The sequence below is a fragment of the Ambystoma mexicanum genome, chromosome 1q (genome assembly GCF_040938575.1).
Source record: "Ambystoma mexicanum isolate Mex_15411 chromosome 1q, UKY_AmexF1_1, whole genome shotgun sequence".
Lineage (NCBI taxonomy): Eukaryota > Metazoa > Chordata > Amphibia > Caudata > Ambystomatidae > Ambystoma > Ambystoma mexicanum.
In genome coordinates this window covers 1,430,205,376-1,430,349,554 of record NC_090922.1, presented here as the reverse complement: position 1 = coordinate 1,430,349,554, position 144,179 = coordinate 1,430,205,376, and positions in this window count along the sequence as shown.

The window sequence follows — 144,179 nt, the reverse complement described above, 5'->3', positions numbered from 1 at the left end:
CACATCAGGCCCTCTGAAGTAATAGATTTTGAATGCCAAATAAACCTTGCCAGAGAAGGCCATGTTACTGATATTTTGAGCTGCATCCTCATTCTAGATAAGCCAGAGTATGTGCTAAGCTCGAGTGTGCCACATTGTCCCGTGCTCAAAGCATGGGGAAGGGAAGCTAACGGCTTGACTATCCTGACATATCATTTCTTAAACACTTTTCTTTTGTATAACATTGTTTTCCACACCATTTGTATTTAGAAGTAAGGACTGGCAATAGGTTTATTAGCATAGGCCCTTTTATTTTGACAAGACACCACTAGGACTGTGTTATTATTATTTGATGGTCGTAGCTTGCTCCTATCTTTAGAACTAGGATTAGATAGGCATTTATCAAACCCTTTTTAAAGTTCAATAAACACCCTTGAACTGTGATCACGGGTGTCTGTCGTCTTACTGTTGATATCATGGTTTCCTTACAAAGACAAATGAAGGGAAGATGGCGGGCGGGAGAGGCACTCACCTGCTCAAGGGGTCTTGAACACTGCTGGTGATGTAGACACGCTCAACACGCATCCGAAGCTGCATAGGAGCTGCTGGGGATCACCGCATTAAATCCTGCGTGCTTCCTGGAAGCAAACCCCCAATCATGGGCCTGGTGTGCAGGAACACGACAGGGGAAAGAGCGGGAGCGAAAGGAGGTGACGGGGACCAGAAAGGGAAAATAAAATGAAATTAAAGGCAATCAAAGGGAAGATGGCGTGCAGGAGAGGCATTCACCTGCTCAAGGAGCCTCAATCACTGCTGGTGATGTAGACCGGCTCAACATGGCTCCAAAGCTGTAATTATGTTTCTGTATTCTGACGAATCTTGACAATGCATCCCTTCTCTCCAGAGGGGATCCGCCGCCTCTGAGGGTAGGGAGGTGAGCCTGCTCTGCAAGATCCTCCCTAGTAGTCTGGGCAAGTGTGACGTCACTCGGAGTGACTCCACTCTCGGAAACAAGGACCTCCAGTCCTAAGAGGATCTCCCTGAATGGACTAAATTGTCTGCCTTCATGGGACTGTAAAGAGATGTGTGTTCTCAGCAACCGACGCTCGACCAGAAGAAAGCAAGGAGCCTGAGTTCCTAGCTCAACACATCGAGTGGCGGTACTAGAGAGACGAGCGCAAACAGGGAGGCGGACACTCCAACCATGAGGACGTCAAAGAGGGTGGTAAACTGTGTGGTGAGAGACTGCCAAAGCCGTTCTCTATACGAGACGCTGAGAAACAGGAATGAGGACAAGACCCAGGAAGATATGAATATTGCATACCAAGACTGGAGAAGTCACCATGAGCATGAAAGAGTCGAACGAGCATGCAATCCAATGCAAAGCGAGTGAAAGAAATACGAACACTCTCTATGAAGGCTTGGGAAGCCAATGAGTGAAAGCAATACCTGCGCATCATATCCAAGATGGGGAAGCCAACAAGTATATGAAAGTAATTAGGGGGAGAACCAATAATCCTACCCGAGAACCACAGGACTTTGAGGATTCCCAAGGCCACAGGGTGGGATAAGGAAAAGTACATGCAAAGTGATACTGGAGGGATTTAACCAGTAGTAAAAATCAAATGATATAAAGGAAGAAAGAATTTGTCTTTTCCCAGAGAGGGGGAAGCGAGAACTGTCTAAAATATATTTCATAATTTTAACCTACGAACTACACATGAGGACTAGACACTGTTTAGAGACGATATAACAGAATGTGGAGAATGATAATAGGTCCCCTAAGGCCGGGCCAGACAGAATCCCATTCCGAGGATGTTGTACAAGCCTCCTTTTCTATTTAGTTAGGTTTTAAGTGGTAGGGCCAGTTAGTATCTAGGAATTTGGACTCAGGACTCTTTATTTTGGGACTACAACAAGCATCCTTAGTTTTTGTTTTATAAGGCAGGGAATTTCCCGCATAGCAACATGGCCAGTTTAGCATTTTTCCTTTTCTTTAAATAAACCTATCTATACCATGACCCATTGCTGTACGAGTCCTTTTTCTGGCTCACCACAGTATTTTTTCATGTTTGTATAAATATAGTTCTTTATTTTATAGCTGTAACATTTAAGTAGAGTTATAAAAGGGTAATACCCTGGCGTGAGGCAGTAAGATAAAGTGGCAGCCTGTGGGAAGAGATATTATGGACCCCCCTTATGGATGGTAGCAGGTAAGTAGAAGGGGTCCATCCTGACAGGTCACTTAATGGTCCCTCCTCAACCCTGTTCAGTGAGAGTGTGATCTGTGAGAGACCTGATGGTATGACGGACCTGACGGATAGAAAACAATGAAGCATTTTCAGTACATTTCCAATTTCAATTCTCTTAAAAAATTTTACAGTATCAATAATTAGTGAATTTATTCGAGTCGTTCAAAACTTCATTCCACATTTGGGCTCGACTTAAAAAATCTCTATGCTTAAAATGCTTAGAAAAATACATTTTTCTTAGTTCAACCAGTTTGTCACACTCCACGATTAGATGATAAGTAGACTCATCTTTCTCAGGCAGGTTACAAAATCTACATGTAGACCTTAGTAATTGGTGAAGCCCGCGGGGGACAAGGGCGCGGGTGTTGGCGTCCCGCGGAGGGTGTTTTGGCCCAGGAGGGCCTCCATTGCTGCAGGCCACGCCCCCTCCACTACTTTCCCGACGCCTCTCGGCCCGCCAGGGTGAAGCCCGCGGGGGACAAGGGCGCGGGTGTTGGCGTCCCGCGGAGGGTGTTTTGGCCCAGGAGGGCCTCCATTGCTGCAGGCCACGCCCCCTCCACTACTTTCCCGACGCCTCTCGGCCCGCCAGGGTGAAGCCCGCGGGGGACAAGGGCGCGGGTGTTGGCGTCCCGCGGAGGGTGTTTTGGCCCAGGAGGGCCTCCACTGCTGCAGGCCACGCCCCCTCCACTACTTTCCCGACGCCTCTCGGCCCGCCAGGGACAAGCCCGCGGGGGACAAGGGCGCGGGTGTTGGCGTCCCGCGGAGGGTGTTTTGGCCCAGGAGGGCCTCCATTGCTGCAGGCCACGCCCCCTCCACTACTTTCCCGACGCCTCTCGGCCCGCCAGGGTGAAGCCCGCGGGGGACAAGGGCGCGGGTGTTGGCGTCCCGCGGAGGGTGTTTGCGGACCCGTGGTGGTGCACCTGGACTGTGAGGTGAGACTGAGGCATTTACTGTGGGGAGGGCCAACAAAGCCAATAAAGCCTATAGCGTGTATTGTGGAGGGCCAGACCTCTACTACCCCCCCCCTGCAGGCGCTCAAGGTCATATCATGGCGGGTCTTCCCCAGGAAATCGCCAATGGAGCCACGGAAGGTGGAGACATTTCCTCTCCTTTTTCCCCACTTCACCTCTCTAAATCCTCTCTTCTATCGAGTCTACAGGGACCCTTGGCCCCGCTGGTGAATCGGAAGCCAATTAGGGGCAGAAGGCTGAGGGGAGGTATGTTGCGTAAAGCACTGGGGGCTACGCAGGCAAAGGGAACTGGCATTGGGAGCCTCTGTGGGAAAGGAGTTCCTGTCCAACTACCCTCGGTCACTGCTTGCACCAAAGAGGGAGCCTCGTTAGAATCCTTGCTCAAGCCACCCTGCCCCCCCAGCTTGCAGGTGGGGCCCCTACCTAGTCTCTCTGGGACCTCCTGTGATCATGTTTCAATCCCTCTTCTCACAACTGGACATTTAAGCCCATTTCTGGATGACCTTGGGACCCCTGTCAACCTGTTAACCCCTGGAGGGGGTCTTGACTGTGTGGCTACAGCCGGACTTCTGGATACTTTGGCCAACGGATGTGAGAGGATCTCAATAGGGTTTTCAAAACTGATCAAAGGGAATGTGTCGTTGGCCTCATTGGCCTCATCTAGGGTCCCACCTCTGTTGCCTTCTCTGGCGCCGGCCCCTTTTCATCCATTTTCCGGCCGAAACCATGAGGTTATAGTTCCTCATACTCATGTTGAAGCTGAAGCCCATCCCGCCGCCTCCCCTGTGCCCATGTTTGTGGCTCCTGAGGCCTTGGGTCCAGTCGACTTGAGCAGGGGAGAGAAGTCCTGCCATCCGTCCAGATCTGGTACTAAGCCAACCTCAGATGCTCCCCCAGGGGTTGGCTTCTTGCCCCGTCTTAGCGCTCCCCTGGCCTCTAAATCCATCCCAAATGGTGAACATTTTCTACCAGCCCAAACTTCCTCTGATTCTGCAACCCTCCCTAGCTGTCCCTGGAACCTCCTGTTATCAGAGATGGCCGAGATCAAAAATCTTTTGTTAGTGTTGATCAAGGGGACACGGGGGACCTGGGGGGAGGAGGGTACGGGTAGGGAAGGTGAGAGCGCAGTAGGGTCCGGCCCTAGGGGTCCTAATCTTGCCTTTGATAAAGGGTCACATCCCCTGATCCCCTGTCCGTCCCTGGCTACTTCCGTGGCTAGGTCTCCTCAGTCCCTGAGGAGCCGACCAAAGCTAGGTTTTCCCCCACTGTCACCCCGAAGGAGTGAAACCACTGTTCTAGACTCAAGGACTAAGCCCCCATTGATGCAGCACCCTGTGGGGAGGAGGGCAAGTGCCTCAATCCCCGGTCCGGGCAGGCCGAGGTTGGGGCGCCACACTAATGAAGGCTGTAGTAGCTCCATGGTCCTCCTTCATGGTGTTCTAAAACCCACTTTTGGCACAAGAGAACCAAGGGACGCCCTGCGGAATAAATGTCTACATTGGTTGCGGGCTGAGGGGGAGTGTGAGTTTGTGTCCATGGGCTCTTTGTTGGAGTGCACCAGACTGTACAATCCTTCAGCCAAAACGGACATCGTCAAACTGGTTTTTGGGAGCGCCCATCTGGCAAGGGCCGTATTGGAAAAATGTAATGGCCATTGGCTGATAGGGAAAAGTGGTATCACTGTCAGCGCACCCCCTATACCTGCCCTTGTGTGCCCTGCAAGAGCCTCCTCTGGGTTTAGTCCTCTTTCAGGGGCAAATCTAACCGCCTTGGGCCCGAGGCGCTGCGGGAGATACCTGAGGGTAGGTGGTTGAGGGTTCCTGTTTATTGGCCTAGAGATCTGTGTGGGGGCACTCATGGAGGGTTTGGTTCTCTACATGGGTGTGTTGTCGTTCTTCTTTTTTTTTTTTTTTTCTTCATGCGTTCATGTATTAGAACTGTTTTTTAGGATGCACTTTGATGGCCTTCCAGGCCGAATAAAGTTGTTTGACTGACTGAATTTGTTTTTAGAGTATTGAGCAATTTTGGTTTTGGTTGGTAGTAAATTTAATCTAAAACGTAAAAATATATCGGCATATGCTCTGTCAGGAAAGGCTTGAATGTATTTGGGTATTTCATTCAAAGCTTTAATTAAGAAGGCTCCTGTGTTAAATGCTGAGTAGTGTAGTCATTTTTCACTTGTGGTAATCCAGTCTTGCCTATAAAGCTTAAGTTTGGCTTTGTGCGGAAGTACCAAGAATTCGTCCAAGGAAATGCCCGCATCTTGCAGCATGTTTTCACAGCCATCTTTCCATTTCGAGAGTACAGACAGTTTTTAACTTTCCATCATTTCCTTAATAATTGGGAAGAGGTTTCTTGAGGAATCCGGAGCGATAAGAGCTTTTCTATACAGTGATAGCATAGACCATGAGGCTACTATCCTTATGGAAGTCAGACCCAGTTCATAACCAATTAGGGGTATTGGGCAGCTTAGAGGAACAGGTAGAATAGTTTTCCAGTAGAGTCCTTCAAGGCAATCCGAGTTAACCTGCTTGTTCATAATTTTAAACTGACTGGCATATGTAATTATAGGGATAACTTTCTGTAGGTAAAACATTTGAGCAGGCATCAGGGGAAACACCCCGTACCTTCTTTGTAATACCTTAGCCTGTGTTGCTAAAAATGTCATTCTTATGACAAGCTCCTCTTTGTGTGGTTTATCAGCAGCATCAGTGTTAATATTCACTCCAAGATATTTGTATTGTTCTATTTTAACAAGCAGGTTTTTAGATAAAAACAATTAAATTTGATAGCGGCTTTCTTTGCTGAATGGTGAAATATTAAAATATAATTTTCTTGGTATTAATTTCAAGCTTATTCTCATCAGCATAGGTAGATAAAGCTGCTAGTGTTACACTTACCTGTGTCTCTGCAGGAGCGATGGACGAGCCTCCCTTGACCCCGAGTCTTCACTTCGCCCGTTTCACCCGGAGGAATACCTGTCAAATACAAGGTGTACACTCAGACCTGAATTCACCCGATTCCCCTGGGCCCTACCCTTCTCTTTACTATGTGCTGTGATGTCCCCCAATGGGCTTGCCTTCATTTTTAGTAGGGTGTGCACTACATCCTGTATTTGCAGGAGCGCGATTCACTCATGTGATTGGTGCCAATGTCTGTAGGCTGAGTTCAGATGCCAAACGCTGTTTTATGCCTTCACAGCGAGGCCAAGAGTTCAAGGCGCCAGTTTCTTCACTGGCTAGAAAGTCCTTCCCACAAGTGAACGTTGCACAGAGAATGTTGAGTGTCCAAAATTGTCCGTATTGTCTTTCTTTGCCGGTATTTTTGTGGTTGAGTAGCGCTGCATGTAGAAGCTAGCTGCTGGTAGGTTTGCGCAGCGCCTTCAATTCGAGCGCGCCTGGTAATGTCTCTCCCTTTCCCTTGCAGGAGAAATTATGTGGTATTAGTGCCTCAAGTCCGGTTCAGCGCTACTGGAGACTTGGTGGTTAGGTTAATTTGCACGGAAGCTTTTGGTAAGTATGCATCGCGTAGAGAGAGAAAGCGCAGTGAAATAAATGTCTGCGTTATTGGAGCGACCGCAATGAATAATGTCTCTTCTTTCTTACAGGGGTTTGTGCGCTCGTGCAACTAACCCGGATTCCAGCGTCGCGGGAAGATTCAGTGAGTATGCGCAGCGTTACTGATGTGGCGTGTTAACGCTGTTCTTCTTTGTTCTTACAGGTGCCGGTGTAGAAGTCCCCTCTTGACTGGAGAGAGCCGCGGCGTGGAGTAAGAACCAGGTAAGCTAAAGCTGAATGATCCAGAGCGGGTAAGCAGAAGTAGGATGATCCGGAGCTGGTAAGCAGAAGAAGGATGATCCGGAGCAGGTAAGCAGAAACAGGATGATTCGGAGCAGGTAAGCAGAAGCAGGATGATCCGGAGCAGGTAAGTGTAACGCTCACCTGATTCCCGCAGAGGCGCCGGTCTTGACTTGGCGAATACCGTATCTTCAAAGGTGATGTGTAACACACGGTTGGCTCTTTGGGCTGGACCTCTGTGCACTGTATGTTTGACTCGAAGAGTAAGATGTCTGCAGATAGAAAATATGGGATTAATGAACTGGGGTTATTGGGTGTCTCTCTCTTCTTCCCTTTCTCTTCTCCTGTAGAACCCCAAAGGTTAACGCTCTCACCTTAGGTAAGTGAACGCCGAGCTCTCCATCTGCCTCGGGGCAGGGTGCCGTAACCAGTTTCTTCACTGGATAAGGGTGCAGGCCTCTTGACCTCAGAGGACTGCTGTCAGTCGTTTACTGCACGAACGGTAAGTTCCGAGTATTTCAAATGTCTTTAAAAGTCTTTTGTAATGATGTCTCTTGTTTTGCAGGGTTCCGGCGATGGCGGATGACGGGCTGAAGTGAGTTGAGGATGGAACCCGTGTGAGGAATAGAAGCGCCTGGAAGCACGTAAGTAAGCGCTTGTTGCCTGCTTCACGATGCGCACTAACTGTCCTTTTATCTTGCAGGTACAAGTTCGGAGCTGCTGAAGGGTGCCGGAATACCCACTGGGTTCGGCGTGGGAAGGAGTAATGGCACGTGAGTAATAAAGTTACCCAATGTCTTTAAACGCACCTTCTTTTGTCTTTCAGATGCGGGATGCAGCGCCGAAGGCCTCCGGAGCGTGCGAAGAGTTGGTAAGCTTTTGTCTTTCAGATGCCGGAATGCAGTGCGAAGACCTCCGGAGCACGCGAAGAGTAGGTAAGCCTTTGTCTTTCAGATGCCGGAATGCAGCGCGAGGCGTTGGTGACAGCCGATGGACCAGGTAAGAGAAGCGCTGTCACTGAAGACCGTAGTGCTAACCTGTTCTTTCTTGTCTTTATAGGTGTTGCTGAAGACTGGATTCAGGATGGTAAGCCTTTTTCCCTTAGGCCCAGGATCAGATGCAGAAGACACGATGAGCGTTCTGCTGCAGAGGATGCAGAATAACGCAAAGCAAGATTCATCCATCGGGTGTGGTTTAAATAGCCTCCTGTAGTGCTTAGGTGTCTCCTTCCACAGCCTCGCCTAGGTAAGAAAAGAGTTCCTGCTTTCCAGAAGAGTTCCAGTGTTCTGAACCTAGGGAGTGGCTCCTGCCCCACCCAACAGGAAAAGTAGTCCCAAACAGAAGAGGATTAGAGGCTCAACTGGCAGGTAAGTAAGCAGCATGGTCTGCTGCAGGTAAGTCCACCCAAGCATTATGAGCCCGGCGCTTCCAGCGCTGGGACTGGGCATATTTATGAGCCTGGTGCCACTGGCGGCAGGACAGGGTCCAAAAGGTCCCAATTGGGACTGGTTGGCACTCGGAACCTGGGTTATGGGTCTGCTTCCAAGGGAGTTGGGTAAGTCCTGACCTTTTGGAAGCAGAGATCATGACAGCACCCCCCCTCAAGGCCCCTCCCAAACCGGGCTTCTCCGGGGGTTTGGGCTTGTCAGGAAATGTTCGATGAAATCTTTTGATTAGACGAGGAGCGTGGACATATTCTGCAGGTTCCCAGGATCTTTCTTGGGGGCCGTAGCCTTTCCAGTCAATTAGGTAAAATAGTTTAGATTTGGAGATCTTGGAGTCCAGGATGCTTTTGACTTCAAACTCGAGTTCTCCATCAACTAGGATAGGTTTTGGAGATTTAGTTAGTCGGGTTTGAGGTTGCACGGGTTTTAATAGAGAGACGTGGAAGACCGGATGTATCTTCATGTGAGGGGGCAAGTCCAACTTGACTGCAACTGGGTTTACTATGGTAGTGATGGAATAGGGACCAAGGTATCTTGGGTTGAATGTGCGTGGTCCTTTTAGAGGTAGATATTTGGTGGATAACCAGACTTGATCTCCTACTTGATATTGGGGGGCTTCCTTCCGATGTTGATCTGCTCCTTTCTTGCATTGTTCCTTAGCCCTTTGAAGGTGAGAAACGGCTTCCTTAAAGGCTTGGGTGATTGTAGAATGCAGGTAGTCTACTGCTGGTGTTCCAAGATCTTGGAGTGGATCCAACTCCGAGTTTCGAGGGTGACTGCCGTATAGGAGAAAAAACGGGGTTTTCCCAGTTCCCGATTGGACAGAGTTATTGTAGGCATATTCGGCTATCCAAAGGATATCTTTCCAAGTTTTTTCAGTTTGTTGCAGCATGCAGCGTAAATACTGCTCCAGAGTTTGATTGGTCCTCTCGGTTTGTCCGTCGGTTTGAGGGTGGTGACTGGTCGATAGTCTCACATCAATTTGAGCCGACCGACAGCAACTTCCCCAAAAATGAGAAATAAATTGACTACCTCGATCCGAAATTAGAACTGAAGGAAAACCGTGCAGTCGGACGATGTTTTCGAGAAATTCTCGGGCCAGAGTTGTTGCTGTTGGCAAGCCTTTGAGTGGAATGAAATGCGCCATCTTGGAGAATAAGTCCACGATTACTAGGATCGTATTGTATCCGGAGCATGGAGGTAGATCGGTGATGAAGTCCATAGAAAGCGTATGCCAAGGGCGAGGTGGGATGTCAATAGGGCGTAAGAGGCCGGCTGGTTTTTCCTTTTGACTCTTGTTTTGGGCGCATACTCCACAGGACATTATAAAGTCTCTGATATCTTTTTTCCAAGACGGCCACCAGAAGCAGCGCTTGATCTTTTCTGAGGTTTTGGCCATACCGGGATGTCCTTCCATTAAGGAATCGTGATAACAAGAGATTACCTTTTTCTGTAAATCTGTGCTGGGCAGGTATAATCGTTCTTGGAAATACAATAAGTTGTCCTTCACTGCAAAGTCCTTTCCCTGCAGATGCCAATTCTGTATGTCTGCTGGAGTTACAAGTTGCCTGGCTTTATCCTTAACTTCCTCTATGGATTGTGTGGTGATTACACCCAGAATTCTTTGTTCGGGAATGATAGGTACAGGTTTAGGGTTGATCAAGTGTTCTTCCACTCCCATCCGAGAAAGGGCATCAGCTTTACCGTTTTTTGTACCAGGTCGATAGGTAATTATGAAGTCAAACTCGGCAAAGAATAGTGCCCAACGGAGTTGTCTAGAGGATTGGGCTTTTGCGGTTTTCAAATATTGCAGGTTTCGGTGATCCGTAATCACAGTAACGGTGTGTCGGGCCCCCAGATGATAATGCCGCCAAGCCTTAAAGGCAGACTTGATAGCCAGAAGTTCCTTATCAGTAATAGTGTAATTGATTTCAGGAGGCGAGAATTTGCGGGACCAAAATGCCACAGGATGCAACTGATTGGTTACTGGGTCCTTTTGTGATAGAACTGCCCCCATGGCAAGGCTCGAAGCATCAGTTTCAACGATGTAGGGGAGTTCGGGGCGAGGATGTTTTAAAATTGGTGCAGAGATAAATTTAGTCTTCAAATTCTGGAAAGCTTGCTCCGCCTCGGTAGACCATTCAAAACGTTTGTTTTTCTTTAACAAGGCGGTGATGGGCTGGACTATTCGAGAGAATTCGGGGATAAACCTGCGGTAAAAGTTAGCGAAGCCTAACATGCTTTGAACACCTTTTACGGAGGATGGTGATGGCCATTTGAGAATTGCATCGACCTTCTTTGAATCCATACGCACTCCGCTAGGTGATAATATGAATCCCAAGAACTCAACTTCAGTCACGTTGAAAACACATTTTTCCAACTTGGCGAAAAGTTTGTGTTGACGCAATCTCTCGAGGACCATTTTCACGTGTTTCCGATGTTCAGATTCCGATGAAGAATAAACGAGGATGTCGTCAATGTAAACAACAACACACACATCTATGAGCTCTCTGAGGACATCGTTCATAAAATATTGAAAGGAGGCCGGGGCATTGCAAAGTCCGAAGGGCATGACCTGATATTCAAATAGCCCATACTTGGTGCGGAAGGCCGTCTTCCATTCATCGCCCTCTTTTACTCGTACCAAGTGGTAGGCTCCTCTAAGTTCCAGCTTTGTATATATGCATGCTTTTCTGACTTGGTCCAGGAGTTCAGGGATCAAAGGTAACGGATATCTATTCTTAACGGTGATCTGGTTCAGGGCGCGATAATCTATACAAGTTCTAAGGTCCCCTTCTTTTTTTGGAACGAAGAACAAAGCTGAAGAAGCAGGGGACTTGGAAGGACGAATAAACCCATTCGCTAGGTATTGATCCAGGTATTGTCGGAGGTGAAGGTTCTCAGGCTCGGTGAGGGCATAAATTCTACTACAAGGAGGAGTAGATCCAGGTATCAGGTCTATCTGGCAGTCATAAGACCTATGAGGAGGTAGAGAGTTAGCCTGATCCTTCCGGAAAACATCTTGGAATTCTAGGTATTCGGGAGGTAACTGGGGAGTCTCCGAAGAAATTGCTGCCAGTGTAACACCAGGTGGAGGGTGACAAGTAGAGACACATTCTGGAAACTGAACCGTTCTTGCTCGCCAATCGATCTGAGGATTGTGTTTCTCTAACCAAGGTATTCCTAGAATAATCTGGAACTGAGGGGCCTTGATCACATTGAACACGATCTTCTCATGGTGTCCATCTTGACTTACTAGCGTCACTTCTTGAGTGGAATGCGTTACTGGTCCGGAGGCTATCTCCGTACCATCCACCGTAGTAATGACGTCCTTTACAGCCTTGGGACAAAGAGTTAGATTCATCCTCAAAACCATTTCATGATCCACATAATTGCCGATGGCACCGCTGTCGACGTAAGCTTCAATCGCATGTAATCGATCCGGATGATCAGGGCTAATGAGGACCATAGGTATCACGAAATGCGAGGTCACGGAACTGGTTTTAACGCTCGGCAAGAGGACCTCTATTCTTGTCGGGCGAGGTCGTTTCCCTGCTCAGAGTTTGTGACCTTGGTAACTGCAGCTCCTACTGCCTTCTTGGCTGGTTTCACCGGACAGTCTCGAAGAAAGTGCCCTGAGTTTCCGCAATAGAGGCATAATTGCAACTGTTTTCTCCTTTCCCGCTCCCTTTGTGTTAGTAGTCCTTTCAGGCCCCCTATTTGCATGGGTTCCCCGGAGTCTACTCCTTTGGAAGGAGTTGGTGGTTTGGAAAATACTCGAGCATCAAACTTGGAACGATCGGCCTTCCTGTTCTGCAGTCTGTAATCTATTTGAACGACTAAGTCTATATAGTCCGAACAGTCTTGCGGGGGATTCACTACTTGGGCTAACACATCTTTGAGCTCTCCACGTAGACCTCTATAAAACAGCGTAATCCTTTTGTCCTCAGGCCATTGAGTTTCCACTATCAGTCTGTTGAAAGACGCAATATAAGCCAAAAGGTCTTGATTACCCTGTCGCAACGAAAGAAGCTCATTGTTCAAGGCCTGCCCCTGTGAATGTCTTGCGAACAGTTTTTCCATACTGAGCTGAAAAGCTTGAAAATTATGGAGAACCGGATCATCTTGATTAACTAGAGGGATCGACCAGTCTGCCGCATTGCCACTAAGGTACGAAAGCACGAAAGCTACTTTAGCTTGATCAGTTGGAAAGGCTGCTGGCCGGCATAAGAAATGCAACCGGCACTGATTAATAAATACTGCAAACCTCTTTGGATCACCAGAAAATCGTTCGGGCGGAGCCAGAGGTACATTCCCAGGTAGGTTGATTTGCACTGGATTCATAGAGGATGTTGAAGGAAGATTTGCCCCTGATGCGGGTAATGGGGTCTGTCCGGCTTGTGACTGTAGCAATTGTCTAGCGAGATCGTCTGTTCGCTCCTTGGAAATAATCAGTTCCCTTCTTAGAGCGTTTGTTTCCTGACGGGCTGCATGCACTTCTGCTCTTAGTTCCCCAAGTAACTGGGCTAACTGGTCGGTATCCGAGGTTTCCATAGCGCCTGGGCGGGAGTTTTGCGGTAGGCTTTGCGTTCTGTAACGCTCACCTGATTCCCGCAGAGGCGCCGGTCTTGACTGGGCGAATACCGTATCTTCAAAGGTGATGTGTAACACACGGTTGGCTCTTTGGGCTGGACCTCTGTGCACTGTATGTCTGACTCGAAGAGTAAGATGTCTGCAGATAGAAAATATGGGATTAATGAACTGGGGTTATTGGGTGTCTCTTTCTTCTTCCCTTTCTCTTCTCCTGTAGAACCCCAAAGGTTAACGCTCTCACCTTAGGTAAGTGAACGCCGAGCTCTCCATCTGCCTCGGGGCAGGGTGCCGTAACCAGTTTCTTCACTGGATAAGGGTGCAGGCCTCTTGACCTCAGAGGACTGCTGTCCGTCGTTTACTGCACGAACGGTAAGTTCCGAGTATTTCAAATGTCTTTAAAAGTCTTTTGTAATGATGTCTCTTGTTTTGCAGGGTTCCGGCGATGGCGGATGACGGGCTGAAGTGAGTTGAGGATGGAACCCGTGTGAGGAATAGAAGCGCCTGGAAGCACGTAAGTAAGCGCTTGTTGCCTGCTTCACGATGCCCACTAACTGTCCTTTTATCTTGCAGGTACAAGTTCGGAGCTGCTGAAGGGTGCCGGAATACCCACTGGGTTCGGCGTGGGAAGGATTAATGGCACGTGAGTAATAAAGTTACCCAATGTCTTTAAACGCACCTTCTTTTGTCTTTCAGATGCGGGATGCAGCGCCGAAGGCCTCTGGAGCGTGCGAAGAGCTGGTAAGCTTTTGTCTTTCAGATGCCGGAATGCAGTGCGAAGACCTCCGGAGCACGCGAAGAGTAGGTAAGCCTTTGTCTTTCAGATGCCGGAATGCAGCGCGAGGCGTTGGTGACAGCCGATGGACCAGGTAAGAGAAGCGCTGTCACTGAAGACCGTAGTGCTAACCTGTTCTTTCTTGTCTTTATAGGTGTTGCTGAAGACTGGATTCAGGATGGTAAGCCTTTTTCCCTTAGGCCCAGGATCAGATGCAGAAGACACGATGAGCGTTCTGCTGCAGAGGATGCAGAATAACGCAAAGCAAGATTCATCCATCGGGTGTGGTTTAAATAGCCTCCTGTAGTGCTTAGGTGTCTCCTTCCACAGCCTCGCCTAGGTAAGAAAAGAGTTCCTGCTTTCCAGAAGAGTTCCAGTGTTCTGAACCTAGGGAGTGGCTCCTGCCCCACCCAACAGGAAAAGTAGTCCCAAACAGAAGAGGATTAGAGGCTCAACTGGCAGGTAAGTAAGCAGCATGGTCTGCTGCAGGTAAGTCTACCCAAGCATTATGAGCCCGGCGCTTCCAGCGCTGGGACTGGGCATATTTATGAGCCTGGTGCCACTGGCGCCAGGACAGGGTCCAAAAGGTCCCAATTGGGACTGGTTGGCACTCGGAACCTGGGTTATGGGTCTGCTTCGAAGGGAGTTGGGTAAGTCCTGACCTTTTGGAAGCAGAGATCATGACAGTAAGCAGAAACAGGATGATCCGGAGCAGGTAAGCAGATGCTGGTTGATCCAGAGCACGGCAAGTGTGTTGCTGATACAGCTCACAGTAAGCAACACAAAGCACTGGAAGAATCCTGGGTGTGGCTTATATAGCCAGCCACACCCAAACACTAGAGAGCTCATGAGCTATCATGCACTTCCTGTTTGGCAACAGGAAGTGGTAACCAGGAAGTTGCTACAAACACTAGGAAGGAATGAAAGGAGGGATTTGTTATGGGTTCTTTGTGTGCCTATGGCAGGCCTGCCAAGCCTCCACCCAGCTTGCCCCAACTACCTGCCTGATACCCATGACTGTTAGCTTCATCTGGAGGCCTATAGGAGTTTTATAAAATTGCACGAGATCGTCTGCATATAATAAATATGGAATATGCAGCATCCCAAGGCGTGGAGAGAAGGTTTGCAGATTAGTTGACATTTTAAAAAAATCACTGATATAAAAATTAAAAAGAATTGAGGCAAAGGGGCATCCTTGTTTCAGTCCCGAGTTGGTTTTAATCGAATTGGATAAAAGCCCGTCAGTTGAAAGTTTAATTTTAATACTCGTATTAGAATAAAACTGTAAAATCAAATAATAAATATAATCAGGGCAATTGGACTTCAACAATTTCTCCCATAAAAGTGATTGTGATATAGAGTCAAAGGGTTGTTTAAAATCAATTAATGCAAGATAAATTGGCTGCTTGAATTGTATAGCTTGGGCTTTAATGGCAGAGATAATGAATAGATTTAGTGCTGTGCCAATCCCTGCCACAAAACCTGATTGATGTATATCCGTTAACTCCTTTTCTTTAAGCCATTTAGTGAAATCACGTATCACTAGCCTTCCGAATATTTTGCCAGGGGCATCTAAGAGGGCAATGGGGCGATAATTTGTTGGATTAAGTCTGTCACCCATTTTAAAAATCAGTATTATAATCGCCTCTTGCCAGGATGGGGGAATTTTCTTTCATTTTATAACATTTTGAAAAACAAAGTTAAGGAGGTCGGCCCATGCCTCTGGATTAGCTTTAAGTATCGCGTTGGTCAACATATCAGGGCCAGGAGCTCTCGAGTTGCTCAATTTTCTAATTATTATTATTATATCCAGAGTATCAAATTCGAAGCATGACAAATCGGGAGCGTCACTGCTTTTACTTAACACGTTCTCCAAGGACTTCATGAGAAGTCTTTGATAATGGTTAGTCCACGTTATTTGATCTATATTATTTAATTGTATTGATCTATGGGCATTTAGAGTTGCTTTATTTATTACCTTCCATATTTCCCCTGTTGATTTTGTTAAAAGAGCTTTGAACATTAGTTCAGCTTCAATTTGTTTTTGTAGAGCAATTAATTGTTTAATTCTGTTTCTATATTTATTTTTTATTTTTTTCTGGAGAATTTCATTTGAGCCAGCAGGCAATAATCTTATTGCTCGACGTAGATCTCTTCTCAGATTTTATGCATCTGGATTCCAGTGGTGCTTATGGGCAAAGATAGGTTTTATATACTGTGGGCTAGTTAGAATTATTATTTTAATAAGATCATTATAAAATATGTTTTCGCCGCACTTTCATTGGCATGGAGTTGCTGTTGTAGCAGGGATATGCCATAGGGCATCCACTTAAGACGGTTGTTCGCATTATTTGTGTCCAAAGTGACCTTGTAGTATTGCAGATTTTCTTGAAGATAGGCTCTCCATCGCACCTCCACAAGATGATGGTCACTGGCTATAGTAGGAATAATTTGAAAGCCTGTTATCAAATTGATTGCTTTATTTGATAAGAACACGTAATATAATGTCGAGTAAGACTTGCCTCTAAACCAAGTCGGCCTCGGGGGGACGTCATTGGCAAAAGTACCATTTATCATGGAGAATTGCCTAATCTTCATTAGTGATAACCATTTTGCTGCTCTTGAATTGTTATTGGCTTCAGAAGCCTGACATAATTTCATATTAAAATCGCCAATAATTATTGTACTCACAATGTTCGGTTCAAGAAGAGCCTGATCCAGAACTTGTTCAATTTTGTCCATAAAGTGGGGGGCTGTTGGAGAGGCCGGATTCCAACAGATGTTTATAATTATTGTGGCAGGGAAAAAAGGATAGTTAATATTAGAAGGGCATATAATTACTGGTTGAATCCCAGTGTCTGGACTCTTCCAGGGAATGATAGATAACTGGGAGTCAAATCTTGCTGCTATTAGGAGGCCAGCAGCTGGTCTACCCTTGGTGGCTTTGGAAACAGGGATTGACACTACTTGGTGCTCGGGCTAGACAGGAGTCGTTGTCATCCAAGTTTCCTGAAGGATGACTAGATCATATTTATTAAGTAGTGTTGGTCTAGAAGCTAGTAAATGCGAGAACCCACGAGTGTTCCATGAAACTATGGTGCATTGGTGTTGATCGAGGTTATGTGGCTAAGATTCTTTTTGTTCTAGGTCTCTAGCATGTGATACCCAGGTCCATTTGGACTCTCTAACCTGAGGAGAATTTCGAGAAATTGTGTTGCAATTACAACAGGAGGGCTTCTCTCTAGTGACACCCATTTGTTGGTTTGCAGGATAGGTCGACTGGCAAGGCTCTTGTATATGAGTTTTCACAGGAATGGCTTCTAACAGAAGACCTTTCTGGAGAAGCAGTTGCCTTTGTTGCCAGACATAATTTTTGATGATTAATGAGGAAATCTTAATTTCCACGATGTCTTGGTGGGCTTGAATGGGGTAAGATACCCTGTTAATGTCTGACGAGTTAACGTGTTTTAACTGTGGAATAACATGAAATATGGTTAACAGTGTCTCTCTGTTCGGGAATGAATCAGAGTAGACTCTTTTAATCATAGTGAGTCTCAAAGTTTCATTCTTTAGATTCTCTGGTAACCAAACAACACCAGCGTTCAACGCTTTTTCTTGCGGTAGAGATGAGTCATCTTCACTGTTAGCTATAATTTCAATGGAATTTTTATTGACAGTGTCTATATCAGGAGTTGGAATAATGTGTCCAATTACAGGCACAAGTAATTCAGCTTTCAATGGGGAGCCTTTAGGAAATGGTGATCTTCTGACAAGTTTTTTTTGATTCTGCTCCAAGGTCATGAATGGATTTGAATCCTGATCTAAATTCACACAAAATATCGGTTTCCGTGAGGAAGGGTGGGACCTTTCTTGGTGGACACTTTGATGTATGTTTTCTAATATCAAAATATTGTTATTCGAGTATACCGATAGGTTCATAAGCTCATCCACAGAAGGGGACTTGTTCATGGCTTCAGAGTCAATCGGCGTTACAGTATTCTTTACAGAAGGAACATTTGGAACAATTTCCTTACCTTGAAGTGACGACACACCTACAATGGGAGGGCCAGGTTCAATGCAGAGAACATCAGGATTCACTGACTTGTCCTCTGCCAGGGCAGGTGTCATGATCTCTGCTTCCAAAAGATCAGGACTTGCCCGACTCCCTTGGAAGCAGACCCATAACCCCGGTTCCGAGTGCCAGCCAGTCCCAATTGGGACCTTTTGGACCCTGTCCTGGCGCCAGTGCCACCAGGCTCATAAAGATGCCCAGTCCCAGCGCTGGAAGCGAAGGGCTCATAATGCTTGGGTGGACTTACCTGCAGCAGACCATGCTGCTTACTTACCTGCCAGTTGAACCCCTGATCCTCTTCTGTTTGGGACTACTTTTCCTGTTGGGTGGGGCAGGAGCCACTCCCTAGGTTCAGAACACTGGAACTCTTCTGGAAAGCAGGAACTCTTTTCTTAGGCGTGGCTGTGGAAGGAGACACCTAAGCACTACAGGAGGCTATTTAAACCACACCCGATGGATGAATCTTGCTTTGCGTTATTCTGCATTCTCTGCAGCAGAACGCTCATCGTGTCTTCTGCTTCTGATCCTGGGCCTAAGGGAACAAAGGCTTACCATCCTGGAATCCAGTCTTCAGCAGCACCTGTAAAGACAAAGAAAGAACAGGTTAGCACTACGGTCTTCAGTGGCAGCGCATCTCTTACCTGGTCCATCGGCTGTCACCAACGCCTCGCGCTGCATTCCGGCATCTGAAAGACAAAGGCTTACCTACTCTTTGCATGCTCCGGAGGTCTTCGCACTGCATTCCGGCATCTGAAAGACAAAAGCTTACCAGCTCTTCGCACGCTCCGGAGGCCTTCGGCGCTGCATCCCGCATCTGAAAGACAAAAGAAGGTGCGTTTAAAGACATTGGGCAACTTTATTACTCACGTGCCATTACTCCTTCCCACGCCGAATCCAGTGGGTATTCCAGCACCCTTCAGCTTCTCTAAAGCTCCGAACTTGTACCTGCAAGATAAAAGGGACAGTTAGTGCGCATCGTGAAGCAGGCTACAAGCGCTTACTTACGTGCTTCCAGGCGCTTCTATTCCTCACGCGGGTTCGATCCTCAACTCTCATCAGCCCGCCATCCGCCATCGCCGGAACCCTGCAAAACAAGAGATATCATTACAAAAGACTTTTAAGACATTTGAAGTGCCCAGAACTTACCGTTCGTGCAGTTAACGACGGACAGCAGTCCTCTGAGGTCAAGAGGCCTGCACCCTTATCCAGTGAAGAAACTGGTTACGGCACCCTGCCCCGAGGCAGATGGAGAGCTCGGCGTTCACTTACCTAAGGTGAGGGTGTTAACCTTTGGGGTTCTACAGGAGAAGAGAAAGGGAAGAGGAGAGAGGCACCCAATAACCCCAGTTCATTAATCCCATATTTTCTATCTGCAGACATCTTACTCTTCGAGTCAGACATACAGTGCACAGAGGTCCAGCCCAAAGAGCCAACCGTGTGTTACACATCACCTTTGAAGATACGGCATTCACCCAGTCAAGACCGGCGCCTCTGCGGGAATCAGGTGAGCGTTACAGAACGCAAAGCCTATCGCAAAACTCCCACCCAGGCGCTATGGAAACCTCGGATACCGACCAGCTAGCCCAGTTACTTGGGGAACTAAGAGCAGAAGTGCATGCAGCCCGTCAGGAAACGAATGCTCTAAGAAGGGAACTGATTATTTCCAAGGAGCGAACAGACAATCTCGCTAGACAATTGCTACAGTCACAAGCCGGACAAACTCCGTTACCCGCATCAGGGGCAAATCTTCCTTCAACATCCTCTACGAACCCAGTGCAGATCAACCTACCTGGGAATGTACCTCTGGCTCCGCCCGAACGATTTTCTGGTGACCCAAAGAGGTTTGCAGTATTTATTAATCAGTGCCGGTTGCACTTCTTATGCCGGCCAGCAGCCTTTCCAACTGATCAAGCTAAGGTAGCTTTCGTGCTTTCGTACCTTAGTGGCAATGCGGCAGACTGGTCGATCCCTCTAGTTAATCAAGATGATCCGGTTCTCCATGATATTCGAGCTTTTCAGCTCAGTATGGAAAAACTGTTTGTAAGACATTCACAGGGGCAGGCCTTGGACAATGAGCTCCTTTCATTGCGACAGGGTAATCAAGACCTTTTGGCTTATATTGCGTCTTTCAACAGACTGATAGTGGAAACTCGATGGCCTGAGGACAAAAGGATTACGCTGTTTTATAGAGGTCTACGTGGAGAGCTCAAAGATGTGTTAGTGTCATGCATGCTGGTCGCTACGCTCGTAGGACAGCGAGACCGTTCTACTCCAAATGGAGACTATTCGATACGTTACCGGGAAAACGACGTTTACGCTTTTCACGTCGCTAACTTCACGTGACTTTTGCTTCGTCACGTGAACTACGGTATCACGTATTTAAGCAGCGTAGAAACTTCACTCGCTGCTTCTGATCGTCTCTATTGGCGTTGTGTAGCTGAACCTCTGATCTACTTCCTGGCATAACCCTACAGCTACTTTTGGGCCTTCGATAGCGTGCGTTCCGCCACACGCTGATTCCTGGATCTATCCCTTCGCGTGATAATGCACACGCATTCTCTGTCTTCGATTGCGGCTGGCCAAGGCTGCGTGAATCCTGCCCGCGTGTAATTCCACACGCGCTCTTTGTCTTCACACGCGGCTGGCCAAGGCTGCGTGAATCCTGCCCGCGTGTAAAATCCACACGCGCTCTTCGTCTTCAAGTGCGGCTGGCCAAGGCTGCGCAAATCCTGCCCGCGTGTAAATCCACACGCGCACGATTGTCTTCACACGCGGCTGGCCCAGGCGGCGCGAATCCTGCCCGCGTGTAAAATCCACACGCGCTCTTCGTCTTCAAGTGCGGCTGGCCAAGGCTGCGCGAATCCTGCCCGCGTGTAAATCCACACGCGCACGTTGTCTTCACACGCAGCTGGCCAAGGCTGCGTGAATCCTGCCCGCGTGTAGAATCCACACGCGCTCTTCATCTTCAAGTGCGGCTGGCCAAGGCTGCGCGAATCCTGCCCGCGTGTAAATCCACACGCGCACGTTGTCTTCACACGCGGCTGGCCCAGGCTGCGCGAATCCTGCCCGCGTGTAAATCCACACGCGCACGTTGTCTTCATACGCTATTTTCTTCTAACTCCTGCATCTGTGGAATTAACAGAAGGATTGATCCCTAAAGTGGGAAGGAAGCCTTTCAAGGATCATTGGAAGTGACTTTGAACTGAACTTTGGACGCTATCCTGTGGTGAATTCAACCCGTATCTAGCGTGAGCCTCGTTCCGTTCGGGATAAGTCTCCCTTACTAATTTACCCTTCCCTGTCGTTTTGTTCTTCGTTTCAAATCCATCAAGAGACTTCTGGATTGTTCTACCCAGAGATACAGGTCAGTGTGATCATTCCTGTCATTATCTAATTCATCCTACTCAGGTTGGAGCAGTTATTCATGATACTTTAATTTGTCCTAGGCTGGATTACTATACCTTACCCACGCCCTTTCCAGTGATCCATCGCTCTGCCTGTTTTATCAGCCAGAGGGTTGTATCATTTGGAAGGTCTTTGTTGACTTCACGACTATCAAGTCGGGTGAACAGGGATCCGGAAGACCCTACCTCCTGTATCCTTTTGAGTATTGTATCCTTTTCAGTTGATACTTTGGTACAATTCTGACAGAATCAGAAGCCATGGAGGGTACGGATCCTTTAACTGTTTTGACACAGTTGATCAACGATTTGAGAAACGAAATGGTTACTGCACAGGACATGTTACGGCACCGTATGGACGTTATGCAAGACGCCCTACATGGTAGTCCTCAGGGAGCACAGGCGCCGATGGCTACTGCATCTGGGTCTGGGACTACGGCACCCCCACAGGAAACTATTAATGTGGTTATGCCCACTCAGTTTCCCTTGGCCCCTCCGGAAAGGTTCACGGGTGATCCCAAAACCTACAGAACCTTTGTAAATCAGTGCCGGCTCCATTTCCTTTGCCGTCCTGCATCTTTTCCTGATCTAACCACAAAAGCAGCCTTCGTGCTTTCCCATTTAGGGGGCACAGCCGCTGCTTGGGCTAACCCTTTGTTGGAAACTAATAGCCCTTTGTTGTACGATTGTGACGATCTCTTGACTGCTATGAGTAAAGTCTTTGACATGCGTTACTCTACTCAAGCCACAGATCTAGAGTTGCTTAACCTACAACAGGGCAGCCAACCCCTTATGTCTTACGTTGCCCGGTTCAATCAACTGACGGCGGAAACCCAATGGCCTGACAGCAAGAAAACGGCTGTTTTTTACAAGGGTCTTTCTGAAGAACTGAAAGACACCTTATCTACTGTTCCTGTGGTTCGTACGGGTTTCCCAGAGCTGCTCGATTTGGTTCTACAAATCGACGCCCGAAGGAATGCCCGAAAGGGAGAGAAAAAGCCCTTCATGCCAGTCTCGGGGCGGTCAGAGACACCAGCAGTCGTCTCTAACGACCCTGAACCCATGCAAATAGGCGCCGTGAGAGGCCGATTGTCCAATGCAGAACGGGAGAACCGAAGAAAAAACCACTTATGTATGTACTGTGGTTCTTCCGAGCATTTATTGGCAACATGTCCTAAAAAACCCGTCAAGCGTGCGGGAAACGCCAAAACTCGACATTAGCAGGAGTCCCTATGTCGAGTATTTCATCGGACTCCAGTTCCATTCCTAAACATGCACCTGTAATAGTTCAGGTGACGTTACATTGTGATGAGCGAGAAGTGGTTTCCAAGGCCATGGTTGATTCTGGAGCCACCAGCAATTATATAGACATCACCTATGCCAAGAACCATTCCTTACCCCTTGTAAACAAAAAAAGACCTGAAACGGTGAACACCGTGGACGGATCTGTTTTAGTTTCTGGTATGGTAACCCAGGAGACGGTACCGGTTCAGATGACGTTATCTAATAACCATTCAGAAGAAATCATCTTCGATGTTATTGCTGCTCTGCAGTACGAGATCATACTTGGTCTTGCATGGTTAACCCTTCACAATCCTGCTGTTGACTGGGTTTCGGGATCGCTCCAATATCCTTCGACTCATTGCAATGAACATTGCTTTACCAGTCAGGAGGTGTCAAATAAACAACACATATTGGCCTCTATGGTGGAGGAATCTGCTATCAGTGTTGTACATCGATGCGACAATATAATACCATGCGAATACACTGATTATGCTGATGTCTTTGATAAAGGCCAGGCAGAACGATTACCTCCTCATCGACAGTACGACTGTCCTATCGAATTGATTCCTGGTGCCAAAATTCCTACAGGCCGTGTTTATTCTTTAACACCTAAAGAAGATGTCGTGTTAAAAGAATACATTGACAAAGCGCTAGCAATGGGCTTTATACGGCCCTCACAATCTCCTGCTGCATCTCCTCTATTCTTTGTGCCTAAGAAAGAGGGAGACCTCAGACCATGCATTGATTACAGGGCACTTAATGATATCACCATCAAAAACCAATACCCCTTACCTCTAATAAACGTTCTGTTGGATCAGTTAGGCACTTCCAGTTACTTCACCAAATTGGACTTGCGAGGTGCATACAATCTGGTTCGCATTCGTGAAGGCGACGAATGGAAGACCGCTTTTAAGACACGGTATGGTCTTTACGAATATCTGGTAATGCCTTTTGGTCTGTGCAATGCTCCCGCCACATTTCAATTCTTCATGAATGACATATTCAGAGACATAATGGACCGATTTGTGGTTGTCTATCTGGACGACATTTTGATCTACTCATCATCTTTATCGGAACACGTCAGACATGTTTCTACAGTCCTACAAAGACTTAGGGAGAACCATCTTTATGTGAAAGCCGAAAAATGTGTCTTTCATTCACAGGAAGTGGAATTCCTGGGTTACGACATTACCAATCTAGGAGCTCGAATGAGTCGTTCCAAGGTAAAGGCCGTCTTGAACTGGCCAATTCCACATAACGTCAAGTCACTACAGTCTTTCTTGGGTTTTGCGAATTTCTATCGCAGATTTATCCATTCCTTTTCCAAAACAGTAACTCCTTTGACGGCTTTAACTAGTTCCAAAGTACCTTTCTGTTGGAACCAACATGCCCAAGCAGCATTCGAAAAGCTGAAGGAAGCATTTACCACTGCACCCGTGCTTCAACATCCGGATCCTGATCGCCAGTTTGTCGTTGAAGCGGATGCATCCAGTGTCGCTATTGGCGCAGTGCTCTCACAAGTTTGCACGGAAACCAAGGAGGAACACCCAGTGGCTTTCTTCTCTCGTAAACTCACCCCATATGAACGGAACTACACCGTTACTGAGCGGGAACTACTGGCTATCAAAGATGCCTTCCGAGAACGGCGTCATCATCTTCTTGGGGCCAAACAACAGGTGTTGGTGTACTCTGACCATAGAAACCTCCAAGCATTCAAATCCATGAAATGCCTTACGGCCCGTCAGGCCAGATGGCATGTCTTTTTTGCCCAATACGATTTCCAGGTCACCTATCGTCCTGCCCGAGAACATGTTAAGTCGGACGCTTTGTCCCGTATGAGTAAAGAGGCGCAGGAAGAAAAACAAGTACAGACCCAGCTGTTGGCAGATCATGTGGTTTGTAGTTGTTCAGTTCAACCATCCTTAAAAACCGAAATACAAGAGTGGGTAAAAAACAATCCACAAGTAGTCCAGGATATGAATCTGGACGTGCATAACGGTTTACCATTCACACAAGGAGTGCTCTATCTTCCAACTCCTTCAATGCGGAATGAAGCCCTCAAATGGAATCATGATTCCTTGATTGCAGCCCATCCTGGACAGAAGAAAACACTGGACCTGCTCAAGAGGTGGTGCTGGTGGCCATCCATGGCAAAAGACGTTATAAACTACGTATCTTCTTGTTCTATATGTATCCAATGTAAAAATACACCTGGTAAACCAGTGGGCTTACTCCAATCCCTGCCTGTCCCTACCAAACCATGGGACATGATATCAATGGACTTTGTGGTAGAACTCCCCCCAAATCAGGGATATGATACCCTATGGGTCGTAGTGGATTATTTCACCAAATTGGCCCTATTTATTCCTTGTATTGGTTTACCAACTGCTACTGTTCTGGCTGAACTGTTCATCCAACATATATTTCGTTTCTTTGGTCTACCGTCAGTAATCATTACTGACAGGGGCTCGCAGTTTGCGTCACGCTTTTGGAGGGCTTTAACATCTGCCTTACTAATTGATGATAGAATGTCCAGCGCTTATCATCCACAAACCGACGGACAGACTGAAAGGGTCAATTGTACTATGGAACAATATCTGCGGTGTCTATGTTTGCAATACCAATCGGATTGGCTCACGGTACTGCCGGCGGCTGAATTTGCCTATAACAACTCTTATCATAGTGCCATAGGCACTTCACCGTTCTATGCTCTCTATGGACAACACCCCCGATCAATACCTCTGGATTCCGGTCTATCCCTGGACACGCCTGCCGCAGGCCGTACTCTTCGTGATCTGAAGAGATTACAAAGAAAGGTGAAGCAGCAATTGGAGCAGGCTAAACGACGTGACAAGTTCTATGCCGATGCTCATAGGGTATCCGCACCTGTCTATAAGGCTGGGATGAAAGTCTGGCTATCCACTAAGAACTTAAGGATTCCAGGCAAAAAGAAATTGTTGCCTAGATACATCGGTCCGTATGAAGTGCTCCATGTTCTCAATCCTGCTGCTGTACGTCTGGCTTTGCCACAACGATGGCGGGTGCATCCTGTATTCCATGTCTCGCTCATCAAGCCGTTCTCTGACACTACTAGACTGCCTGTACGGCCTGTTGCTATTTCTGTGCTGGGGTCTGATGAATACGAGGTACAGGACATACTGGATATGAAACTCCGTTCTGGTAGACCATATTATCTGGTAGACTGGAAGGGCTATGGTCCCGAAGATAGGTCCTGGGAACCTCTTTCCAACATACATGCTCCTGCTTTGTTGAAGCGCTTTCACGCAAGAAGGGGAGAGGTTGTCCCTTTGGGGGATGGCACTGTCATGCATGCTGGTCGCTACGCTCGTAGGACAGCGAGACCGTTCTACTCCAAATGGAGACTATTCGATACGTTACCGGGAAAACGACGTTTACGCTTTTCACGTCGCTAACTTCACGTGACTTTTGCTTCGTCACGTGAACTACGGTATCACGTATTTAAGCAGCGTAGAAACTTCACTCGCTGCTTCTGATCGTCTCTATTGGCGTTGTGTAGCTGAACCTCTGATCTACTTCCTGGCATAACCCTACAGCTACTTTTGGGCCTTCGATAGCGTGCGTTCCGCCACACGCTGATTCCTGGATCTATCCCTTCGCGTGATAATGCACACGCGTTCTCTGTCTTCGATTGCGGCTGGCCAAGGCTGCGTGAATCCTGCCCGCGTGTAATTCCACACGCGCTCTTTGTCTTCACACGCGGCTGGCCAAGGCTGCGTGAATCCTGCCCGCGTGTAAAATCCACACGCGCTCTTCGTCTTCAAGTGCGGCTGGCCAAGGCTGCGCAAATCCTGCCCGCGTGTAAATCCACACGCGCACGATTGTCTTCACACGCGGCTGGCCCAGGCTGCGCGAATCCTGCCCGCGTGTAAAATCCACACGCGCTCTTCGTCTTCAAGTGCGGCTGGCCAAGGCTGCGCGAATCCTGCCCGCGTGTAAATCCACACGCGCACGTTGTCTTCACACGCGGCTGGCCAAGGCTGCGTGAATCCTGCCCGCGTGTAGAATCCACACGCGCTCTTCATCTTCAAGTGCGGCTGGCCAAGGCTGCGCGAATCCTGCCCGCGTGTAAATCCACACGCGCACGTTGTCTTCACACGCGGCTGGCCCAGGCTGCGCGAATCCTGCCCGCGTGTAAATCCACACGCGCACGTTGTCTTCATACGCTATTTTCTTCTAACTCCTGCATCTGTGGAATTAACAGAAGGATTGATCCCTAAAGTGGGAAGGAAGCCTTTCAAGGATCATTGGAAGTGACTTTGAACTGAACTTTGGACGCTATCCTGTGGTGAATTCAACCCGTATCTAGCGTGAGCCTCGTTCCGTTCGGGATAAGTCTCCCTTACTAATTTACCCTTCCCTGTCGTTTTGTTCTTCGTTTCAAATCCATCAAGAGACTTCTGGATTGTTCTACCCAGAGATACAGGTCAGTGTGATCATTCCTGTCATTATCTAATTCATCCTACTCAGGTTGGAGCAGTTATTCATGATACTTTAATTTGTCCTAGGCTGGATTACTATACTTTACCCACGCCCTTTCCAGTGATCCATCGCTCTGCCTGTTTTATCAGCCAGAGGGTTGTATCATTTGGAAGGTCTTTGTTGACTTCACGACTATCAAGTCGGGTGAACAGGGATCCGGAAGACCCTACCTCCTGTATCCTTTTGAGTATTGTATCCTTTTCAGTTGATACTTTGGTACAATTCTGACAGTTAGCCCAAGTAGTGAATCCCCCGCAAGACTGTTCGGACTATATTGACTTAGTCGTTCAAATTGACCACAGACTGCAGAACAGGAAGGCCGATCGTTCCAAGTTTGATGCTCGAGTATTTTCCAAACCACCAACTCCTACCAAAGGAGTAGACTCCGGGGAACCCATGCAAATTGGGGGCCTGAAAGGACCACAAACACAAAAGGAGCGGGAAAGGAGAAAACAGCTGCAATTATGCCTCTATTGCGGAAACTCAGGGCACTTTCTTCGAGACTGTCCGGTGAAACCAGCCAAGAAGGCAGTAGGAGCTGCAGTTACCAGGGTCACAAACTCTGAGCAGGGAAACGACCTCGCTCGACAAGAATAGAGGTCCTCTTGCCGAGCGTTAAAACCAGTTCCGTGACCTCGCATTTCGTGATACCTATGGTCCTCATTAGCCCTGAACATCCGGATCGATTACATGCGATTGAAGCTTACGTCGACAGCGGTGCCATCGGCAATTATGTGGATCATGAAATGGTTTTGAGGATGAATCTGACTCTTTGTCCAAAGGCTGTAAAGGACGTCATTACTACGGTGGATGGTACGGAGATAGCCTCCGGACCAGTAACGCATACCACCCAAGAAGTGACGCTAGTAAGTCAAGATGGACACCATGAGAAGATCGTGTTCGATGTGATCAAGGCCCCCCAGTTCCAGATTATTCTAGGAATTCCTTGGTTAGAGAAGCACAATCCTCAGATCGATTGGCGAGCAAGAACGGTTCAGTTTCCAGAATGTGTCTCTACTTGTCACCCTCGTCCTGGTGTTGCACTGGCAGCAATTTCCTCGGAGGCTCCCCAGTTACCTCCTGAATACCTAGAATTCCAAGATGTTTTCCGTAAGGATCAGGCTAACTCTCTACCTCCTCATAGGTCTTATGACTGCCAGATAGATCTGATACCTGGGTCTACTCCTCCTTGTAGTAGAATTTATGCCCTCACCGAGCCTGAGAATCTTCACCTCCGACAATACCTGGATCAATACCTAGCGAATGGGTTTATTCGTCCTTCCAAGTCCCCTGCTTCCTCAGCTTTGTTCTTCGTTCCAAAAAAAGAAGGGGACCTTAGAACTTGTATAGATTATCGCGCCCTGAACCAGATCACCGTTAAGAATAGATATCCGTTACCTTTGATCCCTGAACTCCTGGACCAAGTCAGAAAAGCATGCATATATACAAAGCTGGATCTTAGAGGAGCCTACCACTTGGTACGAGTAAAAGAGGGCGATGAATGGAAGACAGCCTTCCGCACCAAGTATGGGCTATTTGAATATCAGGTCATGCCCTTCGGACTTTGCAATGCCCCGGCCGCCTTTCAATATTTTATGAACGATGTCCTCAGAGAGCTCATAGATGTGTGTGTTGTTGTTTACATTGACGACATCCTTGTTTATTCTTCATCGGAAACTGAACATCGGAAACACGTGAAAATGGTCCTCGAGAGATTACGTCAACACAAACTTTTCGCTAAGTTGGAAAAATGTGTTTTCAACGTGACTGAAGTTGAATTCTTGGGATTCATATTATCACCTAGCGGAGTGCGTATGGATTCAAAGAAGGTCGATGCAATTCTCAAATGGCCATCGCCATCCTCCGTAAAAGGTGTTCAAAGCATGTTAGGCTTCGCTAACTTTTACCGCAGGTTTATCCCCGAATTCTCTCGAATAGTCCAGCCCATCACCGCCTTGTTAAAAACGTTTTGAATGGTCTACCGAGGCGGAACAAGCTTTCCAGAATTTGAAGACTAGATTTATCTCTGCACCGATCTTAAAACATCCTCGCCCAGAACTCCCCTACATCGTTGAAACTAATGCTTCGAGCCTTGCCATGGGGGCAGTTCTATCACAAAAGGACCCAGTAACCAATCAGTTGCATCCCGTGGCATTTTGGTCCCGCAAATTCTCGCCTCCTGAAATCAATTACACTATTACTGATAAGGAACTTCTAGCTATCAAGTCCGCCTTTAAGGCTTGGCGGCATTATCTTCTGGGGGCCCGACACACCGTTACTGTGATTACAGATCACCGAAACCTGCAATATTTGAAAACCGCAAAAGCTCAATCCTCTAGGCAACTCCGTTGGGCACTATTCTTTGCCGAGTTTGACTTCATAATTACCTATCGACCTGGTACAAAAAACGGTAAAGCTGATGCCCTTTCTCGGATGGGAGTGGAAGAACATTTGATCAATCCTAAACCTGTACCTATCATTCCCGAACAAAGAATTCTAGGTGTAATCGCCACACAATCCATAGAGGAAGTTAAGGATAAAGCCAGGCTACTGGTAACTCCAGCAGACATACAGAATTGGCATCTGCAGGGAAAGGACTTTACGGTGAAGGACAACCTATTATATTTCCAAGAACGGTTATACCTGCCCAGCACAGATTTACAGAAAAAGGTAATCTCTTGTTATCACGATTCTTTAATGGAAGGACATCCCGGTATGACCAAGACCTCGGAAAAGATCAAGCGCTACTTCTGGTGGCCGTCTTGGAAAAAAGATATCAGAGACTTTATAATGTCCTGTGGAGTATGCGCCCAAAACAAGAGTCAAAAGGAAAAACCAGCCGGCCTCTTACGCCCTATTGACATCCCGCCTCGCCCTTGGCATACGCTTTCTATGGACTTCATCACCGATCTACCTCCATGCTCCGGATACAATACGATCCTAGTAATCGTGGACCTATTCTCCAAGATGGCGCATTTCATTCCACTCAAAGGCTTACCAACAGCAGCAACTCTGGCCGGAGAATTTCTCGAAAACATCGTCCGACTGCACGGTTTTCCTTCAGTTCTAATTTTGGATCGAGGTAGTCAATTTATTTCTCATTTTTGGCGAAGTTGCTGTCGGTCGGCTCAAATTGATGTGAGACTTTCGACCAGCCACCACCCTCAAACCGACGGACAAACCGAGAGGACCAATCAAACTCTGGAACAGTATTTGCGCTGCATGCTACAACAAACTGAAAAAACTTGGAAAGATATCCTTTGGATAGCCGAATATGCCTACAATAACTCTGTCCACTCGGGAACTGGGAAGACCCCGTTTTTTCTTTTATACGGTAGTCACCCTCGAACCTCGGAGTTGGATCCACTCCAAGATCTTGGAACACCAGCAGTAGACCACCTGCATTCTACAATCACCCAAGCCTTTAAGGAAGCCGTTTCTCACCTTCAAAGGGCTAAAGAACAATACAAGAAAGGAGCAGACCAACATCGGAAGGAAGCCCCCCAATATCAAGTAGGAGATCAAGTCTGGTTATCCACCAAATATCTACCTCTAAAAGGACCACGCACATTCAACCCAAGATACCTTGGTCCCTATTCTATCACTACCATAGTAAATCCAGTAGCGGTCAAGTTGGACTTGCCCCCTCACATGAAGATACATCCGGTCTTCCACGTCTCTCTATTAAAACCTGTGCAACCTCAAACCCGACTAACTACATCTCCAAAACCTATTCTAGTTGATGGAGAACTCGAGTTTGAAGTCAAAAGCATCCTGGATTCCAAGATCTCCAAATCTAAACTATTTTACCTGATTGAAACGCCAAAACTCGACATTAGCAGGAGTCCCTATGTCGAGTATTTCATCGGACTCCAGTTCCATTCCTAAACATGCACCTGTAATAGTTCAGGTGACGTTACATTGTGATGAGCGAGAAGTGGTTTCCAAGGCCATGGTTGATTCTGGAGCCACCAGCAATTATATAGACATCACCTATGCCAAGAACCATTCCTTACCCCTTGTAAACAAAAAAAGACCTGAAACGGTGAACACCGTGGACGGATCTGTTTTAGTTTCTGGTATGGTAACCCAGGAGACGGTACCGGTTCAGATGACGTTATCTAATAACCATTCAGAAGAAATCATCTTCGATGTTATTGCTGCTCCGCAGTACGAGATCATACTTGGTCTTGCATGGTTAACCCTTCACAATCCTGCTGTTGACTGGGTTTCGGGATCGCTCCAATATCCTTCGACTCATTGCAATGAACATTGCTTTACCAGTCAGGAGGTGTCAAATAAACAACACATATTGGCCTCTATGGTGGAGGAATCTGCTATCAGTGTTGTACATCGATGCGACAATATAATACCATGCGAATACACTGATTATGCTGATGTCTTTGATAAAGGCCAGGCAGAACGATTACCTCCTCATCGACAGTACGACTGTCCTATCGAATTGATTCCTGGTGCCAAAATTCCTACAGGCCGTGTTTATTCTTTAACACCTAAAGAAGATGTCGTGTTAAAAGAATACATTGACAAAGCGCTAGCAATGGGCTTTATACGGCCCTCACAATCTCCTGCTGCATCTCCTCTATTCTTTGTGCCTAAGAAAGAGGGAGACCTCAGACCATGCATTGATTACAGGGCACTTAATGATATCACCATCAAAAACCAATACCCCTTACCTCAAATAAACGTTCTGTTGGATCAGTTAGGCACTTCCAGTTACTTCACCAAATTGGACTTGCGAGGTGCATACAATCTGGTTCGCATTCGTGAAGGCGACGAATGGAAGACCGCTTTTAAGACACGGTATGGTCTTTACGAATATCTGGTAATGCCTTTTGGTCTGTGCAATGCTCCCGCCACATTTCAATTCTTCATGAATGACATATTCAGAGACATAATGGACCGATTTGTGGTTGTCTATCTGGACGACATTTTGATCTACTCATCATCTTTATCGGAACACGTCAGACATGTTTCTACAGTCCTACAAAGACTTAGGGAGAACCATCTTTATGTGAAAGCCGAAAAATGTGTCTTTCATTCACAGGAAGTGGAATTCCTGGGTTACGACATTACCAATCTAGGAGCTCGAATGAGTCGTTCCAAGGTAAAGGCCGTCTTGAACTGGCCAATTCCACATAACGTCAAGTCACTACAGTCTTTCTTGGGTTTTGCGAATTTCTATCGCAGATTTATCCATTCCTTTTCCAAAACAGTAACTCCTTTGACGGCTTTAACTAGTTCCAAAGTACCTTTCTGTTGGAACCAACATGCCCAAGCAGCATTCGAAAAGCTGAAGGAAGCATTTACCACTGCACCCGTGCTTCAACATCCGGATCCTGATCGCCAGTTTGTCGTTGAAGCGGATGCATCCAGTGTCGCTATTGGCGCAGTGCTCTCACAAGTTTGCACGGAAACCAAGGAGGAACACCCAGTGGCTTTCTTCTCTCGTAAACTCACCCCATATGAACGGAACTACACCGTTACTGAGCGGGAACTACTGGCTATCAAAGATGCCTTCCGAGAATGGCGTCATCATCTTCTTGGGGCCAAACAACAGGTGTTGGTGTACTCTGACCATAGAAACCTCCAAGCATTCAAATCCATGAAATGCCTTACGGCCCGTCAGGCCAGATGGCATGTCTTTTTTGCCCAATACGATTTCCAGGTCACCTATCGTCCTGCCCGAGAACATGTTAAGTCGGACGCTTTGTCCCGTATGAGTAAAGAGGCGCAGGAAGAAAAACAAGTACAGACCCAGCTGTTGGCAGATCATGTGGTTTGTAGTTGTTCAGTTCAACCATCCTTAAAAACCGAAATACAAGAGTGGGTAAAAAACAATCCACAAGTAGTCCAGGATATGAATCTGGACGTGCATAACGGTTTACCATTCACACAAGGAGTGCTCTATCTTCCAACTCCTTCAATGCGGAATGAAGCCCTCAAATGGAATCATGATTCCTTGATTGCAGCCCATCCTGGACAGAAGAAAACACTGGACCTGCTCAAGAGGTGGTGCTGGTGGCCATCCATGGCAAAAGACGTTATAAACTACGTATCTTCTTGTTCTATATGTATCCAATGTAAAAATACACCTGGTAAACCAGTGGGCTTACTCCAATCCCTGCCTGTCCCTACCAAACCATGGGACATGATATCAATGGACTTTGTGGTAGAACTCCCCCCAAATCAGGGATATGATACCCTATGGGTCGTAGTGGATTATTTCACCAAATTGGCCCTATTTATTCCTTGTATTGGTTTACCAACTGCTACTGTTCTGGCTGAACTGTTCATCCAACATATATTTCGTTTCTTTGGTCTACCGTCAGTAATCATTACTGACAGGGGCTCGCAGTTTGCGTCACGCTTTTGGAGGGCTTTAACATCTGCCTTACTAATTGATGATAGAATGTCCAGCGCTTATCATCCACAAACCGACGGACAGACTGAAAGGGTCAATTGTACTATGGAACAATATCTGCGGTGTCTATGTTTGCAATACCAATCGGATTGGCTCACGGTACTGCCGGCGGCTGAATTTGCCTATAACAACTCTTATCATAGTGCCATAGGCACTTCACCGTTCTATGCTCTCTATGGACAACACCCCCGATCAATACCTCTGGATTCCGGTCTATCCCTGGACACGCCTGCCGCAGGCCGTACTCTTCGTGATCTGAAGAGATTACAAAGAAAGGTGAAGCAGCAATTGGAGCAGGCTAAACGACGTGACAAGTTCTATGCCGATGCTCATAGGGTATCCGCACCTGTCTATAAGGCTGGGATGAAAGTCTGGCTATCCACTAAGAACTTAAGGATTCCAGGCAAAAAGAAATTGTTGCCTAGATACATCGGTCCGTATGAAGTGCTCCATGTTCTCAATCCTGCTGCTGTACGTCTGGCTTTGCCACAACGATGGCGGGTGCATCCTGTATTCCATGTCTCGCTCATCAAGCAGTTCTCTGACACTACTAGACTGCCTGTACGGCCTGTTGCTATTTCTGTGCGGGGGTCTGATGAATACGAGGTACAGGACATACTGGATATGAAACTCCGTTCTGGTAGACCATATTATCTGGTAGACTGGAAGGGCTATGGTCCCGAAGATAGGTCCTGGGAACCTCTTTCCAACATACATGCTCCTGCTTTGTTGAAGCGCTTTCACGCAAGAAGGGGAGAGGTTGTCCCTTTGGGGGATGGCACTGTCATGCATGCTGGTCGCTACGCTCGTAGGACAGCGAGACCGTTCTACTCCAAATGGAGACTATTCGATACGTTACCGGGAAAACGACGTTTACGCTTTTCACGTCGCTAACTTCACGTGACTTTTGCTTCGTCACGTGAACTACGGTATCACGTATTTAAGCAGCGTAGAAACTTCACTCGCTGCTTCTGATCGTCTCTATTGGCGTTGTGTAGCTGAACCTCTGATCTACTTCCTGGCATAACCCTACAGCTACTTTTGGGCCTTCGATAGCGTGCGTTCCGCCACACGCTGATTCCTGGATCTATCCCTTCGCGTGATAATGCACACGCGTTCTCTGTCTTCGATTGCGGCTGGCCAAGGCTGCGTGAATCCTGCCCGCGTGTAATTCCACACGCGCTCTTTGTCTTCACACGCGGCTGGCCAAGGCTGCGTGAATCCTGCCCGCGTGTAAAATCCACACGCGCTCTTCGTCTTCAAGTGCGGCTGGCCAAGGCTGCGCGAATCCTGCCCGCGTGTAAATCCACACGCGCACGTTGTCTTCACACGCGGCTGGCCAAGGCTGCGTGAATCCTGCCCGCGTGTAGAATCCACACGCGCTCTTCATCTTCAAGTGCGGCTGGCCAAGGCTGCGCGAATCCTGCCCGCGTGTAAATCCACACGCGCACGTTGTCTTCACACGCGGCTGGCCCAGGCTGCGCGAATCCTGCCCGCGTGTAAATCCACACGCGCACGTTGTCTTCATACGCTATTTTCTTCTAACTCCTGCATCTGTGGAATTAACAGAAGGATTGATCCCTAAAGTGGGAAGGAAGCCTTTCAAGGATCATTGGAAGTGACTTTGAACTGAACTTTGGACGCTATCCTGTGGTGAATTCAACCCGTATCTAGCGTGAGCCTCGTTCCGTTCGGGATAAGTCTCCCTTACTAATTTACCCTTCCCTGTCGTTTTGTTCTTCGTTTCAAATCCATCAAGAGACTTCTGGATTGTTCTACCCAGAGATACAGGTCAGTGTGATCATTCCTGTCATTATCTAATTCATCCTACTCAGGTTGGAGCAGTTATTCATGATACTTTAATTTGTCCTAGGCTGGATTACTATACTTTACCCACGCCCTTTCCAGTGATCCATCGCTCTGCCTGTTTTATCAGCCAGAGGGTTGTATCATTTGGAAGGTCTTTGTTGACTTCACGACTATCAAGTCGGGTGAACAGGGATCCGGAAGACCCTACCTCCTGTATCCTTTTGAGTAGTGTATCCTTTTCAGTTGATACTTTGGTACAATTCTGACAGTTAGCCCAAGTAGTGAATCCCCCGCAAGACTGTTCGGACTATATTGACTTAGTCGTTCAAATTGACCACAGACTGCAGAACAGGAAGGCCGATCGTTCCAAGTTTGATGCTCGAGTATTTTCCAAACCACCAACTCCTACCAAAGGAGTAGACTCCGGGGAACCCATGCAAATTGGGGGCCTGAAAGGACCACAAACACAAAAGGAGCGGGAAAGGAGAAAACAGCTGCAATTATGCCTCTATTGCGGAAACTCAGGGCACTTTCTTCGAGACTGTCCGGTGAAACCAGCCAAGAAGGCAGTAGGAGCTGCAGTTACCAGGGTCACAAACTCTGAGCAGGGAAACGACCTCGCCCGACAAGAATAGAGGTCCTCTTGCCGAGCATTAAAACCAGTTCCGTGACCTCGCATTTCGTGATACCTATGGTCCTCATTAGCCCTGAACATCCGGATCGATTACATGCGATTGAAGCTTACGTCGACAGCGGTGCCATCGGCAATTATGTGGATCATGAAATGGTTTTGAGGATGAATCTGACTCTTTGTCCAAAGGCTGTAAAGGACGTCATTACTACGGTGGATGGTACGGAGATAGCCTCCGGACCAGTAACGCATACCACCCAAGAAGTGACGCTAGTAAGTCAAGATGGACACCATGAGAAGATCGTGTTCGATGTGATCAAGGCCCCCCAGTTCCAGATTATTCTAGGAATTCCTTGGTTAGAGAAGCACAATCCTCAGATCGATTGGCGAGCAAGAACGGTTCAGTTTCCAGAATGTGTCTCTACTTGTCACCCTCGTCCTGGTGTTGCACTGGCAGCAATTTCCTCGGAGGCTCCCCAGTTACCTCCTGAATACCTAGAATTCCAAGATGTTTTCCGTAAGGATCAGGCTAACTCTCTACCTCCTCATAGGTCTTATGACTGCCAGATAGACCTGATACCTGGGTCTACTCCTCCTTGTAGTAGAATTTATGCCCTCACCGAGCCTGAGAATCTTCACCTCCGACAATACCTGGATCAATACCTAGCGAATGGGTTTATTCGTCCTTCCAAGTCCCCTGCTTCCTCAGCTTTGTTCTTCGTTCCAAAAAAAGAAGGGGACCTTAGAACTTGTATAGATTATCGCGCCCTGAACCAGATCACCGTTAAGAATAGATATCCGTTACCTTTGATCCCTGAACTCCTGGACCAAGTCAGAAAAGCATGCATATATACAAAGCTGGATCTTAGAGGAGCCTACCACTTGGTACGAGTAAAAGAGGGCGATGAATGGAAGACAGCCTTCCGCACCAAGTATGGGCTATTTGAATATCAGGTCATGCCCTTCGGACTTTGCAATGCCCCGGCCGCCTTTCAATATTTTATGAACGATGTCCTCAGAGAGCTCATAGATGTGTGTGTTGTTGTTTACATTGACGACATCCTCGTTTATTCTTCATCGGAAACTGAACATCGGAAACACGTGAAAATGGTCCTCGAGAGATTACGTCAACACAAACTTTTCGCTAAGTTGGAAAAATGTGTTTTCAACGTGACTGAAGTTGAATTCTTGGGATTCATATTATCACCTAGCGGAGTGCGTATGGATTCAAAGAAGGTCGATGCAATTCTCAAATGGCCATCGCCATCCTCCGTAAAAGGTGTTCAAAGCATGTTAGGCTTCGCTAACTTTTACCGCAGGTTTATCCCCGAATTCTCTCGAATAGTCCAGCCCATCACCGCCTTGTTAAAAACGTTTTGAATGGTCTACCGAGGCGGAACAAGCTTTCCAGAATTTGAAGACTAGATTTATCTCTGCACCGATCTTAAAACATCCTCGCCCAGAACTCCCCTACATCGTTGAAACTAATGCTTCGAGCCTTGCCATGGGGGCAGTTCTATCACAAAAGGACCCAGTAACCAATCAGTTGCATCCCGTGGCATTTTGGTCCCGCAAATTCTCGCCTCCTGAAATCAATTACACTATTACTGATAAGGAACTTCTAGCTATCAAGTCCGCCTTTAAGGCTTGGCGGCATTATCTTCTGGGGGCCCGACACACCGTTACTGTGATTACAGATCACCGAAACCTGCAATATTTGAAAACCGCAAAAGCTCAATCCTCTAGGCAACTCCGTTGGGCACTATTCTTTGCCGAGTTTGACTTCATAATTACCTATCGACCTGGTACAAAAAACGGTAAAGCTGATGCCCTTTCTCGGATGGGAGTGGAAGAACATTTGATCAATCCTAAACCTGTACCTATCATTCCCGAACAAAGAATTCTAGGTGTAATCGCCACACAATCCATAGAGGAAGTTAAGGATAAAGCCAGGCTACTGGTAACTCCAGCAGACATACAGAATTGGCATCTGCAGGGAAAGGACTTTACGGTGAAGGACAACCTATTATATTTCCAAGAACGGTTATACCTGCCCAGCACAGATTTACAGAAAAAGGTAATCTCTTGTTATCACGATTCTTTAATGGAAGGACATCCCGGTATGACCAAGACCTCGGAAAAGATCAAGCGCTACTTCTGGTGGCCGTCTTGGAAAAAAGATATCAGAGACTTTATAATGTCCTGTGGAGTATGCGCCCAAAACAAGAGTCAAAAGGAAAAACCAGCCGGCCTCTTACGCCCTATTGACATCCCGCCTCGCCCTTGGCATACGCTTTCTATGGACTTCATCACCGATCTACCTCCATGCTCCGGATACAATACGATCCTAGTAATCGTGGACCTATTCTCCAAGATGGCGCATTTCATTCCACTCAAAGGCTTACCAACAGCAGCAACTCTGGCCGGAGAATTTCTCGAAAACATCGTCCGACTGCACGGTTTTCCTTCAGTTCTAATTTTGGATCGAGGTAGTCAATTTATTTCTCATTTTTGGCGAAGTTGCTGTCGGTCGGCTCAAATTGATGTGAGACTTTCGACCAGCCACCACCCTCAAACCGACGGACAAACCGAGAGGACCAATCAAACTCTGGAACAGTATTTGCGCTGCATGCTACAACAAACTGAAAAAACTTGGAAAGATATCCTTTGGATAGCCGAATATGCCTACAATAACTCTGTCCACTCGGGAACTGGGAAGACCCCGTTTTTTCTTTTATACGGTAGTCACCCTCGAACCTCGGAGTTGGATCCACTCCAAGATCTTGGAACACCAGCAGTAGACCACCTGCATTCTACAATCACCCAAGCCTTTAAGGAAGCCGTTTCTCACCTTCAAAGGGCTAAAGAACAATACAAGAAAGGAGCAGACCAACATCGGAAGGAAGCCCCCCAATATCAAGTAGGAGATCAAGTCTGGTTATCCACCAAATATCTACCTCTAAAAGGACCACGCACATTCAACCCAAGATACCTTGGTCCCTATTCTATCACTACCATAGTAAATCCAGTAGCGGTCAAGTTGGACTTGCCCCCTCACATGAAGATACATCCGGTCTTCCACGTCTCTCTATTAAAACCTGTGCAACCTCAAACCCGACTAACTACATCTCCAAAACCTATTCTAGTTGATGGAGAACTCGAGTTTGAAGTCAAAAGCATCCTGGATTCCAAGATCTCCAAATCTAAACTATTTTACCTGATTGACTGGAAAGGCTACGGTCCCCAAGAAAGATCCTGGGAACCTGCAGAATATGTCCACGCGCCTCGTCTAATCAAAAGATTTCATCGAACATTTCCTAACAAGCCCAAACCCCCGGAGAAGCCCGGTTTGGGAGGGGCCTTGAGGGGGGATGCTGTCATGATCTCTGCTTCCAAAAGATCAGGACCTGCCCGACTCCCTTGGAAGCAGACCCATAACCCCGGTTCCGAGTGCCAGCCAGTCCCAATTGGGACCTTTTGGACCCTGTCCTGGCGCCAGTGGCACCAGGCTCATAAAGATGCCCAGTCTCAGCGCTGGAAGCGAAGGGCTCATAATGCTTGGGTGGACTTACCTGCAGCAGACCATGCTGCTTACTTACCTGCCAGTTGAACCCCTGATCCTCTTCTGTTTGGGACTACTTTTCCTGTTGGGTGGGGCAGGAGCCACTCCCTAGGTTCAGAACACTGGAACTCTTCTGGAAAGCAGGAACTCTTTTCTTAGGCGTGGCTGTGGAAGGAGACACCTAAGCACTACAGGAGGCTATTTAAACCACACCCGATGGATGAATCTTGCTTTGCGTTATTCTGCATTCTCTGCAGCAGAACGCTCATCGTGTCTTCTGCTTCTGATCCTGGTCCTAAGGGAACAAAGGCTTACCATCCTGGAATCCAGTCTTCAGCAGCACCTGTAAAGACAAAGAAAGAACAGGTTAGCACTACGGTCTTCAGTGGCAGCGCATCTCTTACCTGGTCCATCGGCTGTCACCAACGCCTCGCGCTGCATTCCGGCATCTGAAAGACAAAGGCTTACCTGCTCTTTGCATGCTCCGGAGGTCTTCGCACTGCATTCCGGCATCTGAAAGACAAAAGCTTACCAGCTCTTCGCACGCTCTGGAGGCCTTCGGCGCTGCATCCCGCATCTGAAAGACAAAAGAAGGTGCGTTTAAAGACATTGGGCAACTTTATTACTCACGTGCCATCTCTCCTTCCCACGCCGAATCCAGTGGGTATTCCAGCACCCTTCAGCTTCTCTAAAGCTCCAAACTTGTACCTGCAAGATAAAAGGGACAGTTAGTGCGCATCGTGAAGCAGGCTACAAGCGCTTACTTACGTGCTTCCAGGCGCTTCTATTCCTCACGCGGGTTCGATCCTCAACTCTCATCAGCCCGCCATCCGCCATCGCCGGAACCCTGCAAAACAAGAGATATCATTACAAAAGACTTTTAAGACATTTGAAGTGCCCAGAACTTACCGTTCGTGCAGTTAACGACGGACAGCAGTCCTCTGAGGTCAAGAGGCCTGCACCCTTATCCAGTGAAGAAACTGGTTACGGCACCCTGCCCCGAGGCAGATGGAGAGCTCGGCGTTCACTTACCTAAGGTGAGGGTGTTAACCTTTGGGGTTCTACAGGAGAAGAGAAAGGGAAGAGGAGAGAGGCACCCAATAACCCCAGTTCATTAATCCCATATTTTCTATCTGCAGACATCTTACTCTTCGAGTCAGACATACAGTGCACAGAGGTCCAGCCCAAAGAGCCAACCGTGTGTTACACATCACCTTTGAAGATACGGCATTCACCCAGTGAAGACCGGCGCCTCTGCGGGAATCAGGTGAGCGTTACAGCAGGTTCAAGTTGCAAAACAGGTAAGGAGATGTTGGCTACAAATCTTTTAGTTTTTGATTTAGTTTTTATATAGTTCTTTGAAGTAATTTGATTTTTTCTTTTTTTTCTTTTAGTATTTTCAAGAAGTGAGCCATCTTGGTCGTCATCAACTTCAACTGTTCGTTTTTTATTCCTCTTACGTTTCCTTCTCTTATTCTGAGAAGTACGGTAGAAAATATCATATAGCGGGCTAATCACTTTGGGTTCATCCAAATCGATATGGACGTCCAGTTTGTTTTTTTTGTTAATGTTAAAGGAGATACTAGGAGGAATAGGAGCATATGAATGGAATTTTGGTCCTCAGATTGAGAGGCAGTCCCATCAGGTGTGTCGTCACTAGAAGTAGGGATCACAATAGCAGGAATCTCAGAGCCCATCAAAGGCAATACCGGCTCAGTTTTTGAGATAGATGGGAGATTCAGGACCAACCAATCAAGTTTATTAATGCGTGTTAGAAGTGACCCTTCTTGAGGTTGCTCACGAGTCAAGCAGTTCAAAAAGTTTAGTCAAAGTAAAAATCGATGTGTTGATGGCTGTATGGGCAGAGTCCAAGGCTAGGTTAACTATCGAGGGGAAACCAAAAGAAGGGCGGAGCATGGGTTTGGCAAACGATAAAGCAGCTGAAACCCCTGATACCTGGGAAACAGGGGAAGATATGATGTCATTGGGACAATCTGTAAGGAAGAGCTCAGGGGAACTAGATAATCTCGAGTCTCTAAACCCGCTCACCATTACCTTTTTACCACTTTTAGGGAGAGGTTGGGCTGCAACCGCAATCTCGGCCTGGGTGGACTGGGCAACCTGATGGTGCTGAGGGGGGGGCTCCGGCTTTCTTGGTGAATTCATGGGGAATCAGAGGATGAGATTTCCCTCGCATTGACCATTCTGTTTAGAATCTGAGAATGCAGAAAGGTCAGTGGGTGCGAAGGGTTCCTCATGTGGGAATCTTGGTAGGACGGTGGGAGGAAGCTAGCAGTATTGAAGCTTCCCTCTCCTGAAGTCGAAGCTTGATCATTTAAGCACTCCTGAATAGTTTAATCAGAGATACAATGAGGAGACAGGTTTCCTGTTGCGATAACCTGTGAGCCGCCATTAGCTTTAACTAGGTTGCTTAAGGAATGAGCGAGGCCATAGTTTTGTTCCTTAGTAGGGCATGATTTAGATGAACTTGACATTTGGGCTCCGTCTACAAAGGGGGACAGCTGAAACCCTGGGCGAATGTGAACTGGAAAGCGTGGTGCATAGCAAGGCGGGGGGAAAGGCATGCCCGCCGTTAGTCTAATCATGGTTTTTCAATACGATGGAATTCAAAATCTCATAGAAGCTTATGAGAGTATTGTTGTAAATGAGACGAAAAGTCTGACCCAAGCGGCATTACGTGATTAGAACGGGCAGCGCGCAGATGATGAAAATCACGGCTGCCTGGCGTAGCAATATTCAGTGGCTGTTGAGGGACTTGGCGAGCAGCAGAAAATAAAACAACAGATGTAATAAACTATATGAAGGGGTGGCACAATATATAGGAGGTCACCAGTAAAGACGATCAGAGCTCCAGCAGTCAGTGTATTGTCTAAGTTAAAGGAGGGTTATTACTGCAGAGCAGCTCAGAGGAAAACAAGCAAAAATGGAAAAAGAGAAACGCCGAGCGCGGCAGCACGACAGCACAGCAGTCAGCGGACAGCTTACAGTACTTGTCTGATACTTGCTGTGGTGCGCGCACGCTGGTGCTCGCAAATGTTTCAATATATGGCCAGTAGCAGAGTGGGCGTGGCTAAAAAACTAAAGACAAAAATAAAGATGAATTTAGCATTATACGCTAAAATCAAGTCAGATGAAGTCCAGTATTAAGTCCAGTAATAGATGAGGCACTGAGTAAATGAAAACGCCTTATTACCCAAGCAGGTAACAGGATCAGGAATACGTTGAACACGTTGATTCAGGCAGCGTTGGGGCAGAACCTCCAGCCAAACAGCTGACAGTACTTGTCTGGTACTTGCTGTGGTGTGCATCCCAGTACTGGGACGAGGAAGAGGTGACTAGGAGTTGTACACACTAACCTACAGTTGTACCACTCTGGTACTCAGAAGAGGAAGAAGAGGAAGAGGCCTGGGAACCATTGTCAGCATCAGGCATGTTCGGAACCTATCAGTAAATATAGTCAGGCAATTGCACACAAGGGCTTGTACATACAAACTGTAAATGAGCTACAGGTGCATAAAAGGTGGAGCCGACTGCAGAGACGAAGAGACGAGCAGGAGAGACACTGGACCGGGAGAAGTGAGCCTGAAATCTGGTCTGGCATGGAGGTTTGGAATTGATGTATTAGCTGGAGTTATAGGCCCAGACTTTAGAGGTGATATTAAGGTGTCGTTACAAAATAACAGTAAGGATACATTCCAAATCTATCAAGGGGATAAAATTGCTCAAGGGGTGCCCGAGAAAGCAATGTTCCCTATGGTTAAGGAGGAAACTGAGGAAAAGGCAACAGATAGAGGTACTCAATGTTTTGGAGAGGTAGATGAAACACCTGATGGCCCTTCCAACCCTGAACCCAGAAAGTTAAAGAGGAAGAACCCGAGACCCTTCCAGACCTAGCCTTTTCCCAAAGGAATGAACCATTATTGGGTGAAACATTTTTACAGGTCCTATCTGAGCCAGAGAGTCGTGAGAAAGGGGGACCCTTTTTCTTTTTGAAACATGGACCTCTGTGTAGCGGAGATACCACTTCAGAGGGTTTGGTAAAGACACAGTTGTCCCTAAAAGTCACAAGCAGGTGGTCCTAGTGATAGGCCACTCACATCTGACCGTAGGCCATTTGGAACAGTCCAAAACTCAGGCCAAAATAACTAATACATTTTACTGGCCTGGAATCAGGCTGATATTTAAAAAATTATACAGGCATATGAAATCTGCCAGAAGACCAGCACTCATATGCCAGCACACGTTCCCTTAAACCTATTACCAATAATTGAAATTCCATTCTCAAGGATTGGTATGGACATTGTGGAACCCCAAGAAACTTCCAAACTTGGAAATAAATGCATTACGGCCATTGTGGACTATGCAACACGATACCCAGAGCTCTTTCCCCTGAGCGCCAACACTGAGCGCCTACACTACACAACAAATTCTGAAACACCTGCTCCCTTTTTTTCCCCAAGTAGGGTGTCTGAATTAAATATTAATCAACCAGGGCTCTACTTTCAAGAGCAAACCTATGGTGGAAGTTAAACATCTGTTACATATCACCACACAACAAACGTCACCGTATCATCCCCAGACAGATGGCCTTGTGGAGAGATTTAATAAAAACTTAAAGACTATACTACGGAAGTTGGTGGAACAGGATGGTCGGAACTGGGATCAAATGATTCTATGGGCTATGTTTGCGATTAGAAAAAACTCTCAGGCTTCCATTGGATTTTCCCCATTTGAACTACTCTATGGACGGGAACTTCAGGATGTCCTGGATATGTTGAGGGAATCATGCCAGGCGAGAAAGAAGAAGCCATAATCCCACTCTCTCAAACTGCAATTAGGCTTAAAGAACATATGATGGCTGTTAGATATTTGGTATAGCTCACATGGTTAAAGCACAGGAACAACAGAAGAACTCCTATGATGAAAAAGGTCTCTTAAGGTCCTTTTCCATAGGTCAAAAAGTGGCAGTACTATTGCCCACTTCTGAAAATAAACTTATATCTAAGTGGCATAGACCACATGAGGTTCTGGAACAAATGGGTTGGAGTAATTATAAAATCTTACAACCGGACCATCGTCTTAAAACCCAAGTCTACTATGTAAATCTGTTAAAGGAATGGAAATAAAATCCTTCAGAGTCCCATGCCATCATAATATCCTGTCTGTTACCAGAAGATATGGATAATAATGCCTTAATTTCCCCTGATCTTAGTAATAACCAAAAGCAAGACCTGTATGACATTATAGGACAGTTTACTGACATGTTTAGGGAGGAGCCAGGAACAGTGAAGGATATTTTTCAAAATAGCTGCACACCCGAAGGCAAAGTGGTACATTTTAAACCTTATCTATAACCATAGTCCCGAAAAGATACCATCATCGAGGAAGTTAAGCAAATGCTTGAGGCTCACAATATTGAACCTTCTAATAAGCCCCTTGTCCACCCTTATCGTATTGGTGGCAATACCCGATGGAAGTTGCAGGTTCTGTATAGACATTGGACGCTTACACAATGCTACTTAATGACGATCTGATTGACCGGCTGGGTAATGCTGTCTACCTTTCACAATAGATCGCACAAAAGGGTATTAACAGGTTAGACTGTATGGACCTGACAAAGAGAAAACTGCATTTGCTACTCCCATAGGACTGTTTCAGTTTAAAGTCCTGCAATTTGGTCTACCTGGCCATCCAGCAACATTTCAGAGGTTTATGGATAAAATGTAACAGCCATACTCAGACCTTTGCAGATCCTTTATAGGCGACATATTAATACATAGCAAGACATGGGCAGATCATTTGTACCACCTCTACACAGTCATGAGAGGGTTAAGAAAGGCTGGGCTAACAGCTAACCCCAGAAAATGTAAATTAGCCCAATCTGTGGTTAAGTATTTAGTTTTTTTGTGGGCAATGGTACTCTCCAACGACTACAGGAGAAAATTAGAGCTGTTCTCGATGCCCCAACTGCAAAAAACAAGAAAGATATGAGGGCCTTTTTAGGGTTAATTGGCTACTACTGCTGGTTCATTCCAAACTTCTCCAGTAAAACCTCACGATTAACTGACAAACTGAAAAATGCTGAAACCCACAAGATCAGATGGGATAAAAGGAGGAAAGATCTGTTACACGACCTTAAAGCAAACCCTATGCCAGAGCCCCATTTTGAAAGTAGCAAACTTCTCTAAGGAGTTTATCCTTCAGACTGACATCCCCTTAATGGGTCTGGGAGCCGTACTATCTCAAAACCACAACGTATTGGAACACCCAATATTATACATCAGTTTGAAGTTGTTTCCATGGGAGAAAAACTACTCAGTCATCGAGTTAGAGGCACTGGCAATCAAATGGGAGGTGATACATCTCAAATACTACCTCTTGGGTCATAGGTTTTGATTGATTACGGATCACTCACCTTTAGTGTGGATTAGTCAGAGGAAAGAATCCAATCCTAGGGTTATGCGGTGGTTCTTGGACCTGCAACCCTACTGCCTTACTGAAAAACACTGGAAGGGTCGAGAGTAAGGTAACGTGGACTTCCTTCCTCTCCCAGTTTCCATGTGAAGCGCCCCATTCCAACCCGCATAGGGGAAGGGGATGCCATCGCTTTTGGATCCTGACCCCCGGGGTGGTGATGCAAGGGATGATCACCTGGGTGGAGGGGGATGGCTGAGAGGGCCTCAGGCCAGACATGGTATCCCCCCTTCCTTATGAGAGCCAACCCTCCCCTCCTTTATAGGCTGTTGTAAAAAATGGCCCCTCCTTTCCCGCCATTCATATCACTATAGTACTGGGACAAGGAAGTGGCGACTAGGAGTTATACACACTAACCTACAGTTGCACGCTCTGGTTCCTGAGACTAGGAAGAGGTCTGGGAACCATTGTCAGGGTCAGGCATGTCCTGAGCCTATCAGTAATTATAGTCAGACAATTGCACACAATGGCTCGCACCTGCAACCTGTTAATGAGCTACACGTGCATAAAAGGTGGAGCCAACTACAGAGACAGAGAGACCAGCAGGAGAGACGCCAGGCTGGGAGAAGCGAGCCTGAGAGGGTTGGAAGCCTGCAGAGAAGAAGGCTACCGAGGAGGCTGTCAGGAAACCAGAACACCGGCGTGTGCTGTCAGGAAGTTGTGACAGTAGGGCCCGAGCAGGCAGTGCAAGGAATCAGACTGACTGGTGCCCAGAGCCAGAGCTGGGGGAGCACAAAGGACTCACAGGTGCTGCAGGCCACCAGCAGCATCCGCAGGAGAGAGGCAGAGCTACCCTCAACCCACAGCGGAATTCGTAGCAGGTGAGCACTGCTCGCAGACCCACAGGAAATGGCATGGAGCTGAGAAGAGAGAGACCACCTGGAGGAGCTGCGGAGGACCGGTGAGTGAAATAGAGGGATCACTTGCACCAGGGCGCTCCTGGACTATTACAAGGCACATTGGAATGCTAATTGAAAGGCAATGTTTGTGAGCCAGAAGCAAAGGGGATTTTGAATGCTGCTAAAAAAAAACGTTGAACTGTAAAGTGGAAGAGCTTAAATGAAAGGCATGTGTTATTGAAAATCAAAGTAAAGAAATGCTTTGCAAATATCATTGAATACCGAACTGAAGGAAAGGTTTGAGAAACCCATGAATGACATTGAAATAGGTCTGAGACACACGTGATGAAAATTTCAGAAGGCAAAGAATGAAACGTTACAAATTAGGTGAAAATCCAGTGATGAGGATTTATGAAGTTTGTGAAACCAAGGTGGTGAAAGAGAGTGAGCACCGCAAAGTGAAGTGGGTGGAAGACCACCCTGTGGCAAGGCCAAGAGACTGGCAAGGAGAATACAGAGTGAAAGCGGACCAAAGCACAGGCGTGAAGAGAGAGAAACCTGTGTGGGTAAGAAGCCTAGGGTTATCGGTTGCATGAACCACTTCCATTCTGGGCTGGAGCGCGAGCACATCTGCATCCGAGTCTTCCTGAGACTCAGCACCACTGCTGCAGGAGCAGCTGCACCCCAGACGACCACATCATTGCCCATCGTGCGCCCGATGATCCGCGCCTGCAATCTGCATTAAATTGCATTTGAGCAACCACCAAGCTCCCCTGCGCCCTGCCAGTCTCAGCCCCCTCGTTTCAACATTGCACCACGAGGAACCCACCGAAGCCGTGCATCAGCTGTGTACAAAATGGCTGCCTTCAATCCCGACCGCCATTTGTTTACTCTGGTTGCCTAGCAACCATCATACAAGTGCGGCCAAAGGAGGAAAGGCAAACCGGAGGCGGAAGCCGGCCCACCTCATCCAAGGCCCACAGAAGCTAAGGCCCCTTCCTGTCTGCCCCTCAGCCCCCCACTTCCATTCTGGGCTGGAGCCCGAGCACATCTGCATCCGAGTCTTCCTGAGACTCGGCACCACTGCTGCAGGAGCAGCTGCACCCCAGATGACGACATCATTGCCCATCGTGTGCCCGATGATCCGCGCCTGCAATCTGCATTAAATTGCATTTCAGCAACCAGCAAGCGCCCCTGCGCCCTGCCAGTCTCAGCCCCCTCGTTTCAACATTGCACCACGAGGAACCCACCGAAGCCGTGCATCAGCTGTGCACAAAATGGCCGCCTTCAATCCCGACCGCCATTTGTTTACTCTGGTTGCCTAGCAACCATCATACGAGTGCGGCCAAAGGAGGAAAGGCAAACCGGAGGCGGAAGCCGGCCCACCTCATCCAAGGCCCACAGAAGCTAAGGCCCCTTCCTGTCTGCCCCTAAGGCCCCTTCCTGTCTGCCCCTAAGGCCCCTTCCTGTCTGCCCCTGTCCGCACCGGTCCGCTACGGCGCTGGACACTGCTCCGCAGCACCTCCTTATTACACGCTTTTCCCGGCTGCTGTTGCACATCCGTCCATAGAACACGTACGGAACTTGATCGCTCATAAAGAAATGCGGTAAGACTCTCTGTTGCACTAACCTAGCAGTACCTAATATGGTTGAAGTCACCTGCCTGACGCCATTGTCGCCCAGACCTTGATATTAAGGACACTCACCTCTTTTCGCTTGGGAGCACACTCACCAATTGAGTATCACCTTTTTATTATCATTACGAATCACTGCCTCCTCTAAATGCTCATATGTACGCACACCATACTCCTGCTCGGTATTCGCATAGCGCTTGTCGTAAATCCAACGGCTCGCTACTTGCTGCATTCACCTAGCCAGACTAGCTGAACCTCTGCCTTTGAGTCATTGATTGCATTTTGCACATGTACCTACCTCGCCAGACTAGCTGAACCTCTGCCTTTGAGTCATTGATTGCATTTTGCACATGTACCTACCTCGCCAGGCTAGCTGAACCTCTGCCTTTGAGTCATTTATTGCATTTTGCACATGTACCTACCTCGCCAGACTAGCTGAACCTCTGCCTTTGAGTCATTGATTGCATTCTGCACATGTACCTACCTGCCAGACTAGCTGAACCTCTGCCTCTGAGTCATTGATTGCATTTTGCACATGTACCTACCTTGCCAGACTAGCTGAACCTCTGCCTTTGAATCATTGATTGCATTTTGCACATGTACCTACCTTGCCAGACTAGCTGAACCTCTGCCTTTGAGTCATCGATTGCATTTTGCACATGTACCTACCTTGCCAGACTAGCTGAACCTCTGCCTTTGAGTCATTGATTGCATTTTGCACATGTACCTACCTTGCCAGACTAGCTGAACCTCTGCCTTTGAGTCATTGATTGCACTTTGCACATGTACCTACCTTGCCAGACTAGCTGAACTACTGCTTTCTGAGTCATCAACTGCATTCTTGCACATGTACTTAGCTAGCAAACTGTACCTGGACTGCCATCCCCTGGCTTATCCCATCTCTGCCCAGCGCAGAACCCCTCTACGTACCTTCCAGTGCACTCCCACCCCTTTGCACATAAGGTTAGGACACCTGGATCACGATATGCGGCCACGGCCACTTTGGCCACTGCCATTTGCTAGCCACCCTATTCTTGCTACCATCGTAGGGATCATCATTGCCACATTGCTTTGTCCCCCCACTCCTAGCACCGCTATGACCGACCCTCGTCACACTTCCCCACACTCTCCCACAATGCCCCTTAGTGACCCATACCTCAATGACCCTGCCCTTTGGCTCCAACACTTTGCCACCAAACCTACACCAAATCAACCGTGCACGCTCCAAGTCAGGAATCTTAGACTTGGATCCAGATTGCCTCGTACCCCTCGTGCCTCTGGCACTCAGCACACACATAATACCACTACCTCACTGAAGTTACCACCATCCCTCAGCACCATTTCCGCCAAAGAACTCAAGGGTACCCTCATCAACGCTAGATCTATTACGGCCCACGCATTGGACATCTCCGACCTCATCACCACTCAAACCTCGATTTTATAGCCATTACTGAAACTTGGTTACACGCAGCCTCTGGCCCACTCCTTGCCCTCGCCATCCCCAACGGTTACTCTATCATTAGAGCCGACTGTCAATCAACATCCAAAGGAAGTGGAGTCGCATTCATACACAGAAATAACATTACACTTAGAATCATCCACAACACTGAGCTCAGTTCTGCAGAATCCCTCTCCGTGAAACTCACCCTATCTCCTACTAACACTGCCACTCTTCACCTTATCTATAGACCTCCAGGACCCCTTGGCTCCTTCATAGATGAGATCACGGCCATTCTGACCGTCAATACCAAACCCAACTCTCAGGTATTGCTTCTAGGTGACCTTAACCTGGGCCTTCTCGACACCAAGGATCACTTGGCCTCTGAGGTCGCTACCACATTAGTTAATTTAGGTTTCCAACAACGCATTGACGAACCTACCCATATTAAAGGCAGGACACTCGATTGGATCACTGACCTTCCAACCACACCTGTGCCTGGTCTGACAACCACATCATTATCTTCCACTTACCAGCGACCAACCCTCATACTACTCCCACGATAGCTCCAGCCATTCCCACCAGGAATAAAAAAGACATCACCAAGGATAAACTCCTCCCTCTCATCCTTCCCATCATGAATAAATGTGTGTCCCGTCATAACGACCCTACAGTCTTAGTAGATATCTTCAACCAAACACTGCTTAAAGCCATTGACAATACAGCACCGCTCAAATTACGGAAAGCCAAACAACAAGCCCATTTGAACTCCTGGTTCACCCCGCAGTTAAGAACTTTACGCAAAGAAAAACGTAAGGCTGAATCACTCTGGAAGAGCCACCCATGTGACTGTAACAAAGATCTCCTCATCATCACCACCCACAATTACAAGGAAGCGATTCTACAAGCCAAAAAGGAGACCTACAACCAACGCATCTTACAAGCGGAATCTAACACTAAGGAGTTATTTAAAATCCTTAAAGAATTGGAATCCCCATCCCCTGCGCCTGACACCTGCACTAAAGACAGTAAATGGTGCAACAACATCCAAAACGCTCCCCTTAACAAAATCACCACCCTGCAATCGAAAATGAACGCCAAACAAACTACCCTACTCACCAACCCCCCTACTAAACCTTCCAATACTCCGACGGCCTCATTTACTCACACCCCCTTTAGCTTCACCCCACTCACCATCCTTGAGGTCGAAAACATCATTCGCAATTTAAAACCCTCTAACTGCCAAGGTGACTCCTGCCCAGCACCCATCATCAAGGAAGCAGCACATGACCTCGCTGCTTTTATAACCACCTTCATTAACTCTTCATTCCTAACTGGTACGGTACCCAAAAACTTAAAGGGCGCGTGGGTTATCCCTCTCCTAAAAAAAACGACTCTAGACCCTTTAAACACCAACTAACTACAGACCGATTACCACCGTACCGTTCCTATTCAAAATACTTGACAGAGCTGCATACCTGCAGATCCAGAACTACCTAGAAATCAATATCCTCCTTGGCTCAAGACAGTCTGGCTTCAAACCTAAGCACGGGACTGAAACAGCTTTACTTGATCTCAAAACTCAAATTGAGGACCTTAAAGACAACGGTAAACTGGCCCTTCTACTACTGCTGGACCTATCAGCTGCCTTTGATTTGGTCAATCACCAAATACTATGTCGGCACTTGACGTCAGCAGCCCACTTCTCTGACAATGCTTCCAACTGGATTAGGTCATTCCTTAACAACAGGCAAATGATAGTTTTCTCCCCTACTGCATCGGCCGATCCCACACCAGTCCCCTGTGGAGTCCCGCAAGGGTCCTGTGTCTCCCCAACTCTCTACAATGTCTTCACCAAACCTTTATTCGATGTGCTGGACTATCTGGGTGTCACCTACACGAATTACGCTGATGACACCCAGATACTCATACCCATCACTGGTGACTACACTGCTGACTCTAAAGTCCTTAATGACATTTACCTTGTCATACAAGCCTGGATGGCTGTCATGACCGCAGCCTCCAAGGAGTCAGGTTTAGCCCAACTGCCTCGGAAACTGGGTCACAACTTCATTTCCAGGCACCCATCGGCTCCCATAGGGGCCTTATGGACCTTGTCCTGGCGCCAGTGGCGCCAGGCTCATAAGGGGACTCAGTCCCGGCACAGGACGTGCCGGGCTCATGATGTAAGGAATGGTGCTTGGGTGGACCTACCTGCTGCAGACCATGCTGCTCACTCACCTGCAGGATGAAATCCTCATCCATCCATGGCTGGAACTACTTTACCTCTGGGTGTGGCCAGCACCACTCCCTGGGACTGGATACTGGAACTATTCTGGAAGCTGGGACTTCTTACCTGGGCGAGGCTGCTGTGGAAGGAGACACCTAAGCACTCCAGTAAGCTATTTAAGCCACGCCTGATCAGAGCAACGTGCTTCGCGTTATTCTGCAATAGCAGCAGGACGCTCACCGTGTCAGCTCCAGAGAATCTTCAACTTCTGCATCTGGGGAAGAAAAATCCGCAATCTTACCTTCCGAAATACCATCTTCGTCTTCAGCAGCATCTGAAAAGGGAAAAGAACACAAGGTTAGCACGAGATAAAAACCAGCGCAGCACTTACCCAGTCCATCGGTGCATCTCAAGCCACGGGCTGCAGCTTTCCATTTTTTCCGGCACCCGGTGGAAGCAAAGACATTGGTTAGTAAACCTCCGTGAAACTTTCCTTACCTACGCTGCATTCTTCTCGCCTCCGCCGACGCTGCTACTCGCATCTGCAAAACAAAAGGACATCATTAAGAAATACAAAACTCCATCTATACGCACGTGTTTTGGGCAGCGCTCATCTTTCTTACTCCTCGGTGCATTCCTCGATGTCCATTTTTCTACCCAGCTGCTTCTGCGACCTGAAAAAGGAAAAGAGACATTAAGAAGTGCTTTTAACTTCGAATTGACATTTTCTACTTGCTTGCCTGCAATACCTTCGCCATTCCATCGCTCTCCGGACCCCCATATTCAAGCAACCGCCCTTCGTGCTGCTAACAACGGCCTAGCTCCAAATCTTCATCCTCTGCAACCAAGAGGCTGGACAATTAACCAGTGAAGTAACTGGCGTCGGCGCCCCTGCACAGACGCAGGATGGAGAGCTCCGCTTTCACCTACATAAGGTAAGCACATTTAGCCTACGAACTACTTGGGAGTACCAGGAAGGGGAGGCAGCTTACCCAGTCAGGCTTATATATCCATATTAACCCCTTGCTCTCATAATTGCAGACACCTCACCCTTCAGATCAAGATCTCAGTGAGGAAAGGGCCTTTCCAGGGTGGCATTCGAGGCCTGCGCGTGACCCTAGAAGACTCTGAGAACCCCCAGCCCAGACCTGCGCCTCCGAGGGATTCAGGTGAGCGTTACAGAACGCGAAGCCTACCGCAATTTTCCCACCCAGGGGCAATGGAAACCTCGGACACAGATCAACTGGCTCAATTGCTTGGGGAACTAAGGGCAGAAGTACACGCATCTCGCCAAGAAACAAACGCTTTACGAAGGGAGTTGATCATTGCCAAGGAACAGACAGATGATCTGGCCAGACAGTTGCTACAGGCTCAAGCGGGACAGACGCCACTGCCTCCCTATGGAGGGGGCGGCACTCCTACAACCTCAAGTAATCCGGTGCAAATTAATCTGCCAGGGAATGTGCCTTTGGCCCCGCCCGAACGTTTTTCCGGTGATCCAAAGCGATATGCAGTATTCATCAATCAATGCCGCTTGCACTTTCTGTGTAGACCCGCCGCATTCCCAACGGACCAAGCCAAGGTAGCGTTTGTACTTTCCTATCTTAGCGGTAGTGCTGCAGATTGGTCCATTCCTCTCGTGACACAGGATGACCTGCTCCTCTATAACTTTCAAGACTTTCAGACCAGTATGGAAAAGTTGTTCGCAAGACATTCACAGGGGCAGGCCTTGGACAATGAACTCCTGTCACTCAGACAAGGTAATCAGGATCTCCTGGCTTACATAGCGTCCTTTAATAGACTGGTGGTTGAGACCAGGTGGCCTGAAGATAAGAGAATCACGCTCTTCTACAGAGGTCTACGTGGGGAACTTAAAGACGTTTTAGCACAGGTGGTTAATCCGCCGCAAGACTGTTCAGACTATATCGACCTAGTAGTCCAATTAGATCATCGGCTACAGAGCAGGAAGACCGATCGATCCAGATTTGAAACCCGGGTACTTTCAAGACCTCAGAGCTCCGCGGACTCTGTGGAACCAATGCAAATAGGAGTAGTAAAAGGACCATTAACTCAGAAAGAACGGGAAAGAAGAAGGCAATTACAGCTGTGCCTATACTGTGGGAATTCTGGACATTTCCTTCGTGATTGCTCAGTGAAACCGGTCAAGAAGACCGTAGGAGTTTCTGATAAAAATGCTGAGAAACTGGAATCGGGAAACGACCTCGCCCGACAAGCCTAGAGGTCCGCTTGCCGAGCGTTAAAACCAGTTCCTTGACCTCGCATTTGGTAATGCCTATGGTCCTCATAAGTCCCAATCGACCAGATCGCATGCATGCTATCAAAGTATAGATTGATAGCGGAGCAATCGGTAATTATGTGGACCAAGACTTGGCTATCAGGATGGATCTTCCCCTACGTCCCAAGATGGTAAAGGACGTAATCACTACAGTGGATGGTACTGAAATAGCTTCCGGACCAGTTTCTCATACCACCATGGAGGTAACGTTGTTATGTCAAGACGGACATCGGGAGAAGATCATGTTTGATGTAATCAAGGCCCCGCAGTTTCAGGTGATTCTGGGAATGCCTTGGTTGGAAAAGCACAATCCTCAGATAGACTGGCGAGCCAAGGTAATTCGGTTTCCAGAATGCGCTTCAACCTGTTATCCTCAGCCCGAAATCAAGCTAGCAGCCATCACTTCCGAGGACCCCCGATTACCTCTGGAATACCAAGAGTTCAGCGACGTCTTTCAGAAAGATCAAGCCAACACCCTGCCTCCGCATCGGTCATACGACTGCCAGATAGACCTAATACCTGGGTCCACCCCTCCGTGCAATAGAATATATGCCCTCACTGAACCAGAAAACCTCCATCTCAGGCAATACTTGGACCAGTACTTGGCTAACGGATTCATCTGCCCCTCGAAATCCCCGGCTTCCTCAGCTTTGTTCTTCGTCCCGAAAAAAAAGGAAGGTGACCTAAGAACTTGTATCGATTATCGCGCCCTGAACCAGATTACAGTCAAAAACCGATACCCGTTGCCCTTGATTCCTGAATTATTGGACCAGGTAAAAGGCGCCTGCATATACACAAAGTTAGACCTCAGAGGAGCTTACCATTTGGTACGCATTAAGGAGGGCGACGAATGGAAGACGGCCTTTCGCACTAAATATGGATTATTTGAGTATCAAGTAATGCCCTTCGGACTATGTAACGCACCGGCCGCTTTCCAGTTTTTCATGAATGATGTCCTCAGAGAACTTATTGATGTGTGCGTAGTCGTTTATATTGACGACATCCTGGTATACTCAGCCTCAGAAACTGATCATCGTAGACACGTCACAGCGGTTTTACAGAGACTTCGCCAACACCGCTTGTTTGCTAAACTGGAGAAGTGCACCTTTCACGCAAAGGAAGTGGAATTTTTAGGGTTCATCTTGTCACCCAACGGAGTTCACATGGACTCAAGAAAAGTGGATGCTATCACCAAATGGCCTTCCCCAACTTCCGTGAAAGGTGTACAGAGCATGCTGGGCTTCGCTAATTTTTACCGAAGGTTCATTCCTGAATTCTCTCGGGTAGTCCAACCTATCACGGCTCTTCTGAAAAAGAATAAAAAATTCGAGTGGACTCCAGAAGCCGAACAAGCCTTCCAAGAATTAAAAGCCAAATTTATCTCTGCTCCAGTCTTAAGGCATCCCCGTCCAGAACTTCCCTACATCGTCGAGACAGACGCTTCCAGTCTTGCAATGGGGGCGGTGCTGTCACAAAGAGACCCCGAAACGCACCAGTTACTCCCTGTAGCCTTTTGGTCTCGCAAATTTTCGGCTCCTGAGATCAACTACGCAATTACGGACAAAGAACTCTTGGCAATTAAGTCCGCCTTTAAGGCCTGGCGGCATTATCTTTTGGGAGCCCGGCACACAGTAACTGTAATCACGGATCACCGTAACCTCCAGTACCTGAAGTCAGCTAAAGCTCAATCTTCGAGGCAACTACGCTGGGCTTTATTCTTCGCAGAATTCGATTTTGTAATCACATATCGACCAGGCGTTAGGAACGGAAAAGCAGACGCCCTTTCCCGGATAGGGGTAGACGAACTTACAGCTAATCCGGAGCCGGTGCCAATAATTCCTGAACAAAAGATACTAGGAGCAATCAACACACTATCCCTCGAAGAGATTAAAGCAAGGGTCAATCAACTCATAACTCCCGAAGATTCATCGAATTGGCAATTGAAAGGAAAGGATTTTACAATAGATCAGAACCTATTGTATTTCCAAGGAAGACTATTCTTACCCTGCGTTGACTTACAAAAACAGGTCATCACCTGCTACCATGATTCTCTAATGGAAGGACATCCTGGAGTTGCCAAAACCTCAGAGAAAATTAAAAGGCATTTTTGGTGGCCATCTTGGAGGAAAGATGTTAAAAAGTTTGTGGCTTCTTGTGGTATCTGCGCACAAAACAAGAGTCAGAAGGAAAAACCAGCAGGATTACTACGTCCAATAGACATTCCACCAGGCCCTTGGCACACGCTCTCGATGGATTTTATCACGGATTTACCCCCTTGCTCCGGATACAACACAATTCTAGTGATCGTGGACCTTTTTTCAAAAATGGCTCATTTTATCCCACTGAAGGGTTTACCTACAGCTTCCATTCTAGCCCGAGAATTTCTGGAAAACATTGTCCGGTTGCACGGTTTCCCTTCAGTACTAATCTCTGACCGAGGGAGCCAATTTATTTCCCATTTTTGGCAGAGTTGTTGTCGTTTAGCACAAATTGATGTACGACTTTCCACCAGCCATCACCCTCAAACCGACGGGCAGACTGAGAGAACTAACCAAACTTTAGAACAATATCTGCGCTGCATGTTGCATCAATCCGAGGGTACTTGGAAGGATGTCCTTTGGATTGCTGAATACGCTTACAATAATTCAATCCATTCTGGGACGGGAAAAACCCCTTTTTTCCTGCTGTATGGAAGTCATCCTCGAACCTCAAATCTGGACCCACCTCAAGCTCTCGGAACACCTGCTGTTGACCATCTGCATTCAACGATAACTCAAGCATTTAAAGAAGCCACAGCTCATCTTCAATGAGCTAAAGAATCATACAAAAAAGGAGCAGACCAACATCGAAAAGAGGCTCCTCAATATCAAAAAGGAGATCAAGTCTGGCTGTCCACTAAACATTTATCTTTAAAAGGGCCACGCACCTTCAACCCAAGATATTTAGGACCCTACTCGATCACAGCCGTGATTAACGCAGTGGCTGTCAAACTAGAATTACCTACTCGAATGAAGATACATCCTGTCTTCCATGTTTCTCTCCTGAAACCTGTGCAACCCGGAACCCGTTTGACTAAACCTCCTGAGCCAATCCAAGTTGACGGAGAATACGAATTTGAGATTCGAGACATCTTGGACTCCAAAATTTCCAAATCAAAACTATACTACTTGATTGATTGGAAGGGATATGGACCCCAGGAGAGATCTTGGGAACCCTCAGAATATGTACATGCACCTCGTCTAGTCCGAAAATTTCACCGGGCTTTTCCCAACAAGCCAAAACCTCCGGAAAAGACAAGCTTGGGAGGGGCCTTGAGGGGAGGTGCTGTCATGACCGCAGCCTCCAAGGAGTCAGGTTTAGCCCAACTGCCTCGGAAGCTGGGTCACAACTTCATTTCCAGGCACCCATCGGCTCCCATAGGGGCCTTATGGACCTTGTCCTGGCGCCAGTGGCGCCAGGCTCATAAGGGGACTCAGTCCCGGCACAGGACGTGCCGGGCTCATGATGTAAGGAATGGTGCTTGGGTGGACCTACCTGCTGCAGACCATGCTGCTCACTCACCTGCAGGATGAAATCCTCATCCATCCATGGCTGGAACTACTTTACCTCTGGGTGTGGCCAGCACCACTCCCTGGGACTGGATACTGGAACTATTCTGGAAGCTGGGACTTCTTACCTGGGCGAGGCTGCTGTGGAAGGAGACACCTAAGCACTCCAGTAAGCTATTTAAGCCACACCCGATCAGAGCAACGTGCTTCGCGTTATTCTGCAATAGCAGCAGGACGCTCACCGTGTCAGCTCCAGAGAATCTTCAACTTCTGCATCTGGGGAAGAAAAATCCGCAATCTTACCTTCCGAAATACCATCTTCGTCTTCAGCAGCATCTGAAAAGGGAAAAGAACACCAGGTTAGCACGAGATAAAAACCAGCGCAGCACTTACCCAGTCCATCGGTGCATCTCAAGCCACGGGCTGCAGCTTTCCATTTTTTCCGGCACCCGGTGGAAGCAAAGACATTGGTTAGTAAACCTCCGTGAAACTTTCCTTACCTACGCTGCATTCTTCTCGCCTCCGCCGACGCTGCTACTCGCATCTGCAAAACAAAAGGACATCATTAAGAAATACAAAACTCCATCTATACGCACGTGTTTTGGGCAGCGCTCATCTTTCTCACTCCTCGGTGCATTCCTCGACGTCCATTTTTCTACCCAGCTGCTTCTGCGACCTGAAAAAGGAAAAGAGACATTAAGAAGTGCTTTTAACTTCGAATTGACATTTTCTACTTGCTTGCCTGCAATACCTTCGCCATTCCATCGCTCTCCGGACCCCCATATTCAAGCAACCGCCCTTCGTGCTGCTAACAACGGCCTAGCTCCAAATCTTCATCCTCTGCAACCAAGAGGCTGGACAATTAACCAGTGAAGTAACTGGCGTCGGCGCCCCTGCACAGACGCAGGATGGAGAGCTCCGCTTTCACCTACATAAGGTGAGCACATTTAGCCTACGAACTACTTGGGAGTACCAGGAAGGGGAGGCAGCTTACCCAGTCAGGCTTATATATCCATATTAACCCCTTGCTCTCATAATTGCAGACACCTCACCCTTCAGATCAAGATCTCAGTGAGGAAAGGGCCTTTCCAGGGTAGCATTCGAGGCCTGCGCGTGTCCCTAGAAGACTCTGAGAACCCCCAGCCCAGACCTGCGCCTCCGAGGGATTCAGGTGAGCGTTACAATGGCTCAGCACGAACTGTGCCTCAACGATAACAAGACTGAGCTTCTCATCTTAGGCACGCAACAGAGACTCAACAAACTGAGTCCCCTGTTTGGCTCCTTTAACATTGACGGTAATCTGATTAAAGTATCTAAAGACACCAAAACTCTGGGTATATACCTGGACGCCTCCTTGACACTCACCAGACAAACCGATGCAGTTGCTGCTGCGTCTGCATACACCTGCAAATTGATCTTGGCCTGTCGCCCATTCCTTACTGCCCAGAATTGCATTACCCTGGCCAGGACTTGGTTTTGTCCAAATTGGACTACTGCAATGCACTGTACCAAGGCACTAACCAGGGCAATCCTAACAAACTTCAGACGACCCAAACAATGCCATTAGAGCAGCCCTTAACATCCCCCGATCTGCCCACATCTCAGAAACCAGGAAGAACCTCAACTGGCTCTCAGTCGCCCAAAGGATCTCCCTGAAAGCACTGGCCCTCACATACAAATGTGTTAACCACCAGGCCCCCTCATACTTAGCCTCGCGATTCACATAATATACACCAGCACGAGCACTCAGATCTGCACAAACCCAAGGTCTTGCGATCCCTAGATTCAAGCTTCATTGTGCTGGGGGCGCTAGCTTCCCTGACCTGGCAGCCTAGCTTTGGAACACTGTTCCACTCATGATCAGAACGCTACCTTCATTTAACCAATTCAAACACAAAGCCAAGCTTTGGTTAGCAACATCCCACTAACAATCACTCTTCTGTTTTTGGACGGGCCACCTGGGACCTAGCTCTGTTCTGCTCCATTCTGATTGTTGCCTTGATTTGTAACGTCTATTGTATACCTTGTTTACAATCTGTTGGGACTATTGTGATGACATGTCCTACCCATAATGTAATGTTCTACTAAGATATTGCCCTTGGGCCTGGTCTGCGCTATACAAATAAAACAAATACAAATACAAATGGGTGGACCATGTGGGCCAACAAGTGCACCTACACCAATAGTACCCTGTCTGTAAGAGTCAAGGAAAGTCCGGATAAAGAAACTTCACTAGTAGCTAAGATTGCTGAAGTGAATGGGAAAGATTGCAATTTGTATCCACTGAACCTGAAGGTTTATAAAAGTGACATAGAGCTGGTCGGGAGAATTGAGAGACTTGAACTAATTGCACACTGGCAAGCTAGAAGAATTGTTGTCTTGGGGAAAGGAACCCTGAGGCTATTTATGAACTGTAATATAGTCTTGGGGAAAGGAATCCGGAGGCTATCTTGGAACTTTGTTGAACTTGGAGAAGGGAACCCCGAGGGTTTGTAGAACTGTGTTGAAGTTGGGGAAGGGAACCCCAAGATCATTGTGTGGAATAGTTATAAACTTGGGTCAGGGGAGTTGGAGAGTAAACCTAGAGCTGGAGGAAGCTCAGAACTTTATTTGGAACACTATTTCATTTATTGCTGACATCCCTACACATGGTATAATTTAGTTGTAAGGGCACATATTGGTTTTGGACACAGACAGACTTTTAAATTGAACTTACTGACATGTACTATCCATGGTATTTTTAGGTAGGCAAATCCCACATTTATGCTAATAAATAGATTTTGTTTGAACTTTGAATCTGTTGTCTGTGTTTTGCTTCATGATGCCTTCACACCTGGCAGGGCAAATCCTTAAGAGGGAAAGCATGCCAGGGTGGGAAAGGGAAGAAGTAGGAATGCCAGGTGGTTTAAAGTGAATATGGTTCATTTATAAATTGATATAGGTTTAAAATAAAAAGGGGTCCATTTTGGGGCTCCGAAAAATCCACGTTGGTGTCTGTGGTCTACATAAGGGGTTGCTGCTGTAACAGTAAGAACTCAGGAAGTAGCACATTGCCTATTACAAGAAGGTTACTAACAGTTTGATTTTGCAGGTTGCCTAGCGCCCTTCCGCTTGCATCTGGTTTGTGGGCAGGGGGGTGACAAGTGAATGTGCACAAACCGCCAGGCAAGGGCCAGAAAAACTAGGGCTACACCTTTGAGCAAAGAAGTTGTTTACACTGGAAAGAATGCTGCAGTCGCTTGAGCTTACATTGTAGAAAGGCAAATATCACACTCTAAACGTGGACGAAAGTACAAGCTGTGCAAACTTCATTAGTCTGAAGTTCTAACATTATGACATCACAGTCTCTTGGTTATTACGGAGTTAGATTTCATTAGACCAACACACTTGTGAGTTTTATGTTGCCAAATACATAATAGAAAGCATAACAGCAAAATACATTAGTTATTGAGCTCCAAAATGCTCTTCTGACACCTTAAAAGTACACCCATTCTTTCACTGGATAGGGTTCCATTTTGTGCCATTTAGCTCAATACCATCTTCACTTCAAATTAGACCTGAACATCATTCAAAAGGAGCTGAGCCACACAGTCAGTGTACACGATAGGATGCAAAACAGTGCCAACATTTGTCATTCCCTCATTGTTGCAAGAAGCAGAATTTGCCATCCTTTCCCACGGAACTGTCGACAAGAAAACTGAGTTATGTCCTGAGCCGCAGGAAGAAGTAAAATACATTTGTTTCTAGAGGCCTGTGTTAATGGGGAACAAGGCCACACGCCGAGCAAGACACTGCCAAAATACTGAAGCAGGCCTGAACTACTACTGCCCCATGGCTTCTGAGCTACTGTACACATAGATAGTACAGTCTTGTAATACAGAAAATCCAGCTAAATGTGCCTCAAAATTAGGCTACTCGCAAAACACTTTTCTCATAAGACCTCATTACAGGATAGTTTCCGTCCTAAATTGATCCCACGGAATACAAAGCCAATGTTTCAATGTGATAGTTGCAGAAATGTGTTTCTTAGAGGGACAGCAAGATGTGGGAACCACCTGGTGACCAAATAGCTGAAGTCATGGGAGCGGATACTAGAAGCGTCAATAAATTGTTGCCACAAGTCACTGTTTATCTAATCCCACTAATTATGATTGGTTCATCTGCATGGTGTTATTTTCAGGATGACATGTGACAAGTTAGGTCATTTCCTAGGTGTTGTTCTAGAACATCAATAGGGGTTGTTCTCACAATGTCAGCTATAGGTGCTGAGCAGTGATGTAGAATTGTATAGGTCATTAAGTTGTAGCCCTGGCCAGAGGCAGTAGAGAGATAGAGGGGTGTATTTTTACAGGGTAATCTGAATTGTTACTTTTACTAATTTAAATGTATTAAAATTACGTGGTTTCTGTTTATAAATTTGAAGCCAAATGTGGACGGGTTGAGGGTCTTTCGAGTTTTGGTTTTCTGATCCTTTGACCTCTCGGTCGGTTTGCATTGCAATGGAGAAGCTCTTTCGACATCCTGTGCACTTCATTTTTGTTTCTGTGGATTGTTTGGAGTCAGAAAGATATTTCGTAACATTTCTTGGTGGCCAGCTGCTGTGAACTCCAGTGCCCCTGGGAAGCTCTTGCAGCCACTGCCACAGACTATGTGCCGCTGTGCCCTGCTTCTGGTGAGCACTTTCTTGCACACAGATTCGCTGCATAAATGTCTGTCTGGTCCCTGGAGTTAAAGGGAGGCCACGCCAGACTGTGCAAGGCAGTTAATGGGGAGCAGCAACTGGGGAACAGGGAGGACACCTAGAACTTGAGTGCACAGTTTTTGTGAAATACTGTGCTCTTTTGTCTCTCTCTCTCTCTCTCTCTCTTTCTCTCTCTCTCTCTCTCTCTCTCTCTCTCTCTCTCTATATATATATATGTTTATATATATATACATATATCTATATAAATATCCTTTTTATTGTCAACATTGCTTGTAGAAATTGCTATCGTTTTGGGGAGTAAAAGAGATATTGGGTAAATGTTTCTCTGAAGAGGAAAAGCAATGTTTTGTATAAGAATTGATGAAATGTTGAGGTGAATCTCAGGAAAGATTATGTCATAGGTTGTAGAAAAGTTTTGAATTGATGTTGAAACGCTCCTCGGTGATGGAGGAAAGCCAATACTGTGTATCTGATATGGTCCTATAGTGAGAGGCTAGGTTAACCCTCAGTTCTAGAGTAAAGAGAACATGAGGAGGAATTAAGTACCCTCACCTCGAAAGTAAGGAGGCCGAGGAGGAACAGGGATATGTATCAATAAGTAAACATGTGTGTTTTATTACAGGTATTGTTGGCAGCTGTGATTTTGATGTTTAGGCCTTGTTGGTGCACTGTGTAGATAGAGATGTGTGAGAAACATGAAGGTGTCTCATCCGCTGGTCCCCGGAGGTCTGTCATCCAGGTGGCCAGGATACGCCCCTCGCTATTGAATTCAGTTCCTGGCGGTGGACCAGTGGGGGGTGGCTATATAGTCTTTTCATCCCAAGATTGTTCATCAAAAGCCTTTTTAATGAATATTAGTCGATGAAAAATGCTCTCGATTGACATTTTTCGATGGAAAGACATGTAACCTGAGGGAGGATAACCTGGGCGAGGGGTCTTCGGGAAGTGGAAGTGGGATACCACGGGTTGAGACGCAGTATCCGCTTCCCTATAACACCTTTTCCCCATCCTACCCTATAGGATATTTATAAGCTCTACCCCCCCACACTTTTCCCACATGAACACTTTCTTACGCAGTGACAGACAACAGACGAAAGAGCCGTTTTCCTAACATGTCCCAACACTCGGATTAGGCCGTATAACATTGACAATAACCACACACACCTGACGACCCTTTACCTTCCCCACAGGGATAAAAGGCTCAGCACGAGAGCATACTTTGAGCAAGGCCGAGGAAACACCTACACAAACCAGCAGTACAAAGGGAGGAGAAAAAATCGGTAACATCTGGAAGGACGACGAAGGGGGAATTGCCCTTGCCCTTTCAACTCAGGCCTGCGAAGACCCCGAAAGGGAAATCGTAAGACCGGGAGTTCTAACTGACGTGCATAGCACCAGATGTCAATGGTTCACGGGGCCTCCCGCACTGATAACGCAAGCGAAGAGGCAAGCTGATTACCGTGGTACTATCCTTGACTCCAGAGAACAAAGAAGCCAACGGGTTCAGCACAGCCGGTGAGTCAGAGGAAACTGATAGAAAACCAAACTGTGTTGAGCCCAAGGTTGCAAGTAGCAACATTTTTTTGAACGCAAGGAATTTACAATAAGAATAACTTCTGTGTATGTTTGAACTTTAAAGAAAGCCCAGTTGAGGTCCAGGTGCAGAGGGGTCCGGTGCCATGTGGGCGCTCATTCGAAAGGCCATGATGGGAGCAGGTTCTGATGGGAGCTTGCTACAACTATCAAACAATAATAAGGCAGTCCTTCATACTATTATGAGAGTCCTCAGACACGTCTGCATTACTGCTAATTCATCTAAATACAGATTGGCACAATCAGCCGTAAAATATCTGGTTTTGTTTGGAAGGAATGGGAACGTACAGCCCCAACATGAAAAAGTGAGAGCCATCCTAGATATACCTACACTCAAAAATAAAAGGTATTTGAGAGCCTTTCTAGGATTAATAGGATATTACTGTAGGATCATCCCTAATTTTCCAGACAAAACAGCAAGGCTGACTGATAAACCTAAGAACGCTGAACCCCAGAAACTTCATTGGTCTGAAGAGGATGACATATTTTATAACACCTTAACGAAAACTCTGTGCCAAAACCCAATCCTGAAGGTAGGAGACTTCTCCAAAGACTTTATTTTGCAGACGGACGCATACATTACTGGGTTAAGAGCAGTCCAATCTCAAGTCTCTAATGAATTAGAACATCCCATTCTCTTTATGAGCCACAGACTCCTCCCACATGAAAACAATTACTCTGTGCTGGAATTAGAGGCCCTGGTCATCAACGTGGCCATTATCCACCTGAGATACTAACTCTTAGGAAGAAAGTTTACCTTAGTCACTGATCATTCTCCTGTTACGCTCACCTGGTATCCACAGGGACGCCACCCAGCTGGGTTACTCGCTGGTATGCTTCTCAGCTTTGCCCTGATGTAGTCTGCGGGGAAGGCTCTGCCTTGTGGTAGAATTAGGCGTGCTCTCCGTCCTGCCTTCTTTGCAGGTGCGCGTTGTCTTTCATGGGCAAGTGCGGTCCAGTTACTTCACTGATGTCGGCCCGTTTGATATTGTTCAGGTAGGTCTTATTGCTATTCTTTAGTTTTGTTGCTATCCTGCATGCCTTTCTTTGTTTAACATGTCTCTTTTTTTCTCCCTTAGGTATGCGGAGCTTCAGCACGGTGAACTGGCTTGGTTGAGCCCCGCTGGTAAATGATGGCGCATTAAGAGCGCTATGATGTGGTAAGTAAGCGCTATGCGCAGCGCTGCAAAGTATTGCCTTTGCTAACCTGTGTTTTCATTCCTTGTAGGTTGCAGTGTTTTCCAGCGAGAGTGGAATGTCCCGAGTGGTGCCAGCCGAGATGCGACCAGCCAAGTAAACCTTTTGAGCAGTTCGTAATTTGTAAATGTCTCTACAGCTTTCTTTAATGTTGCCTCTATCTTCCTCTTTCAGGTCGTTCTGTCCGGGAGGCGTACAGATTCAAGGAAGCTGTTCTCAGTAGCTGCAAGTGTTTAAAGATGAAGACTGCAGGTAAGATGCTACTGCTAATGATGCTCCTTTTGTCTCCTTGCAGGTTCTGCTTCTCCGAGGTTCGAGGGAATAGCTGGACACGGTGAGCGTCACGTTGCAAGCTGCAAAGTAACACGAAGGATGTTCTGCAGTCAGGGTGTGGTTTATATAGCCCAGGTAAAGTAGTACCAGGGAAAGTAGTTCCAGGCCTGCCACACCCAAAACACTAGACCGCATAGCTTGGTTCTTAGGAACCAAGCTATGTGGATGCCTCCATGTTGGCTGACAATACAATAAAGTAGTTCCCAAGCACATTGTTGTTTATGTTGTATGAGCCTGGCGCCATAGGCGCCAGGACTGGCGCCATGAGGGCTTTTGAAGAGGATGCCAGGCTCTAGAGGCCCGAGTCCTGACTCCACCTGGCCAATGGGTTTGCCAGAGGGGGTTTTGGGCGAGGGTCGTGACATCTCCCTAGTTGGGACAATTGCAGTGGTTGGGAAGGGAAAATTCCCTTCCAAACGCTCTTCTGAGATGATAGCTCACTACATATGCATACAAAGTGGCTTACCTTGTTAGTCAGTAGCTGGTTTTGAAACTACAAGAACCAGAAGGCCCTAGGAAATGGTGGCGTGAGGCATCAGAGTGGTCCTACACGGGTCACGTTAAATCCCTTATACAATTGAATTTCTCTGACCCATTTCCAGTGAAAAGCTAGGAGAAGGGAACCCCACTTCCCACTGTGATTAAAAACTGTGATCATTGGCAAATGTGAACCCGACAGGGGGATGCCAAAAGAAAGCTAGGAGAAAGAAACCACACTTTCCGATGAAACTGAGCAATACATGATCTGCATTAAGAATACATATACTGTGTTGAAGAAAGGCCATAGCGAACCCGACGGAGGGATGCTCGGTTTTGCAAGGAGGATCCGAACCTGGCGAAGGGAGATCTTAGGGGCGAAGAGCAATTGGCCAAGGTAAAAGATCACAGAGAGAACATTTGTTGGTTTGTTACTTTGAATCAGCAACCCTTTTAAGGCAAGAGACTTTTGCCTGAAAGAGACTTAGCCTTTGAAGGGGTTTTGATATCATTGAACTGCACTGTGAACCTTGTGCTGTCGAGTCTCAGGAGTGTGCTGTGCTCGAGAGTCCTGCCTTGTCCCGTGCCTCAAACGTGGGGAAGGGAGACCCAGCCATACCATCCTGACTTATCATTTCGGTGAACGCTTCTTTCTTTCCTGGTGAACATTATCCCATACTCTTTTTGTAAATTAGTAGTAAGGATTGGCAATAGTTTTTAGAACATTTGTGGAAAGTTCTTCCCCAGCACAGGGAAAAAAGTATAAAATGCCGCAGAATATGGGTGCAGGGAACCTTGGGTAAATTGTTCAAAGCTTGGCCTGAAGAGGGTTTGTTCAATGAAAGCATACTAGAACATATGTATACATATTTATTGTCAGCTACAAAGGAAAGCAATTAAAAAAAAAGGCAAGCTATATTCGATCTATGGAAAAAGTACAAAATTGGAACAAAATGACCCTGTTGACGGTGCGGGAGGAACCAATCAGGCGTGCAGACAAGAAGTGTTCTTCCTCTCCCGCCAGCCATGGGGAAACACGAGCCTGAGACCTGGTTACAGCTGTGACTTGGATTCCAACTCTAGGAAATCCCCCTACAGGGCTCTAGTTTTAGACAACTGGTCCACCAGGTCGTTCCCAGTCTTATCCGGCTCCTCTATTTTGGCATGACCTCTTATCTTTTTCTAATATATGGTCATCCCATTAGAGGCAACTAGGTCATCAATAGACTGGATCTGTTTTCCATGTTCTAATGGTTTGTTGTTAGCACAAATCATGCCTCTATGCTTCCAGTTTATCACAGGCATTCCACAAACCCATTCCTGACATAGTCATAGTCAGTGATTATCACCAGTTCTTTGAGTTGGTGGTATACTGCAGTGAGGATGGCTTGATAAACGTCCATCAACTCTGCCACCTGACCACTTCGGGCTCCTATTTTGTAACCATCAGAAGGCTCTGGGGTATCATTCACCCAGGCGTTCCCAAAACCAGCCACTAGTCCTTTTTCCCTGTTATAGGCCACATGGTAAGCACACCCATCATCACAAACTGTGGGTATCCACTGGCACGTGTCTTCTTCATAGACCTGTATGGGGATGTTAGATACACCTCCATATTGTCTTTGGTGATCAGGCTTTCGTCCTCGAGCCAGTTTTCTTGAGCACAATCATGCAAATCCGCCAATGTGCGCTTCTTTTTTTGGCCATATATGACCTCCTCATAAAAGCCTTGCATGGACAAAATTGTGAGAAACTTGATGGTGTCTCCCTTGCTAGTGCCCGGTGATTTGTAATCCAGGTGGCCAGGACACGGCAATCACTATTGGATCCAGTTCCTGGGTGTGGACCAGTGCAGGAGGATCACCTAGATGAGGGGTCTTCGGGAATTGGAAGCAGGACACCAAAGGCTGAGACGTGTTTTCCCCTTCCTTATGACACCTTTGTCCCATCCTTCCCAGTGGATTATTTAGAAACTCCCCACCCTTTCTTGACACAAACACTTTCTCACATACTGATTACCGTGAAAGACAACAGACTAACACCAGAGCTGTACACCTGACATGTCCCAACACAAGGGTCAGGCAGAATCAGTCAATTGCTGATAACTACACACACCTAACTTCCCTTTCGCTGCTCATAGGGATAAAAGGCAGAGCACAAGAGCACACAGAGAACAAGGACAAACACATGAGGAAGCAGCTATTCTAGGACGGCAGTGAAAGGACGACAAGGAGGGGATTGCCATTGCCCTTTTCAAGCCAGATCCACAGAGCCTCAGAGAAGGGAAACATAAGAATGGGAATCGCAGCTGGCGATTGGTGCGAAAGGTGTCAGCGGTACATGGGACCCTCCCACACTGATGACCACGGTGGGGAGAAGCAGTTGCCATTGTGGTACCATCCTTAACTCTAGAGGCAAGAAATGCCAACAGAGTTCGGCACAGCCGGTGAGTCGGAAAGGGCTGGTACTAGATCAGACTGTGTTGGGCTCAAGGTTGCAAAGAGCAACATTGTATGAAGAAAGAAGACTAAAGTACAAAGGTCTTATGTGAGCAAAATTGGTATCAGAGTTAGGGTGGTCCGGAGCCACGTGGGCCATCTTTCGAAGGACTCTGACTGGTGCCCGCTCCTCAACAGGGAGAATGTGTTGTAGAGGAAAATTGAAGTGGTCTTGCACCGGGTTATGTTGAATCTCGTGCATTATCGAAAGTCTTTGGTTGTTGTAGCAACTACAAGTACCATGAGGCATTAGGGGAGGCTGGCGTGAGGTGTCAAAGTGGTCATATGAGGCTCAAGGCAAATCCCTTGTACAGTTGAAAGTCTTTGGCACATTGTGGAGGCAAATGTGAACCCGACTGAGGGATGCCAATAGAAAGCTAAGGAAAATGAACTGTGTATTTTGGCATATGTGAACCCGGTTGAGGGATGCATGTGAATTAGGGTGAGCAGTAATACACCAGTGAGCATTGTGACAAGAAGTGTGAACTCGACTGAGGGATTTCCACAGTGGGTGGTTGGTCTGAACCTGACTGAGGGAGACTAACATTGAGAGAAGGATCAGAGCCCGGCTGAGGGCATACAAGGGGGAAGAGTAATCACCTGATGTGAAGATAAATAGAAGGAACCTTTGTTTTGTTGTTTATGACACATCAGGCCCTCTGAAGCTAGAGACTTTGCATCAAAGAGACTTGAGCACAGAAGGCCCTGATATTAATCAAAGGAACTGTAAGCTCGTACTGGAGACGCACAGGAGTGTGCTGTGCTCAAGAGTCCTGCCTTGTCCAATGCTAAAAATGTGGGGAAGGGAGATCCCGGCCATAACAACCTGACTTATTCTTTTGTAAACACTTCTTTCTTTTCTTGTGAACATTATCCCACACTATTGTGTAGCATAATGGTAAGGATTAACAATAGGTTTTTTAGTATATGCCCTTGTTATTTGATTAGACTACACTAGACTACACTATGACTGTATTATTATTTGATGGTCGTAGCTTGCTCTCATCTTATATTTAGGTTTAGATGAGGCGTTTATCACACCCATTTTACAGTTTAACAAACACCCTTGAACTGTGATCACTTGTGTCGGTTTTACTTTGATTCCATGCCTTCCTTACACAATCCAGGAAGTAATAATGGAATTACTTACATTCCCTGCCAGTATCCTGTCACTTTGCAAGTACTGCAAGGGATGGTGAGGAGTCTCCACGATGATGTGCTAGCCCTGGATAAACGGGTGGTATTTTAAATGCCCACACCATTGCCAGGAGTGCCTCTTCGAAGTCGTTGAATTGTTTCCGCCACAGAAGACAAAGTTTTGCTTGCGTAAGAGATAACCTTCTTGACGTTGTCATGCTATTGGTACAATAACGACAGTATATGAAAACCCTGTCTCCATTAAAAACTTCTTATTCTTAATGGGATAAGCCAAAGAAGGAGCTTGAGAAAGGCTTCTTTTCAGTTGTTTAACTGCTTCGGATCTCTCTGGACCCCACTCCCACTTGACTCAGGCTTTTAATAAATGGACCAAGGGTCGATTGACCGCTGTGTAATCTTTAATGAACTTTGGACTTTAATTAGTGAGTCCAAGAAGGCGTCCACCAGGCCCCCACTCATGTCACCCTGCACCCCCACCCCCCTGCCACCATGGTCATCCTCCACCAGGCCCACACTCATGTCTCCCACCACCCCCACCCCCCTGCCACCATGGGCAGCCTCCACCAGGCCCCCACTCATGTCACCCACCACCCCCACCCCCCTGCCACCATGGGCAGCCTCCACCAGGCCCCCACTCATGTCACCCACCACCCCCACCCCCCTGCCACCATGGGCAGCCTCCACCAGGCCCCCACTCATGTCCCCCTGCACCCCCACCCCCCTGCCACAATGGTCATCCTCCACCAGGCCCCCACTCATGTCTCCCACCACCCCCACCCCCCTGCCACCATGGGCAGCCTCCACCAGGCCCCCACTCATGTCACCCACCACCCCCACCCCCCTGCCACCATGGGCAGCCTCCACCAGGCCCCCACTCATATCCCCCTGCACCCCCACCCCCCTGCCACAATGGTCATCCTCCACCAGGCCCCCACTCATGTCTCCCACCACCCCCACCCCCCTGCCACCATGGGCAGCCTCCACCAGGCCCCCACTCATGTCTCCCACCACCCCCACCCCCCTGCCACCATGGGCAGCCTCCACCAGGCCCCCACTCATGTCACCCACCACCCCCACCCCCCTGCCACCATGGGCAGACTCCACCAGGCCCCCACCCATGTCTCCCACCACCCCCACCCCCCAGCAGTGCAGGGGCAGCCTCCACCAGGCCCCCACCCATGTCTCCCACCACCCCCACCCCCCTGCCACCAGGGTCACCCTCCACCAGGCCCCCACTCATGTCTCCCACCACCCCCACCCCCCAGCCACCAGGGGCAGCCCCCACCAGGCCCCCACCCATGTCTCCCACCACCCCCACCCCCCAGCAGTGCAGGGGCAGCCTCCACCAGGCCCCCACCCATGTCTCCCACCACCCCACCCCCCTGCCACCAGGGTCACCCTCCACCAGGCCCCCACTCATGTCTCCCACCACCCCCACCCCCCTGCCACCCTGGGCAGACTCCACCAGGCCCCCACTCATGTCTCCCACCACCCCCACCCCCCTGCCACCATGGGCAGACTCCACCAGGCCCCCACTCATGTCTCCCACCACCCCCACCCCCCAGCATCCAGGGTCACCCTCCACCAGGCCCCCACCCATGTCTCCCACCACCCCCACCCCCCTGCCACCATGGGCAGACTCCACCAGGCCCCCACTCATGTCTCCCACCACCCCCACCCCCCTGCCACCATGGGCAGCCTCCAGCAGGCCCCCACTCATGTCACCCACCACCCCCACCCCCCTGCCACCATGGGCAGACTCCACCAGGCCCCCACTCATGTCTCCCACCGCCCGCACCCCCCACCAGTGCAGGGGCAGCCTCCAGCAGGCCCCCACTCATGTCACCCACCACCCCCAACCCCCTGCCACCATGGGCAGCCCCCACCAGGTCCTCACAATCCCCAATCATGTGCGTAATGGTCAGCCTCCACAGCCAAAAAGCCCTACCAAGTAACCTATTCACCCACATGGAAATGGAAATCACATGTTACACCCCCAATGTTCATTAAGCTAATGAACCCATGTCCGTCACACACAATGGTTGCAATTGAATGGGAAAACACACAACATGACATGCATGAAACCAATGAGATGATACCACACAGTGAAGTATGCTAACAAAATTGTATTGAAAAAAATAAAGAATGCTAAAGAAAGAAAACTAACTACAATGTGAATGTGAAAAAAAAGAGCTGCATGTCCGTATAAAAACACAAAACTGCAAATCAGAATCCAAAAAAATTATGTCCAAAGTCAAATGTAAAAAAATCTCCATGCAAAAAATAACTATGTACAAAACTAACAAGGGTCCATGAGCCCAACTGAACAAAGGAAACCTACTAAAAAACCATGGCCCAGAGGGTCCGCAGGGACGACGCTGTGTCCTCCTCCAACCCCCTGCGGATTGCCTCGAGGCACTCGGCCCGCCTCAGGGCCCTCCGCATGGAGTTCTCCGCCCTGACCATTGTGAGCCGCGCCTCTTCCGCCCGCCGCCGCTCCGCACCTATGGCGTGGCCCAACCGCTGCCACACGGAAGACACTCTCTGTCCTGGGTCCCCCTGCCCTCTGGCCGATGCCTGCCCCTCCGATGTCGAAAGCCCAGAGCCTTCATGTCCCACCATGTTGCTGCTGCTGTTGCTCTGCCTCTGCCCGTGCACTGCCTCCTGCTGCCTGCACATCCTCTGCCGGCTGGGGTGCACTTGTTGATGTGGCCACCCCTGCTGGACCTCCGACTCCCGACTGTGGCAGGGATGCCTCCTCCACCAGCCTGGCCGCACCGTCAGAGGCAGCTCCACAGGGCACCCAGGTGACTGATGGGTGGGAAGATGGCACAGAGGACGACTGGCGCGTAGGGGGTCCAGTTGAGGAGGGGGTCGGAGCAAGCCCCATCAGACGGAGGAATCCGGCCTGGGTGACCTGTCCCAGCAGGCTGACGTGGTCAACGAGCCATTCGAGATGACGTGCAGTCTCTCCATGAAAAGACTGCAGGTCACCTTGCATGGCCCGTTGACGCAACGCCACACCAGCCAGGACAGGCTCAACCCGCACCTGGATGGCCACGTCCGCAGGCAGAGGAAGGCCAGTTGACGTCAGCTCATCCCCTGCCTGAAAACGGGTCTGGATGTAGGCATCCCTGCTGGTGCAAGATGATGCAGGGACAGGATCGGGGACAGGATTGCACACAGGCACCTCCGCGGCCGCCTGTGCTGCCTCCTGTCCCTGGTCCTGGACTGCACCACTAGCACCAGTGGGATCCCCACCTCCAGACCCCGTCTCTGGTGCTTGCACGGCCCCCTCCTCCACCAAACCCCCCACCAACCTGGATGACTCCGTGCCATCTTCCCCTGTTGGGCCCTGTGGGGTCGCAGCTGCCCCTTCTGCTGCCGAGGAGTCCAACTGCAACCTCCGCCTCTTGGACCTCCTCCCGGCAGCTGCGGCCTGGGACGCGGCACCGGACTCCTCACTCCCCGACGAGATGACAACACGGGAGGGGAGCCGGGCCTTGCGTCTCCGGCTGGCGGTCGGATCCCCGCCGCTGTGCTCCACAGCACCTTCTCTGCCCTCTTCATCAGTTGACGCTGCAGACAGGGAGAAACAAAACACAGGCATCAGGGCACCGTACAATGGACACATACACGCATGACAGTTGCACATGAGTGGCATTGGCAAACCTCAGACATGTCATCACAATCCCCAACACACATGTCATTGCAACTCGCACACATGAGCCATACCACAGCCATATCGCAACTGCCACCACCATCCCTACACATACAACAGCATCAGCAGCCAAAGGGGAGCCAGACATCACATGCAACACAGGAAGTGCACCACACATGTACACACACCACCACACTTGCATGCATGTCTACACCTCTGCCAAGTGTCGCACTGTTCAGACGGGCATCCATGTCACATCTGCCAATCAGGCTTCCACATACCGCTGTCACATGCATCCATGTTGCATCACTGTTGCACCCTTGACAAATACACACACATGCACATGTACACAGTGCACATACATGCAGCCGAAAACAACATACATGCCTGACATCACGGACATGTCTACTTACATGCACATTCATCCAAACATGTGTGCACGCACAACTGCATTTGCCATGCAAGCCCACACACACAAGCACCATCCATGTCTCACACATTATAGCCCTCGCATGTGTCAGACCCACGGCCCTGTACACCCCCACCCATACTCGACCCCATACAAACAGATGTGCAACCGGCACAATGCCGAATAATCACCACACGCACTGCTCACTATCAGGATGCATGTACACTCACCGCTCGACTCCAGACGGGTCTGCTTCTCTAGGACCTGGACGTGGAGCGCTGGGGATATGCGTTCCAGGACCCCCATCTGTTCTTCCGACAAGTGGCCCCGGCGCCCCTTGGCATCCGCTGCCTTCAAGAGGCGCCGGGCCTTGTTCAGGGTCCTGGACCTGAAGTCCTCCCAGCGCTTCCTGACATGTTGTAAGTCCCGGACTGCCACCCCCTCCGCGTTGATGGCAGTCACGATGTCAGTCCAGATCCGAGTCCGTCCTTCCTTGTCGGCGGGGGAACTTCCGAAGAGGGCATCATACTGCCCCAGGACTTGCTCCACCAGGACACCAACTTCGGTGGCACTGAAGCTGGTGCCCCTCTGCCTCTCTGGCCGGGGGTTGGGTTGCCAGTGGTCACAGATGGTTTTTGCCCCGACATGACAACCCCAGAGGCAGGAGTGGGTGGGCAACTGGTTCCTGGGGCTGGGCTGTGGAGCGATGGAATTCCAGTCGGGAGTCTTCGGTTCCAGCAGGGGTGGTCACAGCAACAGCACCCCTGGCTGATGTGCAGGCAGCAAATGGCAGTGCACGTGGGCAGCAGGCAGTCAGGCAGCAGCAGATGGCAGGTGGGAGCGTGCTCGGGGCTCTGGGGGGCAGTAGTTCGGCCTTCTGGGCAGGAGCGTGGTCTTCCGTGTGCTTACGCGTGGCCAGCTTGGTAAGGAGTGATTTGGCACGTGAAAATCCTGCACGTCAGCGTGAAAACCGAGGAAAGGCCCTTAGCGCGTAAGCGCGTCAGCACGCATACGCGATTCTATTGGACCAAAGGCCCTCAGCGCGTAAGCGCGTCTGTGACGTGACCCGCACGGGTGTTTCCCACACAGCACGTGATGACAGAGCACACGTGGAAAGACTGCACATCAGAGTGTCATCGCGTGTAATTGGACAGCACATCAGAGTCTCATCGCGTGTAATTGGACAGCACGTCAGAGTCTCATCGCGTGTAATTGGACAGCATGGCAGAGTCTCATCGCGTGTAATTGGACTGCACGTCAGGGTGTCATCGCGTGTAATTGGACAAAAGTGCGCGTACACGCGATTGGCCTATGTACGTGTATATCAGGTGTGCGCGGACACTTACACACGCAAGTACGTCAGCGCACCTGTATCCCGGTGTGCGCGGGAATTTCCACACGCTATTGGACTGGGTACTGGATTTCAGGGGTGCGCGGGTCACACGCTCGCCTACAACACGCGCAACGCATTAATTTGCGCGCCAAAAAAATAACAAGCTCAGACCCAGGATGAACATACCGTTCCTAGCAGCAGTGGGCGTGGCCTACCAAAGGAGGAGGAGGAGGATAGTCAGGGCCAGAATATTCACACCCAGAACCAGCCTTTTCGGGATGCCTGATGACCAGGTGCATGGGAGGTACAGGTTTCCACCACACATCATACTGGACCTAGTGAGTGAGTGGGAGGATGACCTCACATCACCCACCCTGTGCTCCCAAGCACTCAGCCCCCTGGAGAAGGTCCTCAATGTACTGCACTTCTTAGCCACTGGATCATTTCAGCGGACAAGTGCCATTGTGGGTGGTGTATCACAGGCCACCCAGTCACGCTGCCTACACCAGGTCTTGAACATCATCACTGCACGCCCATCAGTCCGCAGGCACATATACCTGCCCAGAACTCCTGCAGAAAGGCATGCTGCCGCCCTGGATTTCTACGCTGTGGCACGATTCCCCAAAGTGCTAGGTGCCATCGACTGCACCCATGTGGCTCTACGTCCCCCCAGGGCATCTGAGCACATCTATAGGAACCGCAAGCACTGGCATTCCATCAACGTGCAGGTAGTATGTAATGCCAAGGGAATCATCACCTCAGTATATGCCAACTATCCCGGGTCAACCCACGACAGCTTCATTTACCGAATGTCCTAAGCCGGGACCTAGAAGCTGGGCGGCATGGCGATACATGGCTGCTTGGTGAGTATGAATGCCACTGCACATGCATGCATGTCAGATACTGAGCAAGGTCACAACCCCACCAATGATACCAATCACCACCTCCACAGGGGACAGTGCCTACCCTCTCAGCCCCCACATGATGACGCCAATTCGGAACCCCACCACGCCACCCCAGGTAAGATATAACGCAGCCCACATTACAACCTGGGGCATAGTGGAGCGCACATTCGGAGTGCTGAAGTCACGCTTTCGCTCCCTTGACCGTTCTGGCGGGCAGCTGTTGTACGCTCCCCCAGTAGTGTGCAGGATCATAGTGGCAGCATGTGTCCTGCACAACGTTGCAACACGCCGGGGCCTGGCCGTGGACATGGTGGTGACCCCCCATCCCCAACCACATGCACAGCCGCTGCGCATGGGAGGGGAAAGGGCACGGGGGGAGGCAGCCCGTACACAGCTAGTGGCTAATTACTTCACATAGAAATCACACCCCTGTGGAGTGCACACTGCCCTGGCACATTCCATCTGACAATCAATGATGACTCAACCTGACACTGATCCTGAATGTCTGGAGAAAGAACCGTGAAAACCATATCAGCCTGAGATTGTTCACCTGGAAGTGTCACAATGTGTGCATCCCTACCCACACAGACACCACCAATGCAGTTTTGTGAAGTTACACATTCAAGCAGCTAAAATGAATACCCACTTGCAAAATGCAACAAGAGGACAGTGCCATGTCAGCCAACCCAACCCCAGCACCGCCACACCACACACCGTGCCATGTCATGCTATTTGCAGGTAAACAAAGTAATCCCCACAACATGACACTAGTGTCACAATGTACAGTGTCCCTATTAGAAACTTGCAACACCTGAAATGCTCACAGTAATGCCGGACCAACAACAAACTTGAGCACATACTACCATTAACATGACATCACTAATGTTAAATATTAGTAGTCTCACCACCTGGAAATGCCTGCACTCACACCACTACCAACTGTGCAGTGTTGTACATGTAGAGTTGTAGGTGCACTGCTGCCAACAGGGACCACATCTCCAGACTAGAGGTCCTTGTGTAGACATGAGGAAGGGACCTGCAAATTGGGAGGTAGACACAGAAGATGAGTTACACATCAATGCAACATGCAGTGTACAACACAACAGCAATATGCACTAGGAATGTATACACAGTATTGACTACAGACTGCCCACACAGCTCATGGGAGTCCAACGTCACTGTGTAATTCACTGTCACTTGGGCACACCCTTTGCAAGCCCATGGAAACGGGAAGCAGGAGGGGTGTGTGTGACTCAAACCCAAGCATCGGAACCAAATACATTACAAGCCTGCATGTGCCCAGCCACAATGCAGCGTATGCCCACAGGAACCACGGAAGCCAACAAATCGTCCCAAAAAAATTGGGAATAAAATAAATAAAAATAAAAATAAAAATAAAAATAAAAAAAAATAAAAAATGGCCATTGAAGGGCCCGGGGGGGTTGGGGAGGCCACCCAGGAGGTCCGAGGACAGGATGCACACCAGAACCCACCTACGTGGATCCTGGGAAAAAAAAACACCTCCATGGGCTCATGGCCCACACGGCTACCCTATTGTGGAAGTATCACTGCTGTCGCTATTATCACCCTGTGCAGCTGCATCCGGAGGTGGTTGCACTATGGGAGGCAGCCCACGCAAGGCCCTAGTCTGCTCCTCCATGGCTGCAAGCATGCGGGTGTGGTAGGTCTGGTTCTGGAGGATGAGTGTGCGGAGGTCCCCATGCAACAACTCACGGGATGCCCGGACCTCCGCCCTCGTTGCCTGCATCTCAGCTGAGAGCGTACGGGTGAGACGCTCCAGCTGCTGTTCTGTCCTTTGGTGTGTTGAAGCCTCAAGCTCAACAAGAGTCGTCCTGAGGTGAAGGAGCTCCTGCCTCAGGGCTTCCCTGTGGCCCTGGGACTCAATGGAGATGGCCTCCTGCAGAGTCGCCAGTGCCGCCCGCCTGTCCCTGTTGGACCCCAACATGTCCTCCCTGTGTGACTGGCAGATGGAGTCGGTTGCCTGCTCTAGTCGCTCCATCAGCCTTTCAGGGGGGACAATGGAAGTGGCCACCCTATCCATGGCCTGAGCCATCATCTCGGATGATGCTGCCTGTTGGGTTGCCATACCGTAAATGGATTGCTCCCATGCGGTATTGCCAGGTGGCGTACGGCCACCACGTCGGCGGGCACCACACCTGTCTGGGGCAAGGCGAACTGCGCCTTGCTGTGCCGGCACTGCCTGAGGCTGCAGGACTGCATTCCCCCTCTGATCTGCTGGCCCAGGAACAGGATCAGATGTCGCAGAGTGTGACCCTGCATCCGTAACCACCAAAGGCGTAGCTGCCAACACTGACATACCCATTGAGGGTTCTGACCCTGGTGCAGGTGGGTGAGACAGAACAGAATCCCTCCCTGGAACACTCACCTACGACGGCACGTAGGTCTCATCCGAATCAACACCTGAGTACAGCTCGGGGGAGGTGCAGCCAGAGACACCCCTTGAGAGCAGGACCTGCAGCACTTGTGGGTTCTCACCCACCACCACACCACGTCCCTCACTGGTGGTTGGTCGGCTCTCGGACCCCTCCTGGGTCTGCACCATCTCCACAACCCCAGCAGTATCAGGTGCGTCTTCCCCTGCAAAGACATAAAAACAAAGAAATGGAAACAGGCATTAGCACCATGGCACACAATGAGGGCTGAGAAGCAAGAGAACCAGTACTTGTTTGACACATGTCCCACATGACTAAAACCCTCCCATGCATGCACCCTCACTGCGTATGAAGGGCAGGCAAATGGCACACACTGATGACACCAAGATGGAAGATGAACACATTTTCTGCATGCTGCCTGGCAGTGGCATCACACATTGGCCTGTGATTGGCAGGTGAAACACACATGCCATCACACAGATGGCATGTACCATTGCTATTGAGTGAAGATGGAGAGGAGGGCAGCACCTATTCATTCAGTCCAGTTCCCGCATGTAATAGCTTTTCTAATTCAAACAGGTCAGATTCTTCACCTGGAGCTGCCAGTCCGAAATGGTGCAATTGCACAGGGACATGTTTGAACATATGATATCCAGGTAACAAAGTCACTCCACTTTACCATAGCCATGTCAGACATGTGACTAGAGGACTGCGACATGCCTAGTAAAAGTGGTGGAATGCAAACAATCTGACTGAATGAACAGTGAAAAATCAAGCAACAATGTTGTGGCAAGGTGACACTTCAAGGGCAACTGGCGTGCAGTTGGTCTAGATGTCTCTGTTGGCAGAAGGGATACTGCTATGGCCAAATGCAGCTGCGCAGGACGTATTGCATGAAGCACATGGCTGACCCATACGACTCAGGTGCACACACTCTCACCTGTCACACAAACAGAAGCCCTCACACACACCATGCACATGGATGACACACACATGCATGTGCACTCACCGGACAATGCCTCGTAATCAGCCAAATCTCCCACGCCTTGGATCTGTTCCTCCGTGACGTAGGTCCCAGCGACTGACTCATGTGGAGTGAGTTCCATGTCTACTACTGGAGACCCACCTCCAGTCACTATAGTTGCGGCATGACTTGAGGCCAGCTTACTCTTTGCCCTGCGCTTTAGGTCATTCCAGCGCTTATAGCAATCATTGGCTGTGCGCCTCACGATTCCAAGGGCACTTACGATGTCCGCAACGGTCTGCCAGTGTGCCTGGCGTTGTGCAGGTGTGGTCTTGGATCCTGCAACAATGACCATCTCGTTGTCATGTGCGGACACATACTCGACAAGTGCATTCAGTTCGTCATCCGTGAAGCTGGGCTTCCTGGATGGGCCGGACTGTGTAGCCGTGTCTGGGGCATCAGCCTGTGCCGGACGAGCACTCTTCCTCTTCCGCTTGGAAGGTGGTGGTGATCCTGAGTGTCCTGCGCCGCTCTGGACACTAGGGGCAGGAGCCCTGGTGGACTCTGTATCAGGAGTGTGGGATTGCACACTCAGCATGGGAGTTGGTGCAGGCATTGGCTCTAGTGTGATGGTGTCAGGGGGAATGTCAGCAGCATGGACTAGGACCGACACTGTCCGGGCTGTGTGTGTGAGGGCTGGGGTGGATGGAGCCGCAGCTGCCCCTGCAGCCTCTCCGCCCTGCCTACTTGGTGCAGCAGATGACCTTGCTACCCCAGATGCACGTGGCATGGTGACATCAACGTGCACCAGCGCACGTGTCATAGGCCTGCTGACCTGGAAGTCAGCCATGGAGTCAGCCAGGTCTGGTGCCACAATGGGCTGGTCCAACAAGGGCTGAGCATGGATGGTGTCAGCCACATCAGCCTCAACGGGAGGGGGGGGGATTATGGGTGCCCTTGACTGGTCCTCCACACATGGGGGGACAGGCTCACCCTGCAAGTAACGACCACGTCCCCTACCGGATCCACCACGGCCACCACTTGTGGCTCTTCCACCTTTGCCACCCTTACGGAATCCTCGCCTCCCAGCCATGGCACTGATGTTAATGTGCGTATGGGAGTGGGTGTAAAATATTGTCCTGGGCAATTGGGGGTCAAAGGGGTTGGGTACCAGATGGTAATTGTACCCTAGTGCTCTTGCAAGGCTGATTGTAACCCCTGGGGAAAGATGACGGGTCACGCTACGCACAGGGGATGACGTGCACGCAACCCCTCCTAGACCACGTGTGCAGAAAGAAAAACCTGCACTACGCTGTGGCACCCAGTAACACAAGAATGAACGTATGCGTGTCACACGCAGCCTAGAATGACCTCTGAAGGGGTAGGCTACACACGGGGCAAGCACAGATGTTAGATATGTGCGTGACTCACCATCTGCCAGGTAAAAGAGCGTGAAAAAGGAGCGCGTTTGGTTGGCAACACCCCCGCCAAAAGAAGATTTGTACGCTGTCTGAGGAGACAGGACAACAGTAGTAGGGAACACTGTTTGAGGGAACAGGCCCAGGTAAACCAGTAAAAGTGAAAAAAGAGAAAAAGCTGTCAGAGGTAACAGGGAATACGAACTTGAAACGCCGTGAAGTAAATCGCGTGTGAAACGACAAGAAGTACAGAATTCACCCACTCGCTCTCCACGAAAAGCATGTACAAGGAAATGGTGTTCTACGCGTACCTTTTATACAGGCCCACACGTCCAGCGTCACTTACGCGGCGTGTACGCGCTACGGCCATTTCCACCAATTACACGCTTTGTCACTTCTGCGTGTAGGGCCATTTCCACCAATCACACGCGATGACACACTGACGTGCAGTCTTCCCACGTGTGCTCTGTCATCACGTGCTGTGTGGGAAACACCCGTGCGTGTCACGTCACAGACGCGCTTACGCGCTGAGGGCCTTTGGTCCAATAGAATCGCGTATGCGTGCTGACGTGCTTACGCGCTAAGGGCCTTTCCTCGGTTTTCACGCTGACGTGCAGGATTTTCACGTGCCAAATCACTCCGTACCAAGCTGGCCACGCGTAAGCACACGGAAGACCAGGCTCCTGCCCAGAAGGCCGAACTACTGCCCCCCAGAGCCCCGAGCACGCTCCCACCTGCCATCTGCTGCTGCCTGACTGCCTGCTGCCCACGTGCACTGCCATTTGCTGCCTGCACATCAGCCAGGGGTGCTGTTGCTGTGACCACCCCTGCTGGAACCGAAGACTCCCGACTGGAATTCCATCGCTCCACAGCCCAGCCCCAGGACCCAGTTGCCCACCCACTCCTGCCTCTGGGGTTGTCATGTCGGGGCAAACACCATCTGTGACCACTGGCAACCCCCGGCCAGAGAGGCAGAGGGGCACCAGCTTCAGTGCCACCGAAGTTGGTGTCCTGGTGGAGCAAGTCCTGGGGCAGTATGATGCCCTCTTCGGAAGTTCCCGCGCCGACAAGGAAGGATGGACTCAGATCTGGACTGACATCGTGACTGCCATCAACGCGGAGGGGGTGGCAGTCCGGGACTTACAACATGTCAGGAAGCGCTGGGAGGACTTCAGGTCCAGGACCCTGAACAAGGCCCGGCGCCTCTTGAAGGCAGCGGATGCCAAGGGGCGCCAGGGCCACTTGTCGGAAGAACAGATGGGGGTCCTGGAATGCATATCCCCAGCGCTCCACGTCCAGGTCCTAGAGAAGCAGACCCGTCTGGAGTCGAGCGGTGAGTGTACATGCAGCCTGATAGTGAGCAGTGCGTGTGGTGATTATTCGGCATTGTGCCGGTTGCACATCTGTTTGTATGGGGTCGAGTATGGGTGGGGGTGTACAGGGCCATGGGTCTGACACATGCGAGGGCTGTAATGTGTGAGACATGGATGGTGCTTGTGTGTGTGGGCTTGCATGGCAAATGCAGTTGTGCGTGCACACATGTTTGGATGAATGTGCATGTAAGTAGACATGTCCGTGATGTCAGGCATGTATGTTGTTTTCGGCTGCATGTATGTGCACTGTGTACATGTGCATGTGTGTGTATTTGTCAAGGGTGCAACAGTGATGCAACATGGATGCATGTGACAGCGGTATGTGGAAGCCTGATTGGCAGATGTGACATGGATGCCCGTCTGAACAGTGCGACACTTGGCAGAGGTGTAGACATGCATGCAAGTGTGGTGGTGTGTGTACATGTGTGGTGCACTTCCTGTGTTGCATGTGATGTCTGGCTCCCCTTTGGCTGCTGATGCTGTTGTATGTGTAGGGATGGTGGTGGCAGTTGCGATATGGCTGTGGTATGGCTCATGTGTGCGAGTTGCAATGACATGTGTGTTGGGGATTGTGATGACATGTCTGAGGTTTGCCAATGGCACTCATGTGCAACTGTCATGTGTGTATGTGTCCATTGTACGGTGCCCTGATGCCTGTGTTTTGTTTCTCCCTGTCTGCAGCGTCAACTGATGAAGAGGGCGGAGAAGGTGCTGTGGAGCACAGCGGCGGGGATCCGACCGCCAGCCGGAGACGCAAGGCCCGGCTCCCCTCCCGTGTTGTCATCTCGTCGGGGAGTGAGGAGTCCGGTGCCGCGTCCCAGGCCGCAGCTGCCGGGGGGAGGTCCAAGAGGCGGAGGTTGCAGTTGGACTCCTCGGCAGCAGAAGGGGCAGCTGGGACCCCACAGGGCCCAACAGGGGAAGATGGCACGGAGTAATCCAGGTTGGTGGGGGGTTTGGTGGAGGAGGAGGCCGTGCAAGCACCAGAGACGGGGTCTGGAGGTGGGGATCCCACTGGTGCTAGTGGTGCAGTCCAGGACCAGGGACAGGAGGCAGCACAGGCGGCAACGGAGGTGCCTGTGTGCAATCCTGTCCCCGATCCTGTCCCTGCATCATCTTGCACCAGCAGGGATGCCTACGTCCAGACCCGTTTTCAGGCAGGGGATGAGCTGACGTCAACTGGCCTTCCTCTGCTTGCGGACGTGGCCATCCAGGTCCGGGTTGAGCCTGTCCTGGCTGGTGTGGCGTTGCGTCAACGGGCCATGCGAGGTGACCTGCAGTCTTTTCATGGAGAGACTGCACGTCATCTCGAATGGCTCGTTGACCACGTCAGCCTGCTGGGACAGGTCACCCAGGCCGGATTCCGCTGTCTGATGGGGCTTGCTTCGACCCCCTCCTCAACTGGACCCCCAACGCCTCCCAGCCATGGCACTGATGTTAATGTGCGTATGGGAGTGGGTGTAAAATATTGTCCTGGGCAATTGGGGGTCAAAGGGGTTGGGTACCAGATGGTAATTGTACCCTAGTGCTCTTGCAAGGCTGATTGTAACCCCTGGGGAAAGATGACGGGTCACGCTACGCACAGGAGCCCCAAAAAAGGGAGATGACGTGCACGCAACCCCTCCTAGACCACGTGTGCAGAAAGAAAAACCTGCACTACGCTGTGGCACCCAGTAACACAAGAATGAACGTATGCGTGTCACACGCAGCCTAGAATGACCTCTGAAGGGGTAGGCTACACACGGGGCAAGCACAGATGTTAGATATGTGCGTGACTCACCATCTGCCAGGTAAAAGAGCGTGAAAAAGGAGCGCGTTTGGTTGGCAACACCCCCGCCAAAAGAAGATTTGTACGCTGTCTGAGGAGACAGGACAACAGTAGTAGGGAACACTGTTTGAGGGAACAGGCCCAGGTAAACCAGTAAAAGTGAAAAAAGAGAAAAAGCTGTCAGAGGTAACAGGGAATACGAACTTGAAACGCCGTGAAGTAAATCGCGTGTGAAACGACAAGAAGTACAGAATTCACCCACTCGCTCTCCACGAAAAGCATGTACAAGGAAATGGTGTTCTACGCGTACCTTTTATACAGGCCCACACGTCCAGCGTCACTTACGCGGCGTGTACGCGCTACGGCCATTTCCACCAATTACACGCTTTGTCACTTCTGCGTGTAGGGCCATTTCCACCAATCACACGCGATGACACACTGACGTGCAGTCTTCCCACGTGTGCTCTGTCATCACGTGCTGTGTGGGAAACACCCGTGCGTGTCACGTCACAGACGCGCTTACGCGCTGAGGGCCTTTGGTCCAATAGAATCGCGTATGCGTGCTGACGTGCTTACGCGCTAAGGGCCTTTCCTCGGTTTTCACGCTGACGTGCAGGATTTTCACGTGCCAAATCACTCCGTACCAAGCTGGCCACGCGTAAGCACACGGAAGACCAGGCTCCTGCCCAGAAGGCCGAACTACTGCCCCCCAGAGCCCCGAGCACGCTCCCACCTGCCATCTGCTGCTGCCTGACTGCCTGCTGCCCACGTGCACTGCCATTTGCTGCCTGCACATCAGCCAGGGGTGCTGTTGCTGTGACCACCCCTGCTGGAACCGAAGACTCCCGACTGGAATTCCATCGCTCCACAGCCCAGCCCCAGGACCCAGTTGCCCACCCACTCCTGCCTCTGGGGTTGTCATGTCGGGGCAAACACCATCTGTGACCACTGGCAACCCCCGGCCAGAGAGGCAGAGGGGCACCAGCTTCAGTGCCACCGAAGTTGGTGTCCTGGTGGAGCAAGTCCTGGGGCAGTATGATGCCCTCTTCGGAAGTTCCCGCGCCGACAAGGAAGGATGGACTCAGATCTGGACTGACATCGTGACTGCCATCAACGCGGAGGGGGTGGCAGTCCGGGACTTACAACATGTCAGGAAGCGCTGGGAGGACTTCAGGTCCAGGACCCTGAACAAGGCCCGGCGCCTCTTGAAGGCAGCGGATGCCAAGGGGCGCCAGGGCCACTTGTCGGAAGAACAGATGGGGGTCCTGGAATGCATATCCCCAGCGCTCCACGTCCAGGTCCTAGAGAAGCAGACCCGTCTGGAGTCGAGCGGTGAGTGTACATGCAGCCTGATAGTGAGCAGTGCGTGTGGTGATTATTCGGCATTGTGCCGGTTGCACATCTGTTTGTATGGGGTCGAGTATGGGTGGGGGTGTACAGGGCCATGGGTCTGACACATGCGAGGGCTGTAATGTGTGAGACATGGATGGTGCTTGTGTGTGTGGGCTTGCATGGCAAATGCAGTTGTGCGTGCACACATGTTTGGATGAATGTGCATGTAAGTAGACATGTCCGTGATGTCAGGCATGTATGTTGTTTTCGGCTGCATGTATGTGCACTGTGTACATGTGCATGTGTGTGTATTTGTCAAGGGTGCAACAGTGATGCAACATGGATGCATGTGACAGCGGTATGTGGAAGCCTGATTGGCAGATGTGACATGGATGCCCGTCTGAACAGTGCGACACTTGGCAGAGGTGTAGACATGCATGCAAGTGTGGTGGTGTGTGTACATGTGTGGTGCACTTCCTGTGTTGCATGTGATGTCTGGCTCCCCTTTGGCTGCTGATGCTGTTGTATGTGTAGGGATGGTGGTGGCAGTTGCGATATGGCTGTGGTATGGCTCATGTGTGCGAGTTGCAATGACATGTGTGTTGGGGATTGTGATGACATGTCTGAGGTTTGCCAATGGCACTCATGTGCAACTGTCATGTGTGTATGTGTCCATTGTACGGTGCCCTGATGCCTGTGTTTTGTTTCTCCCTGTCTGCAGCGTCAACTGATGAAGAGGGCGGAGAAGGTGCTGTGGAGCACAGCGGCGGGGATCCGACCGCCAGCCGGAGACGCAAGGCCCGGCTCCCCTCCCGTGTTGTCATCTCGTCGGGGAGTGAGGAGTCCGGTGCCGCGTCCCAGGCCGCAGCTGCCGGGGGGAGGTCCAAGAGGCGGAGGTTGCAGTTGGACTCCTCGGCAGCAGAAGGGGCAGCTGGGACCCCACAGGGCCCAACAGGGGAAGATGGCACGGAGTCATCCAGGTTGGTGGGGGGTTTGGTGGAGGAGGAGGCCGTGCAAGCACCAGAGACGGGGTCTGGAGGTGGGGATCCCACTGGTGCTAGTGGTGCAGTCCAGGACCAGGGACAGGAGGCAGCACAGGCGGCAACGGAGGTGCCTGTGTGCAATCCTGTCCCCGATCCTGTCCCTGCATCATCTTGCACCAGCAGGGATGCCTACGTCCAGACCCGTTTTCAGGCAGGGGATGAGCTGACGTCAACTGGCCTTCCTCTGCTTGCGGACGTGGCCATCCAGGTCCGGGTTGAGCCTGTCCTGGCTGGTGTGGCGTTGCGTCAACGGGCCATGCGAGGTGACCTGCAGTCTTTTCATGGAGAGACTGCACGTCATCTCGAATGGCTCGTTGACCACGTCAGCCTGCTGGGACAGGTCACCCAGGCCGGATTCCGCTGTCTGATGGGGCTTGCTTCGACCCCCTCCTCAACTGGACCCCCAACGCGCCAGTCGTCCTCTGTGCCATCTTCCCACCCATCAGTCACCTGGGTGCCCTGTGGAGCTGCCTCTGACGGTGCGGCCAGGCTGGTGGAGGAGGCATCCCTGCCACAGTCGGGAGTCGGAGGTCCAGCAGGGGTGGCCACATCAACAAGTGCACCCCAGCCGGCGGAGGATGTGCAGGCAGCAGGAGGCAGTGCACGGGCAGAGGCAGAGCAGCAGCAGCAGCAACATGGTGGGAGACATGAAGGCTCAGGGCTTTCGACATCGGAGGGGCAGGCATCGGCCGGAGGGCAGGGGGACCCAGGACAGAGAGTGTCTTCCGTGTGGCAGCGGTTGGGCCACGCCATAGGTGCGGAGCGGCGGCGGGCGGAAGAGGCGCGGCTCACAATGGTCAGGGCGGAGAACTCCATGCGGAGGGCCCTGAGGCGGGCCGAGTGCCTCGAGGCAATCCGCAGGGGGTTGGAGGAGGACACGGCGTCGTCCCTGCGGACCCTCGGGGCCATGGAACTGGACCGCCTCCGGGACATCGAACAGGAGTTCGATGATGCCCTGGCCCGGGACACCACAGAGTGAGCCGCTGGACTTGCCCGCCGCCTTTGTATATAGTTCTTTAGTTTTAGGTTTCCTTTCTTTCTTATTATGATTTGGAGTCGACGGACACTGCTCCACTTTTTGTATATAGTTGATTTTTAGGTAGGTTTTTTAGTAGGTTTCCTTTGTTCAGTTGGGCTCATGGACCCTTGTTAGTTTTGTACATAGTTATTTTTTGCATGGAGATTTTTTTACATTTGACTTTGGACATAATTATTTTGGATTCTGATTTGCAGTTTTGTGTTTTTATACGGACATGCAGCTCTTTTTTTTCACATTCACATTGTAGTTAGTTTTCTTTCTTTAGCATTCTTTATTTTTTTCAATACAATTTTGTTAGCATACTTCACTGTGTGGTATCATCTCATTGGTTTCATGCATGTCATGTTGTGTGTTTTCCCATTCAATTGCAACCATTGTGTGTGACGGACATGGGTTCATTAGCTTAATGAACATTGGGGGTGTAACATGTGATTTCCATTTCCATGTGGGTGAATGGGTTACTTGGTAGGGCTTTTTGGCTGTGGAGGCTGACCATTACGCACATGATTGGGGATTATGAGGTCCTGGTGGGGGCTGCCCATGGTGGCAGGGGGGTGGGGGTGGTGGGTGACATGAGTGGGGGCCTGCTGGGGGCTGCCCCTGCACTGCTGGGGGGTGGGGGTGGTGGGAGACATGAGTGGGGGCCTGGTGGAGTCTGCCCATGGTGGCAGGGGGGTGGGGTGGTGGGTGACATGAGTGGGGGCCTGCTGGAGGCTGCCCATGGTGGCAGGGGGGTGGGGGTGGTGGGAGACATGAGTGGGGGCCTGGTGGATGCTGCCCCTGCACTACTGGGGGGTGGGGGTGGTGGGAGACATGAGTGGGGGCCTGGTGGAGTCTGCCCATGGTGGCAGGGGGGTGTGGGTGGTGGGTGACATGAGTGGGGGCCTGGTGGAGGATGCCCATGGTGGCAGAGGGGTGGGGGTGCAGGGGGACATGAGTGGGGGCCTGCTGGAGGCTGCCCCTGCACTGCTGGGGTGTGGGGGTGGTGGGAGACATGGGTGGGGGCCTGGTGGAGGGTGACCCTGGATGCTGGGGGGTGGGGGTGGTGGGAGACATGAGTGGGGGCCTGGTGGAGTCTGCCCATGGTGGCAGGGGGGTGGGGGTGGTGGGAGACATGAGTGGGGGCCTGGTGGAGTCTGCCCATGGTGGCAGGGGGGTGGGGGTGGTGGGAGACATGAGTGGGGGCCTGGTGGAGGGTGACCCTGGTGGCAGGGGGGTGGGGGTGGTGGGAGACATGGGTGGGGGCCTGGTGGAGCCTGCCCCTGCACTGCTGGGGGGTGGGGGTGGTGGGAGACATGGGTGGGGGCCTGGTGGGGGCTGCCCCTGGTGGCTGGGGGGTGGGGTGGTGGGAGACATGAGTGGGGGCCTGGTGGAGGATGACCATGGTGGCAGGGGGTGGGGGTGCAGGGGGACATGAGTGGGGGCCTGGTGGAGGATGCCCATGGTGGCAGGGGGGTGGGGGTGCAAGGGGACATGAGTGGGGGCCTGCTGGAGGCTGTCCCTGCACTGCTGGGGTGTGGGGGTGGTGGGAGACATGAGTGGGGGCCTGGTGGAGTCTGCCCATGGTGGCAGGGGAGTGGGGGTGGTGGGTGACATGAGTGGGGGCCTGCTGGAGGCTGCCCCTGCACTGCTGGGGGGTGGGGGTGGTGGGAGACATGAGTGGGGGCCTGGTGGAGTCTGCCCATGTTAGCAGGGGGGTGGGGGTGGTGGGTGACATGAGTGGGGGCCTGCTGGGGTGTGGGGGTGGTGGGAGACATGGGTGGGGGCCTGGTGGAGGGTGACCCTGGATGCTGGGGGGTGGGGGTGGTGGGAGACATGAGTGGGGGCCTGGTGGAGTCTGCCAATGGTGGCAGGGGGGTGGGGGTAGTGGGTGACATGAGTGGGGGCCTAGTGGAGTCTGCCCATGGTGGCAGGGGGGTGGGGGTGGTGGGAGACATGAGTGGGGGCCTGGTGGAGGGTGACCCTGGATGCTGGGGGGTGGGGGTGGTGGGAGACATGAGTGGGGGCCTGGTGGAGGCTCCTCATGGTGGCAGGGGTGACATTAGTGGGGGCCTGGTGGAGGCTGCCCCTGCACTGCTGGGGGGTGGGGGTGGTGGGAGACATGAGTGGGGGCCTGGTGGAGTCTGCCCATGGTGGCAGGGGGGTGGGGGTGGTGGGAGACATGAGTGGGGGCCTGGTGGAGGCTGCCCATGGTGGCAGGGGGGTGGGGGTGGTGGGTGACATGAGTGGGGGCCTGGTGGAGTCTGCCCATGGTGGCAGGGGGGTGGGGGTGGTGGGAGACATGAGTGGGGGCCTGGTGGAGGGTGACCCTGGATGCTGGGCATTGGGGGTGGTGGGAGACATGAGTGGGGGCCTGGTGGAGGATGCCCATGGTGGCAGGGGGGTGGGGGTGCATGGGGACATGAGTGGGGGCCTGCTGGAGGCTGCCCATGCACTGCTGGGGTGTGGGGGTGGTGGGAGACATGGGTGGGGGCCTGGTGGAGGCTGCCCCTGCACTGCTGGGGGGTGGGGGTGGTGGGAGACATGGGTGGGGGCCTGGTGGGGGCTGCCCCTGGTGGCAGGGGGGTGGGGGTGGTGGGTGACATGAGTGGGGGCCTGCTGGAGGCTGCCCCTGCACTGCTGGGGTGTGGGGGTGGTGGGAGACATGGGTGGGGGCCTGGTGGAGGGTGACCCTGGATGCTGGGGGGTGGGGGTGGTGGGAGACATGAGTGGGGGCCTGGTGGAGTCTGCCCATGGTGGCAGGGGGGTGGGGGTGGTGGGTGACATGAGTGGGGGCCTGGTGGAGGCTGCCCATGGTGGCAGGGGGGTGGGGGTGGTGGGAGACATGAGTGGGGGCCTGGTGGAGGCTGCCCCTGCACTGCTGGGGGGTGGGGGTGGTGGGAGACATGAGCGGGGGCCTGGTGGAGTCTGCCCATGGTGGCAGGGGGGTGGGGGTGGTGGGAGACATGAGTGGGGGCCTGGTGGAGTCTGCCCATGGTGGCAGGGGGGTGGGGGAGGTGGGAGACATGAGTGGGGGCCTGGTGGAGGGTGACCCTGGATGCTGGGGGGTGGGGGTGGTGGGATACATGAGTGGGGGCCTGGTGGAGGATGCCCATGGTGGCAGGGGGTGGGGGTGCAGGGGGACATGAGTGGGGGCCTGCTGGAGGCTGCCCATGCACTGCTGGGGTGTGGGGGTGGTGGGAGACATGGGTGGGGGCCTGGTGGAGGCTGCCCCTGCACTGCTGGGGGGTGGGGGTGGTGGGAGACATGGGTGGGGGCCTGGTGGGGGCTGCCCCTGGTGGCAGGGGGGTGGGGGTGGTGGGAGACATGAGTGGGGGCCTGGTGGAGGATGCCCATGGTGGCAGGGGGGTGGGGGTGCAGGGGGACATGAGTGGGGGCCTGCTGGAGGCTGCCCCTGCACTGCTGGGGTGTGGGGGTGGTGGGAGACATTGGTGGGGGCCTGGTGGAGGGTGACCCTGGATGCTGGGGGGTGGGGGTGGTGGGAGACATGAGTGGGGGCCTGGTGGAGTCTGTCCATGGTGGCAGGGGGGTGGGGGTGGTGGGAGACATGAGTGGGGGCCTGGTGGAGTCTGCCCATAGTGGCAGGGGGGTGGGGGTGGTGGGAGACATGAGTGGGGGCCTGGTGGAGGGTGACCCTGGCGGCAGGGGGGTGGGGGTGGTGGGAGACATGGGTGGGGGCCTGGTGGAGCCTGCCCCTGCACTGCTGGGGGGTGGGGGTGGTGGGAGACATGGGTGGGGGCCTGGTGGGGGCTGCCCCTGGTGGCTGGGGGGTGGGGGTGGTGGGAGACATGAGTGGGGGCCTGGTGGAGGATGACCATGGTGGCAGGGGGGTGGGGGTGCAGGGGGACATGAGTGGGGGCCTGGTGGAGGATGCCCATGGTGGCAGGGGGGTGGGGGTGCAGGGGGACATGAGTGGGGGCCTGCTGGAGGCTGCCCCTGCACTGCTGGGGTGTGGGGGTGGTGGGAGACATGAGTGGGGGCCTGGTGGAGTCTGCCCATGGTGGCAGGGGGGTGGGGGTGGTGGGTGACATGAGTGGGGGCCTGCTGGAGGCTGCCCCTGCACTGCTGGGGGGTGGGGGTGGTGGGAGACATGAGTGGGGGCCTGGTGGAGTCTGCCCATGGTGGCAGGGGGGTGGGGGTGGTGGGTGACATGAGTGGGGGCCTGATGGAGGCTGCCCCTGCACTGCTGGGGTGTGGGGGTGGTGGGAGACATGGGTGGGGGCCTGGTGGAGGGTGACCCTGGATGCTGGGGGGTGGGGGTGTTGGGAGACATGAGTGGGGGCCTGGTGGAGTCTGCCCATGGTGGCAGGGGGGTGGGGGTGGTGGGTGACATGAGTGGGGGCCTGGTGGAGGCTGCCCATGGTGGCAGGGGGGTGGGGGTGGTGGGAGACATGAGTGGGGGCCTGGTGGAGGCTGCCCCTGCACTGCTGGGGGGTGGTGGGAGACATGAGTGGGGGCCTGGTGGAGTCTGCCCATGGTGGCAGGGGTGTGGGGGTGGTGGGTGACATGAGTGGGGGCCTGGTGGAGGCTGCCCATGGTGGCAGGGGGGTGGGGGTGGTGGGAGACATGAGTGGGGGCCTGGTGGAGGCTGCCCATGGTGGCAGGGGGGTGGGGGTGGTGGGAGACATGAGTGGGGGCCTGGTGGAGGATGACCATGGTGGCAGGGGGGTGGGGGTGCAGGGGGACATGAGTGGGGGCCTGCTGGAGGCTGCCCCTGCACTGCTGGGGTGTGGGGGTGGTGGGAGACATGGGTGGGGGCCTGGTGGAGGGTGACCCTGGATGCTGGGGGGTGGGGGTGTTGGGAGACATGAGTGGGGGCCTGGTGGAGTCTGCCCATGGTGGCAGGGGGGTGGGGGTGGTGGGTGACATGAGTGGGGGCCTGGTGGAGGCTGCCCATGGTGGCAGGGGGGTGGGGGTGGTGGGAGACATGAGTGGGGGCCTGGTGGAGGCTGCCCCTGCACTGCTGGGGGGTGGTGGGAGACATGAGTGGGGGCCTGGTGGAGTCTGCCCATGGTGGCAGGGGTGTGGGGGTGGTGGGTGACATGAGTGGGGGCCTGGTGGAGGCTGCCCATGGTGGCAGGGGGGTGGGGGTGGTGGGAGACATGAGTGGGGGCCTGTTGGAGGCTGCCCATGGTGGCAGGGGGGTGGGGGTGGTGGGAGACATGAGTGGGGGCCTGGTGGAGGATGACCATGGTGGCAGGGGGGTGGGGGTGCAGGGGGACATGAGTGGGGGCCTGCTGGAGGCTGCCCCTGCACTGCTGGGGTGTGGGGGTGGTGGGAGACATGAGTGGGGGCCTGGTGTAGTCTGCCCCTGGTGGCTGGGGGCTGGGGGTGGTGGGAGACATGGGTGGGGGCCTGGTGGAGGCTGCCCCTGGTGGCTGAGGGGTGGGGGTGGTGGGAGACATGAGTGGGTGCCTGGTGGAGGATGCCCATGGTGGCAGGGGGGTGGGGGTGGTGGTAGACATGCATTGTTGATCAGTAGTGCAAGGTGACATGTGGGTTGGCTGAGGGGCTTGCCCATGGTGGATGGGCTGCCTGCGGGACATGAGCATGGGTGCAGGGTAGTCCCCCGTGGTGTGGGCTGCCTGCAGGGTCCGTGGAGGTTGTGGAGCGTACACCTGGGAGGGCCCACACGGCCAATTCACGTGTGGTACTCCCCAGAACCCCTGAAATACACGTACCCTGCTGAAATCGCATGTGGAACTTCCCGCGCACCCCTGAAATACACATACCTTGCTCGCACTGGGCCAATCGCGTGTGGAACTTCCCGCGCACCCCTGAAATACACGTACCCTGCTGTAATCGCATGTGGAACTTCCCGCGCACCCCTGAAATACACGTACCCTGCTCGCACTGGGCCAATCGCGTGTGGAACTTCCCGCGCACCCCTGAAATACACGTGCCCTGCTGAAATCGCGTGTGGAACTTCCCGCGCACCCCTGAAATACATGTACCCTGCTGTAATCGCGTGTGGAACTTCCCGCGCACCCCTGAAATACACGTACCCTGCTCGCACTGGGCCAATCGCGTGTGGAACTTCCCGCGCACCCCTGAAATACACGTACCCTGCTGAAATCGCGTGTGGAAATTCCCGCGCACCCCTGAAATACACGTACCCTGCTGAAATCGCGTGTGGAACTTCCCGCGCACCCCTGAAATACACGTACCCTGCTGAAATCGCGTGTGGAACTTCCCGCGCACCCCTGAAATACACGTACCCTGCTGAAATCGCGTGTGGAACTTCCCGCGCACCCCTGAAATACACGTACCATGCTGAAATCGCGTGTGGAAATTCCCGCGCACCCCGGTATACACGCACACGTATTTTTTGTCTGCGGGTGTCCGTGTTTGTGGGTACCCCTTTGCACGTCATTTGTCCTGGAGGGCCACAGTATAGGACATTCATCATGGCAGTATATAGGTGCTATTTGTTGGCGCACCTTTTGGCGCACATTTCTTACAGCCGCAGAGACGCTACCGTCTGCTTTCTTGTGGCGGTCGTGTTTGTACCTGTGCCCTGGTTTGAGCGTGCGCTTTTTTGCCCTATTCTATTCCATGAATACGTGTTGTAGGCGAGCCTGTGGGCGTTCCGCGCACTTGTGCCCTGTACTTCCCCCGTGACGCCCACGTTTTGGCAAGTTGTTCCCCATTCCGAGTGTTACGCCCGTGTTCCGCCTACTTTTGTTGCGTGCGCCGCGCTATGTGCGAATTTCGCTGTGGCCTGTGCGATTTTCGCTGTGACCTGGCGCACGCTGTTAGATGGCCTGTGCGCCAACGTGCGCCGCGCTCTTTTTTATCGCACATCCGCTGGTTTTCTCGCGCACGGACTTCCATGAATCGATGTGCGCTGCTTTTCGTGCGATTTTCGCACTTGCACTGCGATTTTCGCTATTCCACTGCGATTCGCACGTTTTTGCCCACTTACGCCGCGCTAATTATTCCATGAATCGGCCTGATAATCTACATGGGCCAGGGTTCCCCTTTCACCCAAATCAGGCATGGCCTTATGCAGGAAAATATTGAACTCATTTCTGGAGTTTATAAATCCGAAGTGTTTTCAGATCCACGGGAATTGTTGCCTTTAAAAGGTAAAGGCAAGCTTGTATTCTCTTCCCTACACATGGGTACTGTCCAGTAATCATTGGTCAAATCAATGGCTGTGTACACTTTTGACCCTTAGATCTGTGCCAGCCCTTGATCGATGTAGGGAAGTGGCCATCTTGACATATGGACCCGTTTATTTAACTCCCTTAGGTCTGCACACAGTCTCCATTGTCCATTGGGGTTTAGTATCCCCAGTGCCGGGTGGCTCAAGGTACTGTGGATCCGACGAAAGATCCCACGAGAGTCCAAATTCTTAATAAGCTCTGTGAGGGACTCCATGGATGTGAGAGGTAACAGGTATTGTTTAAGGAATAATGGAGCCATCTCTAGGTCCGTGGTTATGGTGGTTGAATGGATAGATGTACGTCCACAGTCATATGAATCTACTGAAAAGATATCCTGGAAGTCCAGGAACACCTGTTTCAGTTTATGGGCCTCATTACGAGTTAGCCGGTCCTGAAAGAAAGGTGGAGGTAAATCCGCCACCCCCGCTCTTCCGGACTGGCTGATTAAGAGACCTGCAGGCGGGAGGTGTCACTCCCGCCAGGTCTGACCTGGCGGGTTTAACACCACACGCCTGCAGGCGGACATGGAAACACCGGCACCATTACAGCATGGTGCCAGTGTTTCCACTTCCCCATTCCCATGGAGTCGTATAGGAATCCATAGGAATGGGGATTAACAGAATTCCGCCTCCGGAATTACCGGGTCACCGGGGTTGTAATGCCCCAGTGATTCCGGCAATCATAGAGGCAGAATTTCCAACAGAATTTCCAATCCAATGGAGTCATCACGGATTCCCTGGAGGTAGCCTCCTCCCATGTGGCCAGGGATGGCAGCCGATACATGATCCTGACTCTGGGGGCGGCTACATGAGGGAGGATCACATGGGAGGATATAGCCACCGGGGAGATGTCATGGCTTCAATAGATGAGGCACAGTATTCCCCATTTCCCATGAGGAAGACCCCATGTTGCCCAATTACATAATGGCTTATTGAGATGCTAGCTTTCCTTCATGTAGAACTGATCTTCTATGTAAAACCTTTGGAAATGGCCCTCCAAGTATTATACATCAAATGGACTTCAATTGCCATAACCACCTAAGTACTGAGACGAGGAGGATGAAGGAATTGATACAGAGCAACAAGCATAATGTGTGTGCTAGTTGCAGGATGAAAACGCCTGTGAGGGGGACCTTTAAAAATGGTACCCAAACTGGAAGTGGGAGCTCAGGAAAAGATGTGGCTTCTCCATGGAAGCCCGACAGAAGTTGGTGTCACGAACCGGATATGCAGAAGCTGGAGGCATGAACTGGTGTGCAGAAGCTGGAGGCATGAACCAGTGTGGGGGAGCAAAGGAGCTCACCATAAGAGAAGGAGGGAAACATTGTGCGAGCAGAGAGGGTTGTAGAAATGCTGGGAGCCGCGAGAGGAACCCTGGACATCTGGCCACCATGAGAAGCAGCATTGTTCTTACAAGGATCCGGAGAGAAGCCAGCGTGCAGGAGCGGAGCCGCGGCAGAAGCCAGAGAGATGTTGTTAGAGATGCACAGACCTGGAAGCAAGCGGAAAAGGTACGCTGTGTAAGTGCGAACAAGAACGAAGACACTACACAGAGCCAGCGTGTCTGCCAGAGCAGAGTGGGGACCCCAGGGCATTTCAGTGGTTGTGCTAAAGGGAATTTGAACACTGTGATGTTACCGAAAGTGAACTGCTTAAAGATTAAGGGCCTCATTACACGTTGTGCGGTAAAAATAGGAATTTACCGGCATGGTGTAATTAGCGTGTTCGCCCTCGCAAGAGGCCGCCAATTGCGTGCCATTACGAGTTCGCGGGCACGAGCATAGCGCCATGCCGGTAATGATCCTACCGCCATGCCGCAAAAGTCCCCAAAAAGTCCCTTAACGGCATCGTCGAAAGCGCTGTTAGCACTTCCGACCTGCCGCCACATGCAAATAGCGGTCACCGCAATTAGCGGACATTGGCATTAGCGGTCACCACATCCTATTCATCAATCAATTTAAATGTGGGAATGGTCTGATCTTTTGGGGGTTTCCTGAATAATCCATGGCTGATGAAGGTTTTTCCATTATTCAGGCATATTCTGGCGAGTTCTGGCTGCTCCCCCTCATTTATCTGATTGGGGAAAGACAAGTGCTTGCCCTTTTTCTGAATGTCGGTCAGGCTTTGGGCTGGTTTTTCATCTTCATCTAAAAGGAATTCAGTGTTTCTTGAAATTGTTGACTGGTATACAATTTCAGAGTGTTCCCTTACAATGTGGAATGACACTTGCAACTGGGAGGAAGAGGGTTTTTTCAGAGTTGAGAAGAGTTCACATTACCAGTTGATTCTCTTACAGAAATGATGGAGATTTCTGGGACTTGATTGTTTTGAAAATGAAATGCCAATTGATTGGTATGCCAGTCAATCAGATGGCAGGTGCTATTCAGACTCACATAATCTGTAATTCTCTTTAGTTGATGGGCCGTTTAGTCTGGGTCCAGAGGACCTGGTACACACAGTTGATCAGAGGTGGTAACCTCTGAAAGAACTAATTCCCCAGTAAACAAGGAATGCCCTCTGGAGTCACGACTATCACTAAGTGTTTTAAACAAAGGAGCCCAATTTCTATTTCTAGATCCGCAGCCCCTTCGACGGAAATGTCATTCCCATCAGAATTTTGGAGTCGTCCGGGAAGGGGTACAAGGGGAATCTGGTGACTCTCTCCCTTTCCTAAATTCAGTTGGTTGAAAGCATTTTTTAAGAGGCGAGTAGCTTGGGATCCAGTACCCACCAGAGCCAATAATTCACATTGACCCTGTACATTGTACAGGTGAAAAAATCTGCCCTCGTTTTCCTCAAGTGTACAAAGAAAGAGTGAGCTATTAACCAGCCCGGCAGTCATTTCCTTAATATTGAACTGTGCTCACCTGGTTGGGGTCTAGGAATCTCTTGATCTGTGTCATTCTCCATAACTACTCTGTCAAATTCAGGGTTTCTTGGGGGCCATTTTTCTTTGAAAGGGCACCCTCCATTCCTGAAAGAAAAGATTTCCTTGTCTGAATCCTCCAGGGATGCTTCTCTTTCAAAGTAGATGGTTTATTTTCCTTCTTCACAAAGTGGGTTTTTCTTTGACCTCTTCTACTTACCCTTTGCACTTTGGGTTCTAACTTCCTGGGGATAGAAGAGTTACTATAAGGCTGAGAGGTTTCCAAGGGTTCTGTTCTGGTAAGAAATGCAGCTTCCTCAAGGGCTTGGAATCTCCCTTGCAACAGGGCCCCATCCTCAGGAACCTGTTGATTGTCAAAACTAACTTTCCTTCAATCATTTCCCCCCTGGGGCATCAGACCAGGGTGTTGGGAGGTTCTGGGAAGCATGGTTAGGTTGAGGGTTCGACTGAGCCCTCAGCCTCCGCCCCAGGTCATCGGTTAATTGTTGGACCTGTCGCTCCAGTTGCATAACATTTTGGGTTTTTGGGTTTTTGGGGGGCCTGTGCTCGTAACTCTGCTGCTCCCTAAAAAGGTAGTTGCCCCTTATAGCGAAGTAGCTTGGGTATTGGACATTTCCCCCATCATTATCAGTCCTTGTTCTCCCTTCTCCTTTCTTCAGGGATTTGTTGTCCTGGAACTAGGGAGGAGGAGGATTGTTTTGGAAGTTAGGATTTTGACGGTACCTGTTGAAAAGATTCTGGTTTGGAGGTGGCAGGGTACTTCTCTTCTGCGTGAAATATGGAGGGAATTTTCCCAGGGAAAGGTTGGAGGGCTCTGCCCCCCACCCTTTGTGCCGGGGGAGTGTACTGTGATAAATCTGAGGTGATCATCCCATAATCCCTGACCTTGACCTCTTTTCATCTAGCCAGGGAAAGGCAACATCAACCTGATCCTGACCCTGGGGGTGGTATTATACTGGAGGATCACACAGGAGAGGACTCAGGTCAGGGAGAATGGGAGACCCCTCTAGACAATTTCCCATATGACCATACAGTCTTAATGGCTTATTGTAAAATGTATGATTTTTACTAAAGAACAAACAAGAACATTGTTGGCTTCAAGTCCAATAATGCTCTTAGTACTGAGACGAGAAAGAGGGGCCCAGAGTTAGTAAACTATGATGAGCGGTCTAGTTGTTGTAATGACCAACGCCTGAGAGGGTCCTTTAAACATTTAAAGGGCTTTCATGTGTGGGTGTGGAAGAAGCAGCAGGGAGAAGCCGAATCTGAAGTTGCTGTTGTGGTGACAGCAGGATGCTGTGCAGAAGTCGTGGCAGAAGTTGGGACTCCTGATGTATGCAGAGGGCACGCAGCAGGAAGAGGTATTGAAGCCAGCCAAGCCATGAGAGTGAGAAGCTCTCTACACTCTGTGAACTTCTCCGGTAATGGATTCACACCGGGTAGTACACAGAGCTACAGAGGCTCCTTTGACAGTCAGCATGAGTAGCGGCAGACTGACAGGAGTTGTCAAAGGCAGAGAGGTCCCAAAGAGTGAAGCAGGAGGTTTAGCAGTGAGTCCAAAGGAGACGCCTAGGCATACCAGTGAGTTGGCCTGAGGCAGGTGACCCTGGGGCGCTCAGAGAACGACCCCTAGGTAATAATAACCATTTTGAATATCAAACAATTCAATTAAGGCAAACTTTTATTTATTTATTTAATAGATTTTTCATAACTCGCCTAATACCGTACCTAGAAGTTCGGTTTCTAAGCACGGATCTGGGATTCGAACCTCTCTTGCTTCCAAGACCAGCGTGTTGTCTCTGTGCTATCCTCCGTTCTGGGAGCAACTCTCCTACCATGGGAATCCAAATAGGGGAACATTGTAACCTGCATTGCCAAAGCCAAAGAAAAATTATAACAAGGCGAACTGGGCGCAACTCTCCTGTTAATGTATTTAAAATAGGGAAATATTGTAACCCACATTGCCAAAGCAAAAAAGAAGTGATAAGAAAGCAGAGGGAACACAACTCTCCTAAGGAGGGATTTCAAATAGGAGGACATAGTAACATGCATTGCCAACAGCCAAAAGATTACATAGGCATCAAAGACTGTAGACGCAAATCCCTCCTTGTAAACAGTATCAAGGGGGAGAGAACTGTAACCTGCATTGCCTATGGCATGTAGATCAACAATAGAATAATTGTACTTTTTTGAAATATCCATGTGGAAGAAGATGTAAGCCAATTGTGTTAAACGTTGAAAGGCTGTGAAGAGAGGGTTCCAGGAATGCCCCTCCTCACGCCCATGAACATGACGGCCCGAAGAGTTAAGGACGCCCAAAGTCACTCATTTTACAGGCAACCCCCAAGTGCTCCATTGACTGGCACGTATGCAGAGAGGTATTCCCTCAGACAGCCATTCCAAACTTATCCAGTGCATGCCCTGACAGATACAGGTGACTCGACGGTGATCATGGATCCAAACCATAATGGACTGCATCAATGAAGTGCCGAGAAACCACTGTGCTGACGTCATTAATGACACCGTGAAGTAGCTGCGTTAGTCACAGAGAACACGCTTACACATGCGTACGGTAGATAGAGGACAGATGCATATACATACTGTAAAAGCTTTTATTATTTTTCTCATTACCCAAGTGCAGTAACGCTAAACGCAAGGCAACAAGAGATCCTGAGCAAGCTTGCTGATGCTTATGGCAATTAACCATATGGAACTATAGGAATATTCATTGAGCCTGATAGAACCACGCACGACTAACTTATAGGAAACATAGCACAGTATAGGCATATAGAAACCACATTTTAGGTCTAAGGAAAATTACAGAAGGCCTCAAGCTACAGGACACCAGACAAGGGAAGCAGGCTCAGGCTGCCTGAAGCAGGAAGACCGAGCTCACAGCCACAGCCACGGTCAGAGATAAACAAGTGCATTCTAATCTTCAAAAGACAAGGTGCTAGCTGCAGAAAAACAGAATAAATCCTCATAAATACAAACCCAAAGAGCTCGTTTTTGTGGTTCACAACCACGTGACGCGACTGCACTAGACAATGGGTATTCACCCGTGGTGGAAAGATGAGCCGTTCTCAGCAACCCAGATGATAAGCGAACCAAATGTTGCAACTTGGAGCACACTCTCATAGGCAAAGGTGATCTACTACCAGATACATTTGGGGCACATAGTCACTTCACATCACCTTGGAGGGGTGCACAGAGGGCTGAGAACCGAAAGAGGTCCCAGACCTGGGGAGACCAGTACCAGCCAATTGGGAGACAGAAGCCCAAGGGTGGATGACAGCGGGCAAGGGCCAATGATATGTCTGCAACCCTGGAACAATGTAATAAATAGTTTCATGGGAAAGGGGTAGACTAGCCACCTGACATGAGAAGCCAATCGACTAAGATACCTATAGGTGATCTATATGTTATACTACTCTAAGCACCCAACCAGAAATGGGGATAGATTTTTGGGGGAGGACCCAGGCGATGCCACCATGTGGCATAAAAACTGTGAAATGCGCCTGTGAAATTAAGAAGTAATGGAGAATCGTTATAGTCCTGTATGGTCCCTGTTGGTTTTTGTAATAAACAACAGTTCCAACTTGCCATTGGCTGAGTCCTCCGTTTATTCTGGGGAAAGGATTGTTGGGCCCTTGGTAGTCAGACGGGTAAGCTCCTAGCCATCCCCAGACCTCTGGCATACCAGGTGTTCTCACCAAGTTGGTAGCAGAGGATGGTTTCAGCTAAGCCCGTTCGACATGAAGGCGTCTCTCCCGCCACAGTGCCTGTGGGCTGCGGGACACGTCACGGGTTTAGAGAAGACGGGGCAAACGCGCCTCGTGCATAGGCCTTCAGGAGCCAGCTTGAAAATATCCTGCCAGTGGTCCGTGAGGAGTCCAGCAGACCAGAAGGGTGTCATGGCAGCTTAGGGAGACCCGGCAGCCGAACAGCATCAGCACATCATGGAGTGTAAGTATTGATCCAGCCACACAGCAACTCAGGGGAGAGGGAAAGTAATAGGGGCGTGCGATGATAGTATTGAATATTATTGAGTATCATGGAGTATTGTCAAGTAGTATAGAGTATTATCAAGTTTAGAAGGGAAAGAGCTGTGGTAGATGTCATTTCTGTGGCTAGGGCACGTTTGGTCTTGAGAAAACAGGTTCTGATGCACAACCTAGACTATTGACTTAAGGGCACGGATAACAGAAGTTGTGTGAATATTGGATTTCCTGTGGGTTGGACGTTTTAGCGCGGGTCATGGATGATGGCATCCCTGTAAGGTTTAGCAAAGGGAGCTGGCCTAGATTGCGGAAGGTGATTTGTCTGGTTAAGTCTTGCAGAGGCGTTTTATATACAAGGCGACACTGTTGGTACAAGCCGAACACAAAGAATATTGGTATCCCCTGTTAGGAGGCAGGAAGACAGCTGTAGGTTTATGTGGGGTTTTCTTTGTAAATGTTCGTGTGTGGGAAAACTGAACACTGTGCACTCTGAATGTGATCTTTAGCACTACCTTGTTCAGCGATTAGGTGACGTCACCCGTTAGGTTTTTGAATAGGACTTAGAAAGCACAAGGTGTTGTGGGCACAGTGTTCAGAAACCATAGATTGACAGTGGAGGTTGTCCAGTGGTGGTGGCGGAAGGCGCAAGATTGGTGGGTGTGCCCGAGGAGGCAGAAAATTGAGAAAGGGAGGTGCGTGGAGCGAAGAAAATTGAAATAATTGCCATTGTATTGTGTTTTTTCCTAACAGCAGAGTGTCGAAAACCTTGACTTGAGGTCAAGTAAGAATAAAGGCAATGTATCAAGGGACGTGCGGAAGTGACACACACCTACAGCACTTATGTAAGACCCTTCCACCCTATAAGGACAAGATTTGTAAATATAGTGTGGAATGGACAAAAAGTACAGAGGATACATTTTTTCTTTTTCATTCAGCATTTGGATTTACATTTGAAAACCTTAAGCTACTAAAAACAAAATACAATTAATTTGAATTTAGAACAATAATAAAATGAAAGAACCAGGTTAAAAGTTTAAAAGAAAAAGCAGACCACTACGGAAGCAGAGAAAGATCATATAAAAAAACTCTTATCAAGACTTGAGTAAAGGTGGGATACTTCTGTCCACACTAATACCTCTTTCGAATATTCCAGCACAGCTAAAATCAGAGAAATACTTTCACCTTGGAGGGTTGCTGACCACCAGTCCTCTACTGTTCTCGTAGTGAACTTTTGAAAGAATTTACCCAACCATCTATTTCTCTGTAGACTTAAGTTTGGGCAAGCCATGATCAGATGTTGCATAGTCTCCTTTTGGCCTTTACACCATCTACATGTGTAGTTTCTCAAGTCTTTGGCCCTCATTACGACCCTGGCGGAAAGTGACTGACCTGACCGCCATAGCGTAAATAGCGTTTCCGCCATTGCACGACGGAGCAAAGTGCGGCTAATTCCGACCCATCGGGCACGAGCACTACGCCATGGCGGAAGTGCAAAGTCCGCGATGGCGGAAATGTCCCCAAAACGCCCCTCACCGCCGTCGTACGGCGCCCTAGGTGCAATTCCGCCACCCATCTTAGCGGTCACCGTAATGAGCGGCAATCGGAAAGTACGGTGACCGTAAATATACGGAAACGGAAGTAAAAACATGGTCCCGGAACGGGAAACAGCACGCCGTACACCTATAAAATCAGAATTCCCACACAACCATTAAAAATACTACCCTGAGACACATCCCAACCCGTCATCCACCCTAGTGAAAGCAATAGAAATGGGAAAAGTAGCGAAAAAAGCGTGCGACCGCAAGCGGCAGGTCCACTTCTCCCGTGAGGAACTCACCGTGCTCACAGAGACCCTCCAGGAGAATGCTGCCGTCGTCTTCTCGACGCAAATGACCAGGACGGCACTTACGAACAAGAAGGCCATATGGGCCCTGGTGGCACAGCGGGTAAGTGCGGTGGGGACCGCACCCCGCAACCCACAGCAATGCAGAAAGCGATGGGACGACCTGCGGATACGCGTACGGAGCATACTATCCGCCAACCGTAACATTGATACAGCTACCGGGGGAGGATCGGAATCACCCATCAAGTTGACCCCCTGGGAAGAAATCTGTGCCTCCACCATTGGAATGGAGAGTATAGAGGGAGTCGGAGGGATGGAGAAAGGAGTGCAGACATCCGAAGAATCCGGTAGGTGGGCCAAATAAAACAATGCTAAATCCACAATGTCCAATCATGTGAAGTACCATGTGTCCACATAGTGCAACAGTAACACATGTCCAGGAGAACGTCCACATACATTGGCCTGATAGCGCACTTTAAAACTCACATTAAATACATAAATAATTAAAAATCCTAAAAACACCCTCTACACGTGCAGCAGGCACACCCTAACTGCAGGCTGCAAAACAACTGCATCCTCAATCCACACAAAAATGAAACCACCTCCAAGGCCCCGACCCAAATCACCCTCAGGTACCACCCCAATGCATGTGATACATTGCCATTCCAATTTCAACAGACCCATTAATAACGCTCGCCCTCCTTTACTCCACCACAGGGTCCGATTCAAACGACGAGCTCCAGGACACCCCTACCAGCACACCTGCAAAGAGGGCCAAGACCAACGGCCAAAGACCTTCCACCTCAGCTGCACGCATCAAGACACGGCAGCAGCACAAATCAAGTGGCAGCACACAGGAGGGAACTTCAACAGGCACCCCAGCAGCCAGCATGCCCACAACAGCACCACCACAGGTCCCCCCAATGGATGCCACAGAAGGCACTGCTTCTGGTGGCAGCAGCACCATAGGTGACACTGCATTAATGGCAGCATGCTCCGACACAGAAAACGGGGATGTCGAAGTAAGATCCATCCATGACCTGTCTCAATCCCCCTGTTTGTTTCATCCCGTACACCATGAGGATACCACGCAGGGGCACCCACAAGACGATGACTGGCCATCCCCCACAAGCCCTGTGGCAAGGCAACATGAGGTGACCAGCCCCTCTGTGACACCACCGCAAATGGCCATGGCACAGCAGAGGCAACAGTCCCTCGACCAGGTGATCGTGCAACAGCAGCAACTGGCCACGCTCCTCAAGGACCATGCTGATGAATGTGGGGGTACTAAGGCAGCCATAGAAACATCAACTGAGACACTTAGGGCAGAAATGGAGAGAAGCACCGAGAGCCTGAGAGTACAAATGGAGAGAAGCACCGAGAGCCTGAGAGTACAAATGGAGAGAAGCACCGAGAGCCTGAGGGGGGAACTGCATGCGACGTCCAAAGACGTATGTGCTGAACTTGCCGCTGTGCGCCGTGTGCTCACTGAGCTCTCACAAACCCTTAGGGACATGCATGGACGTGAGCAGGCAGAGACATCATCCGTTGCAAGTTCCGTCCAGGGCAGCCCCCAACGTAGATCTGGGAGGAACCTGCGCTCCACAGGCAGGGGTGCCCCTGATACCCGGAGAGGGGGCTTGCAATAGCGTCTGCCCACTGACAATGAGCATCTTCGGACACTGGTGTTCGGGGGGGAGGTAGGAGGGTGGAGGGGGTGTGTTGGGCTCACTTGGGTGGCGGGTCGATGGGGTGTGTAACATAATTTCACATATGCTATAAACAATGCACGATCATCCAATGAGATGTGTGGACATTGATCTTTGTGTACGAGGCCTTTATAGGCGTACAGTCCATATTGTGCATGTTCCAGACACACACAGTGCCACAAGTCCCGTGTCCATGTATCAGCCACCAGGCGTGAGTGCTAGAAGCATGAATCAATGAGAATCTGACGAATTTCACGGCCCTCCTGTGCCTCGCAGACTCCTTGAGGTGCTGCCACATCCCCACCCTCATCATGACCATCTTCAGGTGCTTGCAGTTCTGCGTCAGGGGGCATGGGCACATTTCTACGTACGCACATGTTGTGTAGCATGACACATGCCATGACCATCTTTGCAACCTTCTCATGGCGGTACAGGAGTGCCCCGCCAGACCTGCTGAGGCAGCGGAAACGAGTCTTCAGTAGGCCGAATGCCTGTTCTATGACTACACGGGTACGTGAGTGGGCATGGTTGTACTCCTCCTCATGCTGGTTCTGTGGGTTCCGGAGTGGTGTAAGGAGCCATCTCTTCAGTGGATACCCGGCATCACCTGTATGTGGACAATAAAGGATGTTTGTGGAATGACATTGCTACGTACGCACCCCCCCCCTTCCTGCCAGGTCATTGCCGCATCACATACCCCACATTATCATGCATGAAATGAGACTCACCGAGTAGCCAGGATCTGTTCCCTGCGTGTCGCTCCATGTAGCGTGGTATTGTAGAGTTCCTCAAGACCATAGAATCATGGGTTGATCCAGGAAATCGGGCACAACAATGTGTAATGATCCTGTTGGAGTCACACACCATTTGTACATTAAGAGAATGAAATTGTTTTTGGTTGCGGTACTGGGCCTCCATGGCATGTGGGACGACCAGTTCCACATGGGTGCAGTCGATGGCACCAATGCAACCCGGTATGCCGCCAAGTGCATGGAATCCCACTTTTGTGTTCGTAATTTCCTGCTCCGAGCGTGGTAGAGAGATGTAGTCGTCTGCGTGCTTCAGGAGGGCATCGAGCACTTGCAATAGTGTCCGTGAGAACACTGGCTGTGAAATGCCATGCAACTGTCCGACTGTGTGCTGGTAGGTGCCTGTGGCCAGGAAGTGGAGTACAGACACCACCTTCAGTAGGGGTGGGATGGCGGTTGGGCTATCTATCATGCAGACAAGGTCAGCCTGTGTCATGTCCACAATGACGGTTATGGTGTCCCGGTCCAAACGGTAGAGGGTGTGGATCTGCTCATCCGTGAGGTTGAACGGATGTGCTCGGAGGCGTGGGATTGCGGGCAGCCTGCGTGGTGGTAGTGGCTGTGCTGGCGGGCCTTGCTGGCCCTGCCTTGCCCTCCTCCTCCTCCTGCGTCTCCTCTGTGCGGCCGGTTGTTGTAGTAGTTGGTGTTCGTCTTCTTCTTGAAGTTGGAGTACTTGCAGTGCTATCAGGTCCCCCAGGGCCAACATCGCTAGTCCTGCCGGTAGCATTTTGGAGTGGGTGTGGTTGTGGGAGGGGGTTGGGTGTGCAATTTATGTGTTTTCAAGCTGTATTGCCTCCACCTGTGGTGATTCATTCCACCTGTGCAAGCTGCAATCCCCTTTGGGCGAGCACGTCCCGCACACAACGCTGCAATTCGACGCATGGCATCTTGCCATTACAATCATGTATTTCATCCCGATGGCAGTGAGATATTGGTTCATATGTTCATTCTGCTATGGTCCCATTGCTTCACATACTATCTTTGCAGTCGCGAACAAACTTGTGAAGGGTCAGTGGAATGTAGTACTCGATTAACGGTGGACCCTCATGCAGCACTGTACCGCGGTTCACCGACGGGCGGGGCGTCCCATTTGTGAGTGAAGCCAGTTTGCATTTTCACACATTGCCGCACTACATGGATGGATTTGTGATTTCAAGCGGTCACAGATGCCTTTTCGACGTGATGTTGCAAATGAGGAATTCGAAGGACAGCGTTTTCGGTTTTCAGCTAGCGGCGAGGAGACACCCACAGGTCTGACTGCAAATATAACGTTCTATTGTTTAATGTCCTTGGGACAGGGGCCATGGCGAGAATGCTATGATTGATATGAATAGTATGGGATGCGCAATAGCGTAGTGGACGATAAGGCCGGACGTTCCCAAATACATGTTACTTCACAACACTGGAATTCCGGCCTGAAGCACAGTGGATTTTGCAGACTGCATTACGCACAGACTCAATGGAAATTTCACATGTTATGTGAGTAAATAATCAGGCGTTTTCATACCGGGATGAGGGAATGATGTATGGATGCATGGACAGATGATTTGATGGAGAGTTTGCCATGTACAGGGCTTTTTGGAATCTATCCACCTCCCCTGCGCTATGTGATGCAGAGCTGCCATAGTGGGACCATCGTCTTTCTGCCCTTGTTGAACCCTCCCTGTCTCGACGCGCCTTCAAACACTTGTGTCTATGCACGTTACTAATCCCATCTAATGGATTCTGTCTTAACAGACGCATGCACACAAACACTCGTTTGTAATAGTGTTTTCACCTCGATTTTTATAGTTGTGATTCGCAAGTGATTTTTGGGTGGGAATAATCCTTTTGAGTGGGCTAGCATGCATATGGCTGTAGATTTAGTGTGATCATTGAAGTGAGTAATACAAATCAAGTTCTGATGGCCATACTATTCTTTTTCATTTCATTTGGGTGACAGGTATCTCCTCCCCTTTTGCCGCTGCCATCTGTATGCCACTCCTGCAGATGGCTTTTACTCCCGACACCTGCTGCTTCGAGTTAATCAGTGGAGCACCATTACGATCTTATGGGACGATCGCCAATGGGCCACATGCCCTTACGCAGTACTAGTGGCTAGGAGCAACATTTCGACCTTTCAGCTGGACTAGTGCCTACCTAATGGGACGGCCCTGCGGTTCTAGGCGCTTCCATGTTGCCTTTTTGAACGTGAATGTAGCCCCTGTGTACCATGAAGGAACAGGGCGTCACACAAGCAGAAGCTGGTCATTTATTGCGGATGCAGCCCACAATACTGAAATGTATTTTGGAGTTCATGACCTAATGGCTGTATGGGCTTGGTGATTTTGTGGTGCATTAAATTTCTATTCTGATATTAACCGTGTAGCGTTATTCTTTGCAAGTAATGTAGCATATTCCTATTTGTGGAGCGGTGTATTGTGAGGAGATCTGCATTGGGTTCCGGCTTCTGAGTATAGGTCCGTGGTACTGTACTGGCCACGTTTGCCTACGAAGCCCAGTAAGGTCAGGGATGGGGCCTGCCATTATGACTGTTTTAATGATGTCATGCTCAGGGGCGGGGGATTAGCTTTTGTGTAACAGATGCCGGTCAGCCAGGTGGATTGGTGGAATGATGTGATTATCAGACTATGGCTGGTCACAGGTGCCTGTGTTTGCGTGCGTTTCTTGGAGGGAGACTGAGGTCATGTCCATTGGAATAGCTTCTGTATTCGTGCCATCTGTGCCCTGCAGCTCCCATTGGCCCCTCTTGAGATGAGCCTGGCTGCTCTGTCACTCTGCCAACTTGTGTGGTACATGCTTATGCTGATGGTTGGTTTGTTTACTGGCAGGAGTACAGGGCTGGTGCAGTCTCACTCAGGATACTGCTTTGAATGTTGCCTTACACTGGTGTCAGTCGATGGGGGGGCCTGTTTTTGTTTGTCTCATTTTTCTGCTCATGTTGCTGTACTTGAACCTTCACATGCCTGTGCTGCATCAGTGCGGCAATGGTGCCATGGCAAATATGGATGCCCACTCACAAGGCACTTGGAGCCCCTGGATTCATTTGTTCGTTGGCATGCATGGGTGACTTGTACATTTCACTGGTTGCATTGTGTGACTTCATTGCACCTACGAGGAGTTGTGCAATGTGGCCAGGGAGTGGTGTACAGGCACTCAGTAGGGCCGTTTACGGTTGATTCGCGATGCCGTACTTCTCACCATGGCGGAATGGTACTTTCCGCCATGCTTGATGGCGTTAGGTACATGTCCGCTAGGGTCAGAATTCGCGTACCGTTGCGCCATGGTGGTAATTACGGTTTGGCATGGCGCGCGTGCGCGTACTTGGTGCAGTTAGCGTTGGCGTTCACTACGGTGTCGCTAATGGCATCGTACTTTACGGTGACGGGTCATAATCGCACCGAGCGCTATTCGATGGCGGTATTGCATTTCCGCCATCGTTTTTCGATTTCCGCCAGGGTCGTAATGAGGGCCTTTGTCTTTTCTTGCTTCCAGAACTTCTTTAGTGGGCATCAAATTCATCCGGAGTCTCATAAACTCAGTTCTTCATGCACTACAGAGACATTTTATTTATATTGCTTAGGGTTTCCTCTTTTCCTGGAAGCCAGGTCTTTCGGTCTGTATAGTTTTAAAGCGCAAACGTTATCTGTGGTATAAATCCAGTCTAAATCCAGAAGTTTGTTTTTTTATTTTTACAGGATTTGTCATTAAGCTTGCTTCTGAAGTTTGAATTCGGCAAGAATATTTAGACAACAATTTTTCCAAGTTTTTAGTAGATGGTCTGTATCTCCTTGAAGAGTTTGGTACAGAACACTAAAACCACCCTCCAAGTTGTTCAAGAGACATTTACGGAAGAAGGCCATAGTTTTCCATTGCACAGTTGCAAGTAGAGAGTTCAACCCCAGTTCTTCTCGTATTAGGTCGATGGCGAGGCAAGGAAGAAGAGCCAACACCTGTCTCCAGTAAATCCCTTCCAATTTTGGCCAGGTTTCCTTAGGGAGAAGAAATGAGACTTCAGAGCCATATGTTATAATCAGTACGACCTTCATCTTATAAAAGTCGATAACCGGCTGTAGTGTAAATTTGCAAAAATATTGAGCAATTATTCTACCTTGCGAGGTAAGGTTTCTCATCTTTATTCTTAAACTGCACTCCAGTGGCACCTCTATGATGTTGTTATAGATGCAAACTCCAAGATTCACACGACTCTTGACTTCCATGATTTTCCTCCTTTAAAAAAACCACACTTCTTTTCCAATCCGCTTATGAGCAGTTTTCCCAGTAAAGCTCAGAATTTTAGATTTTGAGACATTTAGCTTTAAACTGTTTTCGTCTAGATAGTTAGCCACTGCATCCAGCTGTCTTTGCAAGCCAATTTGTGTTTGATCGAGCAGAATTAGGTCGTCTGCATATAGCAGAAGACGTACTGCGATTCCTGCCATTCTTGGTGGGAATATTCTGATGTTATTGAAATCCAAAGGGATATCCGCAATGAACTGATTAAACATGGTTGGTGCCTATCTGCATCCTTGTTTTAGGCCTATTGTTGTTAATATGGGGTCAGAAAATCAGAAAAGTTACCTGATTTATTCAATCTGACCTGCATGCTGGTATTCAAATGCAGAGCCATCAGTGCTTCTCTCAGGTCGTCTGGACAATTCAATTTCTTTAACTTCTCCCACAATTTAGGTCTCTCAATCACATCAAAAGCTTGGGCAAGATCTATGGAGGCCAAGTGCACTCTCCTCTTTGGTTTGGATTTTACAGTAGCCTTGATGTGGTTGATCAAGAATAGGTTTAGTGCATCAGAATATTGAGTAGGATAATATTCGATAAAGACTCTGACAAAAATATTCTTATAATCAGGTACTAGTTACACCCTGATTTTTTCACTGCTAATAATAAGCACGGGATACATATACAAAAATGTATTCGGTTGATTGTATCTGAAACCTTATCAACCATTCTTTAAGTCTTTACTTGTATTGCTTTTCTTTGTTCATTTTATCACTTTGGGATATTTCCACTTTCACACCTGAGTGTACAAAATTGTGATGTAACTTTACAATTTACCATTCATTGTTCCTTTTGCAAAAATACTCGTCATTTTCTTTCATGAAATCTTATATTGTCTCTCACACAAGAATTCCTTTCATGTTTCAAAATATTACTGTGTGAGGCTACTGAAGCCATCATAGAGCACCTCACATGTAATCAGTACTTGAATTGCACAAAGTGAGACAATTTGTTTGCTAGCGAAGCACAATTGTTGTTTTTATGTCAGTGTAACAACCATTTTGTTATTATGGTGCATAAATCTTACATTCTAATTAATTATTTGTTAATTGACCACAATTGATGTTTTGTGTTTTATACTGTGAATACAGTCTGTGGCACAAACATAAAAATTGGTTTTGATTAATTTCTTTTCTCTCTCAGCTTTCTTTACCTTTTTACTAATTTACAATTTGTGTTTAGTGGTGGGTACCCAGAGACCACACTCGATGATCTCTAAACCAAAGAAACTCGAAACAATGTTTAATTAATAGTCCAAAGTAAGGTATTGTATTAAAAAATACTTGAATTCTAATTTTCTTATTCTGGAGAATTTATACAGAGATACACTCCATAGTTGATATAGGTTTAGGGCAGTGCCTATGCCCTTCTCAAAACCTGCTTGCCATTTATCAAAGAGACCAGAGTTCTTCCTCCAGGTGTTAAATGCTTTCAAGATCAAGGCACCGAAGATCTTGCCCATTACATCAAGAAGGGCGATAGGTCTATAGTTAAATGGTTCTGACCTATCGCCCTTCTTGAATATGGGCATTATGATTGAGGTGCTTCAAGATGCTGGAATTGTTTTTTTTTAAGCTGCATTTAATGGGGCCCCTAGACACTTCTTTGAAAGCCTCCAGCCTGCAATTTTCTTGGTCTTGATTCTCAACTCCATTTCCAATTCTGATACTGTTTCCCCCCAGTTGAGCATATAGATCTAAAATTGCTTTATTCTGAGTCTTGTAGGCCCAATTTCCAATACTTGTAGTCAGTATCTTGTGATCAGTATTGACCGAGGTGTAATTCGTCAGGGCTATCAAGTTCCCAAACAGGTTTTCTGAAGCAAACAGGTAATTGATGATTTGTTGTTCTAATCCCCTTTTCCAGGAGGGGTTAGCTGGAATGTCTCCCTGTAAGTGGCCATTGACCATGTGAATTGTTCTTTCCTCCATCTCTTCTCTCCAGATTACCCCGCTAGCAACTTGCGCAGAGGAATTTGTGAGTCGGTTGGATATTATTTTAGCTTCTTCGTCAAAGCAGTGGATGTTTAGGTCACCACAGATTATGGTTTCCATATCGCGGGGTTAAATCTCTTGCACAATCCATCATTTCCAATACTACTTTAACAAATTCTTCGTCCTTGTTTCCCACCGGATTCCAGTAAAGGTTGATAAGAAGCATATTCCTCAACTGTTTATGTGCTTTTATGCCCGTTTCAATGAGGAGGGCTTGAATCCAGGGCGAAGGGCAACATTCTTTGCCACTCTGGATTTTATAGTGTTTTTTAAGGCAATTAACAGGCCAGCCATTGGTCATCCCTTATCCTCCAATACTGCCAGATTAATGTACACCTCATAGCCTTCTAATAGTGGAGTTTTAAGCAACCACATCTCTTGGAGACATATTATTTAATAATAGTCAACTTGCTAATCGCCTGCGCAAAAGGGGTGGGCGAAGCCTCGCGTGTTCCATGATGCTAGAGAGACGTGCAGAGGTTAAATTGACTATGCCATGGACACAATGTGGAAGTTTCTCCAAAGATGTACAGCAACCACTACTGACACACTCAAGGGGAAGCATTTAGCCAATTGTATGGTGATATTCGAACTATGGAGAATGTTCCAGGAGGACACGGGGAAGCATTGAGGCGTCAATGGATGATAAGCCAACAGGAAACACCGGGGCCAGCATCTCCACCCTCTGCTCTCACACCCTCTCCTGCGAGCGAAAATACAGAGGACACAGACGATGAGCAAGGACTTTACCCACTACGGGAGCTAAAAGCAGCAGAAGGGTATTGAAATCCAGTATTTCAAACTCCACCATATACCAAGGAGGAGAGGCAGAAAGGGGTCGGACAGACGGACAGTGGAAAGGGAGTATGCCGCGAGGCACAGGAAATCTCTACGGAGGGGCTAGGAGGCATAGCATCGAATGAATGGGTAGGGGGCAGATCCTCCAGAAATTGGAAGGAAAGAATATGAGAGGAAGCAGCAGGGGAAACAAAAGTGATGGAGTGCCTTAAGAGGTGCAGCGAAGCAAGAGACTGGGCAGAGATAATGGAAATAGTGGATAGACGGGAGAAGGAAGCAGAGGAAAGACGTGAAAGAGAACGTACAGACAAGCAAAGAGAAGAGGAACTAGAGCGTGAGCAACGAGAAAAGAGGAGAAGGAACCTCGCAGAGAGAGAGAGCGAGATAGACAAAGGGAAGAAGATGAGAAGGTAAAGCAAGTTTTAGTAAAGAGGGAGTGGAGAAAGTGGGAAATAGATCGAATAGCAAGAGATCGCGCACGAACGCAAGAATGAGGAGGAGCTTGCAATCAGAGACTTAAAGACACAGCGGACAGTGAGCACAGGAGGTGACAGAAGGGGAGGGTGTAGACGAAAGCAGCCAGACAGCACGACTACACAGGATAGGACTACCGCCATATCAGACAGGACAGTTATGGGGTCCTGCAGGGGAGGAGGCAGGCAAGGCTTGCTTGACATCGACTTCACAGTGATGCACAACACAGGCACGACCTCTAGGAGACTGCGCATCAGGGACAATTTTTGCAGTAATATGGACACTGACTCAGACAATGATGCAAGGGGTAGTGGGGACAAGGGAAGTGGGCAACCCACGCATCAGTCCACAGGGAAAAGCGCATACAGAAGTGTGACCTGGGACATGGAAAAAGGCACAGGGATCTAAAAGAGACAAGGATGACCGAACACCGCAGTTGGTGGATGAATTATGCAACCTAGATGACCTGGTTCCATATGCACCAAGGATTCTGGATCCCCCAGGGCAACAGAAAGGGGAGCCAGTGAAAGCATACTCTGACATTAGAGACGCCGACAGGCAGATTAGAGTGACTCGAGGAGCGAATGGGAAGATAGGGTTTACACAGTTGCCCCTGCTGGAAAAGGGAGGGGAGGCAACTTCAATATATAGCATGGAAGCACATAGACAAAGAAACCTTGAGGTGTAGGCTACCCTCGTTAACTGCTGGTGTGGGGAAATGGATATATCAGATGGAAAGAATGACAGCGGGACAGAAATTAGCCATGGGGGCGTAAAGTGACTACTAGTCGCAATCCTCGGGTGGCCGCTGATGATGTATGGAGAAGAGCGGGGTACCCAGGAGTAACCACCCAGGACATGACGCACAATGGTTCACCATTTGTAAACTGTAGAGCAGCCATATGGCAAGCTCTAAGGATACAATACCCATACACGTCAGACATTAGTGCAATTATGCTGTGCAAAATGGGGAAAGATGAAGACCCCTTACACTATACTCAGACGATCCAAAGAGCTTTGGTGCCTTGAAATACTGGAACCGGCGGACTAAACAGCAGCATTATACTACCACAGATTGTGCCAAGGGCTACCAGAACTTTTACAGAAGCAGTTTAAGAAATTAGTAGGCATGGAGGTGAAACCTTGGCCGGAAATCCAAGCTCACGATAGTACACCATTGTAGGCTACTGCAAGAAAACATGAGGAAAAGGCATGAGGAAAGAAAGCAAGAGGAAGCAAAGTTAGTGCAGAGGAAGTTGTCTAAGTACACCATGGAAGGGGCAGTACTATCATGCACCGGGGGACAGGGGACACCGCAGCCACATTATGCACCGCCACCCGACGGGGTAAGATTCATGGGGTGGTAGAACATGTAGCATGGGTTCAGAGGAAGAGGGGGCCACCTAGAGGATGCAGTTATGGGTCACTGATACATAACAGCCAAGGGGGACTTCCAAGGGGGTTTTGAGGATAATTGTAGCAGATACAGCAATGCCCAGAGGGATTTTCAGGGGATTTCCAAAGGCAGGGGAGGGAGCCACCACAGTACCTGGCATGTGGACAGATAGGGCACATTTCAAGACAGTGCAGAGGCAGGGGGGTGCCACGGAATGGGGATGCAATACCAGCCAGCACGCCAAGGAGAACAGGACAAGTATTACAGACAGGACCAAACACAACAACAAGGACAGGCACCAAGCGCATTCTCGCAGCAACACCAGCCCATGACACAGGCACCGTAGATATAAGCACCTATACTGCAGTAGTGGCAGTCAACACAGAGGCCCCAGAAGCAAGGTAACACGCAGCATGCGTACACAGCAGAGCAGGTACCGCAGACACAGAATAACATACAACCAACAATGAGACAATAGCACACACAGGCCCTCATTACGACCCAGGCGGTAAGGGGTTTACGCCGGCGTAAACTTCGCCGACCCTTACCGCCCGAGTACGAGTTCCCGTAGCGCCATGGTGATTTTAACGCCTGCTTTTTGCAGGCGTTAAAATCCATGGCGCTAAGGGACCTTGATGTTAATTACGCCACCGTAATTTACGGTGGCGTAATTAACGCCTTCCCCACTCCCATTATGCCCTATGGGGCAAAAATGGGAATGGGGAAGGGTAAATGGGGATTGGGGACTTACCGCCCCGCCAAGGTCGGAATGGGGCGGTAAGTCCGCCAACCACCATGGCGGAGTTGGCAACTTAGCGCCATGGACCATGGTGCTAATAGCACCATGGTTCTCCGCCAAGGTCGTAATGAGGGCCACAGACTCAATAGCAACAGACCCCATTAGGATCCAGGGAGGGGTCACCATGGTAGGGAACAAACAACTTCTAGGGAACAGGATGTCCTTATGCCCTCAATAGGACAGCCCACAGACAGACTTGATGTGTTCCATCCTGTTGATTATACCCAACCCTGCAGAGGAGCCACACATAGGGTGATGATAGGTGACAAAACTATTTCCTTTTTTGTTGGCACAGGGGTGACTAAATCCTGCATCTGGGAGGAGAAATATAGGTTGTCAGGTGTTGCCATGAATGCTCAAGGATTCTCTGGGGCTACGGAAGTGGTTCCTTTCACAGACAATATCACACTCTCTATAGGGGAACATGATCTATCCTAGCCCCTACTTTACTCCCGCAGACACCGTAAACATACTGGGGAGAGACATGAGCAGACCTAACACGACCATTTCATTTACAGACCAGGGAATAGTGTGCTCCACACCAGGGATAAACCATCTCAAGGTGAGGGAAATCATTCAAGCTTACTGTGTACAAAGAGTACAGAAGGGGGTACTGGTGGACGAGGTGCTGTTCCAATATGGGACCGAGATTACAATAGCAGGATCCCAGGGAAAATATGGCTCAGTCCAAATGAGTACTTTTCCAGTCCAGAGATACCACTGGAAGAAGAGGAAGAGACTATAGTGGTACTAGAATAAGAGGCAGTAATAGTGTGAGACAAGTAGATAGCAGTGCATGGGATGGATAGTACAGGGCGGTCATGGTGAGCAGTGATTGCCGTAGCTGAAGGATACAGGTTGACCACAGTGATAGACATAGAATTATTCAGGGATAACAGATCAGACCATGAGATGGTGTTCGGAATTAGCATCACATATTAGGTGAGGATACGTTACAGAGAGGTACCACAGAGAATGACGATGGCGCTGAAGGCACCGCCAACCTTTCTTAAGGAGGATATGGCCAAGGTACCTAGCATCTTATGGACCACTAGTCCCTATGATGTGGGGTTTTTGAAGGGGGTGGGAGCAGTAAAGATCAAGCTGAAACAAGGAGCGATTTTACTGCAAGTAAAATAGTACCCACTCTCAAGGGAGGCAGACAAAGGTATCTATGAAACTATTGCTGCCCTAGTGAAGCCAGGCATCCTAGTACCATCAGAATCACCATGCAAAATGGCTGTGTACCCAGTCAACAGGCGACAGGGGGGTAGCAGCGTTTTATACAGGACTTGTGTCCGTTTAATCATATTGTAGAAGCAGAATATCCTTTAGTTCTGATTTCACCGACAATTTTGTGCAGCATCCCAATAGAAGCTGCCTGTTTCACTGTCATAGATTTACCAAATGTTTTCTTCTCTATACTACTACACACAGACTTGCAAGACTTGACTTCATTTTTATAGAGAAATAAAAAGTAGAAACATACAATTCTTCCTCAAGGGTACTGTGAATAACCGTCCATATTCAATAGGGTCCTTCAGCTGGACCTATGCAATGTACAGATGGAGAGCACGTCATACAGTATGTAGATGACCTACTGCTCTGTAGCAAGACAGTGGAACAGTGCAGAAATTACCCAGTATACATGCTGAGAGTGGTAGCTGACAAGGGATAGAAGGTGTACACTAGGACTGCCTTATTTTCATTTGATGGTCGACGCTTTCTCCCATCTTAGATTTACGTGTAGATTATGCATATTCCAAACTGCATACAATTTAATAAACACCCTTGAACTATGATCACTTGTGTCTGTCTTTACTGTTGCCACCATGAGTTCCTTACAGAGGGGGGTGTCTATGCAAATGACTGCACAGCAGCTCTGGAAGCGTTCAGTGACACTCGCAAAGTACACGAGGATGCACTTGAGGGGGGAGACATGATCTACACTAATGGGTCATCAACAACCGACCAAACAGATGGGGAAAGACATCCTGGGACAGCAGTGGTGAGACTGAGAGAAGACATCATGGTGTCACTAATGACATCAGCACAGTGGCTTCTCGGCACTTAATTGATACAGTCCTTTATAGAGTTTGGATCCACGATCACTATCAAGTCACCTGTATCAGTGAGGACAAGCACTATATAAGGTTGGTATGGCTGTCTGAGGGAATACCTCTCTGCAAAGGTGCCAGTCAGTGGTGCACTTGGGGGTTGTCCATAAAATGAGTGACTTCAGACGTCCTTAACTCTTTGGGCTGTCATGTTCATGGGGGTGAGGAGGGGCATTCCTGGAACCCTCTCTTCAGTCCCCCCTCTGGTCGACCTGTCATACAATCATCCCTACTTCATCACTCTTGTTTTTGACATCCACATCTTTGTCACTCCTCAAGGTGTCCATAGAAATGTGCAGGATCATCAAAACTCCACGTCATATAAGTACATTCTCCTTCTGGGTTGCACCACACCCACTTCCCTCAGTATCTGTTATTGTCATATGGGTTGTCGAACCTTATGAACTCAGTTGGAAACATCGGCATTCTTTTATCCTGGTCCTTAGACTATTTCTTTCTTCGACTATCTTGTCTGTTTCTTCACCCATGTTCACAACCACCATCACCTTCATCCCTATTGACGTCTCAGTAGTTTTGTGGCATTGTGTAATGCAGATCTTCACACACAGTCCCATTACTATGTTATGGTACGTTATAAATTCTTGTATAGCGCACTGTTGCCCAAAGGCATCATGGCGCTAGAGAGGAGATAAAGAAGCCCAGAGTAAAGCAGCCTCGACCATCAACCACTGGATTCAGAATAAGAGTGTTTTTAAGGCTTTCCTAAAAGCCAAGTGCTTGGACATTTTTTTCAATGCCAAGCGCAGCTTGTTCCACATGGTGTCATTAGTGACACTATGACATAGCTGCTTTAGCCACGAAGAACACTCGCAGCTTACACAAACACTAACTCGCATACACAAAGAACATGCTTACACAGTTCAGTGGATAGAGGACAGATGCATATAGATACTGTCAAAGCTTTTATTATTTTTCTCATTAGCCAAGTGCAGTAACGCTAAACGCAAGGCAAAAAGAGATCCTGAGCATGCTTGCAGATGCTTATGGCAATTAAAGGGGAAGTGCACTCAAAAAATGTTATTGTCTCAAAGATGGCCATGATAAAAAATATATACAAAAAGTATTTTTTAAGGAAAGTTCCTATGTAAAATTTTGAGAAAATGAGGCTCAAAGTAAAAACTTTCAAGCACTAGGAGGCATCCATTTTGTGAAATGAATGACCCTCCTCTGTTCATGTTAAGCTCTGCTCTGGTGGCAATAATCAAGCAAAAGCCCCCTACTGGGAGCTTTTGCTTACTGCTGCCAGGGAGCAGAGCTTACCATGAAGAAAGGAGGCTGCCCTGACTTTCATTGTATATCATTTATGCACCCCGAGCCCAGGGAAGCACAGAAAACGTAAAATGAAAGGCACAGTAATTATGAACACTTCACCGGACACCGGTGGAGTTTTCATAATTGCTGCGACTTTGTTTTCTAGTTTCCGGAGCCCAGGAACTGAAAACTAAAGACGCAGCAATGATGAATACTCTGCTGGCAGCTGGCAAAGTATTCATAATTGCATGGACTTTCTTTTTAAGTCTCTCGTGCTCCATCTGGCTGAGGGGAGAGCAGGAGACATAAAAACAAAGCCACGGCAATTATAAATACAATACGTTGTTTTTTTTTATAATTGCTGGCACTTTTGCTTTAAGTCTCCCGGGCTAGACCAGGAGACTTAAAGCAAAAGTGCTGGCGATCATAAAAACAACAATGTTGTATTTATAATTGCTGGTACCTTCTTTTTTAAGTCTCCCGGACGCCAGAGGATCCCGGGAGACATAAAAAGAATGTACCATCAATTATAAATGCAACATAGTTGTATTTATAATTGCAAGAACTTTTGCTTTAAGTCTCCCAGGCTCCCCCGGCTCGGGGGAGCTCAGAAGACTTGAAACGAAAGCCACGGAAATCATAAATACAACAAGGTTGTATTTATATTTGCCTGGACGTTCTCTTTAATTTTCCCAGGCTCCCCCAACTCAGGGGAGCCTGGGAAAGCTGGAAAATGAAAGCACAAAGAAGCACTCACTAACAGCACGGGGGAGGAAGGCGCCTGACAGCATTCTCTGCTTTCCAGCTGCAATAAGCAAAAGTAAAAGCTATCATTATTGCCGCGAGTGCAGAGCCCAACACAAGCACAGGAGGCTCATTCATTTACTTTGAGCCTCATTTACTCCAAATTTTACATAGGAACTTTCTTTAAAAATTATTTGTGTATATATTTTTTATTATGGCCCATCTTTTGAGACAATAAAATGTTTGAGCTACAGGACACCAGACAAGGGAAGGAGGTCCAGGCTGCATGAAGCAGGAAGACCAAGCTCACAGCCAAGGCCAGAGATAAACAAGCGCATTACAAGCTCCAAATGACAAGGGACCAGCTGCAGGAAAACAGAATAAATCCTCATAAATGTAGACCCAAAGAGCTTGACTTTGTGGTCCACAACCATGTGACACTGCCGAACTAGTTGCAACATGGAGCGTACTCTGATAGGAAAAAGGTGAGCTACTACCAGATACATTTGGGCCCATAGTCACTTTACATCACCTTGTAGGGGTGAACAGAGGGCTAAGAACCGAATCGGGTCCCAGGGCTTGGGAGACCAGTTCCAACCTATTTGGAGACAGAAACTCAGGGGTGGATGACAGAGAGCAAGAGCCAATGGTAAATCTGCAACCCTGCAACAATGTAATAGATAGTTTCATGGGGAAGGGGGTAGACTAGCCACCTGACATGAGAATGCCAATCGATTAAGACACCTATAGGTGATCCATAGGTTATACCACTCTTGAGCACCCAACCAGGAACGGGGCTAGGTTTTTGAGGGAGGGACCATGTGATGACGCCATGTGGCATCAAAACTGTGAAACGTGCCTTTTTAAATTGAGAAGTACTGGAGAATTGTGATAGTCCTGTATGGTCCCTGTCGGTTTTTTGTAATAAACAACAATTTTAATTTGCCATTGGCTGAGTCCTCCGTTTATTCTGCGGAAAAGGTTGTTGAGCCCTTCGGAGTCGGACGGGTAAGCTCTTAGCTATCCCCAGACCTCTAGCATACTAACCAACAGTTGACCTGAGAAGCAGTTGTTGGTTCAAATCTCTCCATTGATGATTCTAGTGTGGAGAGTTTGGAATAAGCCTAACAGCAGAGTACAAGTTGTAGTAGTAGTAGGAGTTTTATCCTGGCAGGCGAGTAAAACAGGAAAGGGACACATTGTAGTTGATCCTGGCAGGGGAGTTTATCAGAAAGAAGATGATTTAAAGTACTATGGTTGTGTAAAATCTTGTGGTAGAAACAAAGTGTCAGTTCCACCACTTTGCTTTGATGAACTGGCACTTAGCCAGAAGTGATTGTTGAACCATCCTGAGCAAAGTATTTCTTTTGAATAAGCCATCCAGACTAAAGTATTTCCTATAAAGAAGAAGTATAAAGTGCTTACAAGTAATTGGCCTATGGAGAAAAGACGTTATTTCTAAATTGACGTGTGGAGAAAAATACTCTTGGTTTACCAAATCGGAGATTGTGGAAATGTTAACAATTGTTTTGAACTGTGAAGAAAACTTTGGAAGTAAGAAAGGTACTTTATCCAGTGAAAGGATATATTGAATGGAAAAGACTTTGTATCCTGCATTGAGTGGAACTTTGTTACTGAACCTTACTTTCTTGAAACTGAACTTTGTTCCAGATAATCCTGAAGTGATCCAGGGGTAGGGAATCCACCCTGGTCACAAGTAGTAATGGTTATCACTTTTGAGTTTATCTTGTGGAGTTTAGAACTGTCAAAACATTCCTATATGATTTTCTTGTGTATATTAGTGTGAGGGCCAGAAACATTTTGGAAACAAGGTAATTTTCCTTTAACCTTAGTTTGTTAGGTATGGATATCCTTGATAAGTTAGGAAAAGATAGTTGTTCGTCTTACCCTTTTTTATTTAAATAAAATGGCAACATGTGAGAAAACTATATCTGTGTGTCTGTCTCGCATTTCTGACCCCTCACAGCACATATTACAGGATTGGTTTGGCACCCTTATATTGAGGGCTCACATAGGTAGCAGGGTCAGAGGGTCATTTTGCTAATACCCTGCCTGGCTGCCATTAGATTGGGCCTGGGCGGAGGGTGTCCTCTGCCTTTCAATCTGCTTATCAGGTGGAGGAGTATTTTTAGGCCCCCTCCGTCTCTAGGTCCAAAGTAGGGGTAGTTTTCACCGATGCCACCTTTGCAGCAGCAGGTTAAGTAGATGGCTTTGTGGTTTTAGGGTTGTTTTTATTGTCAGTGTGTTTCTGGACCTCATAGATCCTGGAGGCTTACTCTATTACCCAATGTAGTGTGCTGTGCTCGTGGAAATCGCAAACTAGTTGGGTAATTATATATTTGGGAAGAGCGTGGAAGTATGTGGTCACAAACTAACTGCTATTCGTATTCACCCATCTGGAAGTCTGCACAAATGCATGTTTTAATTCTTGTGCAAACTTCTTATGTGCTTGATCTTCCCCACATTGTAAATTATATGTAGTCTTGATATGATATGATATGAGGTGGCATTTATAACGCGCCTGTACGCAAGTGTTTCTAGGCGTGGAAATCTTGTGGATTCCTGTGATTGGAGAAGTGTTTTAAAATGGCTGCTTTATAGGGGACCATTTATAATGATCCTGGTCCCGCAAAGAAACTGGCAGACTCCTGGGAAAATGTCCATTTGACAAATTTCATGCAATCAACATCATTTGTAATTTCAAATGATCACATCATTTGTTCATAGCATTCCAAATGTTCCCACAAAGAATATTTTGCGTTCTTGTGGTATAGGGTCATGAAACCTTTTATGGCTTTAATCTGCCTGATTGGGTCTTTAACAAAACGCTCTCTTTGTTTGGAATTTCTTTTTCACCCCTGAGTCCATTCACACTCGGAATCAGTGCTGCACTCCAGTCCCTTTCTCCTAAGTGCTCCCTATCTCTATGAGATTGGGAATACCTTGCAGAATCTTGGACTCCTCCTTTCATCTATGCGGTTGTGTACTCTCAGGGTCACTTTGCCTGTCATCACATTTTGGCGCAGGGTAGACCAAAGTATCTTCTTCAGACTTTTGCCAATGGGTACTATCCCTCCTTCCAGGTAGCCTGGAGGAATCCACCCATTCACATGAATATGCCCTTCTTAAACTGAAGATTTGGCTTTTCTCTTTCAGCGAAGTGGGATAAGTGTTATCCTTGCAATATCATTTTCTGTAAATCTAACTCTCTGTTTTTCTCGTCATACAAGTTTTCATGGTCAACAATATTCACAGGACTATCTTTGGTCTCCCATGCCAAACTGGTACGCCCACCTTCCCTTCTGCTTGTTAGAGGTGAATATTCATCAAAGTCACATAAGGACTGGCTTTCCTGATCATGTTGGCTAGGAATAGGCGAGTCCAGCTGCCTCATGTTTCCCTGTTCTCTATCAGTGGTATTCATGAGGTCAGTTCCAATCTGTACATGAGAGGTTGTAGGTAACTGGAATGAGGTCCTTTATGGGAGGGGCATTGCTCCTTGATCAAAGAGCCCTTCGTCATACCGCGATTGGTCAGGGTGTCTCAGTGCCGGTTTATATTTTTGAATTTCAGTCTTTAATTTCTAACACCTTTCTCTCTGCCAGGAGAATTCCTGCTAATATTCAGAGAGTTGAGCGTTTAACTCTGACACCAAGGCCTTGCTGGCTTAAAGCATGCTGCTCTGAGCAACCAATCGATCCTTGATTTTTATTACTTCCTCTTGAAGGATTTGAAATTCTCTCTTAGAGTCTTGTGTTATGTGCACATGTAAACAGGCTTTTTTTAAATGACAAGCACCTTCTCTTGAGGGTCTCTACCATGTGCTGCCAGTAATACATCAGCTTCTGCTTGTCTCAAACGATCCCTAAAATCTATATTTGCTTCCCTGATTCTGGTCAGGTCCTGTAAACGAGTTTGATCCTTTTCTACCTCCATTTTGATCTAATTCACTTTTTATGATTGGACACTTTTATCCTGGTCTATGAGGTCTTTTTCCTTAATCAGTTGCATTTTCTGTTGTTTCAGAACATTTAAATCTTGGTGCATCTGATCAAAGTCATTTTGGGAGTCAACCCCTTTTATAATTAACTGACTGTGTTCTTGTTTAAGCTTCTTCATGGACTTTTTAAAAGCCATAATTTCATCCAACAACACTCTATTGTGAATATTCTGATCATTTTATTGACATTGAAGGTGGCTTATGGTTTCTAAACACTATTTATGGGTGTCCTGTAGTGCAGCAAACTCCATTTCCCGGTCTGCACTGACCTGCAGGTAGGTTTTTACCTCATTTTGAAGTTACTCAATGAAGCTTTCTTGTTTTAATTCAATAATCTGTCTCATTTGTGATTTATCCTCGAGCTGTGTGAGTGATTGTTGGACTTATAGGAGACTACAACCTTTATTTTGCAATCTCTCCTCAATTAATTGCAAATGACAATACAAGTGAGCCGTGGGGTGAGCCGTTTTAGTCTGCTCCTCACACACATTTTGAGTCATGTAAAACTCCTCTAGAGGTTTGTGTAAAATCCACCTTCAAGCCAAATGTCAGTGCATACCGAAGTAATTTCCTGTACCATTCTGGCCTGCCAGCAACTAGCCCCCATCTCTGTGCACTCACCACAAATAAATAACTTGGCTAGGAGTTTCCTGGCTGCATCTATTTCAATGGCACTCATTTTAAAACTGGCTTTTTGAAACATTTTATTCTCTCTCTACACAGGAACAAAAACCATGCACTTCATTCCTTCTAGATTTCAACAATCGATATCAAATTAGATTACTTTTGCATTACTTTGGACAATCGTATTCCTCTGTACACCTCCCTAACTCTCAGGGTTCAATCCAACACTGGTGCTTTAATATTGCATGAACAACCTGCCACGCACCCAACTGACTTTGCACTAGACTGAATAGCCTGTTAAACAATGCATGTCATGAATCAAAAACGGAAAGCTAGGTCCCAGCTACAAGCCCTTACTTATGTTGGAGATAGTTATGTGGCAACAATCAATGGAGGGAATTCTCTGCCTCCCCAATAGAAAGCGCTACACCAATATTCCTTATATTTTCAATCTAATAGTGTCTGTGATTCACATACAACCACGTAGATCCCTCACCCTTTAGCAATAGGTAAGCCAAGAACCAGGCTGGTGTAAAGAAAGAATAGATATTTATTAAGGAATCAGGAAAAATTATATGTACACACCATCACACAATACACCACTGGCACAAAACAAAGCTTCAGTAAAATAAATAAATGAAATAAATTCACTTTTTGTGAATAGACATTAAAAAAAGATCTAAGATTAAACCACATGTGCGTTTTCACTTTAGGGTCTAATGTAAAAAAAACACAAGCCAAATAAACTGTTCAATCCTATATCACACACAAAAATCCCTTAATGCCAACAATGATGGCAGCACCTTGAAACAGTACAAGATCATAAGATAGGCACTATACTTTGCATGAAGTTTAATTTAAATAACATGCAACAACTTTCTATTTGCAAAAACAATTTCACGCATGCAGCGCCCTGTATTTGTAATCCCCCTCCTCACTAGGCATGCTAGCAGTGTTGAAGAACAACAGACTTTTAAAAACAAAACACTTTATATATATATATATCCCTTCTTCCTTCACCACAAGGCCATGAAGAATCCCTCTTTAACCATGGGTTGCGTTGCCACTCGCATTTGAGAGTATGCTTTTCAATTGGGGACTTCACTTTATTTCATTTGTGCAAGACACTTTTCTGCCCCAGCACAAAAACCAAGACATTTTGTTTACATTCATTACCACTGTGCTTTAAAGCAGGGTCTGAGGAATGGTGAAGAGATAAGTATTTCCTTTTGACAAGTACGTCCCTTCCCTTTAGGACATTTTGGGGTTGGCAATGAGAAATAGGAGTACCAATTACTTTAACAGACTGTGGCCTTCATTACAAGTTTGGCAGTCTGGAAATAAGGATGCTGGTAGCAACGTACCGGCAACCTTTCGGGACCGCCAATCTAAGAGTCTGCCGGTAGGGGCACGGAACTCCCGGCAGGGCTGACCTGCCCAGGAATTTAGGCCCCTATCAGCAGTGTTTTCACTGAAGCACTGGCACTGTTAGCAATGGTGCCGGTGCTTCAGTGGATGTATACTAATTTACCTTCAATTGACCTCGGGAGAATTTTCCTCGGGAGAATTCACCTAATTTAAAAGGTCAATTAGGATATATATGCGGGGGAGAAACCCCAGCAACCCCCAACCCAATCCAAAAAACCCTGCATCCCCCATCCAATCCCCCTATATTATTTATAATCCAAAACCAACCCAATACATATATAAAATAACTAAAATAATATAAAGGTCAGTTGTGCAGTAGGTCAATTAGGACCACTATAATTAGGTCAATTAGGACAAAAGGTCAATTGTAAAAGATCAATTTGGGTAATACCGCTTCAGTGACGAATGGGAATGGGGATTTACTGTTCCGCCGCCTGCCATAATATCCCGCTGGGTTTTACTGGCAAACCCGTAATGAGGGCCTATACAGTTATTCACACTGGAAGTGATGTTGATTTCGAATTTCAACAAAATCACCCCATGTTAATTGGCTATGGGGGAGTTAATTAAATTATTATTTAGTAAAAATACTAAAGACCTGCTTAGTCTATCCACCCAATCAATAAGGGAAGGTTTACATAAAACAGATCCCTAGAAGACTTGCTTTAGTTGATTAGGTATTACTTACATAGAGTATCTCTGGGTTCATCACATGGGGAAAGGACAGGTATCTGGTCAGACTCTCCTGGTATGGGTCCCAGCCAGATTTCAGTCTTTTCCTGGTTTGCTCTAGCAATTTGGTCAGCAGTTCCAACTCAGATGACTTCGCACAGCTCTCCTCTATTTTCATTGTGTGTCACCTCATGAACCCATAATCACACCCCAAATTATTAAAATAAGGATGTGCCAGCTTATTGGCTCTTGATTTGGAATGGACCTTTATTGTGACTCCGATTGCAATGATTGGTTCCTGAAGTTACAAGGCATCATCCCTGTAAATATGTATGACTCCACCCATCTGGGATAGTATTTTCACACATTTCAGTTTTGCACTAAAACGTGGCGAATTCCTCCAATTTCTAACTAATTCTAACAATATATATACAAAGAAAAACATTCCAGGTTCTAGATACACTTGATTAAGGGTTATTGTAAAAAAAAAAAATCATTTCGATATATTTATTTATTTTAATCTTTACACTAGCCAATATTTCTGCATCTAAGTAATGTTGTTAATATCCCAAAAGCCTTGTACTTAATTGAAAAAATGTCCACATCACAGAAATCACCACATTATATTTAAACCAAACTGGTATATTTATACATTGTAACAAAAACATACTCAGGGTCATGTGCCTTCCACATTGCATTTAATCCAAACTTATAAATGCATATTTTTGTATTTATACATTTGTAATGCACCGACAGCCCACAGGCTTCGGGGCGCAACAAAAACACAAAAGGACTCCAAAAAGGATGGGAGAGTGATCATCTGTAAACAATTTTAAGAGTCACTGGAAGGCATATCCAGAAGGGCTAAGGACATTACCTGAAAAGATGTGTTTTCAGGGTTTTCCTGAAAAGGTTCAGGTTAGGCGTGGATCTAATAGTTGGAGGTAAAGCGTTCCAAATCGAGGATGCAATGACCGGTAAAGATCTTCTGAGACCCCTCGATCATGTGAACTTAATTCCCTGCAGTTAAGCAAGGGTAGAAGATTGTACATTTCATGTAGGTTGATAAGATAGAACAAGGATTTAAAGATATTGTGGAGCTTTGCCATAAAGAGCGTGATGCACTAAAGAACCTATTTTGAAATGAATGAGCTCCTGTGCGTGGAGCCAATGAAGATCTCTGCTGAAATTGGAAATTTGGGATCTTCTGGGGATATTCAGGGCCATGCGAATCACGTCATTCTGAATGGTTTGACAAGCCTGGATGTTGGACATTGAAGCTCCACATAAGGCCCGTGCTATAGTCACTGAGTTCTCTTCACTAAGATAAGGACGAATGCTCCAGAGAAGCCTGAGATAGTAGTTGCAGATCCGTCGAAGATGGTGCACTTAGGCATCTGAATTAAGTGAGGCCTCCAGGTAGACCCCTAAGGTTTTAACTTTCTTGTGGGTCACAATTTTATTATCTTGTAGCAGGAAGTTGTCACACAAAGCGTCGAGTTTAGAACGAGCCTGAGGGGAGCCGAATATGAGGAGCTTGGTTTTATTGCCATTAAGACACAGCCAGTTCTGTGTATCATCGGCATAGATGGTAAACAATACTGCCAGGTATTCCAAGAGCGAGAAGAAGGAATGCAAGTAAAGATTGAAAAGCAGCAGCAAAATGGAGGTGCTCTGGGAGACACCACACACAATAGGAGTGGCAGACGTGTAAGCCGAACACTATAAAATATTCAACACACGATTGGTCAGTTAAGACTGGACCTCGTTCATTGCATCTATGGAACACTAGCCTTGTTTCTGCAGACACAGAAGGAGACGCTCGTGGTCGATGAGTTCGAAAGCAACAGACAGGTCTAATAATATCAACATCCCAGCTTTCCTTATCTGCATGATTTTCAAGAGATGGGACTGAAGATACACCAAAGCGAGCTCCGTACTGAAAGATGCGCTGAACCCTGATTGACGGCTATGAAGATTGTTGTTACGTTCCGCGAAGACTTGCAATTGGGCCGTTGCGACCTGATCTAGAACTTTCAAAAGGAAGTGGCTGTTGGTATTTGGCCTTAGGTTACTAGGGTCTGTGAGGTAAAGGTTTGTTTTTTTGGGATCGGGGTACTAGTTACTTTCTTAAGTTCCATGGGGACTTGGCAGTCTCTGAATAAGGCATATACAAAAAGAGTAAGGAGGAGTGCAAAAAGGTCTTTATGTTCCAAAATAAGTTTAGGGGCAGAAGATTAAAGTGACAAGAAGTAGCATGCATGAAAGAAAGCACAGCAGTCATGTCTACAAGTGAGATCTTAGAGAAGGAGAAACTAGGAGATGTCAAATCTTTGCCTGTCATGTGGATCTTGTTCCTGGCACTGGAGATTTTCTCCTTAAAGGCTGCTGATGTCCGAGTGCAGTCTAGGTTGGTAGGTATAAAAGGAGACTTGGAAGCTTTGGGTTCTTCCAAGGATTTCAATATATCAAAGAGTTTTCCAGTCGAGTTTGAAGACTGTTGTATTTGGGAGTTTAAAAATGTTTTCTTCGTGTCTACAATTAGAGATTTATATGATGTATCCACTTGTTTCCACTCATTCCTGGATTCGTCTGAAGGATGTTTAATCCAGTGAAGTTCCAGCGCCCCTTTTTTCTTTTTAAAGTCCCCTAACTCCGGCGTGGACCAATTCTGGCGCCTTGGATTGTCTCTAACTGATTTCGTTTTGATGGGAGCAGTGATATCTAACATTTTGGTGAAGGTGTTGGTGAAAGAGGACACTAAGTGTTCCACTTGATCGGTGGGGAAAGAGTTGAATATAATGCACTGTAAACAGAGCTGGAGGTCAGACGGACGTACCTTTGCTGTGAATAGGCCTAGCCGAAGGTTCTGGGAGGTGCAAAGTGAAACTGATAATAAAATGTTCAGACCATATGCAGGGGGTAGTAACAACATTGTGGGATTTGAGCTTCCTGGTCATGATCCAGTCAAGTATATGTTGATTAGCAATAGTTGGATCAGAGTTGATGACTTTGTGGTCAGTATCAGATAGAGCGATTGTAAATCTACCACCTCCTTATCGCTGAGGTCACCTTTCCAGCGATTCAGATCACCCAAGAAGAGAGTGGCCGAGTTTGGACTGATAAGACTATTAAGCAATGAAAGGATTTCTTCATTGAAATCTGGCATAGGGCGAGGAGGACGATAGACTAGGATTATGTTGACACAATTCTGAGGGTTGGATTCATTTTAAGGTGTATGATTTCGCAGCCTGTGCATGAGATTGCAGCTGGAAACAATCCTAAATTAGATTTGGCAATGATGGCCACACCTCCACACCACGGCCCTCAGTGCGATTAGCATTGCAGAAGGTGTATCCTTGTGGGGAGTCCGCTAGTATCTTGTATCTAGGTTTCCGTGATACAAAGGATGTCAAAATTGCTATTCAGAATTAGATCATGCAGATTTTGTGCATGTTTTTACTAATGAGCGAGTATTGAGGAGAGCAATTTTGAGCAAGCTCTTTCTTACCTCTGGTTGCAAAAATGTTAGTGGGCTTGCAGGCTGTGAGGGGGGAAGGTAACGGGGAGAGGAGTTTTCGATATAAGGGAAATCAACGAGGAGGGGAGAGTCTGCCAAGGCAACAGTGTTTACGGATGTATTCTGTACCTCAGATTGAGAGGTGGAACCAATCTCCTCCGATGTGTTGAATACGGCTATGATGTGTTGAATACGGCTGAGATTCTGCCTGGTAGTTCTTCCCCATCCAGAATTTTAAGACAGTACACATTGTAACCTAAAACATACTCAAGGTTATGTACCGACATTAACTCATTAGAGGAGGTGCAAATGTTTCGCCTCTTATGGCTTTTTCGAAGTTAGTATGATCCTTCGCTTACCAAAAACTATATAAATAAAACATCACAGAAACAGAAATAAGTGCTATCTCTGTCCACAATTCTCCTGTGTATAATTTTATAAACCTTTGTTCGCTGTCCCTGATCCTAAGTGCAGCAAAAGTTATATATACATTTCAGCAATACAAATGTACAATACATCCATTCTTCATACGCAATGCTCCTGTGAGTGTTAACTCTAAGGAGAGAAGGAGAAAATAACAAACAGTTGGAAAACAGAAAAATTGCAATTCCAAATCACAAATCATATCTCTAATTAGAATTGTATGTAATAAACTTGAATGATTATAATTAATGTCAGTTAATAATGTTATTTCCAAAAATGAATGCTCCGTACCCCATTGCGCCCACATACCACCCTGTGGGCACAAACATGCATCTCATACATGATCAAGAATATTGGCGTTAAAAATGCCCTCTTTATACAGTTAAAATGGAGGCATGGTTGCCATACTACACCAGTGTGAATTGGTTATGAAATGGCATTCCGTCTTGTTCTTACCTATCTATTAGATAATGCTAATATGCTGGATATTTCGTTCTTAGGTCCATTCCTCTCAATAGTTGAAATATCACCTGGGTGATCAATATCAAGTTGTCGACCTACAATATAAAACATCCTTCTATCAGTGAAGTGCTGCTATACTTGCTTGCCACATTGTGAAATGTATTGTTATGATTAGTATAATGCCCCACAAGTAATACCTTATGACGGTAAGGTTTGCTTGATGCCAACCAAATGCGTTGTCTGTCAATTATTTAAGAGCGCCTGCGACTAGGTTTCCTCGGAGCTATTATCTAAAGAAAATTCAAAATAAAAGAATATTTTCAGTGAATATATTATTGAAGAATGATCAATATTATGCCTAAAAGCATGGGCTTAAGAAATAGCGTGTTATTTCTCTAAAATGTAGGTGGCAAATACCTTGTATCCATTTTATAGGCTTTCACCATTAGAAATGTTAATCTATATCCTCTTGTTTGTATTCAGCTTGGTAGGTTTCCCAGGTGTTTAGTCTAAACATAAATTATCACTGTTTAGTTTCAATTCTTGAGCATTAAAATATACTAATGTAGGTCAATTGCAGCTATCAGTGTTTCACAACAAGCAGCGGCGTTGTGCATAAAAGATTGCCGCCATTTTGTGAACACTATTAATAACGTCACTGTATGACGTTTTATGATAATGTGTAGTCATCCGTTTCTTGACGCGATTGCGTTGTTTTCGTATGCAGCCATCTTGGGGTAAGTGAATGAACTTGCATCTATTCGTGTACGGTACTTAAATAGCTATTGGCAAGTGGGTAATCAAATCTATATTGATGTTGTTAACAGCAGAAACGTATTAAACAAAAATATATGTGCACTTGTATCATAAAATTGTAAACTTATATTGCAAGCACATGTTATTTTAAATGACCTTGTTCCTTAATTATTATTAAGATCTAACCTATAGAATAATCTTATATATTATTCATGATAACTAGATGTTACAATGGAATATATGTGAGGTCGAGCCACCCACAGAAGATTTATTTGCAAATGGGTATTCAGACCAATATTTTTTTTATTTAAATTTTTATTTATTGGACATTTGTATGGCGTCTATACACAAGTGATTCCAGGCGCCGAAAAAAACACGTTGGTGCGAGGGGGGAGAGACATGGGAAAGAAATAGAACAACACACAGTTATATTGGCCTTTGAAAAATTCTACTGTGCAAGTGCAAGACAAGGTGGTAAGTGCCGGGAAGGGGGTAGAGGAAGAAGTGCAGGAGTGGGGTGCCCAAAAGGAAGGTTGTGGTCAAGTGCTGGGGGGGCCTAGGCAGCAAGTGCCAGGGGAAAGAGAGGGGGAAGGGAGGAGGAGCACAGAGGACCGGGCGGAACAGGTTATGTCACTCATTGGGGTCTGAATGACCCGCTCGCCTCCTCATCACGCCAGGCGAAACAGAACACTTTCAAGGCACCTACCAAAGTCGTGACGCTTCGCCACAGTATCTGACGTTTCTCAGCTCCTTACTTCTCTCGGTGGCGGTTACCCTGGAGATTGGGGTCAACAACATCAAAGGTATCAACAACCCAGCCTTTTCCAACAACTCCCAGGAAACCTACCTTTTGCGTGTAGTTCCGACTATGCGGAACGTGAGCTCCGTCGGGCTTACGGCGCTCCGCCTCTTGGGTAATATTAGGCACTGCAGCGGGAAGGACGCTGCTTCTGATTAACGTTGCAACCGGCATCCGAAGTTTCGTCTTCTGTGCCTTTCCTAATCATTGCCTTCCCGTGTACCATATCCTGTTTTCCATTTACGGACTGCCTTGAGATTTCTCAATTCTTCTGCCTACCCGTGTACCGGACCTTTGCCTGCTTTACGGTTTGCCTTTTGGATTGCGTAACTTCGTTTGTTTTGCCGCCAGTGTACCGAACTACATCGCCTGTCTATGATTTGCTTGCATCCTGATTCTGTACTGTCTTTAGCCCGCCTGTGTACCAGACCTCGCTACCTGTCCACTGGATTGCCTTTCGTTGTTCTTCCAGTACAGAAACTCCTGTCCTGAATTACCCAACCACCGACTACACCTGGTTTTCCTCACCTTCCCAGCTGACTCCAAGTCCTCAGTTTCAACCTCTCAAAATTGAGGGTGAGTTCTTCCTGTTACTATTCCTATTTGGAACATTTGAGCTACTGAATCATGGCTACCTTATTTTATGTAGCCTCCTGCTATACTTCACCTTAGGTATACTGTGCACTATACCCTTATTCAATTCAAGTGTCTTTTTGTGGATTCCGACTCCCTACAGTTGTTTTGGATTTATTTCCTCAAGTGTACGCAGGGACGCTTTGCTGATTGTACACAAGGACTCATTGCTGAAAGTGCACACAGGGACGCCTTGCTGAGAAGTGCACCTACCCGTATCTAGTGCGCTCCTCGTGCCGCCCGGGTATAGCATCCCTACTAACCTTCCTGTTTATTGTTTTGTACTTCCGTTGTTTTCTAGCTTGGATTGATTAGGTTATTTCATATCCTGTTCTGGTAAGACCTCCTTAACTCTTATTTATCATATCCTATCTGAAAACATCAAAATAGAATCTAATTCCTGTCATGATGCCCGCTCCCGGGGAGCCGGTTCAAGCCCTGCGTCCCCGAAAGCGGACATCCAGTCCCCAAGGAAGGACCAAGCAACCCCATATAGGGGCCCTTTGGACAGTGTCCTGGCGCCTATGGCGCCAGGCTCATAAAAGACATCAGTCCTGGCGCCATAGGCGGCAGGCTCATTATGGGAGTGCTTGGGTGCACTTACCTGATGCAGACCGTGCTGCAGGATCCCGGCCTCCTTGAGGCCTGAAAGGAACTACTTTACCTGTGGGACTAATTTACCATCCGGGCGTGGTCGGGGAAGGATACATACCTGATTGGAGGAAGGATACATACCTGGAACTTCTTCCAAGGCTATTTAAACCCCACCGGAACAGCCACACGTGCTTCGCGTTGTTCTGCATCTAGCAGCTGGACGCTCACCGTGTCTGCTCCTGCATCCTGACTTCTGCCACGCCTGTCAGCATCCTGGATCACCTGCAAAGGAAGAGAAGAAGAGAACAGAAGAAGGAAAAGTCCTTACCTGCTAAATCCGCATCCCGGAGACATCTCGCCGACAATCCTGAAAAGGAGGACTTTAATTTAAAAGCTCATTGCGTCGATCGCTGCAGCGCCGCATTCCACTCACCGTTACAGGGCGCCTCCAGGTTCAGCAGCGATCATCCGGATTCGCAGTCACGCCCCAGCGCCTAGGGAGAAAAATACCAGAACAAAAGGTGCGAGAGAGAAGGGAATAAGGAAAGCTAAATCTTCATGTTAAGACTTACCTGTTGATTCATTCCCTCTTCATTTCGAGTCCGCGCCGCATCCTGGCATTTCCGGACCCCGGCCCCTAAGGGGAAAAAGAGACATCAGCGTTAATGAGCGAATGAAAAGACATTACCAAAAAACGCTCATTAAAGACTTACCTGATTTCTACAAGGATTTCACCTCTCATCTCGGGTCGGTGCCTGTTCCCCGGCATTCCGTACCCCGGCCCCTATGGGGAAAAAGACACTAGCATTAGTACATTAATGCATGGACACAAGGGGAACCTCTTATCAAAAAACTTACCTGGAAGCCAAGCAAGTTTGGTTCTCACCAATCCGAAAATCCAGTGAAGTAACTGGATACCAACGCGCCCCTGCATCAGAAGCAGGATGGAGAGCTCGTCCTTCCAGACCCTAAGAAGGATACTTCTGCGAGCCAGACAAGCCAGATTTGGGGGCGCAGTCCAGTCCGTCTTCCGAACCCTGCGCATCACCTTAGAAGAGGTCACAGCAGCGCGAACCAGGCCAGCGCCTCCGTGGGAGTCAGGTGAGCGTAACAGAACGCAAAGCCTTCCTACAAATTCCCACCCAGGCGCTATGGAAAGTTCTGAGACTGATCAGTTGGCCCAATTACTGGGGGAATTACGGGCCAAAGTACATGCCGCTCGTCAAGAGACTAATGCCCTCAGGAGGGAATTAATAATATCAAAGGAAAGAACTGATGACCTGGCCAGACAGCTTTTGCAAGGTCAAGCTGGGCAAACTCCTCTACCCGGTTCCGGAGGGAACCCCGCTCCTGTGGTTTCCAGTAACCCTGTGCAGATTAATCTACCTGGAAACATGCCGCTGGCCCCACCCGAACGCTTTGCTGGGGACCCTAAACGATTCGCCGTATTCATGAATCAGTGTCATTTGCACTTCCTATGCAGACCTGGGGCCTTCCCTAAAGATCAGACCAAGGTAGCCTTTGTATTGTCATATCTCAGCGGCTGTGCTGCCGATTGGTCAGTTCCACCAGTTATTCAAGATTACCCGATTCTCCGTGATTTTCAAAGGTTTCAAGCAAGCATGGAAAGGTTATTTGCTCGACACTCTCAGGGGCAGGCTCTGGATGACGAACTTCTATCCCTGCGACAGGGCAATCAGGACCTCCTATCCTATATTGCAACCTTTAATAGACTAATTGTGGAAACGGGAGGGCCAGAGGATAAAAGAGTCACGTTGTTTTATCGAGGCCTTCGCACAGAACTTAAAGATGTCTTGGTCCAAGTTGTAAATCCGCCCCAAGAATGCACAGATTATATAGACTTAGTGGTACAATTGGATCACAGACTTCAAAACAGAAAAGCAGATCGGTCCAGGTTTGAGACCCGGGTGTTGGTCAAGACCCATGCTAATCCCAAGGGAGTTGATGTCTCTGAGCCTATGCAAATTGGAGGGGTTAAAAGGACCCTTAACTCAAAAGGAACGTGAAAGGAGGCGGCAGTTAAAATTATGTCTTTATTGTGGGAATTCTGGACACTTTCTACGAGATTGCCCGGCAAAACCACCCCGAAAGGCGGTAGGAGCCGCTGATAAAAACCATGAAGACTCTGTTTCAGGAAACGACTCCGCCCGACAAGTGTAGGGGTCCGCTTGCCGAGCTTGAAAACTAACTCTCAGACCTCGCATTTCATTGTGCCAATGGTTCTCGTAGATCCAGAACAGCCTAAGCGGTTGCATGCAATAAAGGCATACATCGATAGTGGGGCTATTGGAAACTATGTGGATCGTGAATTGGTCTCTAGGATTAACCTCCCTCTCCGTCCTAAAACCAGCAAAGATGTCATCACCACAGTCGATGGAACTGAAATTGCCTCTGGACCGGTAACACATTCCACTACTGAGGTGACTCTTATTGGTCCCGACGGCCATCGGGAGGGTGTTGTGTTTGATGTAATCAAGGCTCCACAGTTTCAGGTTATTCTTGGAATCCCTTGGTTAGAGACACATAATCCTCGAATTGATTGGCGAGCTAAGAGAATAACCTTCCCGGATTGTACACAAACCTGCTACCCAGAAAACCTGAAGATTAATCTAGCATCTGTAACCTCTGCCTCCATGCAACTACCTCCGGAATACCAAGACTTTCAGGACGTCTTCCAAAAGGAACAGGCCAACATGTTACCTCCTCACAGATCGTACGATTGCCAAATCGATATGGTGCCCGGTGCACAACCCCCTTGTAGCAGGATTTATGCCCTTACCGAACCTGAGAATCTGCATTTGAGACAATATTTGGATCAATACCTAGCTAATGGTTTTATTCGCCCGTCAAAGTCCCCGGCATCCTCGGCTTTGTTCTTCGTGCCCAAAAAAGAAGGCGACCTTAGAACTTGTATCGATTATCGCACATTGAACCAGATAACGGTTAAAAACCTTTATCCTCTGCCTCTGATCCCTGAACTCCTTGACCAGGTGAAGGACGCTTGCATATACACCAAGTTAGATCTCCGGGGGGCTTATCATCTGGTACGAGTTAAAGAAGGCGACGAATGGAAAACTGCCTTCCGTACTAAATACGGATTATTCCAGTACCAGGTGATGCCTTTCGGATTGTGTAAAGCGCCGGCTGCCTTCCAATACTTCATGAATGATGTCCTTCGGGAACTCATCGATGTTTGTGTTGTCGTATATAATGATGACATTCTGGTGTACTCCTCTTCGGAATCTGATCACAGAAAACACGTCAGGGCAGTACTTGAAAAACTGCGCCAACACAAACTATTTGCTAAATTGGAGATATGTGTTTTCCATACCACAGAAGTCGAGTTTCTAGGTTTCATCCTGACACCCAAAGGAGACCGAATGGACTCAAGAAAAGTGGATGCCATCCTCAAATCGCCATCACCTAGCTCTGTAAAAGGGGTTCAAAGCATGCTCGGCTTTGCCAATTTCTATCGCAGGTTTATCCCGGAATTTTCACGCGTGGTACAACCCATTACTGCACTCTTGAGGAAAAATAAACGTTTTGAATGGTCTGAAGAAGCTGAGCAGGCCTTTCAGGATTTAAAAGCTAAGTTTACCTCCGCACCTATATTGAAACACCCGCGTCCAGATCTCCCTTATGTCGTCGAGACTGACGCATCCAGCCTAGCCATGGGAGCTGTCCTGTCCCAAAGAGATCCCGAAACCAACCAACTGCATCCCGTAGCATTTTGGTCCAGAAAATTCTCGGCACCCGAGGTTAATTATGCAATCACGAACAAAGAACTGTTAGCCATTAAGTCCGCTTTTAAAGCCTGGCGGCATTATCTGCTTGGCGCTCGACATACCATCACAGTGATCACTGATCACCGGAATTTACAGTATTTGAAAAGCGCCAAGGCTCAGTCATCACGGCAGCTCCGATGGGATTTGTTTTTCGCTGAATTTGATTTCGTGATTACCTATCGACCTGGCTGCAAGAATGGCAAAGCAGACGCCTTATCCTGAATTGGAATGGGAGAATCTGATACAAACTCAGAACCAGTACCAATAATTCCCGAACAGAGGAGTCTAGGCATGACTTTGTTACAGACGCTTGAAGACATTCAAGCCAGAGTGAAACAACTCCTGGACCCTACAACCTTACAGGAATGGATACAAAAGGGATCAGACTTTACCATAGATAATGCTTTACCTTATTTCCAAGGACGCTAATTCCTGCCACATAAGGATTTACACGAACTATTTATTTCCGGTTATCATGATACATTAATAGAGGGACACCCCGGTATTGCCAAGACAGAGGAAAAGGTGAAATGACAATTTTGGTGGCCCTCTTGGCGAAAAGATGTTAAATCTTTTGTGATGTCCTGTGGTGTTTGCGCCCAAAATAAAAGTCAAAAGAAAAGACCAGCCGCTCTCCTTCAACCTCTAGACATACCACCAGCACCCTGGCACACCCTATCAATGGATTTTATTACGGACCTGCCTCCTTGTTCGGGGTACAATACTATTCTGGTAATTGTGGATTTGTTTTCCAAAATGGCCCACTTTATTCCTTTGAAAGGTTTACCTTCAGCTTCTGTCCTAGCCAAAGAATTCCTCGAAAATATTGTTCGGCCACATGGATTCCCATCTATACTAATCTCTGACCGGGGAAGCCAATTCATTTCCCACTTCTGGCGCAAATGTTGTCAAATGGCGCAGATCGACGTAAGATTATCGACCAGTCACCACCCTCAGACCGATGGTCAGACCGAGAGGACAAATCAGACCCTTGAACAGTACTTACGGTGTATGTTACAGCAATCTGAAAGCAACTGGAAAGACATTCTTTGGATAGCCGAATACGCATATAATAATTCGGTACACTCTGGAACTGGCCACAGTCCTTTTTATACTTTGTTTGGGCATCACCCCCAAACCTCAAACCTTGACTCACCTCAGAACCTCGGAATGCCTGCAGTAGAACATCTGCATTCTACAATTACCCAAGCCTTCAAAGAGGCAACTACGCATTTACAACAAGCCAAGAGAAAATACAAGGAAAATGCTGATCTACATCGGAGTGAAGCACCTCCGTATCAGATTGGGGATCAAGTGCGGTTAGCTACCAGACATTTACCACTCAAAGGGCCTCAAACTTTTAACCCAAAATATCTGGCACCTTATTCTATTACGGCAATAATTAACCCAGTGGCTGTTAAACTTTATTTACCAGCTAGTATGCAAATTCACCCTGTTTTTCATGTGTCACTTCTGAAACCAGTGGTACCCGGAACCCGACTACTCAAACCTCCAGAACCTATTCTAATAGATGGGGAGCCCGAATTCTAAGTGAAGAACATTTTAGACTCAAAAATGTTTAGGTCAAAACTGTTCTACCTAATTGATTGGAAGGGGTACGGACCTCAGGAGAGGTCGTGGGAACCCAGCGACCATGTACATGCACCTCGATTAGTCAGGAAATTCCACCGACTCTTCCCAGACAAACCAAAACCCCCGGAGGGAACAACCTTGGGAGGGGCCTTGGGGGGGAGTGCTGTCATGATGCCCGCTCCCGGGGAGCCGGTTCAAGCCCTGCGTCCCCGAAAGCGGACATCCAGTCCCCAAGGAAGGACCCAGCAACCCCATATAGGGGCCCTTTGGACAGTGTCCTGGCGCCTATGGCGCCAAGCTCATAAAAGACATCAGTCCTGGCGCCATAGGCGCCAGGCTCATAATGGGAGTGCTTGGGTGCACTTACCTGATGCAGACCATGCTGCAGGATCCCGGCCTCCTTAAGGCCTGAAAGGAACTACTTTACCTGTGGGACTAATTTACCATCCGGGCGTGGTCGGGGAAGGATACATACCTGATTGGAGGAAGGATACATACCTGGAACTTCGTCCAAGGCTATTTAAACCCCACCCGAACAGCCACACGTGCTTCGCGTTGTTCTGCATCTAGCAGCTGGACGCTCACCGTGTCTGCTCCTGCATCCTGACTTCTGCCACGCCTGCCAGCATCCTGGATCACCTGCAAAGGAAGAGAAGAAGAGAACAGAAGAAGGAAAAGTCCTTACCTGCTAAATCCGCATCCCGTAGACATCTCGCCGACAATCCTGAAAAGGAAGACTTTAATTTGAAAGCTCATTGCGTCGATCGCTGCAGCGCCGCATTCCACTCACCGTTACAGGGCGCCTCCATGTTCAGCAGCGATCATCCGGATTCGCAGTCACGCCCCAGCGCCTAGGGAGAAAAATACCAGAACAAAAGGTGAGAGAGAGAAGGGAATAAGGAAAGCTAAATCTCCATGTTAAGACTTACCTGTTGATTCATTCCCTCTTCATTTCGGGTCCGCGCCGCATCCTGGCATTTCCGGATCCCGGCCCCTAAGGGGAAAAAGAGACATCAGCGTTAATGAGCGAATGAAAAGACATTACCAAAAAACGCTCATTAAAGACTTACCTGATTTCTACAAGGATTTCACCTCTCATCTCGGGTCGGTGCCTGTTCCCCGGCATTCCGTACCCCGGCCCCTATGGGGAAAAAGACACTAGCATTAGTACATTAATGCATGGACACAAGGGGAACCTCTTATCAAAAAACTTACCTGGAAGCCAAGCAAGTTTGGTTCTCACCAATCCGAAAATCCAGTGAAGTAACTGGATACCAACGCGCCCCTGCATCAGAAGCAGGATGGAGAGCTCGTCCTTCCAGACCCTAAGAAGGATACTTCTGCGAGCCAGACAAGCCAGATTTGGGGGCCCAGTCCAGTCCGTCTTCCGAACCCTGCGCATCACCTTAGAAGAGGTCACAGCAGCGCGAACCAGGCCAGCGCCTCCGTGGGAGTCAGGTGAGCGTAACAGAACGCAAAGCCTTCCTACAAATTCCCACCCAGGCGCTATGGAAAGTTCTGAGACTGATCAGTTGGCCCAATTACTGGGGGAATTACGGGCCAAAGTACATGCCGCTCGTCAAGAGACTAATGCCCTCAGGAGGGAATTAATAATATCAAAGGAAAGAACTGATGACCTGGCCAGACAGCTTTTGCAAGGTCAAGCTGGGCAAACTCCTCTACCCGGTTCCGGAGGGAACCCCGCTCCTGTGGTTTCCAGTAACCCTGTGCAGATTAATCTACCTGGAAACATGCCGCTGGCCCCACCCGAACGCTTTGCTGGGGACCCCAAACGATTCGCCGTATTCATGAATCAGTGTCATTTGCACTTCCTATGCAGACCTGGGGCCTTCCCTAATGATCAGACCAAGGTAGCCTTTGTATTGTCATATCTCAGCGGCTGTGCTGCCGATTGGTCAGTTCCACCAGTTATTCAAGATTACCCGATTCTCCGTGATTTTCAAAGGTTTCAAGCAAGCATGGAAAGGTTATTTGCTCGACACTCTCAGGGGCAGGCTCTGGATGACGAACTTCTATCCCTGCGACAGGGCAATCAGGACCTCCTATCCTATATTGCAACCTTTAATAGACTAATTGTGGAAACGGGAGGGCCAGAGGATAAAAGAGTCACGTTGTTTTATCGAGGCCTTCGCACAGAACTTAAAGATGTCTTGGTCCAAGTTGTAAATCCGCCCCAAGAATGCACAGATTATATAGACTTAGTGGTACAATTGGATCACAGACTTCAAAACAGAAAAGCAGATCGGTCCAGGTTTGAGACCCGGGTGTTGGTCAAGACCCATGCTAATCCCAAGGGAGTTGATGTCTCTGAGCCTATGCAAATTGGAGGGGTTAAAAGGACCCTTAACTCAAAAGGAACGTGAAAGGAGGCGGCAGTTAAAATTATGTCTTTATTGTGGGAATTCTGGACACTTTCTACGAGATTGCCCGGCAAAACCACCCCGAAAGGCGGTAGGAGCCGCTGATAAAAACCATGAAGACTCTGTTTCGGGAAACGACTCCGCCCGACAAGTGTAGGGGTCCGCTTGCCGAGCTTGAAAACTAACTCTCAGACCTCGCATTTCATTGTGCCAATGGTTCTCGTAGATCCAGAACAGCCTAAGCGGTTGCATGCAATAAAGGCATACATCGATAGTGGGGCTATTGGAAACTATGTGGATCGTGAATTGGTCTCTAGGATTAACCTCCCTCTCCGTCCTAAAACCAGCAAAGATGTCATCACCACAGTCGATGGAACTGAAATTGCCTCTGGACCGGTAACACATTCCACTACTGAGGTGACTCTTATTGGTCCCGACGGCCATCGGGAGGGTGTTGTGTTTGATGTAATCAAGGCTCCACAGTTTCAGGTTATTCTTGGAATCCCTTGGTTAGAGACACATAATCCTCGAATTGATTGGCGAGCTAAGAGAATAACCTTCCCGGATTGTACACAAACCTGCTACCCAGAAAACCTGAAGATTAATCTAGCATCTGTAACCTCTGCCTCCATGCAACTACCTCCGGAATACCAAGACTTTCAGGACGTCTTCCAAAAGGAACAGGCCAACATGTTACCTCCTCACAGATCGTACGATTGCCAAATCGATATGGTGCCCGGTGCACAACCCCCTTGTAGCAGGATTTATGCCCTTACCGAACCTGAGAATCTGCATTTGAGACAATATTTGGATCAATACCTAGCTAATGGTTTTATTCGCCCGTCAAAGTCCCCGGCATCCTCGGCTTTGTTCTTCGTGCCCAAAAAAGAAGGCGACCTTAGAACTTGTATCGATTATCGCACATTGAACCAGATAACGGTTAAAAACCGTTATCCTCTGCCTCTGATCCCTGAACTCCTTGACCAGGTGAAGGACGCTTGCATATACACCAAGTTAGATCTCCGGGGGGCTTATCATCTGGTACGAGTTAAAGAAGGCGACGAATGGAAAACTGCCTTCCGTACTAAATACGGATTATTCCAGTACCAGGTGATGCCTTTCGGATTGTGTAACGCGCCGGCTGCCTTCCAATACTTCATGAATGATGTCCTTCGGGAACTCATCGATTATTGTGTTGTCGTATATAATGATGACATTCTGGTGTACTCCTCTTCGGAATCTGATCACAGAAAACACGTCAGGGCAGTACTTGAAAAACTGCGCCAACACAAACTATTTGCTAAATTGGAGATATGTGTTTTCCATACCACAGAAGTCGAGTTTCTAGGTTTCATCCTGACACCCAAAGGAGACCGAATGGACTCAAGAAAAGTGGATGCCATCCTCAAATCGCCATCACCTAGCTCTGTAAAAGGGGTTCAAAGCATGCTCGGCTTTGCCAATTTCTATCGCAGGTTTATCCCGGAATTTTCACGCGTGGTACAACCCATTACTGCACTCTTGAGGAAAAATAAACGTTTTGAATGGTCTGAAGAAGCTGAGCAGGCCTTTCAGGATTTAAAAGCTAAGTTTACCTCCGCACCTATATTGAAACACCCGCGTCCAGATCTCCCTTATGTCGTCGAGACTGACGCATCCAGCCTAGCCATGGGAGCTGTCCTGTCCCAAAGAGATCCCGAAACCAACCAACTGCATCCCGTAGCATTTTGGTCCAGAAAATTCTCGGCACCCGAGGTTAATTATGCAATCACGAACAAAGAACTGTTAGCCATTAAGTCCGCTTTTAAAGCCTGGCGGCATTATCTGCTTGGCGCTCGACATACCATCACAGTGATCACTGATCACCGGAATTTACAGTATTTGAAAACCGCCAAGGCTCAGTCATCACGGCAGCTCCGATGGGATTTGTTTTTCGCTGAATTTGATTTCGTGATTACCTATCGACCTGGCTGCAAGAATGGCAAAGCAGACGCCTTATCCCGAATTGGAATGGGAGAATCTGATACAAACTCAGAACCAGTACCAATAATTCCCGAACAGAGGACTCTAGGCATGACTTTGTTACAGACGCTTGAAGACATTCAAGCCAGAGTGAAACAACTCCTGGACCCTACAACCTTACAGGAATGGATACAAAAGGGATCAGACTTTACCATAGATAATGCTTTACCTTATTTCCAAGGACGCTAATTCCTGCCACATAAGGATTTACACGAACTATTTATTTCCGGTTATCATGATACATTAATAGAGGGACACCCCGGTATTGCCAAGACAGAGGAAAAGGTGAAATGACAATTTTGGTGGCCCTCTTGGCGAAAAGATGTTAAATCTTTTGTGATGTCCTGTGGTGTTTGCGCCCAAAATAAAAGTCAAAAGAAAAGACCAGCCGCTCTCCTTCAACCTCTAGACATACCACCAGCACCCTGGCACACCCTATCAATGGATTTTATTACGGACCTGCCTCCTTGTTCGGGGTACAATACTATTCTGGTAATTGTGGATTTGTTTTCC